The following is a 144179-nucleotide window of genomic DNA, read 5'->3' on the forward strand; positions in this document are numbered from 1 at the left end:
GTTCCCGAAGACGTCAGTTCATCCAAACATCTGTTGATGCTCTCCTCCATCGCTTCACCGATCAATTCGAGGTTACCAATGAAAAATGTACGCGAGAAAATCCACGCCTTTTGACGGGTTGCGTACTCCTTGTGTGGGGTGCTGTGTTTGTTGCTCCTAGATGGGATCCACGCCAGTTACGTGGGCAAGTCAGAAGCAACAGTCCGTTGCATTAACCACTACCGAGGCTGAATTGGTGGCCGTTACGGAAGCAGCCAAAGATATTGTCTGGATCAAAGCCATCAAGAGGTCCTTAGCCATCGGAAGAGAACACGAGATTCCAGTTCTGCGCTTTGACAGTTGACGCCGAAGCTATCAAATACATAATTTCATCATCGCGCAAAGCACATCAACATGGGTTCAATTTTACGTGAGAGAACTGGTTCAAGATGGTCAAATTGAAGTCACTTACGTACCAAGCGAAGAGAAGTTGGCGGATATTTTGACGAAACCATTATGCGCCGACGTATTCACGCACCTTCACCAAAGCCTGAATCTCCACGCATTTAACCATATCTTCGTCGATGGAGGGTGTTGAAGATCAACGACGAAGATAGTTCTTTAACATGGAGAGGTGTTTTTAATTTAATATCTCCGCTATATTTGTATATTTGTTTATATTTATTCCGATCGAGTTTTAATATAAATACCCTTTACACTGCGTATTAGTGTGTCACAATCAGGGTTGGACATAAGGCACTAGTCACGGCATTTGACTACTAAAATAAATGCTCTGACTACTAAAATTAATCGAAATCTGGGGGCTCACTAGTCAAAATATTCGTAAATAATGGCGAATGTGGCGTATCATAAATTCATCAATCCCATTTTATTTAAAAACTCAACTGATAAACTCCTATTTTAATTGAGACCGGTAAATCAAAATGTTGGTTGTCCTTCTTGTTTTTTACCCCCTTTTTACCCCCACTAGTCAGTGACTACTAAAATAAATTCAGATAGAAGGATCACTGGTCAGGCTGACTACTAAACAAAATATCCTTATGTCCAACCCTGGTCACAGTCTTAATTGTATTCAATCATGTAACGAGTTCTTGTTATTTTAATAAATTAAAAATAAACCAGTTTATCATTTTACAAAATTTCTTGTTGATCTGTACGAAGCGCGGCTGTTATGAAATTATTGCCGTCTGCTATTTAGAAGTTTGATTTAGCTTGTCAAAATTATTTGTCAGATATTTCGGTAACAGCATTATTAGAAGTGTCAAATACGATTCAGATCTACCTCTCTAATTACGGCTCATATTCCGCTCCAAATATCGATGCTCCAAAGTTAATTTTCTTTGGCAAATAGTTCAGTATATTTAAACTGTTCTTCGCTTTAAATAAATGATAAATTGAAAAGTCTGATGAAGGAGTAAGCTTAAAACTAAAGCAACATCTTTATATTGGGAGGTTAGCGCACTGCCTAGATACAACACGTTCAAATGTTTCAGCGTGGGGGTGAAAACTACATGTGTCGTTTCACGCCATCTACAATTGTATCCCCAACTACATAATAAATTATAAAAATAATATAATTAAATAAGTAATTTATGGTACCAATATTATTATGTCGTCTGTTTAATTATTTCTAAAAATATTGTACTTATTTATAGTTAGAAACAAGAACTCTGTAGACGATCTTCGGACATCATGGTCAAATTTATCCGCAACGTGAGAAGGGACAAAAAAAGACACTGGCCTGCTCTTCAATCGCGTCGGACATCAGTTTTAGCATAAGTCTATAATATTATTACATAAGTGTGACACTTCCTAATCTTCACATGCAAAAGTTTTCACAAGACAGACTGAGTTACGGGCTTTGTCGCCGTTTTGCGTCCGCTTGCTAACGCGTCACACGAAGCCTTTGACAGCACCTCGCTAGGTGGAGATTTTCTTTTTGTGATGACGTCACTCCGTTACTAACTCTCAATATAATATTCAATAAAGTGACAAACTCATGGAACAATATTATAGACTTATGGTTTTAGAGAACCGATATGAGAAACTCAGCAGCGTAGTTAAAACAAATGCAATTTTGTTTCTAAAGGGGAACGACCAAGATTTTCCAAATATCGCCTTATTTGCATGTCAAAAGATCAACAAGACGTTCAATATACTTACACGTACCTTATTTTGTCTTGAAAAAATTGTTTTTGACCCAAAAAGTTGAAACGCAAAATATCGCCAAGTATTTGGGTTTGGATTTTCGCCGCCATCTTAGGGTGTATCGCCAGTGCCAGCACGACAACAGTGAGTGGTTTGCGAACTAGCCTAACTTTTGAAATCGTGCAATTTAGGCTTAGGTCTCGTATAACTGGAAAGCGCCGAGCGTGCCGAATAAAAATAAAAACCAATCTTTCACGTCTTCAGCAGCGCGCGCTTTTATATAATTTTTCAATTTTAATCAAGCAAGGAGTGTCTCACCGATTTCTCACCAGGTGTCGCAGTGGACGTGCGCTTTTCAATTTCACGAAATTTCTTTATTTTATTAAAAATTAACCGCTTAATATTTTTTGATGCGGTTTTCGGCATTAATTTTAGTTTTTAACGGGTTATCCTTGGCTATAGGGCCATCTAACTGGTTAAAGCTTGACCGTTCCCCTTTAAAAAGAAATTATGAAATTAATAAATTAATTTATAAATAATTAATAAAATGAGATTGAATAGGTGGGGCAACATTGCGTAGAGGCTTTTATTAAATTTACCGTAATTGACGTGCTAAATACTACGTTATTTCCATTACTGGTCGTTAGATGGCGCGCCTCCGACTAGGATCTGACACTCGTGATGTGGCAGAGATAGGTGAGTACGCTCCAGAAAAAGATTCTGACGAAAGTAAATCAAACTTGATTTTCACGTTTAACAAACACTGCCTTTATATAGAATTTCCTCTGTTATAATACAACGCAAGCAGTCTAAAATATTACATAGATTTATACAAACATTTGCTGCTTTTTTGTTAATTTGATTATTAGAATATCAACAATGTCGTTAACAATAATTATATATAGTCAATATCACCATTTTTTTCCATCAACAGGTCAAAAGTCAAAACACGTTTTATAATTTCTGTAATTGAGGTCAAATCGACGTTTTGTGCTTCCAGAAGTAACTTAAGCAATATCTCACTTCCAAAACTTTCTAAGACCTTTCCATTAGACAATAACGTTTTTTAGATAAAAGTGACGAAACGTATTTTTTAGCGAAATTATCATTTTCATAGGCACCATTTATATGTTTATATTTTTTTATTAAATCGATTTAAATATTTTGGGGTTAATTTTGTATATATAAAAACAACGTTATACAAAGGTTAGCGGGTTTCTTTGGTTCCTATAGTACCGTAGTTATATAAAAAACGTCTATTTTATTTTAAAAACCTAAAGTTGGCGGCTATTTTAACCTGAATATATATTTTCTTTCCTGGAGGGGATTTACAAATTGACGCGCAAGAATCGCCACTCACACTGACAACGAAACGTTTTGGAGTATCTGAAGCGTAGGACTATTTTTTCTCAGTATCGGAACCAAGATATAATTTAAAAATCTTTAACAATATTAAGTTATAATGTTTTGTTAGCATTTCTCCGTTAGTATTTAAATTTGATTAAAAACCCAGTTTTTCGTCTCGCCTAAGTTAATGTAGAAATGAAAACTGAAGTCGGTCGAAGAAATGAAAGTGCTTCTAAATACAGTACAGTCATCCGTTGCTGCAACAAGCGCTGTTATTCCGTTGGCTTTCTTGCCTGACGTACTCGGTCACGTTGAATTTCGGGTCATCCGGGTTTCTCGTTTTCCGGTATTTGAGCTCCCTATGGTGCAAATATATTTATCATCGTTAAAAAGAAAATGTAATGCCAAAGTCGAGGGACTGATCAATCTCCGAAATTAGTGTACACGCTTGTAGTTTTCAATGTACTTAAGTTATTACGTAACTAATTACCGATTGAACATTACCAAACGCGGTATTCAGTTTCATATGACTGTAATCGGTGTACACGCATGTCGCTCTTACTATGATCGGTGTACGCGCATGTCGCTCTGACTATAATCGGTGTATATTCGTGTCTCTGATTGTAATTGGTGTACACTCGTGGCGCTGATTGTAATCGGTGTACATTCACGTCGCGCTGACTGTAAAGGGTGTGTACTCGTGTTCTGAGTGTAGTTGGTGTATATTCGTGTCACTCTGACTGTAATCGGTGTACAAGCATGCAACTCTGACTGTAATCGGCGTACACGCATGTCGCTCTGACTGTAATCGGTGTACAAGCATGCAACTCTGACTGTAATCGGCGTACACGCATGTCGCTCTGACTGTAATCAGTGTATAAGCCTGTAACTTCGGTTGTAACCGATTACAGATTTAGCATTGCCATTGGTTGTACTCAGTTTAAAATTACTGTAATCGGTGTACCAGTGGCGGCTTAAGGAGGCTGGGTCCCCGGGGCGGCGGCAGTGGTTTGTGACACCCCCCAGGACCGTGCAGAAGCTTTCACGGGTCCGTCTTCTTCAAGTTTAATCGTTCTGATTTGCACCCCCCCCCCCTTGAGCTTCTCCGATGGCACCCCCTGCTGCCCTGGTACCCGGGGCGGACCACCCCTCCCCGCCCCCCCCTTAGGCCGCCACTGCGGTGTACAGAGTTTTAGAGAGTGGTTGAAGAGCTAATCACTTAAGAGTTTGCTTATACATGGATTCAGCGGAGTAAATTAAGATTACGCCGAAATTGCGTATTAATTACGGGTAGAGTGTACACTAATTACACATAGTGATCAGCCCCTCTGTAACAGCCGTCTGTATAATTATGAACCGATGAACGAAGATATCTGTAGAGGGATTGGTTACGCTGCCTCAAAAGCAAAGGTCAATGGAAATTCTAGTTCATTTCGAAAAAACGAGGTTGTGTTAAAGTCGGGTAAAATAGAGAGGCAATTTCAAACAACTAAATGGAATATAACCTGCAATCTTTATGGAAGATGACTTCAATTTTTCAAATTACCCTGTACAGTGGCGCCAAACATTTCTAAAGCCAAAGGCAAGAGCGCCCAGAGCTGCAAACGTTGGTGTTCCACATCAAACACCTGAGGTTATATTCCCTTTAAGCAACGCATACCGTGTCGCGAGTCCCTCTAAAGATTTCTTCGTCCGTGATAGGATAATTATAGAAATCTGGTCTCACCTAGCTACAGCCATGAAGGCTAATTCAACGTTCATGCCCGTTTTGGCACTGGTCTCCATGAAGGCCACTCCGTATTCCTGCAATCACACACCATTCTCATTCCATTATTTCACATTGTTTTACGTTAAACCAAGAACGTATTGATTTCTACTTTATGGAGAACGACTATCCTGAGACGATCTGTGGGAATCATGGTCCAAATTCCCCCGTTAGATTCATGGTACCACTGAGATACCTGAACTGATTTTGTTCAGGGGGGAGGAGCTTCCTGAGCTTGAGTGGGATTGGGAGCAACGCTAAAAATCTTCCCTGCATTCGCAACCGAAAACTATCGCTACGCCCCCTTTGGGTCGCCATTGAAACCTAGATAGGTTGCGGCTAAAAGCAGACGATATTAGTTATTCGTAAAAGTGACTTTATAAATAATAATACTTGTATTTTAATATAATTTTTGCATCGTTAGATTATTTTGATAAGTTTGTTTACGAAAAAAACGTTCTTATGACTTTTTGATTTGTTTGTGGCTGACGCTAGATCATAGTAGGCGCCACCTCTTAGAAGCTAGCGCCGTTGCGCCACCTAGACTCGTTTCGGTCGCGAATAGTCATTCTCGCGAAGTAGAAATAAATACGTTCTTGGTTAAAGCGAGTATCGGGCATCGGCTCCCTTATAAAGTTAAAAAAATTCTGCCATAACGGTTCTCGAAAGTGCTTCTAGTAGAAAAGCGACTCGACCGCCATCTATTGGTCACATTTCATACTAAAATACCGATTTACCCAGAATAATAAAAGTTCCAGTTAACCTTTGTAGAGTACTATAAACAAACTAGACTAAATCAAGTTAACTCGAACGTATATTATGTAACCCATATAAAAAATATTAACAAAGGTCAATGTAATTTGTGTTAAGACGACATTTGCAAATAGCCAATCAGAAAAAAGGGCATTGTCGCTTTATCAACTTTTTTCGAAAACTATATTGGTAGCTTGCTCGTGAGGGTGTGGCTTATTTTCGTTGTCATGGTGAATATTTCAGTTATCAGGATAGTGTTGTGGGTTCATGGCGATCGCTTCAAGACGGGCCTAGCTACAGGGATAGTTTTCTTTAATACATTTTACCCCCTTTACCCATACAAATGCGGAACAAGATTTCTTGACACGTCGCCATCTCCCGGCGCCTTTTGGCGAATTTAATATTTTTCCAACGGTTTGTTTTAATATAACATTTGAAATTAAAATATTCTTTTTTTTAAACCTTCTTTCAGTTTGGCCTACATAACTTTTATTAATAATAAATTTGGAAATTTAGGAACTATGTTATTAAAAAATAAACCAAAAACGGAAATATTAAAAGAAACAGGAATAGTTTATGGTATACCTTGTAATTGCAATAAAAGAAGGTTTAAAAAAGAATAGATGAGCATAAAGAAAAAGTGAAAAAACTAAATCTAGAAAATGGCCTAGCTAATCATATAAATGACAATAATGGACATAAGATATTGTGGGAAAATGCAAAAATATTATCAAAAGAAAACCATTGGTATAAAAGGAACTTTAAAGAAGCAATATAAAAAATGAAGGAAATTTAAACCAGGATAGAGGACAGATAGAAATAAAAAATTGGGGAAAATTTAAGATAAGGTTAAAAAAAATCTAAAATGAGATAATGTCTGAGTGTATTTTATGTGAAATGTTAGTTTCATTTCTAATTCTTGGCTTGAAAAGAGACCACGGTCCGAAAGGTCGCCCTTTTAAATAATTGTTTTTAAATTTTAGTCATGAAGTATCTAGACTCTTTATTTTATTATTTTATCTAAATTTTATCGCCATGACTTGTAAAATATTTCAAATAAAAGATTATATTGTATTTGGTGGCATGAAGGCACGAAGACTATATTATCCATTGAATTAGGAATAATACTGCTAGAATTACAATTACGATTCCGGTTGCCATGGTTTCGCGGGACCTGTTCCGATATGACTGTACGAAATTCATCTTTATAATTAGGCGGTAGCGCCATCTATATTTTGTAAAGTTGTATGGCTAAAAATAAATAATTATTAGCTAACTCATCGTAACTTTAGTTAAAAAGGATCGTGTTGACAGAATAAAATTATTTTTAAACAACCTCAAAGTATTGTTTGTTACGAGAAATCATACATTTCAATTTCGCATCAGATTCGTGAAAATATTCAATTGAAATATAGTTGCCACCACTAGAGACAGATGCCGCCACGGTAGAACGATAAAGTTGATAAAGTCTCCTTGTGGAACGAATTTGGTCCCGCGCCAGCCAGATTTAGTTGTACCTCTATTTATTCCCAACTCAATGATATTATCTTTATCTTTATATTATATTAAATTTCGTAGGAGGGTGGTGGCAAGGCCTTCATGCCACCACCCTCCTACGAAATTTAACCCAGTCATCTGAATTAAAGGCATTAAACGTCGCTCGATGACTTGGGCCTAAGGTTGTACCTTGGTCATTAGCCTAGCTGATTTTTATTATTATTACCAACGAAATCACGAGCAAACCCCGAATAGCTAAGGAGCCGACACTTGCTTAAAATATGAAAGAAGTTTCTGACCCTGGACAGCCTTTCACCGTCTTCGAACTTGACTTGTCGCTCGGCCATTGAGTCCGCCTTGTTCCCGATTAGCATGATGACCACGTCATCCTGGGCGTACTCGTTGATTTCACCTAACCACGCCTTTGACGGCGCAAATACAGAAAATTAAAAGTTAGCGCTGCTTTGCCCAGAAAGATTAATTTCTCATCGGTTGCGCGTCCAGTCGGGAAGAATACTAGCGATACGTTTACTTTAAATGCAGGGACATCATTTAAGAATATTCTTGCAAGAACTAATTTTTAGAATGCGATCCAGAATTCAGGAATATTCTTGCAAGAAATATTTTTGAAAAACCGATACAAAATTTAGGAATTATCATATTATTTTTGGCAAGAAATATTTTTTTAAATCAGATCTAGAAAATATAAATATTCTTTCTATTCTTGGCAAGAAATATTTTTTAAATCAGATTCAGAAAATAGAAACATTCTTTCTATTCTTGGCAATAAATATTTTTTAAATGAGATCCAGAAAACGTAAATATTCTTACTATTCTTAAAATAAATATTTTTTAAATCAGATCCAGAAAATGGAAATATTCTTATTCTTAAAAGAACTAATTTTTAAATCAGATCCAGAAATAGAAATATTCTAACTATTCTCGACAAGAAATATATTTTAAATCAGTTCCAGAAAATAGAAATAATCTGGCCATTCTTGCAAGAACTAATTTCATAAAACAGATCCATAATTTAGGAATACTTCCCCTCTTTCGAGAAAAAGCGAGAATTCTTACTAACTTGACGCACGCTATAATTACCCTTGTATTGTCGAAGCTCATTTTGTTTGTGACGTCGTATAATAAAAGTAAAGCTGCAAATAAAAGAGAGGTTAAGCACCCGACGTTTAAACGGGAACCTTTAGGCTTTCGCGGCGCTTTGCTAATAAGCAATCGGAAGTTTCCGTTTAAATTAGTATTGTTAATTTTCCGGAAAAATAAAATGCAGAAAATTTTCCGCAAATCGGAAAAATAAAAAATTGGAACATTAATTACTTTTAAAGGGTTTTTAATGTTTTTAACTTTTTACCGATATAAAATGTCTAATATCAGTAAACATAGTACATTCTTAATCAGTTTAAACTAGTCTAGAGGTTTAGTTTTACTTTCAGATTCGAAACAATGAGGCGAAAATGCCGCTTTATTTAAATTTGCAAACAATATATTAGAATAATCATGGAATTAAAACTTTTTTCTTTTTTTTCGGAAAAATACTGAAAATTTTACGGAAATTAGGCCTTGGTCATTTTCCGGAATATTTTCCGTCTTACAACACTAGTTAAAATTTAACCCGGACTTAGCTTAACCTCTCTACAATAGTATATTTCGATTTACTACATTATGTCTCCAACAACGAATCACAGGGCCCCCAAAGGTCCTATAATTCATAAAAAATCCTATATTTTCAAAAATGTCCTATAACATCCTATATTTTTAGCAAAAATCCCCAAAAAGTCAAATAAAATCCTATAATTTTGATATTTTGCTCATTTCAAATCCAACCACGCAGTGAAATTGCTAGATTTAGCTATAGGATAAATTCCTATACCAAGTCCTTCTAGTCTATATTTTTGTTATTGTTAACATTGTTAGCTACTAGTATATTTTTGTGATAAAATGGTTAAATAGTTTCTATTTTTTAAGTGAAAATCAAAGATTTATTTCTCTAAATATAGATTTGGTTTTTAAATGCATAAAGTTAGTAAATAATATAGCAAATATAGTCCTATAAAATCCTATAATTTTGTAAAAATAGTCGTAAAAAGTCCTATATTTTTAGAAATATAATCCTATTTTTCCTATACAAAATTTTAGATTCGAGTGGGGGCCCTGGAATTGGTAATGAGACAAAATCCCCCGGACAAAATCCCCCCGTTGTCTTAGATGAAAGTGTAGTATCTTTTACAGCTTAAAATTTGATGTATCGAATTCTCATAGAGAAAACGATTTTATATAGAGGTAGTTAGATCAAGGCTAGCGCGCGGAATTACCTTTTTTAAGTAATTTTCGGAATTAGTGTATTTAAATTGGATTGAAATTACCATGAGCGTCTCGGTAGTAGGCATGCGTCACGCTGCGGAACCTCTCCTGGCCCGCCGTGTCCCAGATCTGCGCGCGAAATAAACCAATAGCTATTAATTATACACAATAAATCAAACCAGGATTGAACTATAGCCATTTATAGGTAAGTGAAAATTCGTAAGAGCATAAGTATATAATATTTTCTCTCGCTAACGTTATTCTCTTGAAACACGCATCTTCGAAAGCTCCCGCAAAGCGCTCTAGCAGTTTTAATAACAACGTCAGGAGTACCTAGAGGTCCGCGGAACGAATAAATTAACCGCCAAAATTTCGATTAACCATAAAAAGTTTGGTTAACTGTTTTTATGAACATTTTATACGAATAAACAACGATTTAACATGCAAAATTAATCGTTGTTTTCGTATATTTTTTGGATAATTTGCGGTTATGTATAAAATAAATAATTGGATAATTTCTTATTCAAACGCCGATCTCTAGGAGTACCTCGTCGTTCAAAGAAACATTTTCTTTAAAATCGGTTAATTAAATCTGTAACTAAAAGAGGAGCAATTATTTCAACACAATTCTTACTCTTAACCCTAGAATGAGTACTTATTTCGACAAATTCGTCTTAATTGTACGCATATTTCAATTCAAATAAGCCTTTTCAGGTTACAAAGAGCCACGTAGTAGCCAACGTTAGAAGTTCTTTAAATGCTGGATTTTCGTCGCTTAAGCAGACGCTTTGCGACTGATCGTCAGCTTAACAGACGCAAATTCAACAGTTAAAGAGCTTCTTACGGTGGCCGTTACGTGGCTCTTTGTAAACTGAAAAGGCTAATTTTCTGTAAACGTTTTCATAAATTAATAAGTACATATCCTAGTGGAAGGTAATTTGTTAATTATAAATTATTAGGTAATAAACATTCTGAGCTTGATGAAGTAAAAAAATACGACTTCAGGTACATATTTCATTTTTGTATGACGTATATGGTTACTTCTTTTCGAAAGAGGTATTTTATACACTTCTGATACGTGCTTTCAATCGCTACTATCACAAAATCGGATAGTAGTTTCCTACTGAACATCTAATTATTAAAGCAAATGGCGGCTCTATCATTGCCACCTGTATTATGAAAAGGCCACTATTATTAGAGATGGCTATTAATCTATCCGATTCTTCGAAAACGCGTGGTGCCATCTTTTAATGGCAAAGGAAGCTAAAATTGAAAATAGTCAATTGAAAACGTCGTCAGAGACCCATTGTAGAGTATTATATTTAGACAACTTATACTTTATTTAATGGGCTTTAACCTTAATTATATATCCCGTGTAAAAATATTCTTTATAATTGCTGTAATTTATGTAATTGAACAATTTACAAACGATCCAATCAACGCGAGGGGTACCTATAAGTACCGCCTTTTTTTATTTCGACAATAGCGACATCAATTGAAAAAAGGGCTACTTCACGTCGAGCCACAACTTGCTTTAAATTTATTTATTTTAGTAAAATTATCAATTCCAAGTACCTGTAATTTGACCTTGAAATCGTCCACATTGACCACTTTATTCTGAAATTACAAAACAAAATATACTTAAAATTCGATTCGATTAAGCAATTAACATTCGGCTTAAATTTAGTATTCAAATTACGCTGAAGAAATCGACACTTTATTAGATAAAAATAAATGTACAATGTTTCTCCGCAATTTTACTCTGCGGACGGAAGTGACGACATTCATACCCGGAAGTCGATTCCAACCGTCGAGATAAAAGCTCCTCCCAAGAAAGCGCCATCTTTGAATCGAATGAGCAAACACGTTTTGCCAACTCCGGAATCGCCGATCAACATTGCCTTTACGCGAAAGAAAGAAGATTTGGAAATTTCATTTCATTTTAATTAAGTTATATTAATTAATATATTAACAAATATGAACCCTAACATTTGTTTGACGGGTCTAAAAATCAAATATAACTTATGTTTCTTAGTGGTCTTTCGAAATATTATCAAAAATATAAAAATACCCTAAGACTTGCGCATTGAAAATTTTAATATGAAAGTTGGGACGGGCCCCTAAGCCTCGGTTTAATGCATTTTAATGCGAAATGGATTAGTTTTCGGACAAAGCAAACAGAACTAAGTCGCTTGAATTTTTCAAAATTAATATCTGAGTGTGTATATACCGAATTTCATTTTTCTAGCTTATTGAGAAAAATATCCGGAGAACCTATACATCTGTAGAGGGACTCGATACTTTAAATCGAGGAAGCCGAAGATCATGGTAGATTCTAGTTCGTTTCGGAATTGGTTGGCGGCGCTACAGTTGTGTACGACAACATTCCGTTAAAACGCTGAAGCGAATTCTGCCAGCGGCTGTAAGCTGCTTAATGGGAATATTAAATAGAACGTTCGATCAATGAATTTCGAGTTTTGGCCGCTGGGATCGCTGTCGACGGAATATTATGGCAGAACACTACCATATTAATGGTCTCAAATGTAGAAATTTTATATTATTTAAAAACTGAGTAAAATATTAATTTTGATTCGTGTTTCTTTTTTATGTGGATTTCTTCCAAAATTTCACTTTTCTTTAAAAAAGTGTTAGAATTTATATTTTTTGTAATATACATAAAAAAGGATAAAAAGTGTAAATTATCGCCATCTATTATTAATAAAATCGTTATAATAAAACCTCTAACGGCTTCCTTCGAAATGTTGGTTTCCCTGTAAGAAATTTGTGTCTATTCTAGACGGGTATACATCGCGCATAGATGTAAATACCTATTTCCGGAATTTCACAAATGACGTAACGCTGTTAGGCGAAGGGGGTTTATTCTGCAGGGGGGGGATTAGGGGGTCGCTCAATTGTTACGTCATATATTGTCATTCTAGACCGAAACCTAAATTATAAATTATTTTAAAGTACATTTCCAATTTGTTTTTCTCATTTATTAAAGTATGATGATAAAATCATCAAGATTGTCGATTTTCTAACGACATTTTTCAAATCGACAAAATAGATTTATTTGATTTAAATCGGATTTAAATTGATTGTTATTGATCTTTGAAGTTATAGCCTATTTTTCTGGTTAAATTGATTAATAATAGAGGTAATGTAAATTTAAATTTAAATTAATCTTAATGAAATTTAATTACTATTTAAAAACTAAATTTAGTTACCAATAGGTGTTTCTATAAAATACGGGAGGACACATGAATGTGTTTTCTACCTCACTAGCTATAGTTATTGATAGTGTTGTATGTATTTTTCCCGAAAAAAATTAAAAAGTTTTCATTCCATGATTAGTCTAATATTGTTTGCAAATTTAAATAAAGCGGCATTTTCGCCTAATTTTTTCGAATCTAAAAGTAAAACTAAATCTCTAGACTAGCTTTAAACTGATTAACAATGTAACACTATTAATGTTTTGTAGTATGATTACTATTATTAGACATTTTATATCGAGAAAATATTAAAAAGCCTTATAAAGTAATTTATGTTTCAATTTTCTATTTTTTCGATTTGCGGAATATTTTACGCAATTCGGAAAATTTTACGGGAATTTTTCAGCATATCATTTTTCCAGAAAATTAACAACTCTAGTTATTGACGATAGAGTGCACGCGCTCGAGTCAATAAAGATTTTGAAATTTGAAGTCCACGTGCGAAAAGCGCGTGCCAATGAAGTGCTAAAAAGCTTAAGCTCGTGACGCGGAGAAACCAAATTTTATACTTTTATTTTATTATTGTTTTATTTTATGGAAACACCTAATGATATTGCTAGGCAACCTACGGTTCAACATTTTCATAAATACATTGAAATATAATAAAATAAAACCAATGAATCACTGATTCATATAAAATTGATTTTAATCAGATAACCCTGAAACTAATAAATATGTTCATTTTGAAATAAATTTTATAATTTTAAAGTTATGGTGCTGTAATAACTGAGGGGGGTTACAGTATTTGTGACGAAATTTCGGGGGGGGGTCTTTCCAAATGTCGAAAAATCGATATTTTGTGTTACATTGTTCGCGAAATGCCCCTAATTTGAATTGACAAAAATATTTGCGACTTTAAGCTAAATTTACTGGCCTACGAACTGAATTTAAAATATAAAATAGAAAATGTGAAAAAAAATTATATTATTATGAAATTGAAAACTTTTTAAAAATATATCGTCAAGTAGAAAAATTTTCTTATTAAAGAAAGCGCAACTTCAAAGGTGAACTAGTAAAAAGTAGAAATTTATTTCGAGTATGGCTATTGTATTTTTATAGATTGTCGGCTCTCTTCAGCTCTCGAAACGGACACTTGAGGCTACGTCGACAGCCGCCACTTCAAATAGCACTGACACTTCAGAGAATAATTATTCAACCCTTATGGACCAAGAAATCGTTAGAGGGACTCACGACTTCAAAACGGAATACTGTCGTAGACAGGGCTTAAAATGGAACGCTTTTGTTCTCGCGTCACTGCAAACGTTAGACAGGGCTAAAAATGGAACGCGTTCGTTATCGCGACACGGCAAACAGGAGACAGGGCTTAAAATGGAACGCGTTCGTTCTCGCGACACGATAAACGGGAAACAGGGTTTAAAATGGAACGCATTCGTTCTCGCGTCACTGCAAATGGTAGAAAGGGCTTAAAATGGAACGATTTCGTTCTCGCGACACGACAAACGGGAGAAAGGGCTTAAAATGGAACGCATTCCTTCTCGCGACACGAGAAACGGGAGGCAGGGCTTAAAATGGAACGCATTCGTTCTCGCGTCACTGCAAATGGTTGAAAGGGCTTAAAATGGAACGATTTCGTTCTCGCGTCACTGCAAACGGGAGAAAGGGCTTAAAATGGAACGCTTTCCTTCTCGCGACACGACAAACGGGAGACAGGGCTTAAAATGGAACGCATTCGTTCTCGCGTCACTGCAAATGGTAGAAAGGGCTTAAAATGGAACGATTTCGTTCTCGCGACACGGCAAATGGTAGAAAGGGCTTAAAATGGAACGATTTCGTTCTCGCGACACGGCAAACGGGAGAAAGGGCTTAAAATGGAACGATTTCGTTCTCGCGACACGGCAAACGGGAGAAAGGGCTTAAAATGGAACGATTTCGTTCTCGCGACACGGCAAACGGGAGAAAGGGCTTAAAATGGAACGATTTCGTTCTCGCGACACGACAAACGGGAGAAAGGGCTTAAAATGGAACGATTTCGTTCTCGCGTCACTGCAAATGGTAGAAAGGGCTTAAAATGGAACGCTTTCCTTCTCGCGACACGACAAACGGGAGACAGGGCTTAAAATGGAACGATTTCGTTCTCGCGACACGACAAACGAGAGAAAGGGCTTAAAATGGAACGCGTTCCTTCTCGCGACACGGCAAACTGGAGAAAGGGCTTAAAATGGAACGCGTTCCTTCTCGCGACACGGCAAACTGGAGAAAGGGCTTAAAATGGAACGCGTTCCTTCTCGCGACACGGCAAACGGGAGAAAGGGCTTAAAATGGAACGATTTCGTTCTCGCGACACGACAAACGGGAGACAGGGCTTAAAATGGAACGCTTTCCTTCTAGCGACACGACAAACGAGAGAAAGGGCTTAAAATGGAACGCGTTCCTTCTCGCGACACGGCAAACTGGAGAAAGGGCTTAAAATGGAACGCGTTCCTTCTCGCGACATGGCAAACGGGAGACAGGGCTTAAAATGGAACGATTTCGTTCTCGCGTCACGGCAAACGGTATTCCAAATTAAAGGTACCTAATCCTTTTACAGATATCTTCGTTCACGGACCATATGTAAAAGAATTACGAAATTTCGATTAGGATAAAAAAATATAATTAGACTTTTAAGGTAAATTATTTTTATATCTAGAAAATCTATAATTTTAATGAAAGTTTCTTTAAAAGGGGGTTAAAGCTAGGGTCTTTCATCTTTAAAAAATTCTTTGATATTTATTTCGGTTCATTTACTCCAGATTTGATCAAAAGGAAATAAGCTATCACATTCATCGATGAAAAGTTTGATAAAAATAAAATAATAATAATAATAATCAGCGAGGCTAATACCTTAGGCCCAAGTCATCTAGTGACTTTTAAAGCCATTAGTTCAGGTGGCTGGGACTTCTTAATCAAAAAAATTTACAACATTGCAAAGTAAAAAGACTACCTTATTACGGGCAAAACTTAAATCCACATCAACCACGTACCAGACCTCTTAATCGGGACAAACAAATTGATAAAATGACTAATATAAATTTAATTTAACAATAGATGGGTTAATTAACCACCTTGAAAACGTGTAGGGGGAACTTGTAGCTGAGCGTAGAGGTAACTTGCACCTCCTACAAGTTCACCCTACGCGTCTAACTAAACTTCTAAAGCTAATTTCCTGACAAACAATTAATATATAATATATTTAATTACTATTTAAAATATTTATCTCGCTGGTTTTCAAAATGCTTTACGGAAGAAACCAATAGGCTCTTAAATCTAGGAGCAACAAACACAAGGAGAACGCAGCTAGCCTTTAAACACGCTAACGCAGTGTTGCGTACAAATTTCATTGGACGAACCTTTACAATGAACAATTTACGGGCGGGGGGAAGACAATTTCCGAATTTCCCCCTTCCGACGCCAGCGGGCGCTAAAGCGTCTAACCAATGAAAATTGTACGCAAGAAAATGCAAGACTTTTGACGGGTTGCGTTCTCCTTGTGTTGGGTGCTGTGTTTGTTGCTCCTAGCTTAAATAAACCTGCTTCAAGGAAATCGCCAAGAAGTAATATTTCCGAGAGCCAGGACCTGTATGGTATGCAACAAGTGTTTCCCTTTAACCAGGTATCTTTTTTTTGACATATTAAGGCTTAACAAAAACACGACGTTTGGTTTACAGGTGAAAGGTTTCCATTATTTATATTATATTATTATAATATTAATATATATATATAATATTAATATAGATATAATATTAATATAGATATAATATTAATATATATATAATATTAATATATATATATAATATTCATATATATATAATATTAATATATATATAATATTAATATAGATATAATATTAATATAGATATAATATTAATATATATATAATATTAATATATATATATAATATTCATATATATATAATATTAATATATATATAATATTAATATATGTATATTTTACAACGAAAAGATATTGTTTATAAATAAGAAAATATCCTAAGGCAATGTATATTTTACATGCGGTAAATTTAAATTTTGAGCAGTGATTTATCGTGAAATTGACGAACATTCAAAAGGGTCTCGAGCCTACGAAGGTGTTGTGTTTCATGTATAGTGTAAGAGATATGTTATATATGGATAAAACAACCTAACTTTTCAATGAAAACCACCCAATACGGAAACATATAACAATTAAAAAAAACTCAAAAATTGTAATTTTACCAAACTTTAAACTCCCGAAATAACAAATTTCCTAAAAATTATAAAAAAAATAATCCAAAAATATCATCGTACAACTTAGAAAATACCCACATATCAAAACAAGTCAAAATCCACTAATCCACTAATCTTTCAAACCTCACACTTCAAAATAAAAAAGTACCTAAAATGCATTAAAAATATCAAAAAAATTACCTGAGATAGACCACCACTAGTTGTTACACAATGTAATCTCATAAACCTCATACTTTGGAAAACAAATTACCGAAAACCTTATATAAAATAACCAAAATATCCCACTACAATCAACCTCCAAGTGAAGATAAAATGCCTAAACCCACCTCACATTTCGGAAAGAAAAAATCTTAAAAAATAATCCGAAATCAATTCAACAAACTTCAAAATAAACCTTAGAAAATGAACAAACACTGTAAAAAGTAATATATCCAGATTATTTTTACCTTGAAGATGATGTCGTAGGGTTCGATGCTGAGTTGCGTCCTGAGCGCCGGATGAGGTGTGCTGGCTTCCTTCCGGTCCATCAGCTGAGTCAACTTGTTGGTGGCAGCGCGTTTGTCAGGGCGATCGGAGGCGCCCCCTCCCGGCGCTCGCTTCGATTTGCCGTCGGTTTCCATAGTTGCGTCCCGGATTCGAACTTTCTTCGCGCGGGGTTTCGAAGTCCACCAATCCGGGCCGCGCTCGTCTAACAGGGCGCTGACGTCACACAACCTGTTGTTGTTGACCAGTTGCGCCGGCATGATACTATTTTCGTATTCCGATCCGTGCCGGAGACAAAAGTCCTTGTCCTCTCAGTTCGCGTTCGCTGCCGAGGCCTAGGACGCGGTTTTGGAGCGATATTGGTATATTGTGGCGCTTCGCGGCGGGATCATTTGGGAAGCCGAGGAAAAATCGTCTTCTTTTTATCCTTTTGCGCGATGTCGTTTGCTACGGACGACAAATTTTATATTACCCACGTGTAGCGGCCAAAATATAAACCAAGAGGAAACGTTTTCAAATTTGGTTCTGATATGTTTTGGAATTACTCCATCCGTGTCACGTGTTACGAAACGTAGCAACGGTTCCCAATTTTGATTGGTCAAATATGGTCACCGTACCTAACTAACCAAAACTCGTCTAACCTTAACCTACCTTAAAATAAACCAAGTCTGATCCAGGCTTAATCTACCATAACCTAATTAAGTCTGGTCTAAGCTTAATCTACCGTAACCTAACCAAGTCTGGTCTTCCCTTAACCTAACCAAGACTGGCCTAAGCTTAACTTACATTAAAATAAACCAAGCCTGGTCTAAGCTTAACCTAACTTAACCTAACCAAGTCTGGTCTCCCTTTTACCTAACCAAGTCTGATCTAAGCTTAATCTACCGTAACCTAACCAAGTCTAGTCTAAGCTTAACCTACCTTAACCTAACCAAGTCTGGCCTCCCTTTTACCTTACCAAGTCTGGTCTAAGCTTAATCTACCGTAACCTAACCAAGCCTGGTCTAAGCTTAACCTAACTTAACCTAACCAAGTCTGGTCTCCCTTTTACCTAACCAAGCCTGGTCTAAGCTTAATCTACCGTAACCTAACCAAGTCTGGCCTAAGCTTAATCTACCGTAACCTAACCAAGTCTAGTCTAAGCTTAATCTACCGTAACCTAACCAGGTCTGGTCTAAGCTTAATCTACCGTAACCTACCAAGTCTGGTCTAAGCTTAATCTACCGTAACCTAACCAGGTCTGGTCTAAGCTTAATCTACCGTAACCTACCAAGTCTGGTCTAAGCTTAATCTACCGTAACCTAACCAAGTCTAGTCTAAGCTTAATCTACCGTAACCTAACCAGGTCTGGTCTAAGCTTAATCTACCGTAACCTAACCAGGTCTGGTCTAAGCTTAATCTACCGTAACCTAACCAGGTCTGGTCTAAGCTTAATCTACCGTAACCTAACCAAGTCTGGTCTCCCCTTTACCTAACCAAGCCTGGCCTAAGCTTGAATTACATTAAAATAAACCCAGCCTGGTCTAAGCTTAACCTTTACCTTAACCTAACCTAACCTAAATTAACCATAACAATGCTATAAACTAGGCCTAGCCATTTATTCGCGAATTTCAAAGACCATGAATATGAAACAAAATGACGTAATCCACAGCCAATGAAATTGGGAACGGTTGCTAAGCTTAGTCGCTTTATAGTGTCCTATAACATTCGCCATTGCACCGGACATCTACGACCAGTTGCTCAATTTAATAACACTAAAATAACACCAAGAATTTATATTTTTCTACTTTTAAATCGCGTCGGAAAAAGTCAGTTTTGGAGGCAACGCTGAAGATCACCTCGACTCACAAGGAGGCATCCCGAGGTGTTTCTCTTCGATTTTTTTCAAACTAGGGGGTTAAGCTCCTAAAAGGGAAAAGTTTCAATAGTTATTCGTTTTGCCATGGCAACCAAAAATGTTTTTCACAACTCAAGTTTCAACTTTCTCTACGTAAAATACCGAGGCCAAATCACGGATTGTAAGACCGTTACGATTTTACCCATTTTTATCGATTTTACCCATTTTTATCGATTTTACCCATTTTTATCGATTTTACCCAATTTTATCGATTTTACCCAATTTTATTGATTTTACCCAATTTTATTGATTTTACCCAATTTTATTGATTTTACCCCATTTTCATCGATTTTACCCATTTTTATCGATTTTACCCAATTTTATAAATTTTACCCAATTGTTTTGACCAAATTTTAATTTTTCAATTTGTTTACCCTTACAACCCGTGATTTTGCCATGCTATTTTACGTAGAGAAACTTGAGTTGTGAAAAACAATTTTCGTGGCCAGGGAAAAATGAACGGTCATTGAAACTTTTCCCTTTAGGAGCTTTCAAGGTACATGAAGGTCTACTTAACCCCCGAGTTTGAAAAAAAATCGGGGATAAACATCTCAGGATGTCTCCTTGTTAGTCATTATCCCGAAGTTGAAATAAATACATTTTTGGTAACACCTAATTTAATAATAGTTAAAAAATAAATAACATTTATTATTAATCAATTGTAAATTTGGTTTCAAAGTAGCGAATTACGATATTTGTAGACTATAGTTTCTGGATTTGAGGTATTCTAGGGTTACCTCCGTTCATTTACTTCCACGGTCACTTCGATCTAGCTCGTTAAAGGCGAAAGGCGGAGCTTGTTGCCAAAGTGGCTTTCGGGATTTTCGAGCACTTTTACTTTTCACGGTGTTTTCTTTAATTCGATTTGCGAGTTAAGACACAAGTTGTTTGGAACTAGGATGCAAATGGCGTCTTCCGTTAAGAGGCTTATCTTCGAGGTTCGGGTTTCCGAATGTTCGTTGAATCAATTACAACGGGTTCTATTTTTAGAATATGCTCCAGTTTGTTCTGGTAACAGTCGTTCATTTATAAATTAGATTCCCATTTTGGTAAAGGACAATATTTTAACTACATCTAAGGTTGCAGTCAATGCCGAATTCAATGTTATTTACTTACATCTAAAATTTGGAAGCAACGACGAGTTCAATCTTATTTACTTACATCTAAAATTTGGAAGCGACGCCGAGTTTAATGTTATTTACTTACATCTAAAATTTGGAAGCAACGACGAGTTCAATCTTATTTACTTACATCTAAAATTTGGAAGCGACGCCGAGTTTAATGCTATTTGATGGGATCTAAAATTTTGAAATAACGACGAGTTCAATGTCATTTGAATACATCTAATATTGGAAACAACGCCGAGTTCAATGTTATTTGATTACATCTAAAATTTGGAACTAACGCCGAGTTCAATGAATCGGTTAAATTTAAAAGCTGGAAGTAACGACAAGTTCAAAGTGGTTTTGGTTATATCTAAAGTTTGAAAGCAGCCTGTGAAATTTAAAATATATAACAACAAAAAATTCAAAGTTGTTCGGTTACATCTAAAGTTTGGAAGCAATGTTGGGCTTATATTCAAAACTTGAAACCAACGCCCAGTGGGCCAGTTCTAGGTATTTTCTACACCTAAAAGTTGGGAGTTACGTCAATTTCAACATCTAAAGTTTGGATCAAGCCCTAGTTCAAGGTACTCCAGTTATATCTAAACTTTGAAAAGAACGCCGAGTTTAAGGGCGTTGAGTTATATTTAAAATTTGAAAACAACGACCAGTTCAAAGGCATGCAGTTACATCTAAATCGTCGAAGCAACGCTGAGTTCAAGAAAATTCATTTATACCTAAAGCCTAAAGTTGGAAAACCACGCCAAGTTCAAGGGCGTTGAGTAACATCTAAATCGTCGAAGCAACGCCGAGTTCAAGAAAATTCATTTATACCTAAAGTTGGAAAACCACGCCAAGTTCAAGGGCGTTGAGTAACATCTAAATTGTTGAAGCAACGCCGAGTTCAAGGAATATCATTTACTGGGTGAAAACTCGGAACAACTCCTTCTGCGTTGAGTTTGCAAGTTCTCTCCCCACTGGATTGAGGGGTTTTCCCCCGAGTTCTTCGGTTTCCCCTTCCATAAAAACTGGTCTAGGTTAACGGTAATAGTTAGTGTAGGGAGCTGTTGGCTCGATCTCGTGGCATGTAGGGCTTGCCACCACCCTCCTACGCATTGTAACCCGGCCACCTGAATTAAGGGCTTCAAAAGTCGCATGATGACTTAGGCCTAAGGTGGTGCCTTGGGTATTAGACTAGCTAGTTATTATTTATTTATTTATTTATTTATTTATTATCTAAAGTTTGAAAACAACGCCCAGTTCAAAGGCATGCAGTTACATCTAAAATGTCGAAGCAACGCCGAGTTCAAGGAAGTAGCATATTAAGAATGGGAACCTCTCAATACAACTCGATGAGATCAACAAACCCTTAAACTATAATATTTCACAAGAAAAACTTTGAAATTGGTTTAATGCAGCTACACCCTTATCTGAGTACTTGGCTCTTAAAATAAATTTAATATTTTTTCCGTCCGCGAAAGCGATACGATATTTGAAGCTCATACAGGATATATTTATTTCTTCCAGAAGCAAACTTTAAATTTGATATCCGGGGAAACTTTTACAGGATGTGATACCGTCCAAGTTTCTCAAATATTCAAATCTTGACTTTTCTACGGGTTCTACATCACGCCAGTATAACCAGAAGTACATAACCAGAAGTACATAACATCTCTAACGAAAGAATTCAAATACCACCCGATTTAAAAGCATTAAAAGTCGCTAGATGATTTGGGACTAGCGTAGTGCTGATTATTATACCTAACCTGCTGGAAACATGAACCTTTGTAGGTTCTCATTGATTTTCAGATGCAATCCATAACATGATATGTAACATAGTCACTCATAAGAATGCCATAGACGTATTTTCTTTAATGAAACCTTGCCTTGTTCGTGAGATATGAAAAACGCGTCATCAACTTCATAGCTAATTATGATTATGATTACTATTTCCTGAATTTGGCAAATCGATATTTTAATTCGTTACATTTTGTTTCCATGGTAACCTTCCATAGCACAAGGAATATAAATATTTTCCATTTACAACCTACAAACTGGTGTTTTGGGTGAAACAAGGTTTCATTGAATTTTTTCCTGCGAAATTTTACACGGAGGCATACTTAATAATTGAAAGTATTGCTACCGAAAAAATATACAAGTAAATATCTCAGCGCAGTGTAATTTTTAAATTTTACCTAATGAGGCGCGGTATATTTTAAAACATGATGAGGTGTACCATAAGTCTATAATATTGTTCCATAAGTTTGTCACTTTGGGGAATATTTTACTGAAAGCTAGTAACGGAGTGACGTCATCACCGGAAGAAAATCTCCCCCTAGCGAGGCGCTGTCAACGGGTACGTATGACGCGTTAGCAAGCGGACGCAAAACGGCGACGAAGCCCGTAATGCAGTCTGTCTTGTTAATAGCTCTCAGTTAAAAAATTTAATTAAATACAAGGTTTCTTTTCGCCTGTTCTCGGACTAAAAGTGTACTCTTTTTACCCTAAATCGTTTTATTAGACTGTTCCGGAGATGAGAATTACCCGGCCCTTAAACTATTCGCTTGTTCCGGCGTATTAGAGCTACTATTTTTACTCCTTCTAAAACGGAGGTGTAAAGAGTGTAAATCGGATTTTGTCGACTGCTAGCCAGAATTTATCTGCTAAAAAGGTCACAGGCAGCCATTTTGGAAAAACGTTATATCTCCGACTCAAACTATTCGCGACCGCAGTTTCGGAGTAAAATAGAGCTACTCTTCCTACCCTACTCCGAAATCCCGAAACAAGCGGGAAAAGACACCTAGTATTATCAGAAGTAAATGAACCGCAGTTATCAAAATAGCACTCAGAATCGGAGGGCGTTTTCCTTATGAAAATGATGAAAAAATAGAGTCAAATAAAAGCTAGAATTTCCATCCCCGTCTTTTGACGCGATAAATTGCACTTTAGGCATTGTGTGTATAGCTATTTCTATGTATAAAAATGGTTTCATAAACACAAAAACTTTTTATTTCGGCCTAGGAGCGCGCAAAATTTCAAATTCGAAGTCAAAATGTAACTTCATAAGGAAAAAACGCCTCCAACATTGGGAGTATAGCAGTTCTATAACTTCGGTTCATTTACTTTTGGTATTATACATTTATGGGTGTACGCATCCACGGTTCGGCGTACAATTAGATCTCCCATTGAAAAGTGTCAGGGGCCTACTTCTCTAGTACGAGAGTTATTATAAACTTCTGTTATTAGTAAGTGTCGCGAAAGATCTGTCCAATATGGCGTCCGTGCTTGAATGGCGGGGGGGGGGGGGGTCGAAATTATGACATCACACGAAAGCTGCCTATCTCTCAAGTTCATCCGAAAAAAAACCAAAATCAATAGAAAGATATCTTTTTCGAAATGCGTCGGGTTTCCTGGGATGCATTTTCATTTCGAAGACGGGGTCAGTGACATCCAAATTCGCCTCCGTATAATACAATGATACTATTGACAAAAATAACATTATCAAAGAATTGTGTCGTTTCTCAAAAAAACGCTGGTTTCTCTAGAAATTATTTAATTTCAAAATTTGATTTGAAAATTGTTTAAAAAAACTTTCATAAGTATAATTTGTTACTTTTCTAACCTGCTTACGAAGAATACATTTCAATTTCAAATTCGCAATTTCCAAAACAAATTAGTTAAAAATACAATTTCAAAAACCACCTATTTCGAAATCAAATTTCCAAACAACTCTTTTCAACCTCCCAATTTCAAAACAACTCATTTCAAATTCTCAATTCCAAAACATATCATGTCAAACTACCAATTTAAAAAGTAATTTCAAAACTACTCGTGTCAAAATGTAATTTAAAAACTACTAGTGTCAAAATATAATTTGAAACCTACTCGTGTCAAAATGTAATTCCAAAACTACTCGTGTCAAAATGTAATTCCAAAACTACTCGTGTCAAAATGTAATTCCAAAACTACTCGTGTCAAAATGTAATTCCAAAACTACTCGTGTCAAAATGTAATTCCAAAACTACTCGTGTCAAAATGTAATTCCAAAACTACTCGTGTCAAAATGTAATTCTAAAACTACTCGTGTCAAACTACCGATACCCAAACTACTTGTGTCATACTACCAATTCTAAAACTACTCGTGGCAAACTACCAATTCAAAAACTACTCGTGTCAAACTACCATTTCCAAAACTACTCATGTCAAACTCCCAATTCCAAAACCACGGCCGATTCCCACCAATACAAACTTTTTGTTTCTATAAAATAAAACGAATAAAAAGTAAAAAATATAATATGTGGCTCTGACGTCACAGTCTTAGTTTTGCAAGTCTACGAGGGCGCGCTACAGTCGCCAGAGGAATATATGTTTATCTAGCGCGCGTGCGAAGAATATACAACTAAAGCTGGGTCTTGTGACGTCAGAGCCAGATATTCTATTTTTTTTTTTACTTTTTATTAATTTTATTTTATAGAAACATCTATTGGAAAAGGAAGCGTGACTATATACCAACGTCGCTGAAACACGTTCCAAAATTCCGCGTTATTGAAAAACTCACGAATTCGGAGATTCAAAAAAGAAATCAGAGCAACATATTCCACATTTAAGAATCAATCGCGTATTTTGAATCGCGACACTAACCGTTAACTGGCACTTTTTGTAAACTACTTCTTCGCGAAAGATTTTATTTTGACTAAAGAGAAACGGGCTCGCGTTAGTTCCGTAAATTTATTTCCCTGATAATTTTATTTTTCTTCCGTCGGAAACGTTCTGCGCCTGCGCGTCGAAGTGCTAATCAGTTCTCTCTCAAGGCGCCCTCATAATCCCTGCCAAGGCCCGTTTTTACGTTCCCCTTCACCTTTTATTGACGTCACTTTGTTTCGAGTGCTCCACGAGCTTCCTTTTGTGTTTGTTCTGTCTTATTGCGTCTTATATTCGTATGCCAGAAACAAGACGTCGCGAGTGGTCCCCCAATTGTTAGAGATTCTAGGAAACTACACTTTTTCACATTTAAGGAAAAGCTAGGATCTTTATGCAAAACTAAATCTTATAATTGTTCATAGAAAACTAAATCGTTCCACTTTTATGGCAAAATAACACCGGAATGTTTCATAGAAAACTAAATTATTTAAATTTTATGGAAAACTAAGCCTTGAAAGTTTAATAATAAAACTAAATTATTTACATTTTATGGAAAACTAAGCCTTGAAAGTTTAATGATAAAACTAAATTATTTACATTTTATGGTAAACTAAGCCTTGAAAGTTTAATGATAAAACTAAATTATTTACATTTTATGGAAAACTAATTCATTCTATTGTTATGGAAAACGTAACCCTGAAAGTCTCATACAAAACTAAGCCCTGCATGTTTCATAAAAAATCTAAGTTATACGATTAATAGAGAAAACTAAGCTCTGAATAGTTCATAGAAAACTAAACCACGCGACCTTTATAGAAAACTAAGCTCTGAAAGTCTCATAGAAAACTAAACCATTCAACTTTTATAGAAAATTAAAGCATTCAACTTTTATAGAAAATGAAAGCATTCAGCCATTATAGAAAATTAAACTATTCAACTTTTATAGAAAATTAAACCATTCAACTTTTATAGAAAATTAAACCATTCACCTTTTATAGAAAATTAAACCATTAAACATTTATAGAAAATTAAACCATTAAACTTTTATAGAAAATCAAACCATTCAACCATTATAGAAAATTAAACCATTTAACCATTATAGAAAATTAAACCATTCACCTTTCATAGAAAATAAAATCATTAAACTTTTACAGAAAATTAAACCATTCACCTTTTATAGAAAATTAAACCAAAATGTTCAACTTTTATAGAAAATAAAAACCATTCACCTTTTATAGAAAATTCAACCATTCAACTGGACAACTTAGCCTTGAAAGTTTCGTAGAAAAATAAACCGTTAGCCTTTGCTTTACTGAGAACGCATAGAAAAAATGCCATTTGCATTTGTGAATACGATTATACGAAAGATAACTTTGACCTACAAATTGTGTTTACACGATAAACGAACTATCGAGTCGCGTAAGCCGTCCTAAAAGTGTGTCTGCCAATAGGCGTTTTCGCTGATAGGAATCGTTCATCTGTCTCCCTCCGCGGTGACAGCTGATTACAGTGGTCGGAGGAATATACCTCTGTCTGTAATCATATTCTCATTTTTAGTTCAAGCGATTTCGCTTACTTTTATTTTTATATAATGGGCCATAAAAATCAAATCCTTTTTCAATTGGCGCTATCTCATTATTTCGTACAGAAGAACGGCTGTAAAATTAAATCACGGATACAGACGATAACCTATATTTTGTCATCCAAAATATACACCTTACCAAAAGTAAACAATATAGCAATATTTAGATAAGTAGAAGCTTGTACCTTCATCGTATATTAACTTTCTGGAAATATTACATACGACAAGTAAGGTTTTTATATAAGTAAATATCTCTGTGGAGTCTAATTTTTACATTTTAACACCTGAGGCGGAAGAATACCGGCGTGAAAAATAGTGCGTGGCGAAGAACGTCATTCTACTGACTTTCTAAAACAATTTCATGGTGAAAATAGCGTTTCTAAATACATATCCTTACGCGGTGTAATTTTTATAGTCTACATTTTCAGCTAGGAGCAACTAATACAGCACCCCACACAAGGAGAACGCAACCCGTCAAAAGTCGTGGATTTTCTTGCGTACAGTTTTCATTGGTTAGACGCCTGGAAACTGTCATAGAAAATATAGTTTTGCTGGTGAACGGCAAGGCGATGGGCACGTATTGTACCGGGCCTTTCAAACGCATGTTTGTGGGCTCTATTATTCGGTTCCCCACTTCCTGCGTGGCCCTGGGAAAGGGGAGTAGCTGCACGAAATCGGGCCCGAACTTTTCAAATGATTCTTTGGCCATTTAAGTCTTAACAATACCCGAAGTTAATAGGTCTAAAGTGTATATTTTCTGGGATACGGTAAAGGTACGTATTTCATATTAATGTCCTTAATGTCATATAATGTACTTTTATCTGAGAGTATATCATAAACCTCTGGCATTACTATTTACTGGAGAACTCTTATTTATCGAATATAAATTGGGTTTGCGTGACAAGGACAAGGGTTGACGTTTTGGGATTAGCTCGCCGAGCCGGGATTGAATTTGGCATATTTGTGAACGTCCGTTTGGGGTTGGTTTATGCGGGATTCGTTTACTCGCCCGTCCTGCTAATATTGAAAAGAGACCAAGGTCATTTGACCTAAAACAGATAAAGTTTATCTTTAGAGGAATATTACCAAAGAAGACCGTTCGACTTTGACAGGCCATGGGATTTACTTTAAATTATTGGATTTTAGATAAGGGTAATGTCAGCTCAAATCAACGGTACCCGCACTGTCGTGGCGCCCTTTTTAGATTCCTTGCCGAACTATTAATTCAATGTTAAGTTAAAAGGAACCACCTATGGACAATATGCAGTCCATAGGTGGTTCCTTTTAACTTAACATTGCGTATATACTTATCTCCACCCTTTTTGGCTTTCCGTTGCTACGCAACTCGTTTTGAAATTTTTAATGTTTAGACTTAGTTTCTCTTTTCGGTGTTATAGTCGCGAGCCAGATGTTCCTAACGGTACTGACGAGTCCCAAATAGGACGAAACCGGTCTACCGTTGGAATTTCTGGCTATTTAATTTAATTTAATTTAGTTTTTCACTCGAAGATCTATTTGGTCTGCGTTTCGCGTCTTTTTTCGCTTTTTGGCTTTTGTAAAGCCACGGTCACACTAAAGCTTAAAACCCAGTTTTGGTCGGTTTGAATGCCAGTTTTGACCGTCGACGATAATAGTTCTTTTTATAAAATAACTTTGGCCATCTTGTTGAAATGTTGCCTCCCCGCTTCAGCTGTGGATCCGTTTTCTCTCCCACTAAAGAGTTTATGAACTCATTCTCAGGCATTGGCTGAACTATCCCAGGGCAACATTTCAACAAGCTGGGCAAGCGTAAGGACATATTATAAAATCAACTATTGACGGATTTTGAAATGACTTTTTAGCGCGCGACACTACAGGTACATGTCTTGGGCACACTGCCTTCTTTGCGTGCTTTTTTGACCATAACATGTTGAGGTATTTTCACGCGCAAAATGAATTTTAAAAGCCTTCAATTCTTGGTTCACCCCGGTTGGCCTATAGCCAAAGCTTAACGTCATTTCAAACCTCTAGTGTCGCGCGACGCGCGCTAAAACGTCATTTCAAAATCCGTCAATTATGACCAGAATTTTGAAAATACTAAAATGCATCCCAAAACTATTAGTTAATCATGTTTACTGTACATTTAGTAATATTATTTGACATTATTTAAAATTTTATTCTCAATATTTTGGAAAATACGAGCAATTTTTCTTCCCCGCCTGGTCGTTTTGAAAGCGATTCTACGCGAACCGACTTGGACGAGTTGCTTCCCGGACCAAACACAAAGCGATTTTTCACGCTGGTTTTGAAAACTAGTTGTCTAATACGAAGCGCTTTTAGGGGTAAGTGTGAACCTAGCTTAAGTGGGCTACTGGCATTAGTCAGTGGATTTGTGGGCCTTGGTAAGTGTCTAAAGCTACGTTCACACTTACCCCTAAATTCGCTTCGTTTAGATAACAGGTTTTTAAAACCAACGTGAGAAATCGCTTCGTGTTGGTTCGGGAAGCAACTCGTCCAAGTCGATTCGCTTAGAATCGCTTTCAAAACGACAAGGCGGGGAAGTAAAATTGCTCGTATTTTCAAAAATAATGGGGATAAAATTCTAAATAATGTCAAATATTATTACTATATGTATAGTAAATATGATTAACTAATTGTTTTGGGATACATTTTAGTATTTTAAAAATTCTGGTCATAATTTGAAATGACGTTAAGCCTTGGCTATAAGCGAACCGGGGTGAAGCCATTTCGCACGTGTGAACTAAGAATTATCGTAGGCGGTCAAAACTGGCATTCAAACCGACCTAAACTGGGTTTTAGGCTCTAGTGTGAACGAGGGGTCAGTCACTCGAGAAATTTTATAAAAATTTAGTAAATAGCCGACTATGTAATTTCTTAAAATCAAAAAACACAATAAAGTTTCCAAAAAGATTCCTAAATCTTAAAAAATAATACGGGGAATTCAAAAATAAACGAAAATAAAAAGAAAATTAAAAAAAATCAGAAAAATTCATAAATTGTTTTTTTAATATCTTAAAAATCTAAAATTATTTTAGAAGTCATAAAAATATTTGAAATCAATAGAAATCTTAAGAAATCGCGGAAATGTTTGGTAATCAGTAAACATTTCTTGAGATTAGGGTTTCAACAAGAAAGAAATCTTAAAAATCCAAGATTATTTTCTAAATCATAAAATCGCCGAGATTGTTAGTGGCTCTTAGCGCGTTTGGGTTCGTGGCTCTAAAGCCACGTTCACACTAGAGATTAAAACCCAGTTTAGGTCGGTTTGAATGCCAGTTTTGACCGCCGAATTTAATTCTTGGTTCACACGTGCGAAATCGCTTCACCCCGGCTAGCTTATAGCCAAGGCTTAACGTCATTTCAAATTATGACCAGAATTTTGAAAATACTAAAATATATCCCAAAACAATTAGTTAATCATGTTTACTATACATTTAGTAATATTATTTGACATTATTTAGAATTTTATTCCCATTATTTTTGAAAATACGAGCAAATTTACTTCCCCGACCGGTCGTTTTGAAAGCGATTCTAAGCGAACCGACTTGGACGAGTTGCTTCCCGAAGGACCCGAACCAACACGAAAAACGATGCTATTTTAGGGGCAAGTGTTAACCTGGCTTTAGTAACGGTTATTGGATCTAGTAAGTTATGTTAGGTCGAGTAAAATTATCGGATTTAGTAAAGTTGTTTGTTCCTAGTTAAAAGGAAGTATGTATGCAAACACGAAAGTATACTTTCGTGTTTGCGATGGATCAACGAATTTAACATTTCGGCCACCAGGATTAACAGAAGCTAAGAGTGATTGGCGCTTGTTACGTTGTAAACGAGTGTTAGCAGACCATTTTCCGATTTAATTCATAGTTCATTTAAATTTAATAGAAATAGGCGGGGTGGCGGAGTGGTTATCCCTTTCGCCTCGCAGCAAAAAGAGCCGGGTTCGATCCCAGCTTGTGGCACTGTATTTAAGGGGTTTCCCCCGTATTCTTCGGTTTCCAGTTCACATAAAAGGGCTTTCCACCACCCTAATACGCAATTTAACCCGGCCACCTATTTAAAGACATTATAAGTCGCTAGGTGGTGCCTTGGGTACTAGCCTAGCTGATTATTACTATTATTAAAGCGATTATTAAAATTAATGGCCAACTAGACAAAAATAACATCAGTTCAAATAAATTGTTTTGATTAAATATTTTGCGGCAACAATAACACGCTGTCTACTGAACATCATTTGCATGTTCCCAAGACTGACGCTATCAAGTTGCCTTTGAACCGTAATTGTTCGGTTATCGGGGAGGCTGGCTTCCAATCACTAATAACATATGACTGTCCCAAAATCAACCTGGATTCGTAATAAAATAGCAAGTTTTATCTCTCGCATCTTATCTGGATTCTAATCCGGGTGGCCGTGTTTGTAGGCGACATTTTGGGTGGGAAGACGAACACCTGCCGTCCTCCCCGGAGCCTCTTGTTGCTATGACATTTCTGGGGTTACTTTGCATCCTTTTTGCACCCTTCACGTTGTTTCTAGCTTAGAAATTCCTCCTACAGATGGAGTATAAGACGTACCTTTCCTGTTCTATAGCATCGTGAATTGTTTTCACCATTACCGTTATTTTCATCAGCAACCCTTAATGCACTTTCTTTGGGGCATTAATTAACTCTTTGCACCGTAAATAACTCTCTGCACCCTTTAAAGTAACCTCTTTGCACCATTAACGTACCCCCTTTGCACTATTAAAGTACCCTCTTTACATCAATAACGTACCCCCTTTGCACTATTAACGTATCCTCTTTGCACCATTAACGTACCCTATGCACCATTAACGAGCCCTCTTTGAACCATAATTGCACCTTCTTTGCACCATTGACGTACCCCCTTTAAACAGTTAACGTACCCCTTTAAACAATTAACGTACCCCCTTTAAACAATTAACGTACCCCCTTTAAACAATTAACGTACCCCCTTTAAACAATTAACGTACCCCCTTTAAACAATTAACGTACCGCTTTGCATCATTAACGTACCCTATGCACCGTTAACGAGCCCTCTTTGAACCATAAACGTACCCTCTCTGCACCATAAACGTCCCACCTTTACACTATTAACTTACCCTCTTTGCACCATTATCGTACCCCCTTTAAAAAATTAACGTACCCCTATGCACCATTAACGAGCACTCTTTACAGTATTAACGTACCCTCTTTGCACCTTTAACCGTATTTTTAACTTAGAAAATCCTTCTACAGATGGGGTATAAGTCCTGTTTTACGTTTCAATGGCTTCCTTAATTTGTAATAAAAATGGTTCCCTCGGAATAAAATGAAAAGCGATGTCTTTCGCAAAGTCTTATTTATTTATATTCGGTACTTTTGGTTTAATAATTGATCGCGAAGTTCGGATGTGCCTATGGGGATGTGGTGCCATCTACAGACGAAAAGGAATCAACTAGAAAATCCAACTATCTTCTTTTTCTTTTGTTTTTGTTTTTGAGTATTTGTATCAGGGTGTGTATGGTGCGGCACCAAAATAAAGTTTATTATTTTTGAAAAAAAAAATCCAACTAAAATATAGAGGGAGTTTCATAAATTATATTGCAAACGGAATTGAAGGTGGCGCCATCTATAGATGAAAAAATAACCAGAAAATCCTACTAAAATATAAAAGGAATTGAATAAATAATACTGCGAAACGGAATTGGAGGAGTAATCTTCATAAAACCAGCGAAACAAAATAAAGCACGTCCTCAGGGCGAATTCCTTAGGGTCATAAAAATGGGAACATTGGTCCCAGAACGTTGTTCAAAGCTTGATAACTCGCTGAGAAAGATTTAGGTCTATAGCATCTAGTTCCTATTGCAGCTTGTACAAACCTTCGCTCTAGATGGGCAACTTCAAGGTTCTTAACTAACACCGTGATGTCAGTGTTGAAGAAGAAATTTAAAAAACAGTGGTAGACTTATTAATCGCTAGATGGCGCGTGCTACAAGTTCACAACTGTCTTACCCCTATTTTAAATGTATACTTCGATAAACAAAAACCATTAATAGTGAGCCAAGTATGATTTCATAATTAATTCTTAAAGGGAATATGAACTTTCATATTCATAGTGGATCAACAAATTTAACATTTCTGCCACCAGGTTTAACAGAAGCTAGAGGTGATTGGCGCAAGTGACGTTAAAAACAAGTCGTAGCACGTATTAGCAGGGGTGATTTTACGTCTATGGCCCCCGATTTTTAAAACAAGTGGCGACTCGACGTAAAGTAGCCCTTTTTTCAATAGATGTCAATAGCGTCGAAATCAAAAAGTCGGTACTTATGGTACCCCTCGCGTTGATTCGATCGTGAGTAAATTGGTCAATAACTTAAATTACAGCAATTATAAATAAAAAATTTACATGGGATGTATAATTTAGGTTAAAGCCCACTAAATAGAGTATAAGTTGTCTAACTATAATACTCCACAATGGCTTTCTGGCGCGTTATCATTTGGTTATTTTCAATTTTAGTTTCCTATTTCATAAATAGATGGCACCACACTCTCCAGTAATATAACATTTTTCGAAGAATCGAATAGATTCATGTCCATCTCTAATAACAGGAGCCTTTTCATAATACAGGTGGCAATGATAGAGCCGCCACTTGTTTTAAGGGAGCATTTTTGGCCACTCAATGGCGGTACAAAACATAACATTTTAACATTTTGTATTAGGTCTCGAGGGGTGCAAAACAAACCCCAAAATCTTACTGTGGGCCTCAAGTGGTATAAAAGCACCCCTGTTTTTCATTTTAAATAATTATTTAAAATTTAAAAAATAATCGGGTCAAACTGCTTCAACCCTTAAGAAGTTAAATGGGTGAAATTCCCCATTGGCGAAAAGATCATTTGAATGTTTGTGAGAATTTTCTTTACATCATCTTATGACAATTCCTAGCCTGCCACCACCACTTTGAGATTTCAAAAAGACAATTAATAGTTTGTGTTTTAATTATAAAATATAATTACGGGTTTTTGGTGATCAATATATTTACAGAGAAATTGGTATTTTTTAGGCCTCGTAACTGCCCTTCCGTTAGATGGCGACAGGTGCTCCATGATTTACGTTTTAGAAAGGTATGAATATTTTAAACGCGAGGAAGCAGCGACCGGGAGAGCTCGAATTCATTTCTTCGCCAGTAGTTCTCCCATTCAACTGTAGAGGGCGCTAATGTATATGTACACATATTTTAGTGTTATTTTTCGAGGGAATAATTCATTGGAATTAAATTTCCCCGTGGATCATCTCAAAATAGTTATTCTCTTCTAAATAATATTGAAAAAAACTATTCGTAGCTTGCTCGTGGCCCGTGGCTTGTGTTCGTTGGCATGGTAACGCCTATAGATCGGACGTGATAATAAGAAGCCCTTGGTGGTCACGTGATTATTTCGCAGGATCATGTGGCGTTTTGCCTTGTGATCTGTGACGTGAAATTAATGTCATGGCGGACGTTTCAAACCGGGACTTAGCTACGAACACGGCCAACTTTGATCTCTCGCGCATCTCTCTCTGTAGCGCGAACAGCGCGTGATCAAAGTTGGCCGTGCTACGACGTTACGAGCAAGCACTCAATGAAAGAAAGGTTGCATTCGACTAGACGCGAACCGAAACACGATGCCGAAAGCCCAAATGTTGTCCGGCGCTAAAGTCGTTATCATTTTAATATACATGTAAAAATTAATTTTCATTTATTATTAATGTAATTATTAATTTTCATTTATTATTAATGTAATTATTAATTTTCATTTATTATTAATGTAATTATTAATTTTAATTTAATATTAATGTAATTAATAATTTTGGTTTAGTATTAATGTAATTAATAATTTTAGTTTAATATTAAAGTAATTATTAATTTGAAATTACTATTAGTTTAATATTAATGTAATTAATAATTTTAGTTTAATATTAATGTAATTATTAATTTGAAATTACTATTAGTTTAATATTTAATTTGAAATTAATATTAGTTTAATATTTAATTTGAAATTAATATTAGTTTAATATTTAATTTGAAATTAATATTAGTTTAATATTTAATTTGAAATTAATATTAGTTTAATATTTAATTTGAAATTAATATTAGTTTAATATTTAATTTTAATTTAATATTAGTTTAATATTTAATTTTAAGTTAATATTAATGTAATTATTAATTTTAAGTTAATATTAATGTAATTATTAATTTTAATTTAATATTAGTTTAATATTTAATTTTAGTTTAATATTTAATTTTAGTTTAATATTTAATTTTAGTTTAATATTTAATTTTAGTTTAATATTTAATTTTAGTTTAATATTTAATTTTAGTTAAAAATTTAATTTTAGTTTAATATTTAATTTTAGTTTAATATTTAATTTTAGTTTAATATTTAATTTTAGTTTAATATTTAATTTTAGTTTAATATTTAATTTTAGTTTAATATTAGATTAATATTTAATTTTAAGTTAATAATAGTGTAACTTAATTTTAATTTAATAATAGTGCAACTTAATTTTAATTTAATAATAGTGTAACTTAATTTTAATTTAATAATAGTGTCACTTCATTTTAATTTAACATAACTTAATACTTAATTTTAATTTAACATAACTTAATACCTAATTTTAATATAATATAACCTAATTCTTAAATTACTCTTTAAAGTTTAACTTCCAGCCCCACTAGAATATGGAGGGTTCAATATTCCTAGAACCGACAGCGACGAAGCTTTATATTTAATATCTCTCTGTACAGACTGTACCCCAGTAGTCAGTTTGTATCTATTCAAGGACAGCTCTACATCAGACAATAGACAGGTTAAGCCAGCAGTAGAAAAAGTGTAGGAAATTGTAGCTGAGTGTAGATTACACAGTATAGAGCTACGTCTACACTAAGCTACAAGTGTCCCCTACATGTTTTCGACGGGTAGCTTAATTTGTCAGCCAAAACGAAATTTATGCAATTAGTCGCTTTATTCGGTGTCGTCTATGTTGCACCGGACTATAAACCTTACTTATAGTACTAAAAATAATACTTATTGTATTAATAATTAGAACGAAAAACCCTTTATACTATTACCTATAGTATTAAAAACCATACCGATAATATTAAAAACGATACCGATAATATTAAAAACGATACCTATAGTATTAAAAACCATACCGATATATTAAAAACGATACTCAGTACTAAAAACGATACTTAGAGTACTAAAATACTACTAAAAGTATCAAAAATGCTACTAAAAGTATCAAAAATGCTACTAATAGTACTAAAAATACTATTAATAGTGTTTAAAACGCAACTTAAAACTAAAAACACTTTAAACTATTAAAACGATACCTATAGTATTAAAAACGATACTTATAATACTAAAAAAGGGAAATTCTAAAAGTACTAAAAACGATACTTGTAGTACTAAAACGATACTTATAGTACTATAACGATACTCATGTTAGTAAAAACATTACTAATAGTACTAAAAACACAACTAATAGTACTAAAAACGCTACTTTTAGTATTAAAAACGCTACTTATGGAATTAAAAACGCTACTTATAGTATTAAAAATGCTACTTATAGCATAAAACACTACTTATAGTCTTAAAAATGCTACTTATAGTACTAAAAATGCTACTTATAGTATTAAAAATGCTACTTTTAGTATTAAAAACGCTACTTATAGTATTAAAAACGCTACTTATAGTACACAACATATGGTACCAATATCGTCTTAGTATTATTTATATTGCATGGACATAAATGTTTGGTCGATGTGAGCATTCTTCGTTGTTAAGACAGTCCGAAAACATGGACGCGATAAACCACTATTCACGAAAGGGACGGGCAAATTTATTTTCTTCGGAAGCGGTACGTCTTTCGGGGAGACAACAATGCTGGCAATAATGATTTTTCGTCCGTAGCGGAAGAAGTAGGCGTTTGGTCGCCGCTAGAGGCCGCTACGTCTATGATTACTACAAAGTATATAAGGAGGATCAAAGGATTTATTTCGAGACTGACCCTAAAATAGAAATCTGACAATCCCTGAAAATAGCGACGTTCGTCAAAAGCTTTCTTCTTTCGGTTGCCATGGGCGACACCAGCTTCGTTATTAATAAAACAGCGGGGGCTGGCTCGCTGTGTACCCCGCGCCCAAAGATCTGTTATAGTTTGGCTGCCCGATAATGACTTTTTTTTATAAGAATTGTTCTTTTTTTAACAATTCGTCGTTATTTCGATCGTTTGTTAGCTTAAGTTTTAACAATCTCGTTATTTTAATACTTTTATTTTTAACTGTTAGATTTGTGTAAGCCGTGAATAACCAAGAACGTATTTAGGTTAATATGAACACAAGGCTACGCCCGAATGTCAGCTTGTAGCGCCAACTGGGGGTTGAGAAAAAAGCTCAAATTATGGATTCGCCTAAAAAAAGTGTACAATTCTTTATAAGTACATAAAATAATTTTTAAATGTGCGAAATAAAGTTATCGATTGTTAAAAATTCATTATTTTTATAACTATTAAAAACTTTAGCTTTTAAGTATAGAAATTTTACAGTAAATACAATCAGTTTAAAAAATTATTGTTCGTAAAATGTTTACCAGGCCGATCCGAAATTTCAGCTTTGGTCATTCCATAAGCAAAACATCTTAGTCTTACAACCTTTAGATAGCGCTACATGTAGATTTTAAAGCGTGGTCATTTTGAAAAGTATAAGATCGTGGCAGCTAGGAGCAACAAACACAGCACTGCCCACACAAGGAGAACGCAACCCGTCAAAAGTCGTACATTTTCTGGCGTATAGTTTTCATTGGTTAGACGCTTTAGCGCCTGCTGCCGTTGGAAGGGGAAAATTCAGAAATTGTCTTCCCCATTTCCGTAAAACGTTCAGGGTAAAGGTTCGTCCAATGAAATTGGTACACAACACTGCGATAGCGTGTTTAAAGGATATAGGTACGTTCTCCTTGTGTTTGTTGCTCCTAGATGGTAGCTTTACACTACAAAGTGCAAAAGCATTAAGCAACACGAAGGGAGTTTTGAGAAAAATCCAATCATTCCTACTTTATTTGGAATTCAGTGACACCTAGATTCAAACCAGTATGTGTCACAGCAAGTAATATACATTTTTAAAAGTGGTATAAGCATTGAGTTGGGAATATTAATCTAGAGGTCCAATCAAAACGTCGGATTTCAGTATTTCGCGAAAAAAGTTTTTAACAAATAAGAATACTGCCGTCTGCTCCCAAATGACGAGAAAACATTATCATTCTACCCGTGGCGCCGTCTATTTCTCAATGGTTCGTTCAAATAAGACGAGTTTTCGGGCAAAATTATTTTTTTCAAAAATAATGGATATCGCCACGGGTCATATGATAACGTTTTCTCGTCATTTTAGAGGAGACGGCACATTCGTAATTTTCAAAAACTTGTTTCTCGGGGAGCAGATTTGATTGGATCTCTAGATTAATATTCCCAACTCAATGGGTATAACCGACTAAGTTAATAATTATGTTTTCAACGTGCCCTTTAAAAAATTTACAAATCAGAAAACTCATAAGCGTTTTTTACCTTTCGAATCTTACCATTCAAGGTTCTTAGAGACCTAGGTACGTTCTTGGCTATGCTAAGACCGCGGCAACGCGTAATGAAAGCTGGCCGTGGCACGGCCAACTTTGATCACGCGGTGATTATTAACCGTTTTATTAGATGCATTTGGTGATTATTAACCGCTTTATTACATACATTTTGCTATTAACCGATTCATTACATAAATTTAGTGGTGTTTAATCGCTTTATTATATAAATTTCGTGATTATTAACGTACAATATATTCCTATTATTGTAGTTACGTGTTCGTTGCATTTAATCTATTTGTTTAAAAGCGTAATCCAAGTTGGCCGTGGTTAAGCAGCCCACGCTACTTTTGCGTCTTATCGTCTGCTTTTTTAAAATATAGTTTCAAAAGATAGAGTAGCCGGTTTATTTAATACATTTCGTGATTTTTAAACGCCTTGTTTCATAAATTTCGTGATTATTAACGTAAATTATAGTCGATAAGCGTTTATAATCGATCAATTTCCAGTCCTATTATGTAGTTACATGTTCGTTGCGTGTAATCGATTTGTTTTACAAGCGGGTTTAACCATTGGATTGTTTAAGGTATGTGGGTTTCCAGTCATCCGATATCAATCAATTTTGGGTAATTGCCGTACAGTAGCTAGCGTAAACTGGTGCCCTCCTTTGTCTAATGGACTAATTATTTGGGTCTGAAACGTCTCGGCTGACTGACTCTTCGTTTGATAACATTAAGATGATAAATTTTATTACCCTGCATCTGTCACTTTTGTTTACTAATGAAGTAGTTGACGGTGATAAAGTACTTGCGTACTCTCAAATTTTAATTTAATCGTACCGACACAATTAATTTTGTACATTGGGTTTTCAGACGTTATTAGGCCTAATAGGCACTTAGCCTCGTCGTCATAGTGAGCGCGTGCAAGGAGCCGTGTTGGTTTTATTTTAAAGAAAACTAATGGTGTTGGCTGGAGGCCTTAGACACCAAGTGCAGAGAATCGTGCTGAGGAATAGGACCAGCGAATTATAATTTTTTTAAATTCGCGTATTTTTCTCGCTAGAGGGGTGTTAATCGTTTTTTTGTACGGCCCTATTTCAACTTCAGCGTCAATATCATAAATGTGTAAGTTTGTTAGAATATTTTTCATTGTTTAATTAAAAAATTCTAATATTTATAGATAGGAAGTACACATTTAAATTTTGGTTTAGTTAAAAAATTATTTAAAACTGCGCCGTGAAAATTGCCTTGTGTACAATAAATATTTCAACACTTAAGATACTTAATTATAGACTTGTAGGAAAAGCAATTTTAATGGTTTTATAAAACTCACCGTGAAACCAATGCCCACTGTAGCCGAAAAAGAGCCTGATTGAAATTTGCCTTGGTCAAACTGGACCAATAGTGAGGTTTTGCCCACTCCACTGTCCCCAACTAAGATTGTCTAGAATGAAAAGAATTTAACACCTTTTTAGCACCAATGTAAATGAATACTGTGCTAAGTGCAGCAAATAATGTATTTATTTATGTTTAAGGAGAATTACTATGGCGATAATAATAAAGGTGGGGTGGTGGAGTGGTTAGCACTTTCACCTCGCAGCAAGAGGAGTTGGGTTCGACCCCACCTTGTGAACTGGGTGAAAACTGAGAACCACTCCTTCCGCGTAAGGTTTACAAATTATCTCTTAATTGGTTAAAGGGTTTCCCCCCGAGTTCTTCAGCTTCCCATTTCCAGAACAATTTGCAGAGGTAAACGGCAATAGTGAATGTTGGGAGCTGTTGACTCGCGTGGCATGAAGGGCTTGCCCCCACCCTCCTACGCATTGTAACCGGCCACCTGAATTAAAGGCATTAAACGTCAAAGGGTGTGCCTTATTATAAGCTGCTCCTGGCTGGAACCTTCACCCCAAAGAAATCAAATATCATTGTTATCAAAAACGCGGTAATTATAGGTACCCCTAGCGTTGATTGGATCGTTTGTAAAATGGTCTATAACAGAAATTATAAACAATATTTTTACATGGGATATATAATTTAGGTTAAAGTGCACTAAATAGAGTATAAGTTGTCTAACTATAATACTCTACAGGGGCTCTCTGACGACGTTATCATTTGGCTATTTTGAATTTTAGCTTCCTTTGCCGTTAATAGATGGCACCACGCTTTCCAGTAAAGTCGCGTTTTGCGAAGAATCGGATAGATTCATGGCTATCTCTAATAACAGGGGCTTTTTCATAATACAAGTGGCAATGATAGAGCCGACACTTGCTTTGAATATTGCAACGTCGAGATAAAACCGGGTATACAAATATTTAATTAGTATCTGTAGATAATGTTTATGGTAAAATGTTATTAAATTTTTAATATATCATTTTTATTATTGAGATCACCATATTCAATGTCGAGACCATTTGGGTACCCCAGCCTGTCTTCAAACTCTATATATAAATAGACTGGCGTGATCAAAGCCTCAACTTGCATACGATAGCAGACGCTGGTCAAAATTTTCCCCGCCCTTCAGAGTGCTACTAGTGGCGCCTCTAACGGCTGCTCAAAGGCTTATCCCGTGTTTCGATTCTTTCGAAAGTGTTAACAGGTTTTTTGTATGGAGACGCCTATCTAGTAAGCGTAGCGTATATATAGTCTTTGCCCTGTCTTAGTTCCCTTCCACTCATCAATAATGTTAAAAAATATATGTAGATGGCGCCAGATATATCAAACTCTGTAAATTAACTTCTCCGAAAACACCGATGTTAAGTGGTTAGAACACTTTTACAGGCGTCTTTAGCCGGATAATGGACCATATTTAGAATTCCTGCTAAGATAACCGAATTGATAATAAATTAAATTAACATTAATTGATTAATCTATTTAAGGAATGAATGAAATCAGGGGTTCCAAAATGGTCGATCTTCAAATGTCAAACCGAATCTTGGAAATAGTGATCTGTGCTTTCGAAATAGCGATATTTAGAATTCGAAGCTTGCGTAGCTCTGAATTATATAAACATTAAAATAATTAAACAAAAGGATTAAATATGCATTGAAATAATTAACCTAAGGATTAAACGTGCATTGAAATAATCACGCAAAGGCCAAAGGATTAAATGTTAATTTAAATAATCACGCAAAGGCCAAAGGATTAAATGTTAATTTAAATAGTTAAGCAAAGGATTAAATGTGAATTAAAATAGTTAAGCAAAGGATTAAATGTGAATTAAAATAGTTAAGCAAAGGATTAAATGTGAATTAAAATAGTTAAGCAAAGGATTAAATGTGAATTAAAATAGTTAAGCAAAGGATTAAATGTGAATTAAAATAGTTAAGCAAAGGATTAAATGTGAATTAAAATAGTTAAGCAAAGGAATAAATGTGAATTAAAATAGTTAAGCAAAGGAATAAATGTGAATTAAAATAGTTAAGCAAAGGATTAAATGTGAATTAAAATAGTTAAGCAAAGGATTAAATGTGAATTAAAATAGTTAAGCAAAGGAATAAATGTGAATTAAAATAGTTAAGCAAAGGATTAAATTGAATTAAAATAGTTAAGCAAAGGAATAAATGTGAATTAAAATAGTTAAGCAAAGGATTAAATGTGAATTAAAATAGTTAAGCAAAGGAATAAATGTGAATTAAAATAGTTAAGCAAAGGAATAAATGTGAATTAAAATAGTTAAGCAAAGGATTAAATGTGCATTAAAATAATTTTTCAAGGAAATAAATTAACATAAATATAATTAAAATAATTTGTCAATAAATTGAATGTGCATCCAAACAGAATGAACATTAAAATAATTAATCACCTAATTAGATGAAAACTACAGTAGTTAATTAAAAAAAATATTCAAAAATTAGGGCAATGATTAATAACGTGAATAACATGACTACCTTATGTATAATTTCGTCTAAATCTTCCTGCACCGTGTCGGCATAGCTGTGTCCACTGTCATTGAGCGGTCTGATTGGTGATTTGGCTCCTTCTCGTCCGCCATTGGCTATCACACGCAAGCCGGAAGTGTTTGTAGAGCCACTTCCGCCTCTCTGAGAGCCTTTTTGTTGGTCGCTGTCTTCGTTCATGGATTCAGAAGCCATCACGTTTATTATCTTGCCTTTCCTCCGACACGGAGCGCTGCTGTGGCTGTTGTTATCAATAGTTCCGAGTACTCTCAAAAAGAGCGTCTTCTTTGGGAAGAGGAGAGAAGGTCGTGTTTCAGCATGAAGGTTTATCACAAGCCACGCCCCAACTTCCGGGTTACAATTTCCGGTTAGCGGAAGCGAGCTGGAAGTAAGCGTAGTTGAAGTTACTTAGATTCTAATCTCTTAAATACCGATAGACCAAAACGAAAAAAATTACGTACCACGTTAAGTCTAATTAGAACCCTAATGACTTTAACACCTGGGGGTTTTTTATTGCTTAGTTTTAATTTTATATTAATTTTAGTAGTCAATCCATCAAGTTTTAAGCCAATTTTTAATATATTTAAAATATATTATTTCTAAAGTTATTAGAAAAATGTCGAATCAAGAAACCAGTGGATTATAAATTAGGGAAATTTTAGTCAAAGTTGGGAATAACTCAATAAGAAAATCAAACCAAAAATTAATAGATTATTTTTGCCAAAGCTCCATTGACAAAATTCGTGGAAATATTTTACCAAGCCTACTAATTGGGGGGGCGAGGTAGAAAAAACGGGCAATTTTATATGAAAACAACTAGGCAACCCCGTAAAAATATAAACAAATCAAAAAATTTGCATCGGAGCATCCCATTAGCTTAAAGAAAACAAAGCCTGCCTTGCGTTTTGTCGCCTCGGTTTTCATTTAAGATTAATTATTTAAGCTAGGACCAATTCTAACATGTCCAAAACACGCCATAAACGAACTGCCAATTTGACATTTGTTAGGCCTTTGTCAATCGTTACATGGTAACACTTAATGGTATTATCTTTATTAAAAAAAACCTTCCACGCTAAAACGCGTCAAACACAATCCTAACAAAAAGCCGTTTTAAAATTATTGTCATTTTATATTGATTTTTAAACGACGCATTTTGCGTTACGACTTTTAAACAATTCCAACTTTAAAGGTAATTAATTATAACCGTTTTATTGGTAATTTAAACCGGCTTGGGTTTTGTAATTTACGTTTTAAATTATTTGACCACTTAATTTAGGTCGGATTAAAAATATGGCAACCTTATGGTTGAAATTTTAATGGAAAAATCAGCGCTTCACTCACTTGAATTTGGGCTCATTGGATGTATCGAACGCTGGGCTGGTTTTTAACCATTCACAATCGAGTTTTAATTTATTTAAATATTTTACGTTTAATGTGTGAAAGAGTCTGAAAATATGTTCGGTTGTAATGGGAGCGCGGCTAACATAAATATCCTTTTAGCCAAAGGTCGCTGGAGCGCTAAATTTCGACCTGGGAACCGCGACAGTCTGCGCGTGCGCTTTCTATCGATTTTTCTACATCGTAAAAAATGGTTTGTGATGGGTTTTTGGTCCCTTTGGGACTCTTCTAGATACTTATTATGCATAGTAGATGGCAGTGTATTGTTTTGGGTCGTGTTTCGGTTTTCTAATCGTAGATGGCGCCACTACCTCCATCTCCAATATGGTTTATCATTTTGACATTTTAGGCGCTGGCAGCCTTTGCAAACCTTAACTCTAGTTTTTTTTTAATTTAAAAGAAAGGAATGAAACACAAAGTACGTGTTAATTTAATTTAATTGTTTTGTATAATTTAAATTCGAATCAATGCAATTTTAAAATATATAGGGAAACAGTATTTATGGACCTAAAAGAAATTGCGCCAGTTTTGAATTAATATTGGACGGCCATTTCAGACCGAGGCCTAAACTTATCTATAAATGGCGCAGTTCAGCTTTCCGGTTTAGTTTCCTTATAATTTGGAAGTACTAGAGATATGTAAAAAAAACTTGTCGAGGTTAACGGTAATAGTTAGTGTAGGGAGCTGTAGGCTACGCATTGTAACCCGGCCATCTGAATCAATGGCTTAAAAGTCGCTAGTTGACTTAGGCCTAAGGTGTTGCCATGGAAGAAGTCTCGTTTTGTGCATAGAGCCACGTAGCGGCCAACGCGAGAAGCTCATAAACCACTTGATTTTCGTCGGTTAAGCAGACGATTCTCGATTATAATTTATATTATATAATAATAATATTATTATAATTTATATTATATAATAATAATATTTTTATAATTTATATTATATAATAATATTATTATTATAATTTATATTATATAATAATATTATTATTATAATTTATATTATATAATAATAATAATAATATTATAATTTATATTATAATTTATATTATATAATAATATTATTTTAATTTATATTATATAATAATATTATTATTATTATTATTATTTATATTATATAATAATATTATTATTATTATTATTATTTATATTATATAATAATATTATTATTATTATTATTATTTATATTATATAATAATATTATTATTATTATTATTATTTATATTATATAATAATATTATTATTATTATTATTTATATTATATAATATTATTATTATTATTATTTATATTATATAATATTATTATTATTATTATTTATATTATATAATATTATTATTATTATTATTTATATTATATAATATTATTATTATTATTATTTATATTATATAATATTATTATTATTATTATTTATATTATATAATATTATTATTATTATTATTATTATTATTATTATTATTATTATTATTATTATTATTATTATTATTATTATTATTATTATTATTATTATTATTATTATTATTATTATTATTATTATTATTATTATTATTATTATTATTATTATTATTATTATTATTATTAAATTAAAATTAAAATTAACCAATCTGATATTAAAGAGGCTATTACAAATTTAAAATTGAGTTTCAGCACCGGAATTGACTCTATTCCGGCATTCATAGTGAAAGGTTGCGGTGACCTTCTTCTACCACTGTTGGAACACATACTAAACCTGTCCATATCTACTGGTATATTTCCGACATTATGGAAAACCTCAATTGTCAGTCCTATCTTTAAAAATGGGTTTGCCGGTGATCCCAAGAACTACCGGCCTATATCCCTGCTTTGCATATTTGCTAAAATTTTCGATTATATTGTTCATAAATACATCTCAAATTGGTTTAACACTTTTCCAAATTCTCCACAACATGGTTTCTCAAGGGGTAAAGGCGTAGATACTAACCACGTCTCTTTTCTAAATGAAGCTACAAGGGCTGTAGAAAACCAACAACAATATGACGTCATTTTCCTCGATCTTGCTAAAGCGTTCGATCGCGTCTCTCACCCCTTACTACTTAAAAAACTTGACCAATTCGGTATCCACGGCACCTTACTGCGCTGGCTAGGCGACTATTTGACTGATAGATCCAATGTCGTAAAATGTAATGGTGTTACAACGGATGTATCCTACGGTGTCACTACGGGGGTCCCTCAAGGATCGTCGTTAGGGCCGCTATTATTTAATATGTATATTTACGACCTGCAGTTCATTATTAAAAATTCCTCACTATTTCAATTCGCGGATGACCACAAAATTTGCAAGCATATTTTAAAACCTGATGACTGTAAACTTCTACAGAACGACATTGATTTAGTTTCAGAATGGTGCACAGTAAACAACCTCCCGATAAATCCATCTAAATCCGCTCTGGTGTCGTTCTCTCGAAAAACTGATATCCTAAGGTATAACTTTAAAATTGGCAACGGTTCAATACCTAGAAAATCTTCTATTAAAGACCTTGGCGTGTTCCTGGACGTGGGTTTATACTTCAGGGAACATATTCAGTTTACCGTTAACAGCTGTAGGAGGTTGCTGGGCATCATTCTGAAACTCTGCAAAAAAATTAATTCTGAAAAACACTTTGTTCTCTTATACAAGAGTTTAGTTAGATCTAGGGCCATGTACGGTTCACTAGCTTGGGGTGGGTGCAGCCCATACCTTTTGCATAGCGTAGAAAATATACAAAAGAAATTTGTTGAATATCTTCACACCAACTTTTTAAAATCCCACAATTATAATTATGGAAAAATTCTTACTGACCTTAGTATTAATACCTTAGCACAATTTCGAGATAAAACTGAATTAATATTTCTCTTTAAGATACTTAATAATAGAGTGGCCAGTGAAAATATTGTCTCTAATCTAAACATATCTGTACCAAACTACAAGCTAAGAAATAAGCAAATATTCAACACACTGTATACTAGCCTTAACCCACTAAACCGTCTACAAAAAACTGCAAATAACTATACGCACAAACTAGACCTATTTAGCTGTAAATTGTCAGACATAAAAAATTTATAACTTTTACTTCCATACTATTTATCTATTGCTGTACATTTTCATAAAAATGCATTTATGACATTAGTTTCACCATTGTATATTTTTCTCATTTGTTAAAATGTGTATCAACTAGCTGATCTTGTAACCAGGATTGTTTTGTTACACAATAAACCCCACGTTCATTCATTCATTCATTCATTATTATTATTATTATTATTATTATTATTATTTATATTATATAATAATATTATTATAATTTATATTATATAATAATAATATTATTATTATTATTTATATTATATAATAATATTATTATTATTATTATAATTTATATTATATAATAATAATATTATTATTATTATAATTTATATTAAATAATAATAATATTCTTATAATTTATATTATAAACTGAAAAGGCTAATAGTTCTTTCTATAATTTTTTTACGCTTATCCAACTTGTTAAAAGTAGAAGTAAAACATGTTTCTCTTACGTCTTAGCTTTGGTAGAATTATCTTAGCATGCGCGATTTGGGCGAGCTTTCGAAAATAGGAAGCACCTCGTAGTGTAGGAAAAGGTAAATATAGTGAAGTAAGAGCTATATGAAAACAAGAATGACATGTTACTTTATAGAAAGAACTATTGGTTATCAAATCTGGATTAAATTATTAAAATGACATAACAGACGAAGGGAAATGAAAACGTTTTTAATTTAGTCAACGATTCGTTGTAGTTTCTCAATTTGATTGTAGATGTCACTAGTGAGCCATATAGCTAAAAAAAGGCCGCGTTTCAAAACGCGTTTCTCAACTTTATGCCATTAATTTTTCAATTGTAACCGCTAATTTAAATGATTAATAGGGCAGTGCTCGTTACCTTTTGGCAGATTTGCGGATCCGTCGATGACAAATGAAAGAGTTACGTGTCCCGCAAATTACATTAACCGGAGATTGGTTTTATCTCTTCCAGTATTTATGGGCAGAAGGTTTTATCTGATTATTTTCTCATGGTAATGTTCGGATTATTCAACTATTCGCGACCGAAACGAGTCTAGGTGGCTTAACGGCGCTAGCTTCTCCTAGGTAGCGCCATAAGTGTATAATATTATTACATAAGTGTGACCAAAAGTGTGTCAATCGTTCCTATTTCTTAATGAATGTTACGAGTGAAATACAAGTTTTGAGGGGAGAATGGAAAGTATGCCTTGGGAAAGGAAGGAAGTTAAAACCAACAAATAACGCCTCGTAGTGAGGAACGGAGGAACTAAGTTCTGTGGAGATGCTATCGCCATCTACCTACGATATAATACCATTGACTAAAAAAAGATCCAGAAAGGCGACAATAAATAGTGTTTTATGTGGTTGATCTCGAGTCGAGCATTCATTAAACCTTTAGCATAAGAAAGTACAGGGATTGTCACACTTTTGGTAATTTGTCACTTTTGGTGTGACGCTTCCTATTCTTCAAATTAAAAAGTTTACTGAGAGCTATTCACAAGACAGACTGCATTACGGGCTTCGTCGCCATTTTGCGTCCGCTTGCGAACGCGTCACACGTAACCTTTGACAGCGCCTCGCTAGGGGGAGATTTTCTTCTTGTGATGACGTCACTCCGTTACTAGCTCTCAGTAAAATATTTCCCAAAGAGACAAACATATGGAACAATATTATAGACTTATGGTAGCGCCCAGGGTTGGACATAAGGATATTTCTTTTAGTAGTCAACCTGACTAGTGAGCCTCCTATCTTAATTTATTTTAGTAGTCACTGACTAGAGGGGGTAAAAATGGGAGTTTAAAAACAAGAAGGACAGCCACATTTTGCTTTACCCGTCAGAATTAAAATAGGAGTTAATTATCACTTGAGTTATATGATGTGATTTTTTTAAATAAAATGGGATTGATGAATGATGAATTTATGATACGCCATATTCGCCATTATTTATGAATATTTAGGTAACTTTTTCACTAGTCAAATTGACAAGTGAGCCCCCAGAATTCGATTAATTTTAATAGTCAGAGCATTTATTTTAGTAGTCAAATGCCGTGACTAGTGCCTTATGTCCAACCTTGGTAGCGCCTATGATATAGCGTCTGCTACGGACAAATTAAAAAGTCATAAGAGCATTTTTTTCTGAAATAAACTTATCAAAATATAAGCAAACGATGCAAAAATTATATTAAAATGCAAGTATCATTATTTATAAAGTCAAATTTATGAATAACGATGAGGAAAACTAATAGCGTCTGCTTTAGCCACTACCTATCTAGCTTTCAATGGCGAGCCAAAGGGGGCGTAGCCATAGTTTTTGTCGCGAATAAACAGACCAAACAGACGACGTTTTAACGCGACTTTTCACTAGATAGGGGGAAGGAAATGGCACCCCCTAATTTTCGAAATCTACCTATTTCAAGAATTTGTGAAAAGTTAAGTAATATACATTTTCAATTTACACCTAGCGGCTGACGGGATAATTTCATAAACTGCTGGATTTTCGTCTGCTAAGCGGATAATTTGCCATTTTTAAAGCACAGATCGTCGAAATCAAAAAGGCGGTACTTATATGTACCCCTCGCGTTGATTGGATCGTTTGTAAATTGGTCAAGAACATAAACTACAGCCATTATTAACAATATTTTTACATGGGATATATAATTAAGGTTAAAGCCCACTAAATATAGTACAAGTTGTCTAAATATAATACTCTACACTGGTGCTCGGACGACGGTATCATTTGGCTATTTCAAATTTAGCTTCCTTTGCCGTTAATAGATGGCACCACGCTCTCCAGTAAAGACGCGTTTTTCGAAGAATCGGATAGATTCATGGCCATCTCTAATAACAGGGGCCTTTTTATTATACAGGTGGCAATGATAGAGCCGCCACTTAAATTATTGCAACGTCGATATAGAATTGAATAGAATAGAATTTATTGAACTGGAATATATACAAGCGTGGACGCTTATTGGGCCAGCATCAGCGACAAAGAAATGCATTAAAAGCAATGGTTACAATGAAAGAAGTACACCGTTTAAGTTCAATCCCAACCCATATGTTTGTCTAATTAGCTTTTGAAAGCACCGACGGAGGAACGCGTCTTAACCAAAGTAGGGAGGGAGTTCCAGTGGTTCACTATCCGCTGAGTGAAGAAATTTCGCCGAATTGTCGAGTCTTGAAAATTTTCGGAGCATTTCGGCCACTCCAAGTTATACGAAAACCGCAGAGATCGTTTTGCAGGTCTTGACAGTCGGCCAGAGAACGGATACGATTACCAAGTTTGCTATCGTCTGCAAACAGTTGTATTAGCGAGTTCTTCACAGTAAGAGGTAGATCGTTGATGAAGATCACAAATAGCACCGGACCCAAGACCGGAGGGACCGGCTGCCAGGGTGACCTTGAACCTCGGTAGCAGACACGCTGAGAGCGGTCAGATAAAAAGGATCCAATCCAGTTGAGGAGAAGAACTGGTACTTCCAAGGCACGCAGTTTAGACATCAGTAGAGAGTGGGAAACCGTTTCGAACGCCTTCTGAAGATCCAAAAAGATGAGGTCGTAATCGTGACCGTCATTTAGTGCGCTGGACACCGCATCAAAGGTTACCAGGAGGTTGGTAAAGCAGGATCTCCTAAGTAGAAAACCGTGCTGTACATCTGTGAAGAGAGTGAGAGACGAGAGCATCCCGCACTGGAACTTCCAAGGTTTTGCACGGAATACAGGTCAAGCTGATGGGCCGGAATTCTTCCACTCGTCGACTATTTGTTTTTTTTTTAGGGGAATGACATCGGCTTGTTTCCAGATGGAAGGCAAGACACCCGTGGATAGCGACTGTTCATATAGACAGAGTAGTGGACCGGCCAATATAGAAGCACCCGCCTTTAAAAGGCGAGGATGAATGTCATCCGGCCCGGGGGACTTGTCAACCTTGATGCGTGATAGGGATCGTTTGACTACTCCGTAAGTTAAGAGCAGTGGGCTGGCATCCGTGGAATCGTTAGCAAAGCCCGCGAAATCCCCCAAGAAAGCAGCCTCTGGATGGGCCTCCCGTTGGAAAACTGATTGCAAAAAATCGCTCATAGCACCGCTGATAATATCCGGGTCAGCACTAACTTGACCACTAGAAAGTTCGAGAACTGCAGGAGGTGCTTGAAGTTTGGTAATGCGCCCAACATAGGAGAAAAGAGCCTTTGGGTTTGAACCAGCTTGGTCAACCAAACGAGTTTCATAGCGAAATTTTGCTCGACGAATATGAGAAACTAAAACGTTGCGATGAACTGACTTGTGAGTACAGGTGCCGTGTGTATGATGTACCGTGGGAAATATATCTATGAAAAGCTCGACGTTTAGCCAAAATAAGACCTTGGGTTTCGCTGGACCACCATGGCTCGCGGCGAAGTTGATCCTGCTGGCTGGGCGCAGAGATAGAGGTAGGTATCAGTAGCGGCGCTAAGGGTGGGCTGAAGTGGGCTTTAGCCCCCGTGCATTTCTGAGAGGGGCCACATATTTATATTAAAAGGGCCACATATTCATAATTAAGAAGCCTCATATTTTAATTTATGAATTTTCATTATCTCTAGAAATTAGTTTTATTGCGAAGAAACGTTTTTCTGGAAAAAATCTTTCAAAATCAATTTGTTTACTCAAAAAGGTAGTAGACCATAAACATATAGATTCGGGAGGAAGGTAGCGGAAATTGAGAGAAAGTTGAAAAGAAAGGGGCTTATGGGAATTTACGGAAATATCCCAGGCATGCACGTGTCCCCTCCAGGTCAGATACAAGGTCAGTAGGGGGTCCAAAAAACGCGACGAGAGCCGCAACAATAAAACGACCTTGCTCTTCTCGCTTCCTAGAAAATTTTGGGTTTTTTCGATTTCACCACTTTTGCGAAATATGGTCAATCCAAGGTTCCCACTAAGGCCCACAAAATTCTTAGGGGCCCAGCGTTGCCAACCGTACTATAATTATAGTACATTTCGATAATTATACCTTTCGAATTTTTCCGTACTACAATTTCAATCACGTACTATATAGTACGCTTTTTGCGATAATTGTATTATAGTTTTACTATATTTCCTATATTTGTGCGATAATTTAAGAAATATTAGAAAGTTCCTTTTTGTGTACATAAGAACGGCGTTTCCAGTTTCTTAAGTAGGCTAAGAATTGAAATATTATACTCGGAGTGTTTGGTTTGTTCTCGAAAATACGGCTGACTTGACTAATCAAGCGTGTTGTAGCCTAACGAAAACGAAATATGTTAGTAACGGCCAACTATGATAAAGTGCTACCATGGTATAGCGAGTAATCAAAGCTGGCCGTACTTGTGTACTATAATTTTCTAGAAAATTCGATAATTTTTGGGCTTCGATACTATAATTTCAGTTTTGGGACCTGGCAACGCTTTAGGGGCCACAAAATAATTAGGCCACCTGTGAAAAAACCTTAGCGCCGCTACTGGTAGGTATGGATTCTGCTCGTGCGGTGAGAATGAAATGGGTTAAGAGCATATAATTTACTTCAATGGAGGTTTGGGGGGAGATAAGAGTCCAGTCTTGAGCTTGTAGAGCCGCACGATAGAGCTCAAAATCCCCACGCCCGTAGATGTATCGAATCGAGGGCTGAGACAAGTCATCCTTTGTCCAAGTCGAAAGGTGCTCAAATTCAAATTGCAGTAGCGCATGGTCGCTTTTTCCCAGTGGGGCTTCAATTTTTAGAGAAGTTAGCGTATCCCAGTCGAAGATGAATACCAAGTCCAGGATGTTCGCATTGTCGGATCCTCTATATCGAGTAGGGTGCGTGACATGCTGCTGCGGAAGAGATTCCTGACATGTTCGTAACAGTTTGCTGTCGAAATAGCGTTTACCTCTAGGAGTGGTACACGTCGTCCAGTCAATTGAGGGTGCATTGAAATCACCAAGAATCAGTACTCGGTGGCCTAGACGGCAGACACGATTAAGAGTGTCCAGAAGCGTTTTGTCAAATGCCGCAGAAGCCGATGGAGAACGGTAACAGCAAATCAGAAAAAGTTACGTATAGTGCGTTTGTACTTATAGGAACCTTGCCCCTGCCTTAGTTCCCTTCCACTCATCAATAATGATAAAAACAATTGTAGATGGCGCCAGAGATAAAAAAAAAACCTGTAAGTTAACTTCTCCGAGAACACCGATGTTGTGTGGTTAGAGCACTTTTATTTGCTATTTTTAAAGCACAGATCGTCTGCTTAGGAGACTAAAATATAAGCTTTGAGTTTAGGAAATATAGCGCCGTCTGCCTTAATATCCGTGAACTAAATATGTGAAATAAGGTTTATTTCTAAACTGGTCTATTTGGCCAGTGACTCACAACTCTTGAATTATTTAAGTGGTCACGTAGACCAGTTGGTTAATAATACGGTAGATAATTTTGAATTATTAAACTGGACACTGGACCAGTGAACCCCTAGCTTTTGAATTAAAAAACTGGTCAGAGCAATTAATAAACTGGTCTTTGACCCAGTGACCACCGCTTATTTCCAAGCCTGTTGTGAACGAGGAGACAGCTTTCATATATTCGATTTAAAACTCGGTCGGTAGGCGGCGATACTTGTGCTTAAAATATAATCTACGCACGAAGCTTATAGTAGTTTATTAGATTCTCGCGTTGACCGCTACGTGGCTCTGTGGAAACTGAAAAGTCGAATTTAAATTTATTTTGAAATCCAAAGGTCGTTTGCTATTCTATTTCCTCGTATAGTTAGTTAGCAAGTATAAAATTAGATGGCGCTATTTTCGCGGTCACGGACTTTACGGAAAACATCTCAATTAAAGGCTATTAATTTAAGCGTATCGATTCTATCGATTGTCACGAATCTTTACCGTTTTGTTTCCACAGATGGCTCTGCAAAATTAAGGTTAAATAGTTCAAACTTGAGCTAATAGTTGTTTTTATAAAATAAACGTGGTCTTGCCCAGCTTGTTAAAATGTTGCTATTACGTCACAAGACCCAGCTTTATTAGTATATTCCACGCACGGGCCATTTGCACGCGCTCTAGAAAAACCTATATTCGTCAGTCGAATGCAGCGCGCGCTCGTAGACTTGTAAAAGTAAGAGACTGTGACGTAAGAGCAATATTTAAACAAGAAGGCCACGTTACTTTTGAATTATTAAGGCAAAATAGATTTCGGCTCCCCAAAAAATCATAAAATCGTTTCCCCATCCCTCTACCGACGATTAAATGCGTATCTATATCTGCGCATGTGCGAAAGTATCTTTGGGAGGTTGGACTAAGGACTAAAGGGACGTTTCTTGCTAAGGTATCATGTTTAAAAAACTTCCTTTTGATCAAATTCGATCGAATTAAAGCTAATTAGACCTACAATGTGACGTGGAACATTTTTCTAATTCGAACCCACTTTCTAACACTTACGGTTCTTGCGTTAGTTTTTGGATGACCTTGAAGACATGATTCAATTTCATTGAAATTTTTAAACTAAAGATCCTCAATCCTGATGAGGATGTGCAGCAAATTTCAGTACTCTAACACGAGTATCTTTAGAGTTATCAGCTCCCAAACCTCGCTTTCGACACGTTATCATCTTAACGGACTTCTGGTTTTTCATCTAGGATTTCTCGGCTTCCTATTGGTCAAATCCGATCAGGTCAAAGCTATTGGTACTTAGAAAGTCACGTGGAACACTTTTCTAATTGAAACCAACTTTGTAACACTTACGGTTCTTGAGTTAGTTTTTGGATGACTTTGAAGACATGGTTCAAGGTCATCGACATTTTCGCGGTAGGTTTCCCCCTACATCTTGTATACGACTTGAAAATTTCAAAATCGTACCTAAAACTGATTTTGAGATATTCGCCCTGGTTCATTTTTTAGTGGACACCCTGTATATGAACCACCATAAGTAAAAATAAGGATTCTTTTCGAAAATCAGTACTTAGATAAAATAAAGTGAAATATAGGATGAAGAATTGTACACGACGATATTATATACGACGATATTATATACGACGGGTTATATACTACATATGAGAAAACCTAAGGAATTTATAGGATTGTGTAAATGATTTAGAAATATAATCATTTCGGTAAGAAAATGTACAAACATTTTTGAAATATTTTTTAGTTGATTAAAAAAAACAATTACTTGGTTTAAACCATGATTTGAACCAGACAACCCTGACTCATTTCATCGCCGATAGAGGGATGGGAAAGAGTATTTGTGCTCTTAAAAGGGACATTTAGTGGTTCTGAAACGTCCTGGAAGTCAGTCCAGGATTCTAAGTATTTAGAAAGTGTCATGTACTTAAAAGGAGTTGGAACGAAATAAAAAAGCATCTGCTAACACATGGAAGCAGGGTTGGCAAAATCCTTGTTTTTTTCAAAAAGAACCAAAACAATGTTTTTTATTGTTTTAAACAAGATTCATTGTTTTTAACTGTTTTTAAATCAAACAATATAAAACACATAATAAACAATAAAAAACTATGTTTAAAACACGTTTTAAACTATTCACTATACTTATGAATCAGACTCACGAGTAAACTCATGTAAAGAAATATTACGTATCATTAAACGTATTATCATAAGTGGCATAATTACCCTAAGTGTGTCAATGAGAGGAATTTTTCAATGATACCTTGTTTAACGAAAGTGAAGTAAATGACGTCATTTTTCCAGTGACGAAATTTACGTAATGTGTTTGCGAAGCGGCGTCTGCGGCGCGAGCATTAAAAATACCATATAGGGTACTTGAACGGAATTCGCGAGTCCTACGGTTCTTTGGTCTGTTTAGAACAAGCTCAAATTGAAGATTTTCTGTGGGAAAGGTTCCTATTGGCACACTTAGGGTAATTATTCCACTTATGGTATTATAAATAACCTCACACGGAGAAGAACCAAAGAGTACACGCTTATTTAAACGAGCCAAGAATTTCGCTAAGCGTTGTTGACCAACCATTGACAGCCTAAGGGTTTTCGATGACCCATGCTAATACTACCTAACCTGTAGTAGGGTTTTTAATATAGCTATTATCCTGGAATTGTCGGTCGCATAGTACTAAGAAAAGGGAAAATAGATAGTTATCCACACATTGTTTTTAGTTTTGGTTTATTGAAATGTGCACGTCTGAAGTCATAAATCATCACAAATAAACAATGTTATAAAAATAAGAACTTAGATACCTCTATAATCTTAAAACTTCCATCACGTCATAAAATTTCTAAAAAATCGAGAAATAGGACCGAAATCCCTTGATTTTTATCTAGGAGTGCCACCTAGTCGGTTTTAACCCGATCTGTCCAGACCAGCCGTGTTTCTTGTTACTTAAAACCCGGCACAACCCGACTAAACAGCAACCCTACTTTTATCTCGTGCATAGGTAGTGTCCCAAATAGATGTATATTGGCAACGATATACATTCTATTTAAACAAAAAGACAAAATTCAATGTGATCGTAGGATTTTTTCACTGGTAGGAAATTTATGAAATCATATTGAGCCCTTTCAGTCGCTCTTTTCAGAGAATCTTAAAATCAAACTACCCGTTATCAATACAATTTACCTTTCTTAGAGCCTTGGAATGGTTTTTTCTACCTTTTCCCTCATATTGAATAACCAAAATCTTACAAAAAAAACAATGAAAATTTACCTTATAAAAAACATGTTTAAAACAGATAGTTTAAAACGTTTAAAACAAATTGGTGTTTGTTTAAAATATTTGTTTTAAACGTGTTTTATACACTTGTTTTAAACATTTTGTTTAAAACTTGCCAACCCTGCATGGAAGTGCATACTTCTTTTAAAGGGAGTATAATTAGGACCTTCGATGGTGGATCAACTAATTTCACTATTTTTCCGCTAGGAGCGACGTTCATTGATTTGAAGGGGGAAATTCTGTAATTCCTACCGCCTCATGCACAATTCAGACGCGTGTGCCTTTTCCCTAAGCTCCTCCGACCTCAGTGGCTTTGCGTAATACTTGGAGAAAACTACTATAAGTGAGTTGTAGGCTAAGAAAGACAAAATATATAGTACAGTCGGCGCAAGGATACCTCAGACCATTTCCGGCCAGTCGACCGCGCGTAATTTAAATTTGACCACTTTACAGTCAATTTCAAATTTCGTGAGTTTCATCGTTTTTTCGCGCCATCTAGGAACCGAAATTGGAATCTATTTTTTAATTTCATGTTGTCACGAGTTTAATTACTGAATGCAGCTAAAGAAGGTTCGATAATTGAAGCTCCAAATATTTTAAATAGCCCAAGAGGTTACTATAAAAAGCATGATAAAGGTTTATTGTTAACAAGTAAAGAGAAAAATATAATTTTAAACGTCTATAGCTCATTAAGACAACGTTACCCCAAGAAAGCGTGGTAACTATTTTAAAAGAAACTGCCGATTTAACTGGTAAGACGTAGAAATAAATTTACAAAAATAAATAATTATACATACTATTTTATATTTAAGAATGATACGAATGCCTTATCTTTTAAATTTGCTCGCCACCACAATTATTAAATTAAAAAATAAAGATTCCAATTTCGGTCTCTAGATGGCGCTAAAAGACGACAAAAAGAGCAAAATTCGAATTTGACCGTAAAATGGCCAAATTCAAATTTCGCGCGGTGAAATGACCGGAAACGATCTGAGGCATCCTTGCGCCTATTGTACTATATATTTTGTCTTTCTTAGCCTGCAACTCAATATATCATAGTATTTCATAATGCAAATTTGAACGAGTGTGAAATGGGTATTTTGAAATTAAGATTTTTCCCCCACAATAAGCCCCTCAACAAAACATCTTCAAGGAAATTGCAATGAAGTAATATTTTTGAGAGCCAGGACCTGCAAGTCTCTTTTTATATTGTGCTTGTTGATATAATGGAAACTTTTTATCTGTAAACCCAACGTCATGTTTTTGCTAAGCCTTATTACGTCAAAAAAAAGCTACCCGGTTAAAAGGAAACACTTTTTGCATATCGTAGAAGTGAAACGTTTAAATTATTTCAACAAGCACTATATAAAAAGTAGCTTGCAGGTCCTGACTCTCGGAAATATTACTTCTTGGAAATTTCCTTGAAGATGTTTTATTGAAGCGTCAATAGGTGGTTTTTTTTTCACCTGTTCTGGGTTTTTTTTAACAGGTTAAAAAGTGTAGCCCTATGACGTCATTTTACTCCAATTCTGTCTTGACGAAAAAAACGAGTTGGAGTAAGAAGGGAGTATAGTTAAAGGTTATTTATTAGTTTTGTTTTAAGATGGCGACCGGTGGTGAGATCAACAAGATGTCGCTCATTTTTCTCATTTATTTAATAATAATAATCAGCTAGGCTAATACCCAAGGCACCACCTTAGGCCTAAGTCATCAAGCGACTTTTAAAGCTGTTAAATAGCATTTAACAATTGGATTTTCGTTAATAAAAGCTTGCCACATGTGAAGAAACGAAATTTAAGCAGACGACAAAGCTAGATGACTCCCTCTACACCTCCTTTCGAGGAGGAGTAAAAAGTGTAACGCTAGAGCTCTGGAACAAGCGAACCAAATTCGGGACAGGGTAAATCTTACCCCGAGAACAGGCGAATAAAACATATTAGGGTAAAAAAAGTATACACTTTTTGTCCTCGGACAGGTAAAAAAGAACCACCGTATTTTAGAAACATTTTATATTCCATTAATTAAAGAGCTAAATAGTGTTTCACCAAATTATGAAATTAAATCATTAAATTTCCTCTATAAACAATAGCGAATTTAGGCAAAACTGACGTTTTAATAGCGCTGCAAAGTTCGGTTGACAAAACGTCTGTAAAGCGCCTTTGAAAGACTAGACCTTGCCATTCGTAACGTGGGGTAGTCGACCTCCCCTAATAATAAGGCGAAACGCGTGGACTAGCTCATACCCGCATCAAATCCCCAATCATCAAAAACACCTCTGTTTACCCCGTCAATGAGGCCCCAGCGAATCAAGCCACCAATTCCCCCCTCCCGAAATTTCTCAATTTAACCGCCCAACCACTCCATTCTGGAATCCGGCATATTTCTGGAAACTAGCAAAACCGTTGTTGATTCATCACCCTGTCCGCTGTCGCGAGCTGATCGAGTCTTTTTCGAAAAAAAAAACCTCCACAATGGCAACAAACAATAGTAGTAGAGCCCACCCGATGTCTGGAATAGCAGACGATACGCACGCGATTCGGTCCGAAACCGAAGCTCCACGCGCGGGAAAAATATATATTTGGCGCCAAAATAACCAGCTGGTAAACAAAAGGGGGAGCTGCCGAGACTGCGCGCGCTTAAGCAGCTGCCTCACCCCCTCCTTTCCCTCCTCCCCTCCAAAAAAAACGCGTTTCCACGCGCATAATAAAAACGCGCGAGGCCTATTATTACATGGGCGGGTGATCGAGGGGGGGGGAGAATAACGAGTCGAGTCATTCGGGAAAACGCGTCGTCAGTTTATCTCGGCAGTGCCGTCCGTAGATGGCGCTAGCTCGAGGGCTGTGCGGCGCTGAATCGCGTTAGGCTTAGCGTGAAGCCTACTGCGTAGTTTCGCTGACGACCCATTTTGAATTTCAATTTTTGAAGTGCAGCGGCGGAAGAGGTCTGATGGTTTTTGGCCGGGTTGGTGGTATTATTAGTGATTGGGTGATGATATAGATGGCGCTACGGTGGCTGCGGAGGGAGGGCTAAGCGCTTTTCACCTGGTACCGAGTTGGCCGTTTGAGGGCGCCCCTATTTCCGTTACGACGGCGGGACGGAGGCTACTGTATTTTTCTCATTTTCGCGCTCATTCTGGGCTCCTCTCTTGTTTACGCGATTAGGAATTTTTATCCGATTTGGGACTTTTGTCAGCGGGGGTGTAACGGTTTCTATGGGTACCGCGGGGTATTGGCCCGGGGGAGTAACCATTGCTGTCCCATTTCAATAGGGACTTCAATAGATAAATTGTGATTTTGTCCACATTCTAGTAAATAGCTTTCAAAGTGTGCTAGAATATATATTATAAAATGGTAAAACGGAGGAAAATTATAGTGAAATACAAATATTAACATTTTATTGGTTCAGATTTTATTTTAATTTCCTTCAATTTTAACCCTAAATTCCTTCCACTGCTAAATACTCTATCTCTCTGTTTTCGCCCGCCGTCGATAGAGGTCGTAGCTATACAATAATACACACATGAATGACATTGATGGACAACTAACGGCCGTTGAATAAATGGACGATATGTAAATTGGATAGACTCCTAGCGCCGCCGTCCCAACGCCGCAGTCGCCGATATTTTATCCGAATCATGTACTTTTCGGTGCGCTGCCGACGCCGCCGCCGATAAATCTTTGATTCCGCCGCCGAATTGTTTTTGAAATTTTCAAAGTTATTTTTTTTTACCTTCAAAAACATTTTGTAATTTTCAAAAGGGGGGATAAACTTTTGCGCCGCCGCCGACCCAAATCAAATCGGCCTTATTATGATTTATGGAAGCTTCAAGCTATTATAAAATTTCTAATTCTAATTTATCATAACTAACATTCTGTAGTTACAATATTTTCACACTAATATAGCGAAATAAGCGAACTATTGACGCTACATGCTCTTTCTCAGAGCAAAAGTCAAGTTTTTAAATAAATTCGAAATTAGACTCCTCCAGTGTATTTACATCGAGGGGCTGATCACTCCGCGTAATCGGTGTACAGAGCCGTACCTTTGACTGTACTAATGGGATTACGCGTAATCTTTGAAGTCCCTGCCTTTGGCAGTGCTAATCTAAGCGTAATCCGGTGTACAGATTTTCTAAGAGTGGTTAGCCCCTCGATTTACATTAAACCTAAATACTTTTTGAAACATTTTATTACAGGGTTTCCTAAAAAGTCAGTAAGTAAATAAAGTAATATTAGTATAGTTCTGTAACATATTATGTGGTTATTATTTAATTCCTTTAAAGTTCTGTTCATTTAAAATAAATAATTTTACTAAAATAGAAATTGAAATCGATAAAAGTAAAATAATGCCAAATTTTGGCCTTAAAAATATCAGGGAAAACCGTGAGAAGTCGAGGGGAATTTGAAGCCGAAAATATAGTGGCAAACCCGTATTAGTATATCCATTAATAGATTATTATACAGGGTGTTTCAAAAGGTTATGCAAGGCGTTGTAGGGGATGAGTTGAGAAGTATACCTGTTTTTCCCATTTCCCAACGATGAGTTAAAAGAGCGCCAGAGAGCTTCAAAGTGTGGCCTACTAGCCCCTGGAAGTAGGCTGCAACAAGCACAAAACCAAGCAGCAGGGACTTTAAATACGGTTTAAGTTTACTTTTTACGCTGGTTACCTTGATTTATTTACAAAATCCTCTTTTACCTATCACACGAATGGAAACCTTAATGTTCGCGTATCCCGGCTGCTTGATTTTGCGCTTGTTGCAGCCTACTTCCAGGGGCTAGTAGGCCACACTTTGAAGCTCTCTGGCGCTCTTTTCACTCATCGTAGGAAAATGGGAAAAACAGGTATACTTCCCAACTCCCCCTCATAGAAATCCTTAAAATGTTTGCATAATTATTGAAACACCCTGTAGATAAATGAAAAAGTTGTGTTTCTGAAATAGGATTTTTATACTTGTTTGAGTTTTGTTCTCAGGTAGCGCGCTCGGGGCGGGGTGATCACTTGTGTCAACATTTTTTCCAGGTGCTTCTTTCGGAACTTAATAAAACTGTCAATGTCGCACTTCACAGAGTACGATACGAAAATTATTTTGACGCCAAGGATTTTGTTCTGTTATTCGAAACTGCTCGATTTATATTTGTACAAATATCCTTGAAATTATAGGCTCATTGTATTCGGGTACGTTTTGTCTGTCTTTAATCAAGGCTAGAAAATTGTTTTCAAAGAAATTTAAATAAAAAGTCGAAATTCGTGTTAACGGGAATATTTCCAAATCCAAAAATAAAAATAGATGTACAGGAATAATTCCAAATATTGTTGTTAATTTTCCGGAAAAAAAGAATGCCGAAAAATTTCCAGAAAATTTTCCGCAAATCGGAAAAATAAAAAATTTAAACATACAACAAAACATAAAAAGTGTTATATTGTTAATCAGTTTAAACTAGTATAGAGGTTTAGTTTTACTTTTAGATTCGAAAAATGAGGCGAAAATTCCGCTTTATTTAAATTTGCAAACAATATAGACTAATCTTCGAATGAAAACTTTTTTCAAACACTATTTCAAAATAAAAAAAAATTAATGTACAGGAATATTTCAAAATCCAAAAAAACAAAATGTACAGGAATATTTAAAAATCCAAAATAAAATAAATGTACAGGAATATTGGAATATTTCAAAGTTTAAAAAAAAACAGAAATCCGAGTTTAAAAACTCAGAAACCCGAGATAATTTCAAAATACAAATCAAGATATTCAGGAAAATTTCATGATCCAAGAAATAAAAAATCTTAAAAATTATCAAGAAATCTTAGCGGAAAATCTGATACATAATTGTTATATCGTTTCGCTTTTATAAGACAGGTTAAGCCATCACCCGAAAACGTGTAGGAGGAACTTGTAGGATTGTAGACATACCTTTCTGTGTTCAGCCTGCACCTTCTACAAGTTCCCTCTACACGTTTTCTGGACATTTTCTGGTGTTGGCTTAACCTCTCTATTATATACAATTTCATAAATGTAGATTCACCACAGAGTTTTTCGTTACCTGTATTTTTCATAAAATATTAGGTTTCCAACGAAGTCGAAATTCATAATTTAAAAAAATAACAAAATAAAACCAATTTCGGTATATTTACTTAATTCACGAGTGGGAGTTAAAAATTTCCTATTTTTAGTATCAAGGCATTGGCACCCCCCAAAACAATTTGAGCGCCCTGCGTTTTTTTTCCTGACGTCTATATTTATTTATTTGGTTTTTATTTGCACACGCTTGCATGGTTATAACCACCAAACTGAAACCTGTTTAAACCTAAACTAATAGGTGTTTCTATAAAATAAAAACAAAAAATAAAAGTATAAAATGTTTTCCTCCGCTTCACGATCTTAAAACTTCTCGGTACGTGTACTTCAAATTCCAAAAACTTTATCGACTCTAGTACATGCTCTCTATCTTCAATAGCTAGTGACGTAGATAAAACATTTACACGTGACCTCCCGTATTTTATAGAAATACCAACTTAATAAAACATAACAGGATTAAGAATGTAATGATATTTTTTAATATTTTCCTCTTTTTAAGTCGTAACGTTGTCCAACCACGCTTTTGCACGTCGTGTCTCCTTCTGTACCCAATTTGGAACACTTACTATTAACTTTGAACTCGTAGTATCGTTTTCTCGCACTAGGTAGCGCCACATTGACTAAAAATTATCACCGTGCAAAAAAGGCCCAGCAACACTGTACTCTTCAGTAACATTATAAAGAACAGGTTAACCTCCCTCTTACCTGGTTTTGGGTAACATTAATGCAGTCGATTGTGTCAGCTCGTTGACAAAATATTTTCCGCCGCTCTTTAATAGATGGCGCTTTAAAGACCAAAATCGTCCTGTGTTTGTTAATAAACGAGGGGGCTAGTTTCCCCAATAAAAAGAGGAAAAAAGGAAAGGTCCCGGTCCGGAAATGGTGGCCCACCCTTTGGGGGGGAGCGTTCTCTTCTAGACGCCCGAAAAATCTTAAAAAAAGCCCGTTATTAAATAACACAGGTACACCAGAGGGCGACATTGTACCGGACCCCTCTAAAGTGTTCAACCCCGCGTTTTTTAAGAAAAGGGGCCTCATTGTGATACGTCGATGGGAAATAGGCTCCGGACAGTTTCACTCGGGACTCGGCTCACTAGCGCCGCCACCCTGTCAGCGGCGTCTTGCCGAACTATGAATGAAAAAATAAACCGGGTCGGAACAAGTTGGGCGAGCCCATTATAAAAATCGGTCGGGAAAATTGGTTTTACCATGGCGCGACACCTATCGTGCAAATATGAAATTAAATTGACGATGGAAAACCTAATGCAGTCGATGAATATTATGTTAAATATCAAAACAGTCGATGAATATTATGATAAATATCAAAAACAGTCGATGAATATTATGTTAAATATCAAAAACGGGTCATTTAAATTTTACCCACAATCCATCGTGCAGAAACGAAACTATTCAAGTGCTAGCAATCACAAGTCTGATCCCATTTTGATGCCTCACCACCCTCCCATTATGTCAGGGGCGGATTTAGTCATGGTCTTTATGGTCTTAATGGTCTTAAATCAAAGGGCCCCCTTCGTGGTCAAAAAATAAAAACAATTAAAATTAAAAAGGGGTAAAAAAAATAAAGCTTACACAAAATGGGGAATGAGTCGCCACAACTAACCCGTAGTTGGGTAGGCCCCAAACCGTGCTAGTCCAGGGGCCCCAAAGTTAACGGTCCGTCCCGGCATTATTCACGTATTTGTAAGTTTTAAGGATGACGTCAAGCGTATGCTTATCCAATGGACGCCTTTCTAAGGATGATACTTCTCAGTGGCGTAGACAGGGGGGGGGTTCCGTGTCCAAATCCCCCCTCCTTGGACCTACCTTTGACTGTACTAAATTTCCATCCCCTTCTCGACCCCCCTCTTAACATTCACATACTTCGACCCCCCCTTGACGAATTTCTGGCTACGCCGCTGATACTCCTTCCTGTATTAATAATAATAATAATAATCAGTTGCCATGGCAAATCGAATGGGTAGTGCACCGTCTCCTTTTGGGAAATTTCATATCTCATATAGGTCTACGTTACGCCCGACTTTGAACAAAATCGGCAATAAACACCTCGGGTACTCCCCTTGAAAGTCAAGCGACTTTTAAAGCCATTAATACGATTGTACAAGATTGAGAAAAGTACTCTTTCATAATGAATTAGCTAATTCAGTTTAATAATTATTGAATCAGTGTGTAAAAACCCCATTAACCAGTGGGGATAGAGCTTGCAAACTCAACGCAGAAGGAGTAATTTTCACACAGTGCCACAAGCTGGGATTGAACCCGGTTTATCTTGCTATAAGGCGAAAGCGTTAACTAATACGCCACCTCACTTCGAAAACATAAGAATCACGCATAATCTGAATTGTTTTTGACTTTGACTAGAACTTTCTTGAAGCACCTATTTGGAAATACACGACGGCGTAAAGGCGCAAAGCATAGGTCCGGAGAGGCGAACAAATGTTTTGGCCGAAGTAAAAATTACTTCCCCCTTTCCCCGCTCGAGAGTTTCGGACGCGTTAGGCTTAACGCCGACGAGACTTGTCTTGTTTTTTAGGCCTATTGATAAACTCTTTAGTGTACACACAGTTCCCGTTTTATACTGGGTTTGGTGAAAACGTCTTTTTTTCCGGCATTAGGGGTCGCTTTTGTGGCCTTTCTTGTTGCTAGATGGCGCTCTTAATACGGTGTGGTTTGTAAGCCATTAGTTTTTATTGGACCTTGCAAGTTGAGAAGTTTTCGCCGCCCACTGTCTAAATAGTGTAGGACGCGTTTACGTAATGGGAAGATGGGATTTGATGGGCGATCGCTACGCCGCGTAGTGGGTAGTTTGGCGGAGAGCAGGTTAAGTGGTACCATCTTGTGACGCGATTCCAAAGTTTATGCGAAAATTAACCAAAAATGTATCTGGCAACGTAGATATTGAAATTTATAACAAAAAATATTTTGCGGTTTAAAGACCACTTGATTGACATTTCTGACAACTTGATTGACAGCTTTGACAACTTGAGTGGATATTATAGCTTATCTCTTTTATTGATGCTCATTATGTTTTTTTTAATACAGTCGGAGCCGTTGGTCAAGCTATCCATGCTGTCACTCCTCAAGAAATTGACAAGCTCAGTTTATAGCAGGGGTCAAAATTCGGCCAAGAGAAAATGGAATCTCTGTTCTCGGCCTTTACGTAAATTACATAGCGGATTTTTACAAGGACGCAATTGTTAAACCTATCACTAGAAACAGGAATCCATACCTCTACTAGGAATGCTTATCGCGGCAGATTTTCGTCTCGATGTGGTTGACGGTTTTTATAACGTCACTATGTTAACTTAACAAACAACAACGTGAGAGGGGAGCGCGCGCAGAGGGGATTTTACCTCTCGTAGGCGGGGCCAAAACCGTCAGAGTGATCTTACCATACTCGAAACGGCAAGATAAGCATTCCTAGTAGAGGTATGCATTCCTGCCAGAAATGTATAATTATATCTCTTACCAAAGATTCGTTGGCCCGCAAAATAACGGATGCGTACACAGCTCTAAATTTATTACTTCGCTTAAAGTTGTAAATTTGACACCGCGTAGGGATATTTACCTATTGATAAAGCAAATTTACCCGATGGAATAGTTTTAATGAAAGTTATGTTATCAGTATTATCAGTTACGTTATGACTTTAGTACAGTCAAAGCTACGAGTTTGTACACTGATTACGGGGAGTGATCAGCCCCTCGCATTAAAGGCCTGGCTAGAAGTAACAACGCCAGAGACAATTACCTTTGAGGTATCATGGCTGCGTTCAGTAACCCTCAACTAAATATCTGAAAAATTATTTTCGTTGAGACCGTTGCTAAACGTGGCTGCAGGGCCGGATTAAGACTTTATGGGGCCCTAGGCCCAAGTTAATTTTGGTGCCTCCTTTCAATAGCGAGTTAAGCGAGCTAGTCGCTTCCTCAATTTATAATTGAGAAATGGAAGGAAAATTCATTTTGTTGTCAGATATAGTATGTCGTCAGGGGCTAGACGGCAGTCCGTCAGATAATGTGACAATCAAACGTTTTTGGTTCATGGACGCATTTACTAAAATTACTCCGTAAAATATTTTGTGAAAAGCAAATGATTAAAGTTTTGTACTTTTATTTTTTTCGATTCCTCTTAGTGCCCCTTGTAGGCTTGGTGCCCTAGGCCCAGGCCTATTCGGCCTATTGGTTAATCCGGCCCTGCGTGGCAAAGCACAAAAGCATTAACGACCAAATTTTCGATTTACAGATTTTGGTTTTATTTATCCTTATTTTATAGGTTAAATTCAATTTTGAACTAATTTTCGAATTTAAAATTTTTGTTCTTAGAGAAATGACTTGTTGCAAAACGCATAATTTTAGGTTTTTGCATTATTTTCAAACCAAAAACGAATTAATGTTTTTATTTTCTTTAAAAGTCAAATCAAAACGCGTTTTTTTCTGAAATATCGTTTGGCCTGTAAATTGTTTAGTACCAGAATATAATTTGAGTTGAAAAATCCAAATCTACTATATAAACTTGAAAGAAGTAAGTTGGGTATATCTTAAGGCAAAGAAAGTTTGAATTTCGCGGGTTTTCTCCATATTTGGGTTTTGGTCTTTAATGCTTTGTGCTTTGCACGGCAACGATGGTTTCCCAATTTTTAGCGCTTACAATCGTGACCTCAGAAGTTGTTGAACGGCGGTCAAGGCACAAGCGATTTTTACAAAGAAACCGATGATTTCGGAAATCTTCGGGATTTCGAGCCGATGACTGCGATTGCTCAGCGCTGACAATCGTGACGTCACAAGTGGAAGTTCGATAAGTCGTTCAACAACTTTCCTCGGCTCAACGCCTGCTTCGATGACTAGTTACTGAACCAGTGGTGTAGTCCTTAAAAAAAAGAACCGGGACACTAATTGGGTACGGCCAACTTCGATTTCGCGCGTAATCGAAGTTGGCTGACAGTACCGGCCTCTATAAATGTACGTCCAACTTCGATTTTTAGCGTTATCGAAGCTGGCCGTACATAGGTAACGATTTGAAATTGGTATTTTCCTGGAGGCAAAATTTATAATAAATTCACACACCCTTTATTCGAGAAAAATGATTTACGAAATAGAAGCGAGGCGCGCCCTGGCAAGTTGAAAAAAAAAGAGGCAGGGTTGCGCCCTGGCAAAATGGAAAAACCCAGGCGGGGTGACGCCCTGGCCCGACTACACCACTGCCCCTGACGTAGAATCTTTTTGAACGCTTTTTGCGCTTGTTGTTAGTTTTGTAAAATATCGTCTGTCGCGGCGTCTGCAGCTAGCCTTCCTCCGTGCTGCGACGTCACGTGACCGTTGAGCAACGGAAAAACCTGACGAGTGTCTCAATCCCGATCCTGTACGCATCTCTGATTCGCTGTTTTTCTCGTCTGCTTTCGTGGCGTCGTCTGCTTTTTGTGGTTATATAAATGATTTTTTAAAAACACGTTTTAATCTTGAATGTATAAGAACTTGACGTGTTAATATCTTAAACACCATTGAAATTTTCTCATGCATATTCAACTTTATTTTCTGTTCATTATAGTATCAAATGTAATAATTTTTGACTTTACTAAGTTCATGTCAATAAAATTTACAACTCTTAAAAATATTAGCTAAATTTAGGTTTGAAATTGATGAAGACACTAATAGGCTAGTGTAGATGTAATATTTAAAACTATGATAATGATGTTAAAATATCTGTAAATTTTAATTTTTTTAGTCTCTAACTGTCACAGTTTACTAATCTATTTTACAAAATGTACAACCCTGAATTTTAAACTTTCCTAATTCGTTAAACAGACGACGCCACGAAAGCAGACGAGAAAAACAGCGAATCAGAGATGCGTACAGGATCGGGATTGAGACACTCGTAAAAACCTGCTCCTACAGCCGATGACTTCGTTGCTCAACGGACGGGCAACGTGACGTCAAAACCGGAAACGTGGAAAAGTGTACAGTATGAATCCGGATTCAACGTCTAATTAGTGAAGCCTTGGTGGTTCTGTATCACGTCTAGTCAATTCCAAAGACTATATATACGCTTCGCTTTCTAGACAGGCGTGTTCATAGGAAAAACCTGTTAACACCTCTGTAGCACTGTAAAAGCTGGGGTAATATTTTGACCCGCGATTAGAGGCGCCACTAGTAACACAGCTCAAGCTAGGGGCAAATTTTGACCAGCGTCGAGATGGAGCCACAATCGGTATGCCATAGAACACGCCTGTCTAGTAAGCGAAGCGTATATATAGTCTTTGAGTCAATTCCTAGTCGTAACAACAAACTAAATTGATTTAATGCCTTAAAAGTAGCTCGAGGGGTCGGTTATTTGGCGAAATCCCGTACAAATCTTCGAAAAAAATCCACAAATCCAAAATCCAAGAATTTTGCACCCATAGACTTTGTATGATAAATTCACAATCAAAAATCAAAAATCTCGTACACAAAAAGGGAAATGTCCGACCCCGCGAGGCAGCTTGTCTATCCGATAAAATGTTGATACATTTGCCGAAGTCAACACAGAAGCAAGTGGTTGGGTTCCAAACGTTGTAGTAAAAGTATAACCTTTGTATAGAAAACAACTCAATGAGACTTTGTTTCACACAGAACCTTAAATGAGAAACTCTGAATATAATCTTAGCGATATTGAAAATATTACCATGGAAACGAAATCACGTGATCGCGTGGCACGAGCTAAGCTAAAGATTGTCAAAACCAAGGGTGCGTCTAATTTGTCATACTTTGTTCTCACAAAAAGATTTTTTCTGAGTAAGAAAAATTATTTGCGTAAGATTCGAAACAGACAGCATAAAATCCATCTAAAAACCCAAAAAGCACGTGTTCCTGTTAGGCCTTGGCTCTAGAGCGCAACACGGTTTCATGAAAGAAAATACCTTTATGACATACTTATGAGTATCTACGTTACATGTGTTCCGACTTGGAAAGTTTACACTGAACCCGTCTTATCAAAGTGAAACTTTGAAATCATAAAATCAGAACGGAGAATTATGTCGGACACTAACAAGGAGAGTACCCGAGGTGTTTATAGCTGATTTTATTCAAAGTCGGGCATAATGTAGACCTATATGAGATATGAAATTTCCCAAAAGGAGACGTTGCACTACCCATTCGATTTGCCATGGCAACCGCAAATGTTTTTGACCACTTTCGGTTGCCACGGCAAATCGAATGGCTAGTGCAACGTCTCCTTTTGGGAAATTTCATATCTCATATAGGTCTACATTTCGCCCGACTTTGAACCAATCGGCATGAAGGGTTCGCCACCACTTCGCCCAACCTGAATTACAGACATTAAAAGCAGTAGCGGCGCCAGCAACAGGCCGGGGTAGGCCTGGGCCTACTTAAAATTTTCGTAGTAGCCTCCAAAAGTCATCTTAAGGGGCCTCCAAAATTTAATATATGGGCCTCCAAATTATTTAACATCAGAAAATTCTGTAATTTGTTTGCGAATAATTTATTTATTTATTAATTTTCCAATATTCAACGCGAGTGATTCGCTTAACGACACTGCTTTTTTTATTCCTTTCAAAGGTACGAGTCACTTTTCTTTGACAGTAGTTTATTTTTTAGTTTTAATTTTTGGCGAGCGCTACTATATCCAAATTGTATCTTTAATTTTATCTTTACAAGTAAATGGTTCTTAAACTTACTTTACTTAGTGTTACCTAGGAGCAACAAACACAACACCCCACACAAGGAGAACGCAACCCGTCAAAAGTCGTGGATTTTCTTGGGTACGTTTTACATTGGCTAGACGCTTTAGCGCCTGCTGCCGTCGGAAGGGGAAAATTCTGAAATTGTCTTCCCCCCCCCCCGCCCGTAAAACATTAAAACGTTCAGCGTAAAGGCTCGTGACGCTCGTCCTATTAAATTCGTACACAACCCTTCGTTAGCGTGTCTTAAGGCTAGCTGCGTTCTCCTTGTGTTTGTTGCTCCTAAGTGTTACTATGTACATTCATTTTCGTAAAGTTCTGATGTAAGGGATGTACAAGCGAAGTACCGAAGGAATGAATGTAAATTGGTAGACTTGAATTCAGTCGTAGAAATAAGTAAATAACCACTCATTTGTTAAGTGTTATTAGTTCTAATTTTTTCGTCGGGTACCCATTTTACCCCAAAATTGCACCACTTGGTTAAAAAAAATCCACGAGGATGGATTTGAAAAAATTGAGGGGGGGGGGGGGCTCCAAATGGTTGGCCTACCTCCCCAAAATTCCTGGTGCCGCTACTGGCTCGATGACTTGGGTTTAAGGTGGTGCCTAGCTGATTACAGCGGCGGCGATCGGAGAAAGTTCTTATTGAGGGCCGTGCCATTATTTTTTATCCAAAAATTTATATAGCAATAAAATGTACAACTCTATAAATCTCTATTACTATATATATATTTTTTAAAAGTGTTCATTCTAATATCTTCTCTGTCAAATGAACATCATCGATTAGTCGGCATTTTATGAGGTCGAGTACTCGAACTCGACCTAAGGTCAAAGCTTTAAAAGGAATTCATACCAAGTTCGAGGTATGAATTCCTGGGGTACGTCAAGTGGAGAAGATATTTTCCTTATTATAAGAAACGGTCTAGCAAGAAAAATTCTTATTATAAGATTTCGCGATTTTTGCGTCAAGTTGAAAAGATCGCGAAGTCCCAAACAAAATGGCGGCTGTGTCAGAGCATGGATGTAGAAAGTAATTAATTAAGCTTCGTCATCAACTGCTATTTCATAAATAGTACGCCGAAATGTTGCTTTCATATTATAAAAGCCTCGAAGAACATTAAAGATATATTCACCATTCAAAATTCGCTGAAATTCTTCGGCTGGAACTTTAAATTTATAAATTATTCCCGTATCGTCTTTGAGGTCTATGTTAAATAATTCACTGCCATTCGACGCCATCTTGAATTCTTATTTAAAACTACCCCTAAAGCGATCTTTCTAATCTTGCAAGATCTCTGACGTCAATCGCTCTTACTTCCGGTTTTAAAAACCGTCAAGTTCGCGAGATCACAATAAATCTTACATTTCTTGCAAGAAATCTTATCAACTTGACGTACCCCTGGTCTTGGGTATTATTAATATTATATTAGACATAGTGGCAGCAAGGAGCAACAAACACAACACCCCACACAAGGAGGACGCAACCCGTCAAAAGTCGTGGATTTTCTTATGTACGTTTTTCATTGGTTAGACGCTTTAGCGCCTGCTGCCGTCGGAAGGGGAAAATTCTGAAATTGTCTTCCCCCCCCCGCCCGTAAAACGTTCAGCGTAAAGGCTGGTGACGCTCGTCCAATGAAATTCGTACACAACCCTTCGTTAGCGTGTCTTAAGGCTAGCTGCGTTCTCCTTGTGTTTGTTGCTCCTAGGTGGCAGATAACTTGTACAGAATAAATCATACAGACACGCCTACAAGCTTCCCCCGCACGATCTGGAGGTTTGGCTCAACAATGTGCCGTAGATAATGGCTGAGAAACAGAATATTATAAATACGGTTTAATCGCCATCTTAAATATCTGAGCGATAGAAGGTGCCATGATGCCAGTGGAGGACTAACCAATAGACGCTTCAATAAATCATCCTCCCAGGAAATCGCCAAGAAGTAATATTTCCGGGAGCCAGGACCTGCAAGTCACTGTTCATATAGTGCTTGTTAAAATAATGGAATTTTTCACCTTTACGGCAGCAACAAGCGTTCCTAGTTGCATTCCCTTTAAACCAGGTAGCTTTTTGACACGACGTTCTGTTTAAATACAGAAGGACAAAAGCCGAGAAACTCACGTTTATGAAAACATTTTAAAACTAGACATAATTTTCGAAAAACATTATCTGCTCCGAAATACTAAACGATTACAGTTTTATTGTAATGCTCTAAAATATAAGCTTCTTTACGCGACTAACCAAATAGGATGCTCTTCACTCAATAATAGGCCTTTCTATAAAGTAACATTGGCCTTATTGTTTTGATGTTGCTGCTGCATCACGGGTGACGTATCGATGACGTTTTACTACGAAAAGACGACAGGGGCGTAAGAACGTTCTAGAAGTTGGAGGGGGCAAAGAGAAACCAAAGGGGTCTGGAGAATGGTTTTGAATTTTTAATGGAGTGTAGCTTCTTCGAATGCATGTGTACTTTTTACTACTGTGTAAATTGACGGGAAAAGACTGAAATTTAAACACAGTTGAGGTTCTATAAGTTTTTTATGCTTTTAAAATGAGAATTTGAGCCTTTTGAAGATTTCAACTGACCAAAAGGTTGGTGGGGGCAATAACATTAGTTGCCCCTCCCAGCAAATATCTAAGGAGGGGCATTGCACCAATGCCCCCCCCCCCTGGTTCCTACGCCCCTGAAAGACGGGTCATAAGAGTAAATTCAACGAGGAACTCTGTTTTTAAGCATAAACTGAACTGAACTTCTACGTATTTCGTGACGAATGAGACACATATGGCGTTTTCCATTGGAGTCCTCTGAGCGCTCCTGGAGCGCTCCTAAATATAAAACTTGTTCCATTGGGACAAAAAGGGCAACTCCAAAAAGGAGGCACGTCTTCCATTGACACTGTTGCTCCCTCGCGGATTGATCCGAGCTGCCCCAACTCGAGGGACGGGGCAACCAAAAAAGAGCAATTTTTAAGCAAAGTGACTCCGAGAAAAATTCGTATTCCATTGGGAGGGCTGGAAGTCTAGTCCTCCGAGCACCTAGCGGAGTTCTCCGTGGTAGAGCGATGACGTAGAAGGCAAATCCGGATCACGCTCGGAGCAGTCCCAATGGAAAACGCCAATAAAAACAAGTTCGACAAGCGTAGCTTATTTTATAGAAAGGCCTTTTAAAGGGCAACGCAAGCTCTGTGGCAAAAAAAAAGCAACGTGCTTTTTAACCCCCTACACCCCCCTCGGTACTGGCGAAACCACGCAGAGTTTACCATAAATTTCGCACTTTGCATACATATTCACACAAATGCCAGCTTACTTGCGTTGCCCTTTAACTTCAATGATTTCGGTGTTAGGGCGTCCAACCGATTTCCAGATCGCAGTTGCGTTAACACTATATGTGCTAGCAAGAACCCATAGACGTACCAAGAACAGAGGAAAGGAAATTTTGCTGGATTGCCTCCTAATCGATTTGTTTTAAAGAGGCGGAGCTATTGAGTCTTCTTCCACTATTGTTACTTCTAAGAAGAAGGCGCGAACCCTTACTTATACAGAAAATTACATATTATTTTTAAGTTGGTTTCAAGTTGGCTTTAAGTTGTCGTTATTAAGTTTCAAGTTGGCTCTAGTTAGCTTTAAGTTGGCCTTAAGTGTCCTCCATTAAGCGAAATTAGAGTTGATTTTAAGTGGTTTTTAAGTAGGTTTTTAGTTAGTTTCAGGGCCGTGCTTAGAGGTCTTGCGGCCCCGGGCGAAATGCATGGGCGAAACTGACATTGTGAGTGTAGCGGCCCTCCGGTATATACATCCCCATGGGAAAATTTTAGTGGCCCTGGGGGACCGCCCGTCTCGCCACCCCCTAAGCACGGCCCTGGTTAGTTTAAGTAGTTCTTAGACCGCTTATTTTTTTGGTTACTTAAGTTACTACAGGCGGAAAATATAAAAAGGCGGGGCTTATTTTGAAAATATAGATTAGGAGGCTCCACGATGGGCTAAAGCTATGATTACGTGTTCTTAGTACGTCTATGGGTTCTTGGTGCTAGGAATATAATACTGCGTACCTGGAACATAAATTTGTATTCCCCCATCACGGACTCGCTGTTATAGGTTCGGCAACGCGAGAGCTATACAATTTCGGACATACGAGCGTAGCGCCATCGTATAAATAGGCGGAATTTTTGTCTCTATAAATTTTGCATACTTTTCATTCTATTCACAAGGATTTTTTGTACAAGCTGAAACAGGAATATTCTACCTGGATTCTACGAAACTAATTTCGGAGATGTTTATTTAATTTGAAGGTAAAATAAATAATCTTTAACACGATTTTAAAACCGGCACGCATTTCTAACCAAGTCCCAACGAACACGCGGACGAAATTTTGACTACGGTGTCCGCTAGGTGTCTCTAGTATCTTATGCCCGAATTCCCCACATTGCCAGGCCTATGAATCCCATATTTCCCCTCCAGTATTTCCATCCTCCTAGATATGTGGGTCAAAATGCACACCAGATAGTTGAAGCCCGAACCTAATCTGAATTCATGTAGAGCTTAGAAGGTAAGTGGATTTCAGATGGCCCACAGTTATCGGGTTTAAATATCCTTCGATTAACTTCCTTTAAAAGTTTTAATCTCTGTTTATTTTGCTTTTCAGTAGAGATCTGTTCAGCTAGCTGATTCCGATGAATTGAATTGTAACCGATTAGTTGAGATCGGTTACTTGAGATAATGAATCAGATACAGTTTAAAATTAGTTGGCTGCGTGAGGGGAATATGAAAGATTAATCTGATATGGCTATCTGGTTGTCTTCAGATATCTGAAAATTATGTCCTGAATAACCCGATCAGTTGGTCGTTGGAAGCACTATTCGATTTAAATGTTAACTTTATCTCTTAAAACAAACAAATAGTTCTTTCTCAACCTATGTAACTATCAGAAAGAAACGTTTGTTTGAAGTTGAAATAGAGCAACGAAACGTTTGTTTGAAGTTGAAATAGAGCAACGAAACGTTTGTTTGAAGTTGAAATAGAGCAACGAAACGTTTGTTTGAAGTTTAAATAGAGCAACGAAACGTTTGTTTGAAGTTGAAATAGAGCAACGAAACGTTTGTTTGAAGTTCAAATAGAGCAACGAAACGTTTGTTTGAAGTTCAAATAGAGCAACGAAACGTTTGTTTGAAGTTCAAATAGAGCAACGAAACGTTTGTTTGAAGTTGAAACAAAGCAACGAAACGTTTGTTTGAAGTTGAAACAGAGCAACGAATCGTTTGTTTGAAGTTGAAACAGAGCAACGAATCGTTTGTTCGAAGTTGAAATAGAGCTACGAAACGTTTAACAGTGCTCATTTCTATTCGATTGTATTCGCGTGGTCAGGGCTCAATAAGTGTATAGCTTTTACCTGATGAATAAAACTATTATTATAAGTTCATCAGTACATTTGCACCAAATTATATCCTTATATATTTTTAATAAATTTTATTTCTAAATTTTATAGAATTTATTAACTCTCCGAGGGGACTATGTCCCTTAGGAGGGGTTTTACAATCATCGTGTCTGTGTGTGTGTGTGTGTGTGTGTCTGTCTGTCTGTCTGTGTGTGTGTGTCTATATTCTGCGAACGCGTTACCGGGGGCAAAGTCCAAAACGCGTTACCGGGGGTAAAGTCCAAAACGCGTTACCAGAGAACCACCGACACCTGTTACGCTGCATTGAAAATTAGACCTTCAGCTTTATCGGAAGCGTATTTAATAGAGTATGAAATTTTGGTTTAATTGAAATAGAATTGAAATTGAAATTATTGCATCGAAGAAATTCTAATTTAGCGTTTTCTCTATTGATTAAAAACAAATGCGCCACCCAGGTTTCGAACCCAGGCCATTCGGCTTGGCAGTCGAGCGCTCTATCACAGAACCACCGATAGCTGCTTAGCTTCACTGAAAATAAGACACTCATCGTAAGCATAATAGGTAATAAAGTCTTGAATTTTTTTATGAATGAATTTATGAATCTGGTTTTTTTACGAATGAAATTATGTTGATTTAATCTTGTTCTGTCTTATTTTTGTATCTACTATTTTTTAAGTTTATTTCCTTTTTCCCGCAAAATCGTCCAGTCTTAGAGGAACCTTTAAGAGCGTAAGTCATTCCCAAAAGCTTATCCGGTTTCATTATAATAACGTGAAAAATCGTATTTGTGAATGGTAAGGTGTTGCGCTTCTTGATATTATATTTTCTATTGCTTGATTTCTAAGTATTTGAACTAATTTATTGCTTGACTGCGTTATAATATTTTTCTATGAGTTTTGTTTCTGAAGTCTGATTTATTGGGTTTTATTGTGTATTTTTCTATTCGTTATTTTTATTTTTTGAGACTCTAATATTTTATACTGGATATAGTATAACGTTACTTCTGCGTATTTCGAATGTGCGTGACGTGGAGGGTATTTTCACGTTTTATTAGGATCAGTTTTTTTAATTTTATATATCTTTCGTTTTATTTGTATTTTATTTCGTTTTTTCAGTCGTTTATTTTTATCGAGTTGTATACATCGTGCGCTTACACTTATGTTGGTCTGGTTTTTAACTGGGTCGTCATTACTTCGTTATTTATTTTAAACGTTTTCTCGACTGATTAAGATGTTTAATTTGAAATAAAATGAGCGTTAAAGATGCGCCAGTATTTCGTAAGCGAGAAAATACAAATACCCTCTGTAGATATTTCTTTCATTAAAATTGGCTTCGTATTATATTTAACTGATAAACTTGTACCGTAAAGAGGGTTAAATTCAATTGTGCATTGTTTTAGTACGTCTAACTCGCTGTTGTAACTACTTAATTTATAATATTCTGAATAAATTATACTCGGTTGTTTCGTCTCAATTATTTTAATTATAATTAAAATTTTATACCGGGTGGGCTTGAACCGGGATTACGTTTTTAGTAAATAACTCGGAATTGCGGAGATATATCTTTAAGAGTCATCTCGAAAAATTAATACCGCTAGGGAAAATTCTTCCGAGGAGAGGTATATTTTGGCTTGCCAACTTGTTAATTTTTGTCAATGAAATTAACGACATTTAATTGTTACGAGGATTTTAAAATATTATTTTTCATTCTCAGTTCAATGCATAATATTGTATGTTTTATTAGTTGTAATTTGGAGGTAACTAACTAATAAAAATGTAATCCGTTTTTTATAACGCTGACGATATCTTTGTACTTCATCTATTGCAACGTCGTGCAACATTTTGTGTTTCTATATTTATATTAATCTCTTTTATTTAAATAATTTTTTTAATTTTAAAATAAAAGCTATTAATTTTTGTAAATTACGAATCAAATGTAAATATGAACAATATTTACAATTGACTACATTGCAAAATTCTTTAAAAACTATTTTTTAGAGCTTTGGTGTTAAAAGAAAACTCCCAAAATCACTTTTATTTAATTTGAATAAAAGGGTTGTTTAAATTTAAAGATTTAAAGTTATTTTACCGCAACACTAAACATATTTTAACTTTTACACAACGCACAACTACGGAGCGCGTAGTCTAATAAAAATAACACTTTAGAGAGAAAACCACGTATCATTCGGACTATCCAAAATACGCGTCAAACTCGAGTGGCGCCACCACGCGGCCGCTTTCGCAACCCTTCCCTTCGATCGATTTCGCGGGACGCTAACCTTGACCTTGAAATCGCAACAACAACTCGGGCCGTAGAGGCGAGTGTCCTTGACTCGCTTTATTTAATTCTGCGGAGCGGAAGCGGTTCTTATCAAGGCGAAGATTCCGCTCGCGCTGCTGAGATGACTAATTAGCGGCGCATTATCGGCCATTTTTAAATTGCAGAGCGTCGCTGGATGCTGTTTGCCGCGTGAGAAGGTCACGAATTATTTAAAAGCTTTCCAGCCACCGCTGTTTCTCGAATGTCTCGCTCTAGCGTTCGTTACAAATGTTTAGTTCGTGCTTTGTTTTCGCGTGTTTTCGGAAATGACGAATCTCGAGTTATTTTCGGAATTCCATCGCTTTTAGCATCGGCTTTTGGATTTAATTATAATAATTTCCCGATTATTTAAATTATCTTTAAACAATTTCACGGTGATTTCAATTGATTTGTAAACATTTCACGCGGATTTCATTTGATTTCCAACAATTTCACACTGATTTAGTTTTTTTCCAACATTTTCACGCTGATTTCATTTCATTTCCAACAATTTCACGCTAATTTCATTTTTTATCAATAATTTCACGCTGATTTCATTTGATTTTCAACAATTTCACGCTGATTTCATTTGATTTGTAACAATTTCTCGATGGTTTGAATTGGTTTATAATAATTTCACGCTGATTTCATTTGATTTATGACAATTTCACGCTAATTTCAATTGATTTATATCCATTTTACACTGATTTCAATTGATTTATATCAATTTTTCACAGATTTCAATTGATTTATATCAATTTTACACTGATTTCAATTGATTTCTATCAATTTTACACTGATTTCAATTGATTTATATCAATTTTTCACAGATTTCAATTGATTTATATCAATTTTACACTGATTTCAATTGATTTCTATCAATTTTACACTGATTTCAATTGATTTATATCAATTTTACACTGATTTCATTTGATTTATATCAATTTTACACTGATTTCAATTGATTTCTATCAATTTTACACTGATTTCAGTTGATTTATGCAATTTCACGGAGATTTCAATCCATTTATAACAACTTCACGCAGATTTAATTTCATTTCCAACAATTTCACGCTGATTTCATTTTTTTTCCCAACAATTTCACGCACATTTCATTTGATTTCCAACAATTTCAATGGATATGTAACAATTTATCGGTGGTTTGAATTGATTTATGACCTTTTCACGGTGAAATCAATTGATTTATATCAATTACACGGTGATATCAATTGATTTATATCAATTACACGGTGATATCAATTGATTTATATCAACTTCACGGTGATATCAATTTCACGGTGATATCAATTGATTTATATCAATTTCACGGTGATATCAATTGATTTGTATCAATTACACGGTGATATCAATTGCTTTATATCAACTTCACGGTGATATCAATTTCACGGTGATATCAATTGATTTATATCAATTTCACGGTGATATCAATTGATTTATATCAATTTCACGGTGATATCAATTGATTTGTATCAATTACACGGTGATATCAATTGATTTATATCAACTTCACGGTGATATCAATTTCACGGTGATATCAATTGATTTATATCAATTTCACGGTGATATCAATTGATTTATATCAATTTCACGGTGATATCAATTGATTTGTATCAATTACACGGTGATATCAATGGATTTATATCAATTACACGGTGATATCAATTGATTTATATCAACTTCCCGGTGATATCAATTTCACGGTGATATCAATTGATTTATATCAATTTCACGGTGATATCAATTGATTTGTATCAATTACACGGTGATATCAATTGCTTTATATCAACTTCACGGTGATATCAATTTCACGGTGATATCAATTGATTTATATCAATTTCACGGTGATATCAATTGATTTGTATCAATTACACGGTGATATCAATTGATTTATATCAACTTCACGGTGATATCAATTTCACGGTGATATCAATTGATTTATATCAATTTCACAGTGATATCAATTGATTTATATCAATTACACGGTGATATCAATTGATTTATATCAACTTCACGGTGATATCAATTTCACGGTGATATCAATTGATTTATATCAATTTCACGGTGATATCAATTGATTTATATCAATTTCACGGTGATATCAATTGATTTATATAAATTTCACGGTGATATCAATTGATTTATATCAATTTCACGGTGATATCAATTGATTTGTATCAATTACACGGTGATATCAATTGATTTATATCAACTTCACGGTGATATCAATTTCACGGTGATATCAATTGATTTATATCAATTTCACGGTGATATCAATTGATTTATATCAATTTCACGGTGATATCAATTGATTTGTATCAATTACACGGTGATATCAATTGATTTATATCAACTTCACGGTGATATCAATTTCACGGTGATATCAATTGATTTGTATCAATTACACGGTGATATCAATTGATTTATATCAACTTCACGGTGATATCAATTGATTTATATCAATTTCACGGTGATATCAATTGATTTATATCAATTTCACGGTGATATCAATTGATTTATATCAATTTCACGGTGATATCAATTGATTTATATCAATTTCACGGTGATATCAATTGATTTGTATCAATTACACGGTGATATCAATTGATTTATATCAACTTCACGGTGATATCAATTTCACGGTGATATCAATTGATTTATATCAATTTCACGGTGATATCAATTGATTTATATCAATTTCACGGTGATATCAATTGATTTATATCAATTTCGCGGTGATATCAATTGATTTATATCAATTTCGCGGTGATATCAATTGATTTATATCAATTTCGCGTTGATTTCAATTGATTTATATCAATTTCACGGTGATATCAATTGATTTATATCAATTTAACGGTGATATCAATTGATTTATATCAATTTCACGGTGATATTAATTGATTTATATCAATTTCTTGGTGATATCAATTGATTTATATCAATATCACGGTGATATCAATTGATTTAAAATAGGGATGTAAATTTTCCGGAAAAATAAAATGCGGAAAATTTTCCGCAAATCGGAAAAATAAAAATTTGAAACATAAATTACCTTTTAAGGGTTTTTAATGTTTTTAACTTTTTATCGATATAAAATGACTAATATCAGTAAACATACTACAAAACATTAATAGCGTTACATTGTTAATCAGTTTAAACTAGTCTAGAGGTTTAGTTTTACTTTCAGATTCGAAAAAATGAGGCGAAAATGCCGCTTTATTTCAATTTGCAAACAATAAAATTTTCCGAGCGGGAAATTTTCCGACTTACAACACGAATTTAAAACAATGTCAACGCTAATTTTTATTGTTGTAACAATAGACCTTTCCATAAAATTTTCGTTATGGTAAGAGGGGGAAGGAAAACTGTTTTTGCAAGCATGATTTAGATCAACGTTATACATATTACTCCTTGTTTTTACCCTCGCTCGACTCTTGAGCTCGGTGTGTCGTCTGCTACCGAGTGGAAGTATTTTACAAAACACGGCGGATTAAAATTAATCCAAGTGATATTGTTAAATTTGTTATATCAAATGTTTAAAGTATAAAAGTATTTCGTTTACGTAACTAGTCGTAAAAGCAGAGGATTTAAATATTTAAAGTAATGAAAAATTTAGTACGGTTTCGATGACGTTTAACAGTTTATAGCCTTGTGAACTAAGGCTTAACATTTCATTGACAGCCACAGTGGTGTATCAGGTAAAGATTGTGGTTTATCATAAAATACCCTAGTAGCTAATAAATATCTAAGTATTAACAATACTTTCACAGAGTTGATACGAGTATTGCAATAATAATTCATTTAATTGGTATCGAAAATAAATTAAAATCAGTTTGAACTCCGAAGTCACCAAGCCAAACCCGAGCTCCGTGTAAAATGTTTGAGGAAATCTTACCGGAAAACGGAAAAAGTACAGCCAACTTATTATTTCGTTTTAGCGAAATTGGTGGTGGGTGACGTAGAAAAAACGGTGAAAGCACGTAGAAATATTTCATGGAAAGGCCTATTTCACGGTGATTTCAATAGGCGAGACTATAAAGTCCAGGGGGGATGAAAAGATGGTAGTCACATGACTTTGTGGAGAACTGCAGCGCCATCTATCCTACGAAATTCGAACTATTATTCATTTTATTTTGCTAATGGCGGTTTAAATTTTCTAAATTATCTAATTATTATTATTATTTAAAACATTTTGTAATAGAAAAGTGTAAGTTAATTAGCTGTCTGCAGTATCTGGAAGGAATAATTTTTTCTTAGCCCTCGCACGGCCAACTATAACCACGAGTTACCGAATCGAAGTTGGCTGTGAAATGGTAGTCACGTGATTTTGTTTTCCCATTTTAACAAGTTGGCTAAGACCAAATTTATTTTATAGTTTCGCCTATTGATTTAAAAAATTTCCTGGTGATTTTAATCCATTTATAATTATTTTACGCTGATTTAAAAATATTTTACGGTGATTTCAATTGATTTAAAAGAATTTGTCGGCGATTTCAATCCATTTATAACAACTCCACGGGGATCTTAAGCCATTTATAACAATTTCACGCTTATTTAAATTGATTTAAGACAATTTCACGGTGGTTTCAATTGATATATAAGAATTTATCGGTGATTCAATTGATTTGTAACCATTTCACGCTGATTTCATTTGATTTCCAACAATTTCATACTGATTTAATTTGTTTTCCAACGATTTCACGCTGATTTCATTTGATTTCCAACGATTTCACACTGATTTAATTTGTTTTCCAACGATTTCACGCTGATTTCATTTGATTTCCAACGATTTCATACTGATTTAATTTGTTTTCCAACGATTTCACGCTGATTTCATTTGATTTCCAACAATTTCACACTGATTTAATTTGATTTCCAACGATTTCACGCTGATTTCATTTGATTTCCAACAATTTCACACTGATTTAATTTCTTTTCCAACGATTTCACGCTGATTTCATTTGATTTCCAACGATTTCACGCTGATTTCATTTGATTTCCAACGATTTCACGCTAATTTCATTTGATTTCCAACAATTTCACACTGATTTAATTTGATTTCCAACGATTTCACGCTGATTTCATTTGATTTCCAACGATTTCACGCTGATTTCATTTGATTTCCAACAATTTCATGCTAATTTCAATGGATTTGTAACAATTTCTCGGTGGTTTGAATTGATTTATAATAATTTTACACTTATTTCAATTGATTTATGACAATTTCACGGATATTTCAATTGATTTGTAACAATTTATCGGTGATTTGATTTGATTTAAAACAATGTCAACGCTGATTTGAATTAATTTAAAACAACTTCACGGTGATTTCAAGCCATTTATAACAATTTTACGATTATTTCAATTTATTTAAAAATATTTTACGGTGATTTCAATTCATGTAAAACAATTTCGCGGTGATTTCAATTGATGTAAAACAATTTCGCGGTGATTTCAATTGATTTAAAACAATTTCGCGGTGATTTCAATCCATTTATAACAACGTCACGGTGATTTGAAGCCATTTATATCAATTTTACGCTGATTCAAATTGATTTAAAACAATTTCACGGTGATTTTAATTGTGGTCAAAAGTTAGTAGTTATTAAGGACAAATTTAGAATTCTACAAATATTTTTTCGCTTCTACAAATCATGTATGTCCGAATATCGGACATCTGAGCAGTAATTTCTTAAAGCGTTGGATCAAAATAATTAAAAATTATATCAATGAACTTGGCATTCTTGTTTAAATGTGTCTTTGACGTCCCTGTTTCTTAGTTTTACAAGGCTACGAGCGCGTGAATTTCAGATTTTCTAGTTCTAAGATTGTACTAATAAATATCTTGCCTTGTGACGTAAGAGAAACATTTTATTCTATTCTTTGTTCAATTTATTTTATTATATAGAAACATTTATTCCGGGACGTGACTAAAATGCTAAAACGCGCTTCGATTGGTTGTTAATGTATAGCGCCAATCATTCGTAGTTTTTGTGAAATTCTTTGATAAACCACATAAACATGGAAGTGCATACTCGCTTTAAGTTAGATTGTAATAAATTAAATTTAAAATACATAAATTTTGAATTTGAAAGAGGAGTTAAAACTAGCTCTATGACTTAGGCTCAAAGTGGTACCTTGGGTATTAGACTAGCTGAATATTATTTCAGTTTGGAACAGAGCATAGAATATTTGTTTCGAAGTTGAAATAGAGCATAGAATATTTGTTTCGAAGTTGAAATAGAGCAACAAAACGTATGTTCCGAAGTGGAAAACTTGAAATAGAGCAACAAAACGTTTGTTCCGAAGTTGAAAACTTGAAATAGAGCAACAAAACGTTTGTTCCGAAGTGGAAAACTTGAAATAGAGCAACAAAACGTTTGTTCCGAAGTGGAAAACTTGAAATAGAGCAACAAAACGTTTGTTCCGAAGTGGAAAACTTGAAATAGAGCAACAAAACGTTTGTTCCGAAGTGGAAAACTTGAAATAGAGCAACAAAACGTTTGTTCCGAAGTGGAAAACTTGAAATAGAGCAACAAAACGTTTGTTCCGAAGTGGAAAACTTGAAATAGAGCAACAAAACGTTTGTTCCGAAGTTGAAAACTTGAAATAGAGCAACAAAACGTTTGTTCCGAAGTTGAAAACTTGAAATAGAGCAGCAAAACGTTTGTTCCGAAGTTGAAAACTTGAAATAGATCAACAAAACGTTTGTTCCGAAGTTGAAAACTTGAAATAGAGCAACAAAACGTTTGTTCCGAAGTGGAAAACTTGAAATAGAGCAACAAAACGTTTGTTCCGAAGTTGAAAACTTGAAATAGAGCAACAAAACGTTTGTTTCGAAGTTGAAAACTTGAAATAGAGCAACAAAACGTTTGTTCCGAAGTTGAAAACTTGAAATATAGCAACAAAACGTTTGTTCCGAAGTGGAAAACTTGAAATAGAGCAACAAAACGTTTGTTCCGAAGTTGAAAACTTGAAATAGAGCAACAAAACGTTTGTTCCGAAGTTGAAAACTTGAAATAGAGCAACAAAACGTTTGTTCCGAAGTTGAAAACTTGAAATAGAGCAACAAAACGTTTGTTCCGAAGTTGAAAACTTGAAATAGAGCAACAAAACGTTTGTTCCGAAGTTGAAAACTTGAAATAGACCAACAAAACGTTTGTTCCGAAGTTGAAATAGAGCAACAAAACGTTTGTTCCGAAGTTGAAATAGAGCAACAAAACGTTTGTTCCGAAGTTGAAATAGAGCAACGAAACGTGTGATTGGTAGTAGGTTTCGAAATTGGAACAAATTGGATTGGAAAGATTAAAAATAGACTTTGTTTCGAACGAAAGCCAAGTCACTGTAATTGGAAAATCGACCTAAAATCATCCACTAGATACATGTCTAACGACAAGTTCCCCGAGGGTCTAATTTTGCTTAGTTTTTATTTTAAATTATCCGAATAAAATCACGCAAAAAGCAAGCACGGTGCCACCTGCAGACATTAGTTTCGATCGCCATCTCAAGGACATCGCAGACACCGCGAGACACCACTAAGAAAAAACGATCATGCCTAAAAAATCACCGCAAAAAGATCTCGAAGTAACTTTCAAGGTAAATACCCCCCGAGCGCGACACTTCGCAGACTCTAAACGAGTGGTTGAACACGCCTTTTTACCCGACACGAAGAACATGGCCACGATTATTAGGACATTCTTCAAGTTAATAAATCGTATTTGGGCGCCGATTAAATTGATTAAATCGTGATTAGAAGTATTTCATAGTGATGATTAAAAATTATATTTGACTTTTATTTGAATGTTTTTTCATTAAATTATATTTAATTAAATTTAAATAGTACCTCTAATTTGGTTTGAAATATGCTACAAATGCTTTTTAATTTCTGAAAATTTCATCAAAGTATAAAATAATCGTTGAATTAAAATCAAATTAATTGAAATCATACAACCTTGATTTTCTAAATACGTATCATTAAAGAAACTATTATTCGATTTAATACAGGACTGTATACACAATTTTATCCAATAACCAGTAAGCGAAGTACGTCAGAACCCCACTTTTTATTTTTGGGGCCCCTTAGAAGGATTTTGTGGGCCCTTTTTCATGTCCTTAAGCTAGAAAATGTTGTGTTAAATCATCAAAAGTTTTAGTTAGATGATCAATGTAATAAATTTCAGAACAATTTTAAGAAATTTAAAAATTTTACCCCAATGGGTTTCGCTAATTTTAAATTTTCTGGGCCCCTATTCGTAGGATTTGGGGGTCCATTATTCGTAGGATTTGGGGGTCCATTATTCGTAGGATTTGGGGGTCCATTATTCGTAGGATTTGGGGGTACATTATTCGTAGGATTTGGGGGTCCATTATTCGTAGGATTTGGGGGTCCATTATTCGTAGGATTTGGGGGTCCATTATTCGTAGGATTTGGGGGTCCATTATTCGTAGGATTTGGGGGTCCATTATTCGTAGGATTTGGGGGTCCATTATTCGTAAGATTTGGGGGTCCATTATTCGTAGGATTTGGGGTCCATTATTCGTAGAATTGGGGGTCCATTATTCGTAGGATTTGGGGGTCCATTATTCGTAGGATTTGGGGGTCCATTATTCGTAGGATTTGGGGGTCCATTATTCGTAGGATTTGGGGGTCCATTATTCGTAGGATTTGGGGGTCCATTATTCGTAAGATTTGGGGGTCCATTATTCGTAGGATTTGGGGGTCCATTATTCGTAGGATTTGGGGGTCCATTATTCGTAGGATTTGGGGGTCCATTATTCGTAGGATTTGGGGGTCCATTATTCGTAGGATTTGGGGGTCCATTATTCGTAGGATTTGGGGGTCCATTATTCGTAGGATTTGGGGGTCCATTATTCGTAGGATTTGGGGGTCCATTATTCGTAGGATTTGGGGGTCCATTATTCGTAGGATTTGGGGTCCATTATTCGTAGGATTTGGGGGTCCATTATTCGTATGATTTGGGGGTCCATTATTCGTAGGATTTGGGGGTCCATTATTCGTAAGATTTGGGGGTCCATTATTCGTAAGATTTGGGGGTCCATTATTCGTAGGATTTGGGGGTCCATTATTCGTAGGATTTGGGGGTCCATTATTCGTAGGATTTGGGGGTCCATTATTCGTAGGATTTGGGGGTCCATTATTTTTTACTTGGATGCTTAAAAGACTTCAATCAAAACTAACTTTATCACTATGTTAAGAAAATATCCCATAGAAAATTATCTATTTAATATAAATTATACACAAAAATCATTTGAAAATTGCTATTTATAACATTAAAATCGTTATAATTCATTAAGGGCATGCATTTGAGTTATCGTTGTAAACTATCTCGAAGTTATTCTTACAAATCTTGTAGGAATATCGTAATAATTCGTTCGATTTTCCAGTTGCCATCCACTTGACGCATATTCCAAATATACAAATGTCACAAACGTGCTCAAATAAAAGTTAGAAAAACATTACATTACATATTGCATGGTATTCTTAGGTAGCTTAAGATATTTTCTTGCAATGAAACTGATCAACTTAACGCACATTCCAAAACTGACCAAAATTTGCTTAAATAAAATAAGACTATATTTGCAAGAATTCTGATCAACTTGACGCACATTCCAAAACTGAACAAAATTTGCTTAAATAAAATAAGACTATCCTTGCAAGAATTCTGATCAACTTGACGCACATTCCAAAACTGACCAAAATTTGCTTAACTAAAATAAGACTATATTTGCAAGAATTCTGATCAACTTGACGCACATTCCAAAACTGAACAAAATTTGCTTAAATAAAATAAGACTATCCTTGCAAGAATTCTGATCAACTTGACGCACATTCCAAAACTGACCAAAATTTGCTTAAATAAAATAAGACTATCCTTGCAAGAATTCTGATCAACTTGACGCAAATTCTAAAACTGACCAAAATTTGCTTAAATAAAATAAGACTATCCTTGCAAGAATTCTGATCAACTTGACGCACATTCCAAAACTGACCAAAATTTGCTTAAATAAAATAAGACTATCCTTGCAAGAATTCTGATCAACTTGACGCACATTCCAAAACTGACCAAAATTTGTTTAAATAAAATAAGACTAGTCTTGCAAGAATTCTGATCAACTTGACGCACATTCCAAAACTGACCAAAATTTGTTTAAATAAAATAAGACTAGTCTTGCAAGAATTCTGATCAACTTGACGCACATTCCAAAACTGACCAAAATTTGCTTAAATAAAATAAGACTATATTTGCAAGAATTCTGATCAACTTGACGCACATTCCAAAACTGAACAAAATTTGCTTAAATAAAATAAGACTATCCTTGCAAGAATTCTGATCAACTTGACGCACATTCCAAAACTGACCAAAATTTGCTTAAATAAAATAAGACTATCCTTGCAAGAATTCTGATCAACTTGACGCACATTCTAAAACTGACCAAAATTTGCTTAAATAAAATAAGACTATCCTTGCAAGAATTCTGATCAACTTGACGCACATTCCAAAACTGACCAAAATTTGCTTAAATAAAATAAGACTATCCTTGCAAGAATTCTGATCAACTTGACGCACATTCCAAAACTGACCAAAATTTGTTTAAATAAAATAAGACTAGTCTTGCAAGAATTCTGATCAACTTGACGCACATTCCAAAACTGACCAAAATTTGTTTAAATAAAATAAGACTAGTCTTGCAAGAATTCTGATCAACTTGACGCACATTCCAAAACTGACCAAAATTTGCTTAAATAAAATAAGACTAGTCTTGCAAGAATTCTGATCAACTTGACGCACATTCCAAAACTGAACAAAATTTGCTTAAATAAAATAAGACTATCCTTGCAAGAATTCTGATCAACTTGACGCACATTCCAAAACTGACCAAAATTTGCTTAACTAAAATAAGACTATATTTGCAAGAATTCTGATCAACTTGACGCACATTCCAAAACTGACCAAAATTTGCTTAACTAAAATAAGACTATATTTGCAAGAATTCTGATCAACTTGACGCACATTCCAAAACTGAACAAAATTTGCTTAAATAAAATAAGACTATCCTTGCAAGAATTCTGATCAACTTGACGCACATTCCAAAACTGACCAAAATTTGCTTAAATAAAATAAGACTATCCTTGCAAGAATTCTGATCAACTTGACGCACATTCCAAAACTGACCAAAATTTGTTTAAATAAAATAAGACTAGTCTTGCAAGAATTCTGATCAACTTGACGCACATTCCAAAACTGACCAAAATTTGTTTAAATAAAATAAGACTAGTCTTGCAAGAATTCTGATCAACTTGACGCACATTCCAAAACTGACCAAAATTTGCTTAAATAAAATAAGACTATATTTGCAAGAATTCTGATCAACTTGACGCACATTCCAAAACTGAACAAAATTTGCTTAAATAAAATAAGACTATCCTTGCAAGAATTCTGATCAACTTGACGCACATTCCAAAACTGACCAAAATTTGCTTAAATAAAATAAGACTATCCTTGCAAGAATTCTGATCAACTTGACGCACATTCCAAAACTGACCAAAATTTGCTTAAATAAAATAAGACTATCCTTGCAAGAATTCTGATCAACTTGACGCACATTCCAAAACTGACCAAAATTTGTTTAAATAAAATAAGACTAGTCTTGCAAGAATTCTGATCAACTTGACGCACATTCCAAAACTGACCAAAATTTGTTTAAATAAAATAAGACTAGTCTTGCAAGAATTCTGATCAACTTGACGCACATTCCAAAACTGACCAAAATTTGCTTAAATAAAATAAGACTAGTCTTGCAAGAATTCTGATCAACTTGACGCACATTCCAAAACTGACCAAAATTTGCTTAAATAAAATAAGACTAGTCTTGCAAGAATTCTGATCAACTTGACGCACATTCCAAAACTGACCAAAATTTGCTTAAATAAAATAAGACTAGTCTTGCAAGAATTCTGATCAACTTGACGCACATTCCAAAACTGACCAAAATTTGCTTAAATAAAATAAGACTATATTTGCAAGAATTCTGATCAACTTGACGCACATTCCAAAACTGAACAAAATTTGCTTAAATAAAATAAGACTATCCTTGCAAGAATTCTGATCAACTTGACGCACATTCCAAAACTGACCAAAATTTGCTTAAATAAAATAAGACTATCCTTGCAAGAATTCTGATCAACTTGACGCACATTCTAAAACTGACCAAAATTTGCTTAAATAAAATAAGACTATCCTTGCAAGAATTCTGATCAACTTGACGCACATTCCAAAACTGACCAAAATTTGCTTAAATAAAATAAGACTATCCTTGCAAGAATTCTGATCAACTTGACGCACATTCCAAAACTGACCAAAATTTGTTTAAATAAAATAAGACTAGTCTTGCAAGAATTCTGATCAACTTGACGCACATTCCAAAACTGACCAAAATTTGTTTAAATAAAATAAGACTAGTCTTGCAAGAATTCTGATCAACTTGACGCACATTCCAAAACTGACCAAAATTTGCTTAAATAAAATAAGACTAGTCTTGCAAGAATTCTGATCAACTTGACGCACATTCCAAAACTGACCAAAATTTGCTTAAATAAAATAAGACTAGTCTTGCAAGAATTCTGATCAACTTGACGCACATTCCAAAACTGACCAAAATTTGCTTAAATAAAATAAGACTAGTCTTGCAAGAATTCTGATCAACTTGACGCACATTCCAAAACTGACCAAAATTTGCTTAAATAAAATAAGACTAGTCTTGCAAGAATTCTGGTCAACTTGACGCACATTCCAAAACTGACCAAAATTTTCCAAATAGACTAAATTATACTTTAATTAAAAAAGACTATTCTTGCAAGAATCAACTTTAGGCATATTCAAAAACGGACGAAAAATATACATGAAAATTATACTTAAATAAAATAAATAACACATATTGTAATGGTATTATTAGATTATATCAGAAGTAAATGAACCGAAGTTATCGAAATAGCGCTCCGAATCGGAGGGCGTTTTCCTTATGAAAATATTGAGAAAATCGAGTCAAATAAAAGCTAATTTCCTTCCCCGTCTTTTGACGCAATAAATTGCACTTGGGAATTGTAGGTATAGCTAGTTCTATGCATAAAAAATGGTTTCATAAAAACAAAAACGTTTTTTTTTCGGCCTAGGAACGCGCAAAATTTCAAATTCGAGGTCAAAATGTAGCTTTAAAAGGAAAACGCCTTCAACATGGAGAGTATAGCCGTCTGATAACTTCGGTTCATTTACTTCTGATTATATACTATCACTTGGTGCGATCAGCGACTCTCAGTTTAAACTCTTACGTACAAATATATTTACGGCGAGTCAATGATAATGCTAGCTTTGTTTTGTAAATAAATCTCTCGGGGTTTTTCACGATGGTAATTTTAGATCCTTTTGTGATTTTAATGAAGAGGGTTTCGCGTCCCCTCACCCCTTGAAGATGGTTTCCTCTCCCAATGGAGGCTAGGGAGGAGGATGGCGATAATGGTGATGGCTCCGGAGCGAGGATAATAATGAAACTACAGCTCTCCGGGTGATTATCTCGCTTCGTCGAGCGTGGCAAAGGTGATGGCCGCTTTGGGCTGATGTCCCCTACTTACGCCACGAACGAACCCCCTCAGTGTCCATGGCCACACCGACCATCTGAGAAAGATCTCCCCTCCCACCTCCTTCTCCACCGGTTTCAAGGTTGTTCGGATTGGGGGCCTTATGTAGCTGGTGCCTGTGTCGGTCTGCTGAATATAGGACCGCTCACTATTCATTGTGAAAATTGATACGGGATTAAAGGTAATAAAATAATAATAATAATCAGCTAGGCTAATATCCAAGCGACTTTTAAAGCCATTTATTCAGGTGGCCCGGTTACAACGCGTAGGAAGGTGGTGGCAAGCCCTACATGCCACGCGAGCCAACAGCTCCCTATACACTGACTATTACCGTTGACCTCAACAAGTTTTTATGGACGGGGAAACCGAAAAGCTCGGGGGAAAACCCCTTAAATCAGTGCGAAGAGAACTTGCAAACTCAACGCGGAAGGAGTTTTCACCCAGTGCCACAAGCTGGGATCGAGCCCGGCTCCTCTTGCTGCGAGGTGAAAGTGCTAACAACTCCGCCACCCCATATTCAGTAACGTAGAGTGGCGGATACAGAAAAAACTCAAGGGGGGGGGGGGGGCGCTATAAGACATCTTGAGCTATGGGTGTAAATCATCAAGTCACATGCTAAGCTTAAGAGAACTTTATTCAAACTGTTTCCAAGACAAGAACTACAATCAACCGAATAAAAACACACATACATATCAGTAACATATTAAAAAAGTTTCGATTCTGTGTTTCCAAATTTTATGAAATTCGAGGCTTCCTTTCATTGTCGTGGATAAAAATTGTGTATCATGCTATAGTCTACGTAGGACCGTCTTTGAACATCGTATAAATTTATACAACGACTTTCAAGTCTTCTCCGTTAGACAATTATATTCCAAAACTATTTTAATGTATACACTTTTGTAAAACGCGAAAATCTCTGGCTTCATAATACCTACAACACACGTTCGGCCACAGATGGTCACTTAACACTAGAAAGAAAATTAAAAACCCTTGGCCAAAAAAAATCCATTATATCTCGGACCTAAACTCTATAATATTTTAGACAAAAATATTAATTCCTGTAACAATTATTATTTATTTTAAAAAAATGATATATGTAAATGGTTGTGTGAGTACGGATACAAAAAGTTATACAATTTTTTAGATTTTAATTAATTTTTCTCCCTTATTGTTGAACTAAAAAAAATTGTGACGCACAAAGGTCATGATTATGACTATTATGCTTATGTGGATATTGGGGTGATGTATGTATTTAAATTAACAATTATAATGTATTACTATGTCATCAATTAAATTATTATTATTATTAACAATTTGTGTTCTCTTCTTTAAACTATGAATTCCATGCGCCTATTCTTCCTGGCCAATTGGTGAATGACATCGCCTAGGTTTCGGTAACGGTTAATCATTATCCATGATTAAATAAAAGAAATTTACCGGTTAATATTTCGGAAAATGATTAAAAAACATTTATTATTCGTAAAATTTTAGCTTTTTATCGAAAAAAACGTCGTTTTTCCGATTAATTTTACAAATTGATCAAAAAATTAATCGGATAATACAGAAATATAAATTACTTGATCAAAACATTTTACGAATAATTTTGAGAGCTTTATCTATTGAATAAAAGTTAACCATCCCCGACCTCTAACATCGCCCTCACCTTGCCGTGAACCGCGCTTGGGGCTGGGACAGCCGCAATTAGCAAAATAATAACCGAGCTGATTTTTCATAGTTATTGCGCAATCAATATTTAATGAATACTTGAGCATCCCCAACCCGACCAACCCAAAAAAATCGATTGCGCAACTACCAACTAATATCATATAACATCAGTTACTGTATTTTTAATAAAATATTCGGTTTTCAACGAAGTAGAAATTCCTATTTTAAAAAATAACCAAATAAAACCAATTTTGGTATATTTACTAAATTCACGAGTGGGAGTTAATAATTACGATTTTTAGTATCAAGGGTATTGGCGCCCCCCAAAACAATTTGAGCGCCTCCGAGTTTTGGTGGCTGGTTATAGTGTCTAAATCGAGGGGTCCCTACAAATCTCGTACTCTCTAGAGAAAAATGATTGTATAAATCTTGAAACCAAATTGAAAATCAGTTCCTAAATATCAAAATCAGCCAAAAACTCGACAGAAATCAACACGAAAATCGTGCTCTAAAATCTCACAGTCAGTTTCCGATTTCTGAAATCACTTTGAGATTCAAAACCCCGTACGTAATAATTTACACGTGTCTGACGTCTCGGTCTAAACTAGATGACCAAAGTGAAATACTACTTCTAAGGATGGTAATAGAGAGGTTAAGCCAGAAGTAGAAACGTGAATCGGGGAACTTGAAGGCGGTGCACGATGTACACGCAAACGTACGTCTAGACGTTCCCTCACTCACGTTTCCGGACGCTCACTCCAATGATAAAGGGACACCCTCGTATGATTAAATCATGATTAGATTATATTCAAATTAAATCTACAGCTTTGGCTGCACAAAGATTAAATTATGATTAAATTTTTAATCATAATTATTAGGACACCCTGTAACAACATCTAACATCGGTATTGGCCGATATCGGCTTAAACGAAGCCGATATTGGCCGATACCGGTGTTAGAAAAATATTTTCAGGAAAAACATTTAAAAATAAGAAAATTCTCAATTAACTATCTAATAATAATATTTGATTCGATTGGCCCCGCTACGTACGTCAGACTTGAAGACTTCAGAAGCTAGATCATTGATTTTTTTAGACAGGGGGTTACGAGTGTAAACAAAAAAGTGTCGAAAAAAGGTTTGAAAATTTGCATTCAAGCAATAGGAAGTGTCCTACTTAACGTTATTATCGTACTTATGGTACTAACAAGAATGAATTCGGATATCTCTAAAAATATGGAACTGCCGTGATTCTAAAGCCCACACTCGCGTATTTTATAGAAAGGGTCAGTTTGTTTAATTAATTAACAAAGATAAGAAGAACCTCGATACCCAAGATTCGAAATAACTGCCTCGCGCGTAGTCAATAGCGTTTACCCACTTCCTGCCGAAACTCCGAAATATTAGCTCCATAGTTACCATGGTGACCAATTATTGATAGCGCATTACAGCGACCGATGGAGGCTGATTTTTCGGAGGTCACGTGCCAGAAGTGGGTAATTGCTTCGTTACTAAACCCTCAATCCGAATCTATAGGGTACGGAATTCCACATTATCTTTGCTCAGAAGGAAATTTGGATGTAGTGGATTGGTTGTAGTCTATTACTGAAAGAACGTTTATTTTGTACAGATCATTCGTGTTTAAGCTCAGCTAGAGGCATTTTCCTTTAAAGAGATAGTGACAGATTTTTTCATATATAATATTAATATTTCATTAAATATATAAAAAGACCATGATAAGTATAGTGGTAATAACGATTTTAGTTAGAAAACGTGTATTCACTATTAAATTTTAGATTTTAAATGGAAAAGTCAACTTCCCCGCAAGCTCCGGGTCTCATATTGCTGACGTCATTCGCGGGTATTATCTGCCGCTGCCTTAGCCGAGCCGAGAGAGAATATTTAGAGTGAAATCAGAGGGAAAATAGCTACTTCCCAAATACGTCGTAGAATATGGGTGAGTTTGCGGAGAAGAGAACATTTCACAAATAATTTAAAGTAAATTTTCATAATCAAATACTAATTTAAAGTGGTATAACATATATATTTTCGGATTCACGGCATTAAACTCTATCTAATGAAGGTCATTAAGTCAAGAAATTTAACTGTGCTCCAAGCTGTCACTATCTCTTTAAGCTGTTCCGAATGTTCTCAGAGAGCTCGCAGTGCTTCCAGAGCGCCCAGAAAGTCTTTAGTTGCGTGTCCCATTGGTCTATGAATAGCAGATCTTAATGATAGTATCATTTTATATTGGCATGTTTCTCCGAAGGTATATAACTAGTGATGTAAGTCGGGTAAATACCCAGTGGGTAGGGTATTTTTAAATAGGTATTTACCCGGGTATTTACCCCATGCACGGGTAAATACCCAAAACTAGGGTTTTTATAATTAGGGCGTTAGTTAGTATCGGGTCGAGTGGAGCTATCTGTTATCCTCCTTGTCTACATCTTTTGCTTGGTTTGGGCTTATTAGGTAGGGAAATTTGGGCAAACTACATTTTTAAAAGCAGTTTTATATTAGTCAATTTTATTTCTAGCCTGGGAGTTATTCAAAGATAAAAATAAAGGTGTTGCTTTCATATATATTGCTGTAGTGAATACAAACATTCTAATGTCAACAAAATGACAAAGTATATCAGGAAATGTTTTAATGGCCCACATGAAATGAATAAAATCCTTAATTGCTCATGTTACTGTTAGTGTTAAGCCTGGTAATAAAATAGTCATGATGAGGAGTCTGAGGAGAGCCAGGGGCAGCAGAGACTGAACTTTCAAGTGATCATCCAGATAATGAATAAATCATATTTAATAGTTATCTCATATGTAATGTTACTATGTAAAATTTGCAAAAAAAGTAAAAAAACCATAATTAATATTTAATATGAGAATAACTTGATGTGTTTGTGGGTTTTTCAATTACCATATTCTTAATTGAATAAATTAAAAAATATTTAACAAAGAAATTAAAGGTGTTTATAAACACCTGGGTATTTATGTATTTTGGGTATTTACCCGGGTAAGTACCCAAGGTATTTACCCTGCGTTATAAATACCCGGGTATTTTACATCACTATATATAACGTGTTTAAAAATGCAGTATTATCCATAGTCTGAAGACTGGGGGCCCACTAAGAGCAGGGGCCCACGCATCACAAGGGGGAGGGGGATGTTTCAGGGCCCAAAGAAGCTCGAAGTCTTGGAGCCCTGCCATTAGTTAGGTGGTTTCTTTTCGCCTGTTCCGGGGACGATAATTACTCCGGCCCATAAACTATTCGCTTGTTCCTGAGTATTAGGGTTAATCTTTTTACTCCTTCTGAAAAGCATGTGTAAAGAAAGTAAATCGGATTTTGTCATCTGCTAGCTAAAATTTATCTGCTAAAATGGCCACAGGCAGCCATTTTGGAAAACCGTTTTTACTTCGACTCAAACTATTCGTCACCACAGAATCGGAGTCATATGACGTCATAGCCTTACTCTTCTTACCCTACTCCGAAATCCCGCAACAAGCGAAAAGAAACCACCTACTGGTGTTTCAAGGGAGTATGATTTTCCATACTTATAGTGGACAGGAAACCATAGCTCTACTTGGAATGCTTATCCTGGCGTATTGCGTATGGTAAGATCATTCTGACGGCTTTGGCCCCGCCTACGAGAGAAAAAACCCCCTTTGCGTGCGCTCCCCTTTCACGTTGTTGTTTGTTAAGTTAACATAGTGACGTCAAAAAAAACGTCAGCCACATCGAGACGAAAATCTGCCGCGATAAGCATTCCAAGTAGAGGTATGGATTCCTGTTCATAGCCGATTATAGAGTTTGTGTTGCTGCGACTGGATATATAACAGATTTGCCTATGGTTTATCTTTATACTGCCAAAGCTGAGCTTTTCTATGCATATAATTTTCAGACATGTTTCGAGCTCTATTTACGAAATTCAAACGATTCTGTGGCCCTGTAATTACTTTCTGAGCACCCCGGGGCCGCCCAAAATACGTATAATAACTATAATTTGATGTCTTTTAATAGTTCTTTTTATAAAGTAACGTGGCCTTCTTGTATTAATGTGGCTCTTACGTCACAGTCTCTTACTTTTACGAGTCTACGAGCGCGCGATAGAATATATGTTTTTCTCGCGCGCGTGCAAATCGCTCGTGCGAAGAATGTACTAATAAAGTTGAGTCTTGTGACGTAAGAGCAACATTTTAACAAGTTGGGCAAGACCACTTTTTATTTTATAAAATCAACTATTATTTATACTCACTGGTCAAAAACGGTCTATTTGATAATTAGAAATATATGGTTTTTCCATAAATGCTCCTACTTTCTGAGCATACTAACCGTAGATATAAGAAATGTATATGAAGGTCTAGATAAATTTCGGGGCGTCTAAGCCTAACATAAAATACGGAGTTGACATCTAGCAGACACCGAGGAAGGCACGTGACCAAGAGCGCGAGCTCTCTTAGCATTTTAGTACTAACGAGGAGACTACCCGAGGTGATAATCACCGATTTTGTTGAAACTAGGTGGGTATGTAGACCTTATGGTAACATGAAATTCCACAAAGGGAAAGGTTGCAATGGGCATTATTTTTGCCATGGCAACCGAAAATGTTTTTGACAACACAGTCTGTATATTGTCCCATTGAAAATAACAATTGATCAATTTTTACATATTTTGATCAAATTGACCAAAATATGTAAAAATATCATAAAATTCATTTCATTTGTCAATTTTGATCTATTTTTTTTGGTTTTGAAATGTGAATTTTTTTTTAATTTTTTCACAGGGGGGGTACCCTTAGAAGTGCTCAGATTCCCATGTTATTTTCAATGAGAAAATATACATACTGTGTTGTCAAAAACATTTTCGGTTGCCAGGGCAAAACTAATGCCCATTGCAATTTTTCCCTTGGTGAAATTTCATGTTACCATAAGTTCTACATACCCACCTAGTTTCAACCAAATCGGTGATTATCACCTCGGGTAGTCTCCTCGTAAGTGCTTGACCTTTCCGCAGGCCGTAGTCTTTAGACACCATCTGTTGGTGACTTTTAGTATAATTTTTAAGCAGGAGACAATAGCTCTCGCGACGATAGCACGAGCTTTCTTACCGATAGATAGCGCCTTATAAGGATAGCCTGCAGAAATTTCGCGTTTCTGGCTTTCTGCTAGCTGTCAGCTCCGTATTCACTCCCTTTGAAATATTTTATCTAGACCTTTATATACGGTTCCTATATCTATGATACTAACTGACGTAACACCTCAGTCTAAGAGTTTTAAAGGGTGTTCAAAGTTATATATTTATGATGGATCACCCAATTTTACATGTCTGCCAACAGGTTTATCAGAAACTACGACCAGCTAGCGTTATTTCCGTTAAGAAAGGTAGTAAGGTGTATTGGTTGAAAAGTGTCAGCTGCATAAATGATGTTTTTACTTCCGCCAGAAGTTAACAATTTCATATCGTATTTATTTTCGATTGAAGAGGTCTCATATTTGGGTTCCAACTTAGAACGCGACGTCTTGTTTGATTCAAAGCCGATTCACCGCCTTCTGGTTTTTTCGGGGCTAAAAATCTCTCAATGAAGTCTTGTCCATCTTCGTGGTCCATAATGAATATACGATTGTTTTCCCAACCCGGCCGCTGGTTCATCTATAATTAAAAACCCCCGCTTTCAAAGTACATGACACTGCCTGACGTCACTCAATTTTAATGGTTTGCTTTCAGGTTTTAGTCATAGATAAAATATGCCCATTCAAGTCCCTGGAAATATTCCCCACTTTAAATGACTGCCTTTGTCATTAAAATTAATAAAATAATAAAAGAATATTCCAATAAAAAGTGTTAGAACACGGCGTGGTTTATAATTCTCGGGTACTGCCCTTCTTGGGACTCGTGAGTGTGATTAAATTAATATAATTTATAATAAAGTAGGCCTTAGTTACATCACGTAGGCCGTCGCGATTTTTCTAAGAAACGCGGAAAAAAAACGAGTACGGTGGAGTTTTAGGCCTTTGATTTTATATTGTGTCTCTCAAAGTCACGGTAAAAACCCGGGCCATGAATAATAGGGACCCACTTATAAAGTGTAATACTGGAATTTTTGGTGAGAAGGCTCCCATAAATCAATATAAAAAGCCATGATTCACGTCCACGGGTCGCCGCTAGACGGGGTTATAGTCGCCCGATCCTCAGAAGTGGCCTCTCGCGGAGGTTTTTTAGAGGGGGGACGAAAAATATTGCGTCTTTTACGGATTTCCCAACCTTACGACAAAAATAGCGGCCTGTTTTTACTAGTTTATCGCCAACTGCCCGAATAAATGTCCCTACCCTAAATTACACCGCTAATTATGATTCACACTCGGTAAGAAAATAAGCCCTAACAATAATTTTTCTCTCCGGGGTAGACCTGGAGGATAGTTGGCGACTTCGCGGCTAGACGTCGCCACCTACGCGCGGCGGTGTTTTCGATAATGTATTAATGATAGCTCTCTGTATCATCATCATTAGATTATTATTTACATGTTATCTTTTACGGGTTAAATCAAACAGGCTCGGAATACCTATTTTTCATCAAATCCCACAAGATGACGCTTAACAAACTATTTTATGACGTCATTGTTAAACAAATAGCGCGTCCAAAAGTGGTAAAACAAATCTCCAGTGCAAACCTAGATAGACAAATAATCTTGTTGTCAATAAGATAGACAACTGATACAGTAAAGCCGAGGATGCTGAAGAAAGGGGAGGGGGGGGGGAACGTGTGGAAAAATCTAGAGCGTTCCGAGATGACGTAGTTGAAATGCGCACGCAATCGTCGCGACGACGCCTGCGCAGTGACTAGCTCTCCCTACGAACACCCCTCGCACTCTGGCATCCAACGGCGGCGGAAATTTTTTACAAACGTTTCGCCTTTCGAGTCGATCCGCTGATTAGACGAAAAGCCTTGGGCCAAGTTGTAGTCGCTCCGAAAAGTCGGTGCTTTTCCGTGAAGACCGTACCCGTTTTATTTTGGCATTCCAATTTTTAATGGCCGTTTAGGTAGGTTACGAATCTTTCGTTTCGAGTGCTAAGCCTTGTCCCCCGTACATCTACATCGGAAAGGGGGGCTGAGATTAATACCTGTACTGCGCAATATTACGTTTTTGTGGACGTGGTGTACACGCGCTGGATATTTATTTTTCTCTCGCGGTTAACGTCAACGAACGTTCGCGGAAAATAAACCAAAAAATTTCAAAACAAAACGCGTAATCAAGTGTCTTGTACACTTTTTTCGGTGTTTCGCGGATCGGCATTTGTGCATTGGATAAATTCGTTTGTGCGCCCGAGTGAAAACTCTGGAAATATACCTCGCCGAGTAACATGGAGTTGTCCTCCGTCGGAGAGCGAGTTTTCGCCGCAGAATGCATTCAAAAGAAGCGTATGCGAAAGGTAGATTTTTGTTAAGCCTTGGTCTAATTTGAACGGACTTGTTTTGATGTTTTTCGGCTAATTTGGTGCGCTTATTTTCCAGGGTAAAGTTGAATATCATGTCAAATGGAAAGGATGGAGTTCTAAGTGAGTAAATGTATAGTTATTTGACATATAATTGAGCCTTGGGGCAAAACATTATTCAGGGACGGATGGGTAACGAATAAATGGAAATTCAATTTACCATTGATAATTTTCAAGCTAAATTGTAAGGTTATTTTGAGAAGGTCGTTTCTTTGCCCGTGACAACCGCTTTCTTTGTTTAATATTAGTGGGATCAACCGTAATTATTTGATTAATTACCATCTGCAAACTGTAAGGTTATTTGCTGGCACTTATTTATTTGTCTACTACTAAAAGTACAATGTACATGGTTTTGACCCATTTTATTCTGGTTTAGCTATTACATTTGTTATATCGTTTTTGTTCAAAATAAAGTATCTTTTCTGTCATATTGTTATTTGTCACCAAATATTTTTTTATTTGGATATTATAATAAGTGTTAGTTAGAATTTTTTTTTATTTTTCATTGGTTTGGTTAAACCAAAAATAAGGCGGAATTATATTTTTTTATTCGTTATAATTTATTTACATTTAAAATGCTTTCAAGTAAATTGAACATTACCGATGTGTGCTTCCTACTCATTTTTCTATTGAGTTGGTAGACAACACAGTTACATATATTTTTTTACTGTCATAGTCTTTTAAGTGGGATTTTGTATTTAATGTAAGAATTATGAACTGTCAAACTAAGCTTCTACCTATTCTGGAAAGAAAATACTCCGGCAAATTTTTTTTAATGTGAATAAAAAATTAATTTGGGTTACTTTAGATTAGTCCTATTAATCTATATTTTACTCTAAAAGTAAATAGCACTAGTAAACCAAACTTTAATGTGTGAGTGAGTACAACATGTCTGGCTGGACATCGTAAAATTACTTAGACTTTGTTTACAAATAAAGGTTTTAGAAATTCTAAAATATCAAAATCAACAAATATAGTACTTAAAAATTTAAAACATTCGTTTTAAATTTTTAATATAACTTTCATATTCAAAATGCACTGATTTTAACTCTACATATACACCTCATTGCGTAAATTTAGCTGTCATATTGAATTAAAATTTTATTTTAAAGTACGATACAAAAATTTTGATAATACCATGAATTTAGCGATTTATTTGTTGGTTACTGATACAAGAAAATTCAGTTAAATAAATGGTTTTCGTAATTTAATTGCGTAGCACTTGAAATTGTTATAACACAATGCAGGTGTAACATGAATGAAGGCAATTTTAACCCAGATAAAACTGAACTTCAAAGTTTTGTATGTCATAAATGATACGATTGTGAATTATTTCAGATACAACACCTGGGAACCAGAGGAGAACATTTTAGATGTGCGCCTTTTGGAGGCCTTTGAAGCTAGGTACGTGATATTCAAATTATTGTGTTGCAAAATGTTGATTATTCTACTATAACATGGGTTTTTTTAATTTTATAGTCAACGTGAGCAAAATAACTCTTCAAAAAAAGGATTCAAACCCAAGAAAGAACGGAGTCAGGTAAAAATACATTATTCAACTATTCTAAGCATAAAAAATGGTTTTCAATCTTGCATTTTAAATGTTTGTAAGTGTGTTGAATTTTCTGTTGAAGCAATTAGTTTTGTGTGAGGTTTCTTTTAATGAGGGAGGGTGGATTAATTAATTGAGATCATCTTGCAACTTACAATTTTTGATGTTACTTTTCTAATTAATATCTAAGGATGTTCAGCTTTTAATGATTTTAATATTTAATTTAGAGCTCCAGTGAAGTATCCGATTTGAAACCAGATGACAGCAGCCTTTTGGATGAAAGTTCCGATGGTGGAGCATTGGTCATTGATGATGACTATTTACCGGTATTAAATGCAGTTGAAAAAGAACGCAACTTACTATCGAGCACGGCAGCCTCTACTTCGGGTGCCACCAGCTCGGAAGAGCCACCCCCATCCAGCCCGTCAACATCGTCTCAAGCCAATGACGACTCTACATCTGGCTCTGTTGACCACTTGCAACCAACAGCCACCATTCAACCGGAAGTGGCTCCTGCCACAACCACAACTACCGAACAACCGGAACCCACAGTTTCCACCTGTCAGGTGACACCTACTGAGATAGTTACGTCCACCACTACCGTTTCAACATCTCAGCAACCGGAGCCTAAAAAGGACTTGAAACGCAAAGCGAGCCTTCAGCAAGGAACTATTGCCCAGCAGCCAGTTGCGAAAGCTCCACCCCAAACTAGTACCCCAACTACAACGGCAAGCCAACCTCCCCCTAATAAACTACCTCGGCTGGCCCCAAAACCCGACATAAGCATCGAAGCAATGGCTAACAGTTTGAATGCTAAATCACAGCGGCACCTAACCGCAACACCTCCCGTTGTGCCTGCTAAAACGAACACTAGTCCATCTGTTTCTGAATTTGCAACTGGTGCAGCTACAAAACGAGTTGTACCAATAACTCCACCTGGACAGTCTGGGCCTAAAGCTATGGTGTCTACCGGTGTTGGTTGTGATGGACAGGGCTTGACTGTTAAATTCAAAAATCAGACCCCTGGACCGGGTCAGCCTGGGTATCATCACGTCAGTGTTGGAGTCGTACCAACTCATAAATCAATGAGTAGTCAAATTAGCGCCCAACCAAAAGCGAAAAAGCAGAAAATTGTCCCTGCAACTGCAAACCCAGTGATCAACACCAGTAGTGCCCAATTAATACCTGTGGCTGTAACTAAAACTGCGTCATCCGTTACTGCGAGCAAAACAAACAGTACGGGTCCCGCAAGTTCCATGTTAATGAACAACCCAGCGGGTTCTCCTTTGAACGCTAATCATTCTGATCAAGAAAACAGTCAAAGTGCGGTTCTTGTGTCATCGTCCATTCAGAGCAATGGAGAAAAGTGTACCACATTACCCCAAAGCACCGGTGTTAGTAATTCTGCAGTTAACTCTAAACCCAACGCTAATTTGTTGCAACCCAAGCAAAATAGCTTTAATTTTAATAATAATAATAGCACAACGCAAAACTCTGTGAGCTCTAACGGTTCAAAGAATTTCAATCTGCATTTAATGCGCAGTAATTATCTGCACGAACTGGGCATAACGACTCCTCCGGATTTTTGGTTGAAGCAGAATAAGCTTTTGGATCAGATCTTCATCACTGACGTAACGTCTAACTTGGTGACAGTGACTGTTCGAGAGTGCCGTACCAGCGATGGTTTCTTCAAGGAACGCAGTGATATGGAGAAGTTGGAAAATGGGGGGCAGCAACAGTGTTAGTTGAAGGTCAAAAAAACCAAAAAGAAAAAACCAATTCAGCCTTTTCAGAATCTTTTAATTTAAGTGTTTTTAATTATTATTTCTCCATGACATAGTCGGCCATTCCCTAGATATGTCTAGTGGTAGAAAATTTCCTCCTTCGGTCCCTCGTGAGTCGGCCATTTTTTTCACTAACCCCAGTTCATTATTTAGGTATCTTTTATTGGGAAACTGACCAGTTGATCGTGTATATCTCAGCATAATTTAAGCCTGTTTTCCGCAGTTAATGATATTTTAATCCTACAGATTTCTAATGCTAACCTCATATCTAACCACTTCAGAAATTATGATATTATTGGCATTTAATTGAAATTTGATTTGTTCACCTCTTTCAAGTAACTGAAATTAGTTAATATATCTTTTCTGTAATTTGAAATGAATTCTTGCATGTAATTGTAAATTTACTCACTGATAATTCAAGAAATTGATCCCCGCCCACAAATCATGAAAATAATCTAGAACCTTTATCAAAACCTGCCCCCCTCCCCCAATCAGTTAATCAATAGATCCGCCCCCCCCCCCCAAATTCAATCATTTAATCGAAAACCACTTTTTTCATAAATTCGATCATTTAATCGAAAACCACTCTTCCCAAATTCAATCATTTAATCGAAAACCACTTTTTTCATAAATTCGATCATTTAATCGAAAACCACACTTCCCAAATTCCCAAATTCGATCATTTAATCGAAAACCACACTTCCCAAATTCTATCATTTAATCGAAAACCACACTTCCCAAATTCTATCATTTAATCGAAAACCACACTTCCCAAATTATACCATTTAATCGAAAACCACACTTCCCAAATTCGATCATTTAATCGAAAACCACACTTCCCAAATTATACCATTTAATCGAAAACCACACTTCCCAAATTCGATCATTTAATCGAAAACCACACTTCCCAAATTCGATCATTTAATCGAGAACCCCCCACCAAATTGGATGACTTAGTCGAAACCCACTTACCCCAACAAAATTGGATCACTTAGTCGAAACCCACTCCGCCAAAAAAATTGATAAATTAATCAAAACCCACTCTCCCAAAAAAATTTGATCAATTAATCGAAAAACCACGGTCATCTCCCCAAAATTCGATCAATTTATCGAGATCCCCTATTTCGATGAATCTTTACCCTCTAATAAATTCGATAACTTATCTTTACCCTCTAATGAATTCGATAACTTGATCTTTACCGTCTAATAAATTCGACAAATAAACAGACCTGCCCACCCGTAACCGATAAACCATGCTAGACCAGCCCCGAATTCAATAAATTAATCAAAACCTCAATTATATTGACTAACCCAGGGCTGCCAATTTAAATATAATTTAATTTTCGTCTCGCGAGCCTTTGCAGTCTCAATTTATTATCAAAAGCGTTAAGCCTTTGCCATATTTAAATGTGCATGAAACGATCAAATAGAAGTAGAATCGCGTTGAAATCATTACAAAGAAACGTTGTACATAATTATATATTTATACAAAATTTTACGTGTTCCGTAAGAAACAGCTTAGCGATTTGCCTCTAAACTTGACAATGTTTTAAGTTTTTTAAACCGTGGAATTTAATATTTAGTTCTTTCCATAGCTTTCGTATTCTGATATCGGAGTTACAATAATAATAATATAAGCTTAGTTTTTGTTTACAATCATTTACTGGTTTATGACCTTAGTCGGAAACCCTCGGGTGTCAGTTACCCCCTTATTCAGTCGGCTAGCTTCCAAAAATCATTTTGTCGTGACCAGTAAATATACACGCTCGCCGCAAATCCGTACGTCGGCGGAGGTTATTGTACGTACAGAAAGGAAATAAACGTCGTGGAATTACGGTGGGCGTGTAGCTGTTGCATCCGAATAGATAGAACCCGCGAACAATGCTTTTGTAAGTACGATGCTCCTACGTCAAAATAAATAAAATTCAAAATGGCCGACCACGTGATTTTGCTAACTCGGTGTAAAAAAAATATAAAAACTATTTTTGTGAATAATATCTTTGAAGATGAAAAATAAGCAGCCTTTTGGAGAATAAAAAACGTGAATGATTGATTATATCTATGCATCTTACGGATTTGAATGCCTCTTGCGTAGTTCCATTATTTCGAACTTGTCGTGGAAGCTGTAAAAATGACAATTGTTGTTGTTGTTCTTTTTTTGTTTTTTTGTTCTTCGAGATAGTATTGTAAAGATTACAAATGAACCATTTTCAAAATGGAAACGGTTCGAAATTATGAATAAAATTTAATGTCGATGCACTTTTTTCGTCCCACTTCATTCGCAATGTTTAAGAATTATTTTCAGTAAATTATCGCAATTTACCAATGTTTTCCAAAATGGTACGCCTAATAAGTTTTGGTAAAAAACCTGTGAGTTATCGAATGTGCGCCAGTTATCAGTTTTTAGAAGTTATTAGTTTTCTAAAAACTGCTTAAAACGTGCGCTAATTAATTTTTCTGAAAATGTACTCCAGTTATAAAATTTTCTAAAAACTGCTTTTAAAACGCGGTTCAGTTAACAATTTTTCTAAAAACCGCTTAAAACGTGCGTGAGTTAATAAGTTTTCTAAAAACTGCTTGAAACATGCGCCAATTAATTTTCCTAAAAACGTGCACCAGTTACCATGTTTTCTAAAACTGCTTCAAAACACCATCCACTTAATTTTTCTAAAAACGTGCACCAGTTACCATGTTTTCTAAAACTGCTTTCAAACACGCTCCACTTAATTTATCTAAAAACGTGCGCCAGTTACCATGTTTTCTAAAACTGCTTCAAAACACCATCCACTTAATTTTTCTAAAAACGTGCGCCAGTTACCATGTTTTCTAAAACTGCTTCAAAACACCATCCACTTAATTTTTCTAAAAACGTGCGCCAGTTACCATGTTTTCTAAAACTGCTTTCAAACACGCTCCACTTAATTTTTCTAAAAACGTGCACCAGTTACCATGTTTTCTAAAACTGCTTTCAAACACGCTCCACTTAATTTTTCTAAAAACGTGCACCAGTTACCATGTTTTCTAAAACTGCTTTCAAACACGCTCCACTTAATTTTTCTAAAAACGTGCACCAGTTACCATGTTTTCTAAAACTTACTAAAAACGTGCACCAGTCGTGATATTAGTTTCGCTATCCTGCTAATGTTAATCGCTTGAAATACTCATCTTACAAGACTCCCGGTGATTTTTAAAAATGCTTTTCTGAAGAATTTCCAAAACTATTATTAGGGGAAAATGATTTATTAGTGTATAATCTCAACAGAATCCGCGACGGTTCGTGTTTCATTTTTATGACTTAAACGTATACTTCTCTCGTAAGAGATATTTTATGAACTTCTGGACAAACCAAAACATACGGTCCGTTTTATTTTGGTATTAAATACGAAAATTTAACATGCCAATTATCAATTTCAACACGCGACTATAGACCGGTTTCCAGATTACCCGCTACTTGGTGTAAAATTGCTGACCGCTAAAACTTCTGTTAGATGTTGTCGCTCCACGCGATGATTAAGTAATTTTGCGTAGGCCTGAATTGGGCTAAAACATTACGCAAATTAATTATAATTTATGACGAATTAAATCTATGGCGCAAAATTATTTTATTGAAATTCTAAATTGCCCATTAAGCGTGAACAGCCCATTTTTAATTAAGAAGCAGAAAGTATATTTTATCAAAAGTAAATAATATCTGTTATGAGAAAAGTACCACATCTAGTATCTGGGCATGCATAGTAATAAGCATGCTTGTGGGTTGTCAATGGGTGTTTTTTTCACCTGTCCGAGGACAAAGTGTTAACTTTTCACCCTAAAATGTTTTATTCGCCTGTATTCCGGGTAAGATTTACCCTGTCCCGAATTTTGTTCGCTTGTTCCAGAGCTCTAAGGTTACACTTTTTACTCCTCCTCGGAAGGAGATGTAGAGGGAGTAATCTAGATTTGTCGTCTGCTAGTATAGAAAATTCGTCTGCTTAAATTTCGTTTCACGAAAACATGACCGGGTTTTGAACCTCTTCACATGTGCCAAGCTTTTAATAACGAAAATCCTTTAGTTCTTTTTATAAAATAACCTTGGCCATCTTGTTGAAATGTTGCCTCCCCGCTTCAGCTGTGGATCCGTTTTCTCTCCCACTAAAGAGCTTATGAACTCATTCTTAGGCATTGGCTGAACTATTCCAGGGCAACATTTCAACAAGTTGGGCAAGCGTAAAGACATTTTATAAAATCAACTATTGTTAAATGCTATTTAATGACTTTAAAAGTTGCTTTATGACTTAGGCCTAAGGTGGTGCCTTGGGTATTAGCCTAGCTGATTATTATTATTATTAAATAAATGAGAAAAATGAGAGACATATTGATGATCTCACCACTGGTCGCCATCTTAAAACAAAACTACGGCTGCTACGGCAAATAAATAACCTTTAAGCACTCCCTTCTTACTCCAACTCGTTTTTTTCATCAAGACAGAATTGGAGTAAAATGACGTCATAGGGCTACACTTTTTAACCTGCTCAAAAAAACCACCTAATGGGCGCAAGTTTTCCTCCGCCAGAGGACGTAAAATGGGGAAATTACTTTGCGTAGGGATATTTTCTTATTTATAATCTTTATTATTATTTAAGTCACTATTTTTATTTACTTATTTTTTGTTAAAAAACGTGTATTATATGAAATTCATGTTTCAAGCGAATGACATTAGCAGTGTATAGAGTGATGGACACTTCTCTAGTTGTAATACCTTATGTACTTCTGCTCTTACTAACGAGACAAAGCTCGATCTAGCGCTCAGAATATCTATTAATTTCACTACTAACGGCATGAGCAGTATATAAAGTGATGGACACTTCTCTAGTTGTAATACCTTATGTACTTCTGCTCTTACTAACGAGACAAAGCTCGATCTAGCGCTCAGAATATCTATTAATTTCACTACTAATGGCATAAGCAGTATATAAAGTGATGGACACTTCTCTCGTTAGGAGATCTTATGCACTTCTGGTTATACTAAACTTTAACGAGCAGAAGTTCAATCTAGCGCTCAGAATAATATATTTTTTTTAATTTTAAAAAGGTTTTATACGTTTCAATTCTACATGTATGGACGCGGAGAGTACATTTCGCAAACTGGCTCGACTGGTTTCGTCTGTCGAAAATTTTCGTTTAATGCTCGTGGTTGCGCTACCCGTACCGAACTTTACTGACCTTTTTTTTCTTCTGTTCAATATGATTACGTATATCTTCTCTTTTATGAATCCATTTGACGAAAGCGCTCCGTCTGCTGATTGGTTGGCTGCTGAGGGCGACAAACTTAAAACGATCTTTCTTTTTAATCCTTTTTTTTCGGTAGACGCAAAAATTTAAATTGTTATTCGACGTTAACTTTTTTATGTTTTGAAATAAATTATAATTTTATGTTCGTAGCTCGATTGAAATATTTCGATGAATTTATCAAATTGAATTTAGATTCGTTCGAATTCGGTTCAGTTCAGTTCGTTAATAATAATTAGTTTTTTTAAAGGGAGTATGAACTTTCAACATTATGGTTTAACCACAGACCACCTACCCCATGATGGACATGTATAGCTTGTAATAATTTATTTGTTTTAATTCTCAAATATGATGCGGCTTTCTTAAGAGCGCGACATCTCACGGCAGGTAGAGGCAGTTTTAAAGGTACAAAGACGAACACGCGCGATAAAAAATGTGTTGTAGAAGCTGGCTCAAGCACGACTTTTTTATTTTAATTTCGTAAAATAAAAAATTTCACGCGCTATTTTCTGTTTGCTGTAAAACAAAAGCCGCATTTCTTTTGATACACTTTTTTTCCAAGGTTGATGCGAGTCCTTTTCGGAGTAGGTGGTCTGTGGGTGGATCAAACGAAATTCATATTTTTGCCACCAGATTTAACCGAGCGTTTTCCATTTGACTGCTCTCGAGCGCTCTAGATCGCTCTGATCAACATTTTATGTTCCATTTGCGTGCTCGGATCTGCTCCGATCAAGTTCCGCGTGTTCCATTTCTGCTCCCGGGTACTCCGAGATCGCCCAAAAACCTATCTGCCTACTTCGACAGATCAACGGATCGAGATCGGAGCAAATGTTTGCGTGTTCCTTTTAGATTGTTTGGCAAAATGTCAGACCAAGACGTGAAAACTCAAATTACTAGCGGACAAAAAACAAAAAAGCTCGGGAAAATGTTTATAAAAAGTTCTATGCGAGATCTATGACGTCAGAGACAGATTCCTAGTGAATCTTGAGCAATCAAACGCTAGTCACGTAGAAAAAATTAGTCCTATCGCGTATTAGCAAACCATTTTTTGATTAGTAAATATTATCTTTAGACGTCGTTGATACCTGAAACACAATTATCAACATCGTTATGAAGTACATAAAAACGCCGCAAGCGAACTGGGCGCTGTGTGTTATTTCCAGGTAACGACTGATGATTGTTTTTATAAATACCAAAGGATATTGATAATTCAAACGCTTTTATCGTGAAAATTGACGCTTACTTCGGCGAAATAATTACCAATTAGACTGTCATATTTACATAACGCCACGTAGCGGCCAACGTGAGAAGCTCTTAAGCCACGATTTTCGCCTGCTAAGCTGACGCTCTGTGTCTTACAGTACCAGATCCCCAGTTTAACAGACCAAAATCCAGAATTTTATTAACGTCTCGCGTTGGCCACTGCGTAGCTCTGTATAAACTCAAAATGCTAATTATTGAATCGAAAACAACAACTCCTGCGTTGAGTTTACAAAGCTGGTTAAGGGGTTTTCCCCCGAGTTCTTCGGTTTCCCCTTCCATAAAAACTTGTCGAGGTTAACGGTAATAGTTAGTGTAGGGAGCTGTTGGCTCGATCTCGTGGCATGCAGGGCTTGCCACCACCCTCCTACGCATTGTAACCCGGCCACCTGAATTAATGGCTTCAAAAGTCGCTTGGTGACTTAGGCCTAAGGTGGTGCCTTGGGTATTAGCCTAGCTGATTATTATTATTATTATTATTATTATCTCCCCACCGGCCTAAGGGGTTTTCCTCCGAGCTCTTCGGTTTCCCCTTCCCACAAAAACGTATTGAGGTTAACGGTAATAGTTAGAGTAGGGAGCTGTTGGCTTGCGTGGCATGAAGCCTTCATGATGAAGGGCTTGCCACCACCCTCCTACGCATTGTAACCCGGCCACCTGAATTAAAGGCTTTAAAAGTCGCTTGATGACTTAGGCCTAAAGTGGTGCCATGGGCATTAGCCTAGCTGATTAACTACCCGAAATTCGACCAGAATGTTTTCAATTCGACACCATGAACCTTTAATTGAATTATGTAGATTTCTAGTCGAAAATGGATAAATCACATAAATGTGCATTATTCCTCCATCGCCTAAAATATTATTAAAGGGAATATAACATCAGCTATTTGGTGTAGAACACCAACGTTTGCAGCTCTGGCCGCTCTTGCCTTTGGATTTAAAAATGTTTGGCACCACTGTAGAGCGAAATTGGAAAAATTGAAGGGGGTCTTCCATAAAGATTGCTTTGCAGGTTATATTCCCTTCAAGTCAGCTACGGTTTGTAATTTCCTATCGATTAATGTATCATTCAACAGTCTAACCCTATCGGTTGAAAATGTATTTTGAATACGGCTATACCACAAAAATGGCCACTGGTGGTCGAAATTTGAAGGAATTCATGTAATTTCCTAAATTAATGTGTTATTTACCATGTTAACCCTATCGTTTGAAGAGTTATACACCAAAATGGGCAATGCCCAAGGCCCCAAGCAGGTTCTGGGGCGATTGGAGAGCTATACGGCGACGGCGGCGGCAGACGACTACATTATACGTGAAACTAATACACACAAATCCCCAAAATGGGATTGAGAAAAAAACCATTTTCCCTCATGTTGAGAAACATTCCTGAATATTATACAGGGTTTTAACTAACAAACGATACAAATCTCATTGGCGCACCCATTAAAAGTCTTAAAAAAATTTTCACCTGAGTTCATTAGATCAATCCGGGTCCCCTCCATAAAAACATCGTGGGTACGCCACTGACAAATCTAATAACTCAAAATTTGATTGAGGTACCAATTTGAAATTTTAAGAGTGTATAAAGCGTGTAGGGGTCATTCGACAATGAAATTTTCAATGTCCTTGAACCATGTCTTCAATGAAAAACGCTTTCATAATAAAAACTGTCGCTTAGTTCGCCGAAATAGACCGATGATGAAAGTTGGGGGGCCGAAAATTAACATTTTTACCTGGCAACTTAGCATTTGGACGGAACATCCGTTTTCGTACTTCCGCCTGTATATTTCAATGGTGGTCACGTGGTTCAAAACGTCACAAACAGGATGTTCCGTCCAGAGGTCTCACTTAAGAATCGTCTGCGGCCCCTCTTTTGTTATGGGTCTATAGTGACAATTTATTGAATGCGAACATAAAATTGATTATTTTAAACACTAGCTTCGTTCATTCTGTCATCAAACAGAGATAAACTACTAGCTTGCTCATAGAAGCTAGTTCCGCCTTGGATTAATAATATTATTAATCCAAAGTTCCAGGGGTCACAGAGCTCTAGCACTTTAGGGAATTTATCCCAAAAAAAGTTATTTTAAACGGTTAATCAGGGTTGGACATAAGGATATTTTTTATTAGTAGTCAGCCTGACTAGTGAGCCTTCTATCTTAATTTATTTTAGTAGTCACTGACTAGTGGGGGTGAATTAAAATAGGAGTTTATTATTACTTGAGTTACATGACTTTGGCCGATCACATTTCACGACTTAAGAGTCTTGGACTAGTTTAAAATATTTTCGTTGATAATATCATCAAATGACGTATTAATTTGAGATCGAGATTCTGAATCAGAACAAGTACTACAAGCATGTTGTGATTTTTTTTAAATAAAATGGCATTGATGAATGATGAATTTATGATACGCCATATTCGTAATTATTTATGAATATTTAGGTACATTTTTTACTAGTCAATTTGACTAGTGAGCCCCCAGATTTCGATTAATTTTAGTAGTCAGATCATTTATTTTAGTAGTCAAATGCCGTGACTAGAGCCTTATGTCACGCTGAGGAATGATGTAAAAGCAGTAATATCCTCGTCTGCTTTTTCGTCTAACTGCGCATGTGTCAGATAATATTGAAACTCGCTTATTGGATTCTTGGTTTAATTCAAGCAGGAACATTAATGTTCCTGATTCAAGGGGCGTAGCGAAGTTATGGTATTAAAGAAACTGACTTTCATCTTAAATTTACTTTCACCAAAATCTCCAAGTTACTTTTTTATAATTAAAAAATCAATTTAATTAAATTAATTTGAATCAGTTCCTCCTTTCAAATCAGCCCATTTGAATTAACGGCTCTGTAGAATTTGATTCGAATTTTAATAAATTTGCAGGAAAAAATAATCTTGACTATAGAAGTCTTCAAAACATACTTTGATTTGATTTTTTATCCTGGTACGTCATTGTTTCACATACTAGACTTGAGTGATTTACGTAAGCGGCCAACAAAATGAAAAAATAAATGTTATTGTTACGTATTTTTGAAACGTTTTGAAAACCACAATTAAGGGGAAAAAATAACCCACCTCTCTGCCCTTAATTATTTATGCAATATTTTATCCATGTTTTATCTATCGTGTCGGTGTTGCCAGTAAGAGGAACTTTTCAACGTATTAACAATTATGTCAAATTGAGGGGGATTAAGAGTTCAAAAATAGACCCTATCTAAGCGCGGAACAAAATACATGTAGGTCAAACGGTTTTTTTTCTTCGACAACAAAAAAAAGCTTCCTGAACCCTCCAAAGTTGTTTATGAGGTTTTAACGAATTGGTCACGATATCTGGGTTTTTGGCCTAAATTTAATGGCAGGTCTCCCCTACGGTATTTTACTTCCTGATTGTTCATAACGCTAACCGGGGGTGATTTAAATGGAATAAAAATCTACAATAGGGTCAACACCTAAGCTTGTTACCTCTGAATACAATATCCTCGTTTAACTTTAAGCACCTTGCGGGCAAAAGGGGAGAAAAAATTGAAGGAGAAGTAATTGTTTATACTGTAATTCAATTTGAAATATACTTCTTTTAAATTAACATAACCGGATAATGACTGTGGTGAAAGCTGTCTTAATTTGGAGCGATTAAACCGCCTAATTAAATCTTCTAATTAATTGCTAAAGAAGCCAATGAATATATAACTTATTTAGAAATTTGGCGAAGATGCTGTCGCCATCTAGTTCAGAAAAATAATGATAAATGACAAGCAGACGACGCGCCAAGCACGTTTTTGGTCACTCTGTCAGCAAAATGTCCAATAATCAAAACATAAAGAAAATTAAGAGAAAAACAGTCAAATGTGGTAGTATTTTGAAGAAATTGGACGGTATTGATTGTACAGAAATGCCATCTAAGGTATATTTTGCTGTTGTTAAACTTGTTGCTACCAATACCATAAAGTTTCCACTGACCAAGGCTTCTTAATTTTTAGATAGTTTTTGTGGGTAATGCTGGATTGGTTTGTGGTATTGACGCGTATCACCTTTTACAATTGTTCCAAGAATATGGCAATATCGAAAATGTAATACTATTACCGGATCGACCGTACTCATTTGTGATATTTGAAATGATAGCTGATGCAGTTAAAGCAGTTGATGTATTGAATGGACATCCTGTACCTTGTCTTGATAATAAACCCATATATTTATCATATGCAGAAAATGGTAATAAAAATTATTACAACTTCTTGCCTTTTAAATAATATTTTCACCAATGTAGTTCCAGAAAATTGCATCAGCAGTGACACAAGCCTTCCCTCTGATGCAACTTTGTTTGAAAAATTTGTAACACCTGAAGAAGAGGATCTACTTCTGTCTTTAAAACCCAAAATTCTTGAAAGTAATATTGTATATTTTTCTTTTTGACTATCATTCAAATTAAATAATAATTAACTTTAGAGGAGCAAAGTTTAAAACATCGTTTGGTCTGGCACTATGGTTATGAATTTGATTATAAGACGAACAATGTTGATAAGACGAAACCTCTCCAGGGTGATATCCCCGATATATGTCAAGTTATAATGGAGCGTATGATTGATGAAAATATAGTACCAGAATTACCTGATCAAATTACGTGCAATTGTTATGCCCCTGGACAAGGAATACCACCTCATGTTGATACACATTCAGCGTTTGAAAATCCTATCTTATCCCTTAGTCTTGGTTCTGGTGTAAATATGGAATTTACTCACATATCAGGACTAAAAAAAAGTGTATTTTTACCAAGGCGAAGTTTACTGGCTATGAAAGGGGAAAGTCGATACGCATGGACTCATGGGTAATCTTTTTTATATTAATTAGTGTTGGCTTATATCAAAATTTAATCAATTTTGAGTATTAACCCATACCGATATTGATTATTTATCTGATATTGGATATTTTTGAAACCATAACTGAGGATCTTTCTTATTATCAAGGCCATTCTTCGTGGCACTTGTGAAATAATCATGGACCTGTGTTAGCTGAATTTGAAGAGCCAAAGGTCAAGTTTAGCGGTGCCATCTGCCTTGTTATTATGAAAATTGGATTTAAATTATCTGTAAAAAATCTGTATCGATATGGGGAAAAATCAGACGCTAACCAATCAATGGGAAAAATCGTGATGATATTATATTGGTAACTGATACCAATATCATATCGGTTTCGCCCCATCACTAAAATTAATAGAATTATGCATTTAAATTTGCAGCATAACATGCCGGAAAAATGACATAGTTCCCATTTCTATTAATAATGAAAGCAAAAAAACTATTAAAATTTTGGTTGAAAGATCTACTAGGACCTCATTTACATTTAGAAAGATTAGAACAAAGGAATGCAATTGTAGTAAGTTTCATATTTTAGATAACCTTGAAAAGACTGATATAATTTGCGTTTTCTTAGGTGGGGTTTTGGTTTTAGTGATAGTTGGGGAAAGTACATTCCATTTTAAATTAACTTTATCAATTTGTCGAAACTTATTTATTATTTCAGAATATAAACAATTGTGTGATTCTCAAAAAGACAGGTAAGTAATATAAACTTTGTTATATTTATTTATTATTAAATATTGTTATTTTTTAAGTGTTAGTAATAAAGACGATTTCAAAATAGAGGAAGATCACGTAAAAATGTTGGAAAATAAGCATGTTCTTGAAGTAATATATTACTATAATATTCAGATAATTATTTTAGTCATAATAATTTTGTCACTTTAGGTTTACGATCACATAGCGGGTCATTTTAGCGAGACTCGTTTCAAACCATGGCCAAATATCGCTTCTTTTTTAGCTAATTTGCCATCCGGTTCATTGTTAATTGATGCTGGCTGTGGTAATGGGAAATATTTAGGCCGTAACAAACATCTAATTGAAGTAAGTTCTGTTTTGTATTGGTTACCATAATTTTATTATTTCTAATTTTGTGTTTAATAGATTGGTAGCGATATTAGTGGAAATCTTTTGAACATTTGCAAAGAAAGCAATTTGGAAGTTGCTCAGAGTAACATATTGCAGTTGCCATTTCGAGATGGTTGCGCAGATGCTTGTTTATGTATTGCAGTTCTACATCATTTATCAACTGCGGTGAGAGTTTTTCCAAACATGTTCAGAGCTCAGATCAGTTCATGATTACTAGGAATTGAACTAAATGGCGAAATCCTCAAAAGCCTGTATGAAGGAAATAAGCTTTCTGTTCATTTAGGAGAGACGAAAAGCCGCAATTGAGGAAGTTATCCGTATATTGTCAGTAGGTGGACAAGCTTTGCTTTACGTCTGGTCAATGGAACAAGAAACGCAGGATGGTGTAGAGACTAATTATTTGAAAAAGTCTAGGTGCCAAAAGGTAGAGAAAAGCCTAAACGAATCCGAAAATCAAACTGCAAATGCAGATTTGTTACTTCCGGTTCATGTAAACAGAACTAAATTTGTTCAACAAGATTTGTTCGTGCCGTGGAAGTCTAAGGAAACTGAAAATGGCAATGCAAAAGTGTATCATCGGTTTTATCATGTATTTAAAGAGGGAGAACTTGAAAAGTTAATTCAGTCTTTTATTAATATTAAAATAATTAGGTCTTTCTATGATAAAGGAAATTGGTGTGTTATTGTAGAGAAATTATAAAAAGTGAAATATTTTTATCAAAATCGTTTAGTTTCTTTTTTTAAATAAGTCGCGCTTTTTGCCATTACGGCTAACTTCATCTTTGATAGGAAGTTGGCCGTTTCGCAAAAAGCAAAAAAGACCAATGACAAAGCAGATCAGCTGATATTTCTGAAATCGACAGATCATCCCGTCCGTAATGCTTAAGATTTCTTTAACTTTACTGAATATAATTAACTTAAGACTAATTAAAGTTTAATTTAAAATAATTTTCGTTGTTATTAATAGTCTTACTTCTATTTTACCATGGTAAGTTTATTAATTTCATAGTAAATAATAGTTAAATGATACCCCACCTAAGCCTTGGCTTGTCTCGTCATTGTTTCAATGTTTCCTCAGATTTTGCGTGTTCAATCGCCCATTGGAACGAAACGAATCGAATGTCAAATCACCGATTCTACAGCTTCCTTTTTCCAAAAAGTAATTTTTAAATCTACGTTTTCTTAATGGAGTTAACATAATTTTTTTTTGGTTGAAAAGGTGCAAGAAGCATTTGAACTAGACAGTGTATTTGACATCACCATCTCCAAAAATCGAGATAAAACATGGGAAGTTCATTCTTTAGAACGAAAGAGCTTATCTTACTACAATTTAAAGTATAATTTTTTTAATGCAACTGGTTACATTAAGTGTAATAATGTTTTTGTTTCAGACATGGTGATATGTTATACATGGATTTTAAAGACCCATCTAAAATCAGTGATGATAAACCTCCATCTCCCGTACCTTCAACATCAGCCTCTGTGGGCAATAATGTTCAAACTACACAGTTTTTAGGGGTCATTGGCCAAACTTCAAAATCTACACAGGTTGTTGAAGATGAGGTTGACAAAATCTTATATTCTCAGGATGGTTACATTCAAAGAAAACGAGATAAATTGTAATTTTAAATTTTGTTTTATCAACAATTTTGAAATCCAACTTCTAAACAAACATTTTCCGCAGATGTCAACACGGAGCTCATGCAAAATGTGTTCATTGTGCGCCTATAGAAGTATGTAATGGAGATAAATAACTCATTATAGATAATCATTAAATTTTTTGTTATTATTTATAGCCTTATAACGATTCATATCTCCATGAGCATAACATCAAACATATGTCATTTCACTCTTACTTGAGAAAAGTCACAGGAGGCATTGATAAGTAATAATTGATATATTGACCTGAAAATCATGGTTCTAATATTATTTTTTTGGTTAGGGGTAAATTTGCTGCACTTGAAAACATTAGTTGTAAAATCAAACCTGGGTGTCGTGAACATGTGCCTTGGCCACATGGTATTTGCACCAAATGCCAGCCCAATGCTGTGACTTTAAATCGACAGGTTTATCGGCACACTGATAATGTGATGTCAGAGAATGTTTTTCTTGTTGAGAGGTTTCTTGATTTCTGGAGGAATACTGGAAACCAACGAATGGGATTTCTCTATGGGCGCTATGAACTCCATAAGGATGTTCCATTAGGGATTAAAGCAACTGTTGTGGCAATTTACGAACCTCCCCAGGTTGCTATAAATTTTGCTTTTAATAACTTATTTTTAATGTTATTCTAGCCTTGGCTTATCTCATTTAAGCCTTGGTTTTATTAAGTGTGGTTTTTCTTTTATTATTAGAATTAACTTTTTTTTGAAATAGGAAAATGGTTTAGATTGCATTCGGTTAACTCCGGACTCTAATAGAGAGGTTGTGGATGAAATTGCATCACGGTTAGGGCTCCAGCAAGTTGGTTGGATTTTTACAGATCTTATTGCAGAAGACTTACAGAAGGGAACCGTGAAACATTTAAGAGGGGCTGTATGTATAAATTTTTTTTAAACTTCCTTAGTATATTTGTGTATATTATTATTTTATTTATAGGATTCATACTTCTTAAGTGCGCAAGAATGCATAATGGCAGGTCATTTGCAGTCTTTGCATCCAAATGCTTGCCGATTTTCACCTGATGGTTACTTTGGCTCAAAATTTGTTACCCTATGCGTCACTGGTGAATATTCATTTTATACTTTGAAGATTTAAGGAATATGACATCATTTAATGTAATAATTTCTTTATAGGTGATAAAGATAACAGAGTTCATTTAGAGGGCTATCAGATATCAAATCAGTGCATGGCATTAGTACGAGATAAATGTTTAGTACCCACCAAAGATAGGCCTGAACTGGGTTATGTTAGAGAGTCCACCAATAAGCAATATGTTCCCGATGTCTTTTATAAAGTAAGTTGCAAGAAGAGGAATATTATGTCTTTCCCATAAACACTATTGGTAATATTAAGGAGAATTTAGACTTCGTACCCTACATTTCAATTCAGATAGCTTTCTGATTGACAGTTTTGTAATAAAGCGATTACCTGAGGTCTATATTATCTTTGGTACCACTGTTAGCCTTGGCTGTGAATATTTTGCCCCAACTAATCTTTTTAACATTTTTAGATCAAAGATAATTACGGCAATGAAGTAACAGAGTTAGCAAGGCCTTTGCCAATAGAGTACCTATTGGTAGATGTACCAGTATCAACACCCAACGAACCTTGTTTTACTTTTTACGCTGATGCATCCATTAAAGCATTTCCAGTTGAAAATCGTTATATTAATGGGCAAATACAAGTAAGCATTACTGTAAAGTTAATCCACACCATATATTGTGATTATCATATTTTATCATTATAGGACTTTGGAGCATTAGCCTCATATTTACGACAGTTCAAGCCTGATCAGTTCCTTGATGCTGTTTCTGATTTCCACGTTCTCCTTTACATTGCAACGATGGACACGTTACCACTTAGAGTAAGCTGTCTTTATTGAATTTGCTACATATAAGAGATGGTTTGATGTTGAAAATTTGCTATGTAGGATGCAATGGAGCCCCTACTAGATGCTGTTAGGACCAAAAACCGTGAATTAGCATCTCAATGGGCCAGAAGTGAGCAATGGGCAACGGTTGAACAAATCATATCTGCTCAAGGTAATGAATAGTTTATGGAACTAAGCTTTTGTTAATACCCTGATTTCTAAACATTTCCTTCAAGTATGCATTATATTAAACCTTGTTCGCAATTAGTCTAGCATACTAAGCCTTAAGTGCAATAATATTTTATTACTTAAGCCTTGAGAGTGGCTAGGGCAGCTTTTTGAGCTATAGCTTTTATTAGGCGTAATATAATATAGTTTGTTAACTTGAAAGTACATTTGATGTCTAAGGCCTTTGGCCGACACCATAAGTTCGTTCTCAAAAAAAAGCCAAACTTGAAAGTCCACAAAATTATTTTCCTAAAGGAATGGATTTGGATTCGACAATGGGCAGTGAAATGAATGTGGATCAACCATCTGCGGGTGCTGGTGCCATGTCTTCTCAAGCCTCTGCAAAGTGGACTTGTAGGCATTGCACATTTTTAAATAACAGTGGAAACAGTGCTTGTGAGATTTGTAGTTTACCTCAATGACACAGAAATACCTCTTTCCTCATTAAAGAAACTTGTCGCGCCCCACAAATTTTATATCCTATCAATTAGGAAATATTTTTGTTGAACGTGAGTTTCAACAAGCTTCCTTTTTCTAATATTTAATGTTTATCTCATTTTGGACTCTAAATAGGTTATGCCAATTTTATCAAAATTTAAAAATTGATTAAAAAGTGCGTTCGAAACGCCTCTCTAAATATTCTTTATGCGTAATAAGCGATGCAAAGTGAAAAATAACATTTAGATATTTTATCTCTAAAATGATAAAATCTGCCACATTTTGTATTCTGTAAATAACCATGATTTCCGAATGGTAATAAAATGGCAAAATGGGAAGTGAAATTTAGGCATCAAAAATACAAAATTTAGGATACAAAATTTGTTTGCCCCTTTTTTAAGTGCACAAAAAGAAAATCTGGCTTGTATCGTGAAATGAAGGAAAGAAATAAATTAATACATATTTAATAATAATTCGAATGGTCTGACGAGTTTAGTGGTAAACGAAATTTATTTTAAAGTAACCTTGGACTCGCGACGATTTTAATGAACCAATGGGATTTCGCGGAAATGCTAAAGTTAGTTTTGATTGGCTCTCGCCATTATGTTTGCATTTTTCAAATTTATTTAGAGAAGTTGAATGGAATTTGACCGTTCTAAGGCTCTAAGCATGGTAATATTTTTGATATGTTAGTTTTCGAGTATAAAAAAGAATAAATGGATAAGGTGGATACGTTTAAAAATATAAAACCTTACAGAGCTACGAAATTGGTAGGTTAAAACATTTCTTTGGAATTAGAAAGTTTGGTCTTCAAACATTAGCCTTGGTCTTTTTATAAAGATAGTGTAGAGATTAAAGATTAGAGAAACCCTGTAAAAAATATCTTTTTTGATTAACAATAGTGTATTTTTAATTAGTGGAATGAGCTTGTAGTTGCGTTTAGGAATGGCATTACCGTTGAGAGTCATCGCTTCCACATGCGAACTTATGAGAAAACATTCACAGCAACGGAAGCTGTAGACTGGGTATTGCGATATCTTCGTAACCACGATGAATTTGGCCCTGATATTAGCCGGTTAGCTATTTATATTGGTTTTAAAAGCGAAAGAAATGTTGTATCTATTGCGCTTTCTTAAATATTTAGACAGCAAGCAATTCAACTACTACAGAAATTTGTTAAAGGCCATGTGATTGAAGATGCTATGAGCAAAAAGAAGAATTCCGAATTTCAAGATGGGAAGAAGCTTTATCGGATAGTCACTACTATATCACAGTCACCCGCATATCGTACTAACCCTAGAACTCCATTACGAGCTGTTCAAATCCAAAATAATCAAAAGCAGTCGTTAGTTTTGAAAAAAAATAACCTACTTAAATCCAAAGAAAATCTCACTGAAATCAATTTGAAGTTAAACTTTGAGCATAATCAGGATAATCTGAGACCCAGTTCCGCTTTATTTGATTTAAATCCCATTTGCCTGCCATCGATGCCAGTAACCTTGAGTGCCAGTGAAATAAATGATGCTTGGAAAAATCTTGTGTGGAATCGGTAAAAGTGGTAAGGTTTAGCATTTCAAATTTTTAGTAAAATACTTTTCATTTCAGGTTAGAATTGATTTTGGGTATTCAGACTTTACAAGATTTTTTAAATCCAGCTGATGTTTGTGGGAAAACAGTAAGATATAATGCAACGAGAATTGATAAAAATGGAATAGTTGTTGCTGTGGACAAATCAGGTATAAGTAAATGTAGACAAAAATTAAGATTTATGTAAAAACTAGTAATTGTTTTATAGAAAACTTGCCAGAATGGATTTTATGTGCAATGAAATGTTTAGCAAGGTGTAAGTTAGTTACTTTGGGTGCAGAGCTATAAAAACATTAAATTCTCTATGTTACTCTAGGGCCTAATGGAAGTGGAAACGGGAGCTGCCTACCAAAATATGAAGGTTTTGAAAATGACGTTTTCAGGGTTGTAAAAGACCATTTTTGCAACTCTGATATCCCCTTGATACCATTCAACCTTTTTCGTTTATTTTACGCAGCCTATGGTAAGTTGATCACCCAATCCGTTACAGTTGATTTGTTAATCTGCCAATTTTTCAGTTTGTATCGCAAATGGAATACCTGCTAACACAACCCAAATAGAAATTTGTGATAGTATGATTTCTGACGAGATCAACAATGACAAGGCTGATATCTGTTTTGAAACTGCATTTATTGAAGAAACACCCGTGACGCGCTTAGTTACTTCAACTGAGCGTCCCAAAAGCTATACTTTATCAAGGAAAGAAGGAATAGGAAGAGCTCATCAAGGAAACAAGTTCTCTCGAACTCGTCGTTGCGTGTCTATGGAATGCATTAACAAAGGACGCGCATTAAGGAATGCCAGTGTTAACCATGGCTCAGTTGGTAGTTTAAGACCTCAAAGTTCCACTTCTAACTTAACAAGCTGTCTTAGTGAAGAAAGTCTTATTTCCGATGTATTAAGTAATAAAGGTAGTGAAAGAAATCCAACTTCTTCAGAACCAGCCAGTAATACGAATAATAGTGTGGTGCTTTGTGCATCAAAAAATTTTGTGCCAAAAACATTACCTTCATTTTACAGTAAGAAGTTTAATTGTTGTAGATGAGCTTTTGGTTACTAAGAGTTAATTTTCAGGGGAATTAAACTCCAGTTGCCAAAAAAGATTGCTCAAATTTACACAATTGGCTTTGTTGCTACTTCCAACTGGACAGCGGAAACGATTACATTTGTTACTTCGATTGTTGAAGAAAATAGTTGATAACAAAGAATTGGTTTTGTTTCCACCAGGATGTACACAATTTATGGTAAATATTCATGTAGTTCCTTAATAAACTACCATAACAGTTCTAGTAATCTCAGTTATTTCAGTTAGTGAAAACATTTGCTAGTAGCATTCTCCGACCAAAAGTAATTTCAGGTGAAGATGATGATGTATTTTCATGCAAAATAATAGATTTCCTTTTGGATTACTGCCAAGATACATTTAGTCAACCTAAAGAGCTTATCTCTGACGTTGAAACCATTCTTCATCAACATGCCACTGCTAAAGTAATATTTCTTCACATTTTTACATTTTAACTTGGAGTTAATGGAAATTTATTAGTATGGGTGCTATGTTCGTTGTCAATCGGAACCAATTATGACTTATTGCCAACGAGTGAGTAAAGAAGTCTATGAGGAACAAAAAGTTCAATTATCAACGCAAGCCCTATCGGAACTCTTGGAAAGCATTGTTAAAGATGAAAAGTTATTGCAGAAGGAAAAACAAAAGAAACTTAAAATGGTGAATGTTTTTATTTAAAGTTTGGCCCCAAAATTTAACACCTCATCTGCAATTTTAGTTCAAATTACAATACCCTGAGATATATGAACACCGTTTCCCAACCCAGTCTTGGTTCGAACTTGAAGCTGCTCGTAATAACAAGAGAAAACCCAGTGAAAACAGTAAATTAACTCTATTGGAACGGTTTTTGAAATTAAGATTTTAATAATGCTGACAATGCAATAATTAATAATTCTCAAATTTTTTTATCCTGAAAATAATAATTACCAATGTTAGAAATAAAAGCAGCCAATTTATAATATTAAATAAAAGTTACCTATAAAGTAAAGCTTTTCCTCGATTATTGACCAATGACAAGTAGCCACTATTTAATGATATGTCGAGTGAATTAACATGATAATGTTTCTGATGTTGAAGTGGGAAATTTGAGAATACAGTCATGCTTGGAAAATGAGCCTGTAAAAGAAATCGTAATTAGCGTTTTATGTAAAAAGTTAAAAACATCTGCGTAATATATTCGTAGTGATCATACGGGGTGACATTTGGTTCTGGGTTGGGGTGGGGAGAGAAAAAACCTTGCATAACCAGGTCGGGGTTTTTTGGCATTTTTATTATTAAGCCAAGCCTAGCTGATTATCATTGATTATTTAAGCGTTTTCTAATTATAAAAGTGACAATAGTGATCGTTTCAACAGCCAACTATTTAAAAGTAAAACCATGTGTATAATATTGTATCATAAGTGTAACACTTTCTATTCTTCACATGTAAAAATTTTACTGAGAGCTATTCTTAAGACAGACTGCATTACAGGCTTCGTCACTGTTTTGCGTCTGCTTGCTCCCGCGTCACACGTAGCCTTTGACAGTGCCGCATTAGGAGGAGATTTTCTTCTTGTGATGTCGTCACTCCATTACTAGCTCTCAGTACAATATTCCACAAGTGACAAACTTATGGAACAATATTATAGACTTATGGTAAAACGAAATAAAAACCAGGGTGAATGAGAGGCGAGTGTGACACGACCTTTGTACCTTCAAACGAGAGAAGTCGCTGAGAAAATAGGCTGCTGTCTTGCCCCGTCCTTCTCCGTTTTGGTTGTGGGCTGTAGCTAAGCACTCGCTCGGGCGTTTATTAAATTTTTGAAAACCCGGGGATCCCCGACTTACCGGGTCGGGTCCCCGTACAATCACTATATATTCGTACGAGTTTAATAGCCTCGTCCTTCTGGTTAGAAGCCATAGCTAAGATCTCTGATGAATGGTTGAACTTTAAGGAAGTAACTTCGGTGGTTAAGTTCATAAAGTTCTTAATGGGTTTAGGGTTTTTACAGCCATCAAGATTCCCTATTTCATAAATGTTTACTACTCCAGTGTCTGAGCTGCAATGATGGTGGAATTTTTAGTTTTACTAAAAAACAAGTAACCAAAGTTTAAAGTGCGATGCATTACCCTGCTGCCAAGTATTGATCATTTGGTGAAACAGCCAAACATGTGCCAGTAATACAGCCTTCATCAAAAAACTGACCAACACAAATCCTGCAGTCTAAGTCCCAAATGTAGATTTGACTACTGGCTGAAATGAAGCATTATTAAAGAATTGTAGTACATCAAATAACAATAGACAGCACCGAATCAACGTAGATGAATAAATACTAACTTCCGTGACTGTACATATATTTCCCATTGGGGCTAAAGGCAATGGCATAAACTTCATCATTCATTTTCAACTGGCCAATCCATTCCTTTGTTTTGGCCGATAGTAAATGAATATAGCCAAAATATCCGCAAATCACAATGAATCTTCCATCCGGTGATACAAAAATTCTGCGTCCTACATAATGATCCAGTCCTGAAATTTTTCTGTATATTAAGAAGTTGGAAAGCTAAACCAAATTGTTATGTAGTTAATTACCTTTATCCCACGGAACTCTAACAATTTTCCCCTGTATCATGTGGTAATAGTAAAAATGTGAGTGTTTGCGTGAACCAACAATGATTTGCTCGCCATCAACGGAGAAATGGGCGCAATCAATAGGAAATTCATTAAAATGAATCGACTGTATTTTGCTGTTGGTTTTCCCATCAACTTGAAATATTGTAGTTTTACCAGTTATGCATGCTACAAGTGCTACTTGAGATGTAGGGTGAAATTCAACAGTTCGAATAATATTCTGGAAGATGTTTTAGAGATAAATATTTTAAAATTTAAGTGAAATATCTTTTGCATTACCGTTGACAAATCATTGCTATTTAAGAGTGAACATTTAGTGATAGCTATATTTCCCTGTGGGAGTGGAATATTATGACCTAAAAGGTTTCCTGATGTTTGTAACATTTCATCATCACTATCATCATCTTTAAAAAAAAAAAGTGTGTTTTATTTTGGAATTTGCCTTTTTTAATATATAAAATTACCTTTAGGCTGATCCAGCTGTGCCCATTTAGCTTCACCATAAGTATTGACAAAACGTTCTTCGAGAAACTTTGTGTATTTTTCGTGGTGACGTTGTTTTTTTTTGACAAGAATTGAGTCGGTTCTGTTTGATATAATTTCATGTATTGAAAAGTAATTACTTTGATTGTTAGATTAAATTAGATATTAATTATTACTGAATTTTATCATCTTCATCTTCCCAAACAGGTTTACGTTTATCTTTAACTATTGTCTCTACTGATTTTTCTTCAAAATTATCCAAAATTTCTCTTTCATCTCCAAAAATTAATTTTTCCAAATTTCTTTCTTCTTGTTCATCGTATTTTGATTTCTTTTTGCTTCTATGTCTTTTATTTTTTTTCTGGGAATTAGGCAGTACTTGAACACATGCAGAGTCAATGTCTTTGTCGCTATTTCCTACATCTCCATTATGATTTTCATGAAATAGATTATTTGGCAAAGGATCAGGTGGAGATTTTTCATTACAAATAATAATGGGTGATTTTGCTGTATTTCCATTATCTGAATGATCATTTTCACTGTCAGTTTCATCATGCAGCTCCTTATCCATGTGGCTTAGTTGAAGCATTTTGAATCAATATTTAATTATGTCAAATCTATAGAGGAAAAACGTTAAAGGCATAACGGATAGCGTAAGTTAGTTTCTGGTTCCAGTAACCAAGGCTTAGTAATAAAAATCGCTATATATCAGATATTTCCAATCTACTTATCGCTATATAAAATTAATACATTACCTTAACCATTAATTAGATAACATAATCATAACACTGACATTTTAAACTATAATTATAAAATAATTAATATCAATTATTCGGCTAGCACATTGATTGTGGCGGCCATTTTGGAAAATATTCGTGATTCGCGATGCGTGGAGAATTAAATATGGCCATCTATCGGTTTTTTCCACATTTATTTTATTTCACGTGACACATTGGAAGTCAATCGGAAATCATTCGAAGAAAATGGCCGTAGATGTGAATCATGCGTATTTTGATGAGGAAATAACCTCGAAAGATGTTAAATAAGCTATAATGCGTCACCATTGATTACACTTTAAAAGCTCAACTGAAAAATAAGTGCAATATTTTTTTCGGATAACTAATTAGTTGGAACGTTGCAAAACTTTAAATGCATTGAAAATGACAACTTTTTGAACGCAGTGAGCAATCAAAGGAAAAAAGGCGGCTCCCTTTCGTAAGTAGCTTTGCGCGTGCTTTGCTCTTTATGAATAATCTTTGGATCGAAGATTTTTGGCCCCATTTTCGTCGAAGGGCCGTAGTCCAATCGGGTTTTTCTCGATGCTACTTTTCTTTATTTGTGATATAGAGAAGATTTTGAAACGTGTTTTAAACAATGACGTAGAATAAGTTGAGTGGAAAAAGTCTTTGGGTGCCTGATTGATTCAAGACTGTGTGATTTAAGTAAGAAATTTTCTAATGATTCGTTTTCGAGAGGACCAAGTTTACCAAGGCCTAAACGATGCCATTTGGCTTGTAAAGGCCGTTGCCCTACTATTGATTGATATGGGGCCTCGGTTGAGTCGGTAATGTTAATGTATGAGGTTTTAAGGTTTTAATGGATTTACCATAGCGTCCTTTTGAGTTCGCGTGCTCGGTAATTTTGACCTTGGCTAAAGTGTCAAGGCGTTGCCTCTCCTTCAAAGAGGAAGTTTGTGTTGATAAAAAAGTTGATGAAAGGTACAGGATCCATATCTGGTATTTTGGAGCTGTAGTCTATAGACCGTGGCAGAGCTCTGTGTTAGTTGAAACCAGTTGTTGAAAGTTTTTGATATGGTGTTAAGGAAAAATCATGACAGCTATTTAATTACTGGCGACTATTTTGTAGTTTGTAGTTCTGAAAGTAACCGTTATTTTTCAGGGTAGCGAAATAGTGATATGATGGAGCCGGTTTATTCCAAAGAAGGTTTTAAAGTATCTCCGATTGTGGAATGGCTACACGCTGTTCCACATATAGACATAACATTTCACAGTGTCAATTCTACATTTGACACATCCGACAGTGCATATCTTGAAGTAAGTGTGTTATACTTTAAACAAATTACATTAGACAAGCCAATCCAAAGTTCTTAAATTTTAATGTGATGTACTGAAAGCTTAGGTAACATCAGTAAAATTAAGATTTGAACTTTGAATTGTTGGGTGTATTTATAATCATTTTACTAGAAGTATGTAATATACCTCTTAATGGTGATTATCCATTTTGGCTTTAAAAATAAATCTTGTACCGTCACATGCTAAAGGTAATTTCTTATTGGCGCAGATTTTATGGCAAATCGTTGAAACTTAACAACTTTCTAATGTTAAATAAAAAAATTACACTGTGTAGGGCCATCTTATTTATCCCAATTATGTCCCTACTTAATTTATTTCAACCTGCGCTATTTGAAGGAGTAATGGTAGTAGTATAATGGTGTTGGATACAAGAGATATATTATATACTTATAGTTTCACTGAGGTTAAAATTTTCTGGTGTTGTAAGTGCAGAGGTTTTAGTTCTAATATATTTTTGTTATTCTTTAGGCACTTGGTATTATTATTGCGGTACCTGGATTTTGGCTAATCCTTACGCTATTAGCCTTTTTAATTTTCTTTTTGTGTCGATGTTGCGACACTGGCTTCAAGAAAAAGAAAAAACTAACCCCGCTCAAATGGGCCTTGTGCATTTTTGCAGTTTTATGCGGGTACGTCCTGATTTATTTCATTATAACAAATTAGCTTAATTTTCTGTGTTATTTTAGAGGTGCATTAGCAGTTGGGATCTTTGGCAATGATCAAGCCCATAATGGAATTGAAAGTGTGAGAGTTTCTACCAAAAATATACAAGATATTCTTTTAACTCTTAAAAATCAGGTAACTATAACGCGTTTTCTGAGTATAGCGATGTTTAGACTGAAATTTACACTATTTACTCTAGACTTCTGTGATTGAAACAACTCTGAATGACAAAATTAACGAGGAACTGCTAGTTCTTGATGACAAGTTCAACAAACCCATCTCTAACGTTACAATTCACAACCTTTTGAAACAATCAGTCAGCGAAATGAAGGGGAACGTCTCGATTGGGGTTAAGAAAATGGGGGAAATTAACGAACACATGGAAAAATTCCAATTGCCACCTGTTCCTGAGTATATCGGACAAGTGGAGATCATTAGATGGCCAGTAACCATCGCCATCCTCTGTGTTTTGGTCCTCATATGTCTTATCTTATTCTGGGGAGTACTTAGGCATTCCAGATGCTTGCTCATACTGTGCGTAAATGATTCGTCTGGATTTAAGTTGATTGTAAATTTCTAGCTGATTATTTTTATCTATTTATCCAGGTTTTCTGTTCTCGGCCTCTTATCTGTGGTGATTTGTTGGGTTTTGGTGTCGTTGTACATAGGAATCTGTGTCGTGAGTCAAATTTTTAAAATATTTTAATTAGAGTTTATCAATTTGGTCTACAGTTTTCTAACGGGATTAGATGAGATAAAGCTCTGTTATATTGCACTTACTATGAAAATTCAAATATTTTTCCATACTATTTTTTTTTTATAATTAATAAATTACATTTAAATTAGGAGGGAAATTTTTAGTCAATTATTGAATCTTTTGAAGCCAATGTTTTATGCCACAGTTTAGGAAAAAGTCAAAAGAAATTGGAAATAGGCCTAAAAAGTCAGAGAAAGCGTTAGGACTGGTGAAAAGTCATTAAGGCTGTTCGAGTACTCAAGTAGTTAGAAAAATCGTTCGGGTACTTAATTAATCGACGAGTTCTATTCAGGTAGTTGAGTAATTTAGAAATATTTAAAATAGCTTACTAGTTACTACTTAAATGGATGTTAGGTAACAACTAACAAGTTAAATAAGATAAAAATCGTTAACAAAACGTTAAAATAAAGAACATTACTCAGGCACTCATGGCAAAGAGAATTCCGAGCTCTCTCGAAACAAAAACTTATATAAGAATCTATCCAGCTAATCATTCAAGGTTATTGAAAGGATGTTAGTTTGGATTTATTTCCCCCATTTTTCTGCCCAGGCGACTGGCTATGTATGACAAAGAGATTATTGGCGGTGGGAAAAACAATTCAGCGAGTTTTACAGGTGGCTTATTCGAGTACCCGCTGAAGGCAAATTTCTGGTGGTGGTTTACCTTTTATGCAGTTTTAATGTGTGATTACAGGCAGGTTCAGATTTTTGTACAGATCCGAAACCTTTCATCTACGAACAAGCTAATGGAATTGTTGAATCTTGTAAGTTTTAAGTTTCTCTTTCGTCATTATTTTGTGGCATCTAAATTTTAATGGCAAAAATGTCTTTCGCAGCTATATTGAGCTACTACTTAAATTGCGGAACAGCCCCAGATCCATTTCACGATGCAAAGCGAGAAGGTAGAAGAGCGGTGGAAAGTGTGGAATCCAACCTAAAGATGGTTTCCGAAGTTGCTGCTGTGGTTTTCAGAGACAAATCTGTGGATGAGGAACTCAAAAGGCTGACTCAACAAGTTAATGAGACTGATAAAGTTATTAATGACATGCAGGCTTTGTTAGACTGCCAAATGCTACACAAAGAATACAACTCTGGTATGGAAGCTGCCTGTACAAATGTCATGTAAGTTACTTTTTCAAATTACTTGTTGTATTTTGTCAGGTTTTTCACCAAAGCGTAAAAAGTTTTATCACATTGCTTAGAAACAATTTAAAGGTATAAAATTAATTTAGTTGATGAAAGAATATTTGATTCCGGCTTACAACATTTATTACTTCATTCTGGCTACATTTTTTATAACTTGATCTATGCTAAATAACTCATCGGTGCTTGTGTTTACTTTACGGAAGCTTAAGTATATGTTTACTTTACGGAAGCTTAAGTATATGTTTACTTTACGGAAGCTTAAGTATATGTTTACTTTACGGAAGCTTAAGTATATGTTTACTTTACGGAAGCTTAAGTATATGTTTACTTTACGGAAGCTTAAGTATATGTTTACTTTACGGAAGCTTAAGTATGTGTTTACTTTACGGAAGCTTAAGTATGTGTTTACTTTACGGAAGCTTAAGTATGTGTTTACTTTACGGAAGCTTAAGTATGTGTTTACTTTACGGTAGCTTAAGTATGTGTTTACTTTACGGAAGCTTAAGTATGTGTTTACTTTACGGAAGCTTAAGTATGTGTTTACTTTACGGAAGCTTAAGTATGTGTTTACTTTACGGATGCTTAAGTATGTGTTTACTTTACGGATGCTTAAGTATGTGTTTACTTTACGGAAGCTTAAGTATGTGTTTACTTTACGGATGCTTAAGTATGTGTTTACTTTACGGATGCTTAAGTATGTGTTTACTTTACGGATGCTTAAGTATGTGTTTACTTTACGGATGCTTAAGTATGTGTTTACTTTACGGATGCTTAAGTATGTGTTTACTTTACGGATGCTTAAGTATGTGTTTACTTTACGGATGCTTAAGTATGTGTTTACTTTACGGATGCTTAAGTATGTGTTTACTTTACGGAAGCTTACGTATGTGTTTACTTTACGGAAGCTTACGTATGTGTTTACTTTACGGAAGCTTACGTATGTGTTTACTTTACGGAAGCTTACGTATGTGTTTACTTTACGGAAGCTTACGTATGTGTTTACTTTACGGAAGCTTACGTATGTGTTTACTTTACGGAAGCTTACGTATGTGTTTACTTTACGGAAGCTTACGTATGTGTTTACTTTACGGAAGCTTACGTATGTGTTTACTTTACGGAAGCTTAAATATAAGAAATGGTTTTTAATTTTTAATTATAGTGAAGGAACAGGTTTCATGTTAATCTCCGCTGTTGGATCTGGACTGCTTTTTACAATTTTAATCTACCTATCATCACACACTTGGATTCATATCCGTAAAAAGTAAGAAATTTTTCTGCATTATGTTAAGTTTGAAATTAAACGGTTGCACGTAATATTTGCATGTTGAAGGTGTAGAATGAATTCCCATATCCATAAAAAGTAAGATTTTTCTACGTTATGTTATTTAAAATTTGACTGAAGCACCTAATATTTGCATGTTGAAGGTGTATGAAATCCCTTAATTTGTATGATAATAATAATTTGGTTTTTAATTGTTTTTAACTTTATTTTCCTCCTTCCATTTCTTGTCATTTTCTTTAAACCCGATCATTTTATAAACAAATGTTGCGGAACTGATCAGACGACAGAATGATCATGTTGATGAAGAAGATCCATTTTTGCCCCCTGCTACTGGGGATGGACCAGGTCAAGTCTTGGGAGGAACGAACAACGCTGCTAGGAGAAACCGCGACACGTACGGAAGCACAGCCGCTCGAGGAGGGGGACTTCCCCCTTCGTATTTTAACCAGAATCCCCCTTTCAATCCTTCTTATAAACCTTCTCTTAATAAGGGATCATTGTGAGCACCTTAATTGGTGTTCCCCTTTTTTCAAAAACCTATTTTCTTCTTGCTTTTTCTTTTAAACTGGGAGTGCTATTAAAGTTCAACTTGGTGCTTGATGTTGCATTTGAAAGTTATGTTGGTTAAGGGAAGAGGTTATGGACTAACAATGCTGTAACTAACGAAGCTTAAGACCGATCTATTTGTAAAACCAAGGCTTATTTTACCCTTATGAACACACACCCAAGTCTTAAATTTACATTTATATTCATTATTGACGCTGTAAGTCTAGTTTTCGACCTTAGTTTAATGAAACTTAGTCTTGAAAACTCAAAACAAGCAAAGGTTTTGACGAGTCTAACGTTAATTCACATTTTGATAACCAAGCGTTTTAAAAATAAAAATTAACATCAGTATAAAAGCTTGCTAGACCCAATCAGTCGATAAATGATTTAGCACAAGCCTAGGGTTAGATCTCTTTTTTTTTTTTTTTTTTACAAAGCAAGAGCTAGCGTACATTTTGACAAGCCAAGAGCTAGCGTACATTTTAGTTTGACAATGAAGAGATTTAAACATTCATTTTCACTTTGAAATACATGTTAGGCCCATAAAAAGCAAGAAATAAGAGTTAAATTTTGTAATTAATCAAATCAATATATGTCTCATTTTATTGTGAAAGCCAAGGTTTAGTGATATTGCCTTGTTCAATGATAACCAAAGGTTCACTATATTTCTATATTATTCAAGGCTTAGCTTATAGCGTAGCGTAAATTTTTGTTACCAAAATTTGCAAAATAGTAAATTTTAAATTACCAAAATTTGTTTTCTAAAAACACATTTTTGGTATATGTACAACATTATATTGAAACTTAAGTTTTCCTTCAGTTTTATAATGGGTTAATGAACAACATAACCAACTCCTTAAATAGTTCCTACAATCTCACATTTAGCTTTTTATTAAATAACCCTCAAATTCATCTTATGATATGTAATATAAAACTATTACTAATGCATTGTTATCAAAATTGATTGTGAATGCTAATTAAACCTGTGATAATTTGCAAGTTGAACTTTAACACTTGTGCATGAATGATATATAAAAGCTTCATTTTATGGGTTTGAAGTTAATTTTTCAAAGATATTTTGTGTTGGATAATGTGATGTAAGCTCTCAATGTATATAGTTTACATGTTTATTCGAACATGATTCAGTTAATACTTTTGTGAGCAATGCTCCTGAATAAACCAAGTTAATTTTTTTAACTTAGGAAATATAATTTTTATTTCTTTGAGCAAGTTTAAAATTTAAGCCGCGATTTGATTGATTCGTATCTCTGGAATAAGGGATATTAGGCAAGTTTATTTATTTATTTTTGTTTGCTTTTGCTCTTAAAAGCACATTCTTTGCGCTTGCTCACACCGGACTTTTCTTTACTACAAGTTTTAACACTGCTTCACGCTAAATCTCGCTTTTTTCACACTGTCACTGATTAGTTTATTTTTAGTTGTATTTAATCAGGAATTAATAGTTTAACATCCTTTGTGGTTAAGTTTTTATTTTTAGTGTGCCCTTCCCTTGCAAGCTATAGAATTATATTTAGTTAACTCCTTTAGTTAGTATAATTCTTCCATTAACCAAAATTAATAAATTTTTTAATCTTTAAAGAAACGGGCGTTCCGGAAGCCGTGAGGACCCCACTTTCCTTCAGGGACGTTTCACTCCACCACCTGCGGTGAGTTTAAAGCTTTTAGCTTGAAATTAGGCTTATTTAATTGGGTTAAGCCTAACATTTTGCATGTATTTTATAACTTAACTCGAGGTAGTTCACACTAAAATTCCAGTAATTGTTATATAGTTGCATTTCATGAATGCTATTCATGTTATGTATTTTGTTCTCGTGCAACTTTGCATTGAGGGTTATTTGTATAAATTTTATATCGTATTTTGTAGTATTTTGGGTAGTTTAGCTCGCTAAATGCTGTGATTTAGGTGTTACTGTAACTGGTATTTATGTAGTGCTGTGCTAGTATTGCGCTGTTTTTATTTTGCTTGAAATGGACATTCATTTTCTAATAAGTAGATCTAACTTTACAAAACTGTATACCCTCAGTATTCATTTAGAGAACTACCATTAGCCCCTTAATAATGCTATCTTCAAAATTAATTACAATTATTTTTGCGCAACAAAAACAACCAATACTTTGTACAGCACTAAAAAAATACTACAAATGACAGTTTCTGTTAGTCGGAAAAACTAAGTGCTATTGTTATGAATTTATCCTTAACAGTCATTGCCATAAAGTACTTGAATTATCATAGATTTTATCTAATTTTTGGGGCCTTATATTCTTCTAAGAAGGCAAAGTAGCACTTATAGTCTGTGTCTCAAACAATGCATGCCCTTAAGACACCTTAGATCAGATTAAGATTGTATTTATTACGAGCATGTTTTCATTTTATTTATTTTTTATTTTCTTTCCCGTTTCTCCCTCTATTGCCCCGTTTCACAAATCCCTCCTTTTTTGTTTCAAATTTTTGGATCACGTGACACATTTTGCATCTATGATTAGTACGACCAGCTTTCTGGTAGAAATAATTTGCAAGCCGGAATTGGTTATTATCCACCATACAAACCTTAAAAATATGGCCAATTCTCGTCACAAAAACAGTATTTTTTAGTAGAAAAACCTATTTTTGGTTTTTTCTTTGCCATTTTTTTCGTTCCCTCGGATCTCATTTTCTAGCCTGATGGTGATTTAACCTGTGCTACAAAATTCTGATGAGGAAACAGTGAACACGCATTGTTCTACTAATGATAACTAAAGTCATTTAAAGTAATGCAAGAACATTTGAACCAATAAAAAAAATTGCGATAACCAGCGATAATATTGACTGAAAATCCAAAAAACCAATTTTTGACGTATTTTTTGAATACCCTTAAGTACGTTTGATTTGCGTTAAGATATTTTGACGCTTTTTTAATATACTCTTTAAAAAATTTATTTTTCCTATTGATTATACAAAGTTTATTTCCTTATTTCAATTACGAAATTTGGCGGGGTTTTTTTTAATTGCGCTGTACGGTACCAAATACGTAATTAATCTGGTACAATTCGTTACCTTTTATTGAAGACATTATAAACTTGTTTTATATTTTCTGTCGTACAGTATTTAATGAGACAAAAAAAACCAATGCTCAGATATATTAGTGTGATTCCACGCTTTAGGTATTAAAAATCAACTAAAACACCATGTCAAACTATTTAAAAGTAAACCAATGGTCCATTTTTTGGTGTGTTTTAACAAAAAGAAACACTTAGAATATGTGGTTAGTGAATACAAAAATGTGTCAACACACAAAAAAAAACATTTTATAAAATGGCTTTACACAAAAAAATAACATCAAAGGCACTGCCTTCTTTAAATGTGGTGTTTTTATTTGTACATAAAAATTATATGAAACTTAAGACTTGAAGAATATCGTAATAGGCCTTTAAATTTTTTGAGGTTTACTCTTCTATGTTGCCGAATTTAATGGTAATGTCGTTTCCACGATGGTTTGCCAAATTTTCGTAGGGGTTTATGAAAATTTGTATTTCTACATTTAAGTCTTTTTTTAAATTTTCAAATTTAAATATAGTATGTAATAGTTTGTAACTTTGTTTCAATATTTTTTGTGGTGCTGAAGAAAGTCTTATAAATATACGTAAAAATTTTGCAAACCATTGTAAAATCTTAGGGAAAATTTTGAAATATTTGAGAAAAAAGCTTTGTTAGTATTTAAACCAAACGAGCGAGAATTTTACAATTTTTAAGGATTTGAAGCTTGGAAAAATTTTGTGTCATATTTGAAAAATAGTATTTAGTGTTTAATGTGCATGTGTAAATTTGGACACATTCATTTTTTAAATATTTATTTTATTTCGAAGGTTTACAAACTTTGCCCACCCAAGCCTGGCAATTATTTCTTTTTCTGCATTTACGATAATGTTAAAAGTGTGTGCCAAGTATTTAAAAAAAAAAGTTCACAAAGTTTTTAGAGTCCAATTTTTCCTACACTGAAAAAATGTTTTTTCATCAAGAAAGGTCCCAAAAAAGTGAAATAACCAATTTATATTTTAAGATTGAACAATTCTGGGTGTTTTAAATTGAAAGCTTTATTTAAAACGCGTATGCTCGGGCTTCTTAAAAAAAAATTATTTGAATGGTTTGCATTAAATATAATACAATTAGGCCTGATAATAAATAAATTAGATTGTAAAATAGTGTCAGGATTCAATAGACCAAAACTACAAAAAGTGTTGTAGCGTTATTATTTTCAAAGCCATGGTTTATACAGTTCTATTTACTCAAACTCTTACATGAAAAAAGTGTAAATAGGTCTAATTTAATTTTTTATTGTAAAGTTTTATAAAGGCAGGTTTGTTGAGTTTTTAGAACAAAATTTATATCTCTTGAAATGACTAAAAAGATATATGTAGAGGTTGTGCTATTATTGTAATATCTTAATGAAAAATGTGTTTTGACATTTTGTAAGCAAAGCTGCTTTTTATATTATTTTCTATGAACAAGCTGTGTTAAGTTATACAGCTCTAGTGGTTTTTGAGATAAAACACCCAAAAAAAACTTTTAATGTATTTTTTAAAAAGAAAGCAGTTCTGTCATTTCACTTTGTACACGAAAATAAAAATCAACTTCTCATATTTGTGGGACTTTTTGGATGTCCAAAAGTTTAGGTTGGGTTGCGATGCGAATTTCCCGGCAAACCGCGGATGTGTAAATTATGTTGCATAAAAGGTACTGTCACGTGCAAACAGAGGTGGGCAAAAATTCTGAGCGAATTCTGAAATGAACGTTCAGACCTTTTTAATTTGAGAGATCAATTAAGCTAGTGCTCAATACTGGCGATGCTATTTTCTCTCTCTTAAACGGAACCAGCTCAGGCATAGAAATCTTATAATATAAAATGATTCCGTATAAATACAATGGGCCAATTACATTTTTGGAGGTTTCGTCATTATCAGCCAATCACGATTCAAAGAGTGACTACGGCAACGACTCGTTGCCATCTAGTCAAACAGGTATATGACTTTATCAGAAATAATGGTCACGACACCGATTGGACTAAAAGGGTGGCTCAGTTAGATAGGATATATAGTGTTGGAACTAGTAGGGGCACATGCTCAAACTACAGGGAGTGGTTAAGGTGTACTGAGACTGAAATGAAAGATGCAGCGGAGGTATTTTGGAGGGGCCAGGTCAAAGCCAAATCCAGTCTAAAAGCAAACCCCGTGTAGAGAACTGCTATAACAACAGCTATAGCAGTGGGCTCCTTTTCCAAGCTAGGACAGGGTCGCTGCTGACTGGAGAAAGGCAGGCCGAACTCGGCCCATATAGTCCGGTATGCAAACTGTGTGGGGCAGACAAGGAAAATATATGGCATGTGTTGATAGAATGTCCCCAGACAGAGGTAGATGAGGATATTCGCATCTGGAGGGTCGCAAATAAAGTAAAACCCCTGGAATCTCTACTCGGTTTAAAGGAGGACCCTTGGGACCATAGTGTAGTCTCCCATATACTGTGCTCCTGGAACAGACTAAAACTAGCTTGGCGAAGGACAAACTTGAGTTGCAATGCTAGTCAGTAACCCCCCTACTCCAGTACAGCGCTATATTTGTGATTTTTTCAAAGATTATTTAAATGTGTTTTTTATTTTGTTGTTTTTAATTCTCGCTGAGCTCCGCAAGGAGCCGCTCTGTTCAAAAAGAGTGTAGTTCAACCAAAGATAATTTAAACTCGTACCCTAGATTCGAAATCACTCTCGTGCGTTGCCGATAGCGTTTACCCACTTCCCGCCGGAACTCAGAAAAAATTCGCTCCATGGTTTGCGCCTTACCGCAACCACGGCCAACTTCGATCACGCGCTATATAGCGCGTGATCGAAGTTGGCCGTGCCACAACGGAAGGAGCCCGATTTTTCTGAGGTCACGTGCCGGAAAAGGGTAAACGCTTCATAACAAAACCGTCAAAGTGAAAGCTCTCAGTATTCGAATCTAGGGTACGAGTTTAAATTATCTTTGGTTCAACTACGGCAATAAAAACCTTTAAACCTTTACCGAAAATAATTCGATTTTAGATTACGTCACCTTAAGAACCAGCATTTGATTGGCCCACGTCAATCAAGTCACGGCCCCCTGCACGCGTGATGGAGTTTAATGTAGTTTTTAAACATATGGTAGACTGTTTCTTTACTCGAAAATATTTTTATCTTATATGCAAACGTTTTGGATAACAATTGCGTTGTTTGTTGTTATGGCTCCTCGATGTTTCATTTCCACGGTAATGTGTCGTTGTACAGCCTACAGGTAAAAGTTTGGGTTTCCTTAAGCCTCGGGGCAATTTGAAATGTTAACAAACGGCGGGCTTTCAAATTGATGATTTGGTAAAAGTTACTTCAGGAAGTTCAGTGAGCCTAGTGGAACTCAGGACTATAATTACTGCAATATCCGTTTGTTTAAAAAACACTTTATTTAACATCTCTTATGTTGTTTAACAGTGGAATGTTGAATTTAAGCAGAGTGCGAGACATTTATTTTGGCTAAATTTCTAAGAGAAAAATCATATTATTAAATAGAAGGTAAAGTCATGGAGGAAGCACGTGACTGATACTGCGTTCAGTCAATACACGGCCAACTTTGATTTCTCGCGCATCTCTCGCGCTACAGCGGCCATCTCATTCGTTGACGTTCCTGTGTTAACCTATGAGCAAAAGATGTGTATGACGTCAGCGCCCCTAGCGGATTATTATTTTTAGTATAGTTTTTACATTGGGGACAATATAACCACCGAGCGTGGCGCTGAACTCCTACACATTATAGTACAGTTTATATGGGGAAAATCCTTGCTCGCGGAATTTCGACGAATGTGTTGGCCGTAGTAGCGCGAAAAGCGCGTGATCAAAGTTGGCCGTGGTCAATAGGAGCGGACATCTCCATAGCAGGCTTGGAAATAAGGTTTATTTCTAAACTGGTCTATTTGGCCAGTGACTCCCAACTCTTGAATTATTTAAGTGGTCACGTAGACCAGTTGGTTAATAATACGGTAGATAATTTTGAATTAATAAACTGGACACTGGACCAGTGAACCCCTAGCTTTTGAATAAAAAAACTGGTCCGAGCAATTAATAAACTGGTCTTTGACCCAGTGACCACCGCTTATTTCCAAGCCCGCTCCATAGAAGAGGAGGGGTTCAAAAATCAAGTGGCTCTGCCGAACGGCGGAGACACCAACTAAGCGGACGAATTTTCGTGAAAATTGTTTTTTCTCTTTAATGCTTTTCCAACGGGAATTTGTTTTCTTAACTGTGTTGCAATTCGGAAACTTTTTAATAATTTTAGTGTTTGTACTCAACTTTGAATTTTTCATATGATTTTTAGTAAGTTTCCAGGTTTTAATTAAGACTACTTTCATAATTTTCCCTTAATTATTTCGCTCGTAATCTACTTTTAAAATCGACGAAAATTTTAAGGCGAGGAAATGAATTCCCCGCCTTTGGGACCTGTATTTGTGCTAGGCCTCGGTTTTAATGTTTGGAATTTAAAAATCATTGCGCAATACCGAGGCCTAGCACAAATACAGGTCCCAAAGGCGGGGAATTCATTAAAATTTTCGTCGATTTTAAAAGTAGATTGCAAGCGAAATAATTAAGGGAAAATTATGAAAGTAGTCTTAAATAAAACCTGGAAACTTACTAAAAATCATATGAAAAATTCAAAGTTGAGTACAAACACTAAAATTATTAAAAAGTCTCCGAATTGCAACACAGTTAGGAAAACAAATTCCCGTAGGAAAAGCAATAGGGAGAAAAAACAATTTTCACGAAAATTCGTCCGCTTAGACTCAGTTCGTGTCTCAGCCGTTCGGCAGAGCCTTTTTATTTTTGGCGCTTTCTAGTGACCGAATTATCCCGCCGCTGGGGGAAGCGGCGCTTAAAATTGAGCAGGCTAGCGCCTCGATCGTCCGATCTCGCTCAACGCGCCGTGAAAAATCACTGACTGAGCGAATCGGCGATCACCCTGAGCTGGCTCAATTTCTCTTTCTCGCTTAACAAGACCAACCGACCTTCGTATTTGAAGTGCTCACTCGTTTCGAGATGATTTTCAAAAATAAACGCTCACAATGTTTGCCCACCTCTGCGTGCAAAAACGTAATTTTGAAATCGGTCAATAGGCGCTTAAATAAATCATCCTCCCAGGAAATCGCCCAGAAGTAATATTTCCGAGAGCCAGGACCCGAAAGTTATTGCTTATATAGTGCTTGTTAAAATAATAGAAACTTTTCACCTGTAAGCCGAACGTCGTACTTTGCCAAGCCTTAATAATTATGTCAAAAAAGCTACCTGGTTAAAAGCACGGCCGTGTTAAAAGGGAACGCTTGTGGCTGCCGTAAAGGTGAAAATTTCCATTATTTTAACAAGCACTATATAAACGGTGACTTGTAGGTCCTGGCTCTTGGAAATATTACTTCTTGGCGATTTCCTTGGAGGATCATTTATTGAAGCGTCTATTATATCATAGATTAACTAGGTAGCTGTGCAGTTAGTTAATTCATTATTATATTAGGAATATTTCACCTTTATTTCATTGCAATAAAAACAGTAAAATTATTTTGCTCTGAGTTTTTGACAAGCTCAGGCATTTGGCTTTATAATCCAATTTCACACGTACGACCGAGGAGAGGAGGGTAAGCTGGTTCAAATTATGAGGGCCCCTGCAACCTGAGGGCCCGGGTTTCTGCCCGAAAGGCTAAAGTCAGTAATAAAGGCTTTTATGGGGACTTTGAAGCGTCTATACTCCATTGCCATAAATCATCCTCCCAGGAAATCGCCAAGAAGTAATATTTCCGAGAGCCAGGATCTGCAAGTCACTGTTACAGGTAGCTTTTTTGACATATTAAGGCTTGGCAAAAACACGACGTTACAGGTGAAAAGTTTCCATTATTTCCACAAGCACTATACAGTGTGTTTTGAATTGCTCTGACTGGGCATTTTTTCAGAAACTGCAAGAGATATAGTTGCGACCTTTCCAGGGTTTTATTTATAGTGTAGGATTGCTTTAAATCCTAAATTTCAGAAAAATCGTAAATAATTTCAGGTTTTTGTAAATAATATTTTTTCACCGATAGGTGCTAGAAAAACGTTTCAATGAGAAAGTTGTAGAGTGCTGTCGAAAATGTCTAACGAAGATATGAGCTGATGAAAAAAAAACAAGCAATCCATAGGGGCCAATAGCCTTCGCATTTTTGTACGTACATGAAAGAAATGTCTGAAAGATTTAATTGAAGTGCCAGAGCCCAACTATGCGACTAATAAAACCAACCAAAAGAAATGTACTGACAGAAGTCAAAGAATACAACTACTTATGGTTTAACTCCCGACTGTCATGGAAACTCCGCATTTCATATTAAGTAACAAATTACAACAAAAGAATTTATATCCTGAAGTCCATATCCTGTAAAACCTAAGGTGCTTCCACTAATTCGCTATAAACAGTGCCCCCGTAAGCAGTAGGCACAAGTAGGCACGTGCCTATGTTTAAAATTTTTAGGCCTATTTTAGGGGCCTCTAAAAGTGAAAAAAAATTCCCTCTGGGGCCTCCAAATGTGATTTTTAAATTATATTTATTTTTAAAAATTGGTCATCTAGCCCCCTAAAAAAAGAACTCCCATTCAATTCCAATTTCCAAGAGTCCTAAATGGCCCTAACAAAACGTTCCCTTTTGAACCACCTATACTCGAAATCAATATTACTTGAGTACACAACCAAAGGCAGCGAACTCTGTGGTTTCTGCTTTTGGTAGTGTACTCTGTTAACATTGATATAGAGTATATGACAAATGAATGGCCCGGGATGGGGAAGTCCGTCGTGCAAGGAAAGCAGCAAAATAAAAACCACCTGTTCGCCTCAGTGATAACTTAGCTCCAACCAACACAATAAACATAAGCTTAATTTCTAGGAATTCTACAAAAGGGGGCATAAAGTGAGAAACTGGATTTCTTTAATACGACTTAAACCGTTGCAACGCTTAAACGAAGGGAAATCTCAGCAGAGCTGAAGTCGAAGCGTAAAGCATCGTACCAGTCACTACTTTGAATAGAGAGCATCCTGGGGATTAGGGTTTTTTCTTTTTTACTCCTTGTCCCTTTTGCGAAATCACGTGATATCAGTGACCACTGATCGTAGAGAAAGGACCTAGAGCTTCGGTGGTCGGACTTGTCCCAGATAACGCGCGTTTCTTCATTTCGTTTTCTGCTCCTGAACAAACAGGTAGTTCTCAATTTCGATTATCTCCCAGTCAAATTTTTTCAAAGTCTCCTCCGAGACTAACTTTGCCAAACTGCCTTTTTAAAGGCTATTTAGCTGTTTTAAGCTAATTTTTAAACAGCCTTTTTCAAGGCTAAATAGCTATTCTAGCTAAATTATTCAAAAAGCCTTTTTCAAGGCTAATTAGCTATTCTAGAAAAAATATTCAAACAGCTTTTTTCAGGGCTTTGATATAGCTGATATTATTAAAAAGTCTGTTTGAAGACTACATAGCTTTAACTAAGCTTTATTTTCTTAAACCGTTTTAAGGTTATTTCGCTATTAGTATATAATAGTAGCATTTTGAAATATGAGTACCAGAAAATTTTTATCTGGGTCCCAAAAACGAGAAAAACGGAAAAGGGAAGATAGTTTCGTTAGTAGTCAGAAAGGTGCAATGGCACGTTTTTTGAAATCATCGGCGCAAAGCCATAACTATAGTTCTGAGAAAAACCTAGTCAAAGAATTGGGAAAGGGTTTAGAATACTTGGGGACTGATAACAGTCACTGTTTTACTAATACTGCTGAAGTTCTTCCATACGTCAGTACTGATATGGAAATGGAACTAACTCATGAAGGAGAAATTGCAGAAGTAATTGCAAACCCCAACTCTAACCATGCACAAAATACATCAAACAACGTGTCCAATTCAAAAGAAATGGGCTTACACGCGTTGAATAACTTGGATATTAGTATAGATAAAGATTGCCTTCCAGTTCAGCCTATACTAAATCCTTTTCCTAAAAGATTAATT

The 144179-nt window shown here is 35.6% G+C and overlaps 7 protein-coding genes across 25 annotated transcripts; 5 read left to right on the plus strand and 2 right to left on the minus strand.

Moving 5' to 3' along the window:
- Nucleotides 1-2811: 2811 nt before the first annotated feature.
- On the minus strand, nucleotides 2812-109452 carry LOC149962303 (ras-related protein Rab-37-like). The gene is made up of 9 exons (XM_090179575.1): nucleotides 109433-109452; nucleotides 42512-42902; nucleotides 39958-40068; nucleotides 11405-11446; nucleotides 9892-9958; nucleotides 8612-8664; nucleotides 7810-7932; nucleotides 5222-5298; nucleotides 2812-3854 (listed from the first exon to the last, which is right to left on the minus strand). The coding sequence occupies exons 2-9, from the start codon at nucleotides 42713-42715 to the stop codon at nucleotides 3743-3745; spliced, it is 789 nt and encodes a 262-aa protein (XP_090035701.1). The 5' UTR covers nucleotides 42716-42902; nucleotides 109433-109452; the 3' UTR covers nucleotides 2812-3742.
- LOC149962304 (uncharacterized) lies at nucleotides 100280-106489 on the plus strand. The gene is made up of 5 exons (XM_090179567.1): nucleotides 100280-100831; nucleotides 100914-100957; nucleotides 102233-102298; nucleotides 102374-102434; nucleotides 102674-106489. The coding sequence occupies exons 1-5, from the start codon at nucleotides 100763-100765 to the stop codon at nucleotides 104189-104191; spliced, it is 1758 nt and encodes a 585-aa protein (XP_090035693.1). The 5' UTR covers nucleotides 100280-100762; the 3' UTR covers nucleotides 104192-106489.
- A 4907-nt stretch (nucleotides 109453-114359) lies between the features above and the next one.
- LOC149962305 (tRNA (carboxymethyluridine(34)-5-O)-methyltransferase alkbh8-like) lies at nucleotides 114360-117412 on the plus strand. Of its 2 annotated transcripts, none has more exons than XM_090179597.1 (10): nucleotides 114360-114660; nucleotides 114737-114968; nucleotides 115024-115143; nucleotides 115203-115581; nucleotides 115993-116129; nucleotides 116277-116310; nucleotides 116368-116440; nucleotides 116501-116656; nucleotides 116717-116866; nucleotides 116985-117412. In XM_090179597.1, exons 1-10 carry the CDS (start codon nucleotides 114505-114507, stop codon nucleotides 117399-117401), a joined length of 1854 nt encoding a protein of 617 aa, XP_090035723.1. In that variant the 5' UTR covers nucleotides 114360-114504; the 3' UTR covers nucleotides 117402-117412. The 2 variants fall into 2 exon arrangements, with proteins under 2 accessions (XP_090035723.1, XP_090035726.1); XM_090179600.1 differs by having other exon boundaries at nucleotides 115030-115143.
- A 135-nt stretch (nucleotides 117413-117547) lies between these two features.
- Npl4 (nuclear protein localization 4) lies at nucleotides 117548-121339 on the plus strand. 2 transcript variants are annotated; one of them, XM_090179591.1, is made up of 14 exons: nucleotides 117548-117689; nucleotides 117780-117860; nucleotides 117921-118036; nucleotides 118093-118320; nucleotides 118386-118434; nucleotides 118498-118586; nucleotides 118644-118947; nucleotides 119078-119236; nucleotides 119300-119426; nucleotides 119497-119657; nucleotides 119874-120047; nucleotides 120111-120227; nucleotides 120294-120405; nucleotides 120717-121339. In XM_090179591.1, exons 1-14 carry the CDS (start codon nucleotides 117687-117689, stop codon nucleotides 120881-120883), a joined length of 1887 nt encoding a protein of 628 aa, XP_090035717.1. In that variant the 5' UTR covers nucleotides 117548-117686; the 3' UTR covers nucleotides 120884-121339. The 2 variants fall into 2 exon arrangements, with proteins under 2 accessions (XP_090035717.1, XP_090035714.1); XM_090179588.1 differs by lacking the exon at nucleotides 117548-117689 and having other exon boundaries at nucleotides 117768-117860.
- A 136-nt stretch (nucleotides 121340-121475) lies between these two features.
- Nucleotides 121476-124414, plus strand: LOC149962307 (DEP domain-containing protein 1B-like). Its single transcript, XM_090179581.1, has 11 exons — nucleotides 121476-121669; nucleotides 121817-121974; nucleotides 122044-122448; nucleotides 122505-122635; nucleotides 122695-122742; nucleotides 122803-122949; nucleotides 123005-123505; nucleotides 123561-123730; nucleotides 123795-123974; nucleotides 124030-124209; nucleotides 124268-124414. Exons 1-11 carry the CDS (start codon nucleotides 121616-121618, stop codon nucleotides 124412-124414), a joined length of 2121 nt encoding a protein of 706 aa, XP_090035707.1. The 5' UTR covers nucleotides 121476-121615.
- Nucleotides 124202-127554, minus strand: wcd (U3 small nucleolar RNA-associated protein 18 homolog wicked). 5 transcript variants are annotated; one of them, XR_016481379.1, is made up of 10 exons: nucleotides 127399-127550; nucleotides 126820-127260; nucleotides 126625-126746; nucleotides 126440-126564; nucleotides 126122-126380; nucleotides 125867-126058; nucleotides 125659-125782; nucleotides 125377-125588; nucleotides 124526-124665; nucleotides 124202-124459 (listed from the first exon to the last, which is right to left on the minus strand). XR_016481379.1 is itself a non-coding variant. In XM_090179691.1 (10 exons), exons 2-10 carry the CDS (start codon nucleotides 127230-127232, stop codon nucleotides 124435-124437), a joined length of 1575 nt encoding a protein of 524 aa, XP_090035817.1. In that variant the 5' UTR covers nucleotides 127233-127260; nucleotides 127399-127547; the 3' UTR covers nucleotides 124202-124434. The 5 variants fall into 5 exon arrangements, 3 of the variants coding, with proteins under 3 accessions (XP_090035817.1, XP_090035828.1, XP_090035840.1); XM_090179691.1 differs by having other exon boundaries at nucleotides 125414-125588; nucleotides 127399-127547; XR_016481383.1 differs by lacking the exon at nucleotides 125377-125588 and having other exon boundaries at nucleotides 127399-127554.
- Nucleotides 127555-127607: 53 nt separating this feature from the next.
- On the plus strand, nucleotides 127608-137754 carry tty (tweety). 13 transcript variants are annotated; one of them, XM_090179605.1, is made up of 13 exons: nucleotides 127608-127858; nucleotides 128543-128697; nucleotides 129205-129365; nucleotides 129423-129534; nucleotides 129599-129933; nucleotides 130006-130078; nucleotides 130851-130920; nucleotides 130993-131278; nucleotides 132462-132563; nucleotides 132633-132662; nucleotides 132865-132978; nucleotides 134731-134797; nucleotides 136995-137754. In XM_090179605.1, exons 2-13 carry the CDS (start codon nucleotides 128560-128562, stop codon nucleotides 137103-137105), a joined length of 1599 nt encoding a protein of 532 aa, XP_090035731.1. In that variant the 5' UTR covers nucleotides 127608-127858; nucleotides 128543-128559; the 3' UTR covers nucleotides 137106-137754. The 13 variants fall into 13 exon arrangements, 10 of the variants coding, with proteins under 10 accessions (XP_090035731.1, XP_090035766.1, XP_090035747.1 ...); XR_016481370.1 differs by lacking the exon at nucleotides 136995-137754 and adding an exon at nucleotides 135636-135707 and having other exon boundaries at nucleotides 127609-127858; nucleotides 132865-134417; XR_016481371.1 differs by lacking the exon at nucleotides 136995-137754 and adding an exon at nucleotides 135645-135707 and having other exon boundaries at nucleotides 127609-127858; nucleotides 132865-134417.
- Nucleotides 137755-144179: the final 6425 nt, after the last annotated feature.

This window comes from Leiobunum rupestre, chromosome 1 (genome assembly GCF_980474605.1).
Source record: "Leiobunum rupestre chromosome 1, qqLeiRupe1.1.hap1, whole genome shotgun sequence".
Classification (NCBI taxonomy): domain Eukaryota; kingdom Metazoa; phylum Arthropoda; class Arachnida; order Opiliones; family Sclerosomatidae; genus Leiobunum; species Leiobunum rupestre.

Excerpts from the sequence above, each read along its gene's own strand:
- LOC149962303 (XM_090179575.1), bottom strand. The coding sequence starts at position 42,715 with ATGGCTTCTGAATCCATGAACGAAGACAGCGACCAACAAAAAGGCTCT. Across the intron at positions 40,069-42,511 it reads TAGACGAAATTATACATAAG|ACAATCTTAGTTGGGGACAG; the intron begins GTAGTCATGTTA and ends TTTTCATTCTAG. Across the intron at positions 5,299-7,809 it reads ACGGTGAAAGGCTGTCCAGG|GAATACGGAGTGGCCTTCAT; the intron begins GTCAGAAACTTC and ends GTGTGATTGCAG.
- LOC149962304 (XM_090179567.1), top strand. The coding sequence starts at position 100,763 with ATGGAGTTGTCCTCCGTCGGAGAGCGAGTTTTCGCCGCAGAATGCATT. Across the intron at positions 100,958-102,232 it reads TGGAAAGGATGGAGTTCTAA|ATACAACACCTGGGAACCAG; the intron begins GTGAGTAAATGT and ends GAATTATTTCAG. Across the intron at positions 102,435-102,673 it reads CCAAGAAAGAACGGAGTCAG|AGCTCCAGTGAAGTATCCGA; the intron begins GTAAAAATACAT and ends TATTTAATTTAG.
- LOC149962305 (XM_090179597.1), top strand. The coding sequence starts at position 114,505 with ATGACAAGCAGACGACGCGCCAAGCACGTTTTTGGTCACTCTGTCAGC. Across the intron at positions 116,657-116,716 it reads GTAACAAACATCTAATTGAA|ATTGGTAGCGATATTAGTGG; the intron begins GTAAGTTCTGTT and ends TGTGTTTAATAG. Across the intron at positions 116,867-116,984 it reads TACATCATTTATCAACTGCG|GAGAGACGAAAAGCCGCAAT; the intron begins GTGAGAGTTTTT and ends CTGTTCATTTAG.
- Npl4 (XM_090179588.1), top strand. The coding sequence starts at position 117,768 with ATGTTTCCTCAGATTTTGCGTGTTCAATCGCCCATTGGAACGAAACGA. Across the intron at positions 118,435-118,497 it reads TTCATTGTGCGCCTATAGAA|CCTTATAACGATTCATATCT; the intron begins GTATGTAATGGA and ends TATTATTTATAG. Across the intron at positions 118,587-118,643 it reads GTCACAGGAGGCATTGATAA|GGGTAAATTTGCTGCACTTG; the intron begins GTAATAATTGAT and ends TTTTTTGGTTAG.
- LOC149962307 (XM_090179581.1), top strand. The coding sequence starts at position 121,616 with ATGGATAAGGTGGATACGTTTAAAAATATAAAACCTTACAGAGCTACG. Across the intron at positions 122,449-122,504 it reads AAAAATCTTGTGTGGAATCG|GTTAGAATTGATTTTGGGTA; the intron begins GTAAAAGTGGTA and ends TTTTCATTTCAG. Across the intron at positions 123,731-123,794 it reads CAGGATGTACACAATTTATG|TTAGTGAAAACATTTGCTAG; the intron begins GTAAATATTCAT and ends CAGTTATTTCAG.
- wcd (XM_090179691.1), bottom strand. The coding sequence starts at position 127,232 with ATGCTTCAACTAAGCCACATGGATAAGGAGCTGCATGATGAAACTGAC. Across the intron at positions 126,381-126,439 it reads ATAGCAATGATTTGTCAACG|AATATTATTCGAACTGTTGA; the intron begins GTAATGCAAAAG and ends AACATCTTCCAG. Across the intron at positions 126,059-126,121 it reads TAGAGTTCCGTGGGATAAAG|GACTGGATCATTATGTAGGA; the intron begins GTAATTAACTAC and ends GAAAAATTTCAG.
- tty (XM_090179605.1), top strand. The coding sequence starts at position 128,560 with ATGATGGAGCCGGTTTATTCCAAAGAAGGTTTTAAAGTATCTCCGATT. Across the intron at positions 130,079-130,850 it reads TGTACATAGGAATCTGTGTC|GCAGGTTCAGATTTTTGTAC; the intron begins GTGAGTCAAATT and ends GTGTGATTACAG. Across the intron at positions 131,279-132,461 it reads GCTGCCTGTACAAATGTCAT|TGAAGGAACAGGTTTCATGT; the intron begins GTAAGTTACTTT and ends TTTTAATTATAG.